This window comes from Sinohyriopsis cumingii, chromosome 12 (assembly GCF_028554795.1).
Source record: "Sinohyriopsis cumingii isolate HCF-2022 chromosome 12, ASM2855479v2, whole genome shotgun sequence".
NCBI lineage: Eukaryota > Metazoa > Mollusca > Bivalvia > Unionida > Unionidae > Sinohyriopsis > Sinohyriopsis cumingii.
In genome coordinates this window covers 47,195,017-47,339,195 of record NC_142972.1, presented here as the reverse complement: position 1 = coordinate 47,339,195, position 144,179 = coordinate 47,195,017, and the positions used below count along the sequence as shown (strand labels likewise).

The 144,179-nt window shown below is 35.1% G+C and overlaps 3 protein-coding genes across 6 annotated transcripts; 2 read left to right on the top strand and 1 right to left on the bottom strand.

Annotated features, from left to right (window-relative positions):
- Positions 1-13,802: 13,802 nt before the first annotated feature.
- On the top strand, positions 13,803-45,185 carry LOC149786400 (uncharacterized). 3 transcript variants are annotated; one of them, XM_089976821.1, is made up of 3 exons: positions 13,803-14,032; positions 25,023-25,480; positions 26,741-30,077. In XM_089976821.1, exon 3 carries the CDS (start codon positions 26,763-26,765, stop codon positions 28,890-28,892), a length of 2,130 nt encoding a protein of 709 aa, XP_089832947.1. In that variant the 5' UTR covers positions 13,803-14,032; positions 25,023-25,480; positions 26,741-26,762; the 3' UTR covers positions 28,893-30,077. The 3 variants fall into 3 exon arrangements, 2 of the variants coding, with proteins under 2 accessions (XP_089832947.1, XP_089832946.1); XR_016424917.1 differs by lacking the exons at positions 25,023-25,480; positions 26,741-30,077 and adding an exon at positions 44,811-45,185; XM_089976820.1 differs by lacking the exon at positions 25,023-25,480.
- A 526-nt stretch (positions 45,186-45,711) lies between these two features.
- LOC149786399 (2-oxoisovalerate dehydrogenase subunit beta, mitochondrial-like) lies at positions 45,712-73,952 on the bottom strand. The gene is made up of 8 exons (XM_089976822.1): positions 73,802-73,952; positions 70,943-71,020; positions 68,109-68,177; positions 61,603-61,892; positions 59,969-60,140; positions 51,268-51,413; positions 49,734-49,820; positions 45,712-47,606 (listed from the first exon to the last, which is right to left on the bottom strand). Exons 1-8 carry the CDS (start codon positions 73,941-73,943, stop codon positions 47,466-47,468), a joined length of 1,125 nt encoding a protein of 374 aa, XP_089832948.1. The 5' UTR covers positions 73,944-73,952; the 3' UTR covers positions 45,712-47,465.
- Positions 73,953-83,903: 9,951 nt separating this feature from the next.
- On the top strand, positions 83,904-143,706 carry LOC149786398 (arginyl-tRNA--protein transferase 1-like). Of its 2 annotated transcripts, none has more exons than XM_089976819.1 (10): positions 83,904-83,998; positions 96,023-96,086; positions 97,905-98,311; positions 106,032-106,198; positions 108,450-108,542; positions 116,253-116,414; positions 120,596-120,777; positions 126,386-126,485; positions 130,790-130,907; positions 135,831-143,706. In XM_089976819.1, exons 1-10 carry the CDS (start codon positions 83,905-83,907, stop codon positions 136,007-136,009), a joined length of 1,566 nt encoding a protein of 521 aa, XP_089832945.1. In that variant the 5' UTR covers position 83,904; the 3' UTR covers positions 136,010-143,706. The 2 variants fall into 2 exon arrangements, with proteins under 2 accessions (XP_089832945.1, XP_089832944.1); XM_089976818.1 differs by lacking the exon at positions 116,253-116,414 and adding an exon at positions 116,051-116,212.
- Positions 143,707-144,179: the final 473 nt, after the last annotated feature.

Here is a 144,179-nt window from a genome sequence, read left to right as displayed (position 1 = left end):
GCACTTCTTGAGGGTGCACTTTCAAGGTGTAGCTTGGAGCTACGACATCTTGCAATTTTTGCATTTCAGGAATGCCACAGGGTGTGTCTTTGGACAGGCCAGCTTGTTTCAACAGGAGTTCTGCTTCGTTTCGTTGTTTGGCTCGGTCTGATTGTTGAATAGTTTTCCAGGTTCTTTTCCATTCTGCCGTGTCGTTCTTGTTGGCATAGGTTCGTCCCACCACGATGGCTCGGGCTAAGCACATCTGGTCTCGAGGGTTGTTAATTTGGACGAGACTCTTTTTGGTGCTGCGCAGGTCGTTCACCAATAACACCTTATTGCGTTGTCCGGTCCCTTGAGGAGGAGAGACGTGGGCCATTTTCAGTGTGGCTTTACCATCGGTGATGTCAAACTGGTCATTAGATTGTTGTACGTGTTGAATCTTGTCCATGACTTTGGAAGGGGTTAGTTCTGCGGGTCTGCTAAACTCGATCCAAACAGGGGATTTCAAGCTGTCGTGATCTATGGATAGTGTCAAGCGATCGTCTTCTTTGGGTTGACATTGTCGCTTGAGTGCGGTGAGCAAAGAATCCCACATCTCGGTGATAAACCCTTCTGCTTTCTCCAATGGTACGTCGGACTTGAAATCTTTAAACTTCACTGTGTAGGTGTAAGCCGTGGTTCTAAATTTTCTAGAGGAGCGCTTTTCCGTCTCTCGAATGGAATAGTACTTTTCAGGGTTAACTAAGGGTGGTGAACTTTGTTTAGAGGGTTCGGATTCTGGGTCACTCATGTTCTCTTCAAAATCACTGGCATGAATTTGTGCCAAGACTTCAGCTCTGGTACGAGGCGATAGATCACGTTTCTGCCTCTTACTTTCTTCTTCTTCTTTCTTCTCGAATGAATAGGATCGTTTCATCTTGAGTGCAAAACGTCAAATGACTCAAGTTTAAACACCATAGACTAATTTATAGTCATGACAAACCAGTTTATATAAAAAGGGTGTGTGTCTTGTCCTTTCACTATTCATTTCACTCTCAAACCGAGCACAACGATGGAAGAGACTACCCAGATGGAACGTTTCATCAGAGCTTTGCGAGGGGTCATTAGAAAATTCTCTTCAGACCAACCGACGGACTACTCTCCTTCCTTTCGAGATAAAAGTCAAGATACTTGCTATATCTGTCAGAAGAAAGGGCATTGGTCTTCAGAGTGTCCAGACCGTCAAAAAAGAACAAAAACCGGGGCTAGAAAAGACAAAAGTCAAGATACCTGTTATTATTGTCAAGAAAAAGGACATTGGTCTCCAGATTGCCCAAAAAAGAAACAAGAGGAGTCGGAAGAAAAGAGGGATTCTTCAGAAGAAGAGAGAGATTCTTCAGAGGAAGAAAGCAGCCAGGTGAAGAAATAGAAACAGGAGAAGAAAAGAAGAAGGGAAGAAAGTGAGGAGGAAGAGGAGGAAAAGACTGTGACGGTGAAGAAATTGAAAAAAAAGAGAGAGTAAAAAAAAGAAACAGAAGAAGTGAATGTAATTTATAAAGTGTTCTGTTGTGAATTGTGAATTGGATTGTAACTATGGAGAAAAGAATACATTAATTATATAAGGTAAGTGTCTTTGAGTTTTGATTTTAAAATAAGAAGCTACACTCACGCACTCATACACAGACATGTACTATAAGGGTAAAATGGGGTTTTTTTTGTTGATTTTTGAGTTATTCGCAAATTGAAAGGCTATCTCTTTTCGAGAGAAGTGGGTGGCCCTGAAAAGGGCCTTTTTTGGTGTAGGGGTGAGTTTAAGCAATCAACTTTAACTGCCTTAAGCCTTTGCCACGGCCGAGGCCTACTTCTGATGATTGGGTTGAAATCACTAAGGGTGGTACGATAGGCTTAGTCACAGGGTTGGCGTGTTTAGCTCGGGAAGGTCGTATTCTCTTCGGTCGTGATAAAGAAGTCTGATACATTTGTTTCAGACTTCTTAACTCCGCTAAAATGTCCAACAGTACCGTAGCCGTTTGATTTTCACCCTCTTGTTTCTTTGCTGCTACTTCTTCTTCTTGTTGTTTTTTTCTTACCTCTTCTTGTTGCTGTTGCTGTTGCTGTAGGAGAAAAGCTTGTTCCGCTTCCTTTTGTCGTTGCATAAATTTCTCCAATTCTTCTTTCTGTCTCTGTCTAAAATTCTCCACTTGCGGTAATGAAGAATGAGACGAAGGTTCCGGAACAAATTCTTGCGAGGTAAGAAAATCCACAAAATCCCAATGTACCTCTTCTGAAAGTAAGTCCGGGTTCCCTTGGGCGGTCTCCACTGCTGGTGCACCCCAATGGATCGTTTTCTGAGTTTCCGTCATGTTGAATCACTGTCGCATAGATTGACAGCACACAGGCGCTAGCGAATCTATATAGACCACATGACGTCACAGACTGCTCTCTTCGGATTGGATGCGGACTGACTGAATTTTGTAACGCGTGTTCGGATTGGTGAATGAACTCAATCCGTTTCAATCCTTCCTCTACCTATAAATAAGCGCAGTTCACTGCATTGATTCACCTGTTCTCGTCGCCTCACGATGTGGACCACGGTTGAATCATCCACCCTTGTGTCTTCCATGATGTTTAGGTCGGACATGCTCATGTATGTCCGGTCCAAGTGGACTGTTGTTGATAGGACAGATACTAGTCTATGGATGAGAAGAGTTTACATAGAAAGACAAGGATGCCTCAAGAGGGTACTTGTGTATGGACCTGCAGTTAGAAGGAGTTTAAGAAGAAGAAGAAGATGTGACAGATGCCGTCTATGTTAATATTAATATTAACATAAACCCAAAGGCCCTTTTCAAGGCCAGCCATATTTCTCGAAAAGAGAATGACTTTTCAATTGCCTACCCCTTTATAAATTTTTTTTTTAAAAAAATCCCATGTTCAATTCCCCTTGTCCCTAAAGTAGTTTTTTTTCTAAGATGTTCAATTCCCCTTTGTCCCTAGACAAACCCAAACTCTATTCCCATGTTCAATTCCCCTTGTCCCTAGACAGACCCAAACTCTATTCCCCATGTTCAATTGCCTTTGTCCCTAGAATCGATATTTTTTTTTTCCATTGTTCGAATGCCTTTGACGCTAATCTCAATATTTCCTTTTTTTCCTTTCTCCAATGTTAAATTCCATTGACGCTAATCTTACCCAGGGTTTTTTGCCCATGTTAAATTTCCATTGACGCTAATCTCGCCCAGGGTGGTTAATGTTAAATTTCCATTGACGCTAATCTCGCCCAGGGGGTGTTTTTAATGCTAATTCCCATTGACGCTAATCTCACCCCTTTCACTACTATTATTATTATTATTATTATTATTATTATTATTATTATTATTATTAGTTATATTATTATTGATAATGAACATCCGCTTCAAGGCTGATATGGAACAACACGTACACACCTATATACACTGTCAAAATCGTTACAAAGGCTATTCTAAGTGCTAATTTACAATATAAACGAAAGTTCTTATAAACTATGTTGAAAATGTACACGCAGCCCTTTTACTCTCCGTTCATAAATTGTCATATTTTCTCTAAAGATACGGAAAAAAGGAATACCTCAAAAATGTGTTAAAAATTGATCTCTTATAGACATACATAATTAAAAATGAAATGACAGATCGAAATTGTTGAGAATATGAAAGGAATGTCGAAGACAAAGAAATCATATGCCTATTTTGAACAGACTGTCAGTATATATAATAGACCTAGACCATGCATCCCACGTAAAATTTATCCCACGTATAAAAAAAACGGGGGGGGGGTAGGGGAACTAATTTTAAATTTGTAAGACTCGCAGGTCACTGCAGTTAACTTTTACTTCTCCAGAATGGAAAATCATTGTTTATTCTAGATGCACGATCCTCTTGTTATATAAATCCTTAGAGCACGTGTATCGACCCCGTCTGACATAGTTCATTGTCCAAGCACAATATTGCGTACTCATTGTTTTAAGAATGTTGGCTAAATACATCTTAGCGCAGTTTCTGAATGCCTCCGCTGCACAGGCTCTTTGATCTGGGACTAGGAAAACATAACATGGAAACCTTTTGCTTAGTTCCGTCGCAAACAAGTCCACTAGAGGTATCTTCCACTGAAAGTGACGAAATCTGAGTGTAATCTCTTCTGATTCTGAACTGTGTTGAAGTTTCCAGACTTTATATTTCTTTTTATAATATGAATGTATGTCATATATGTTTGTAACACATCGGGCAGGTAAGAATGACCGGTACAAGTTGAAAGAAAACAATGATTGAATATTAAAAACATTTAACACAAGAAGCACGGAAGAAACAAGAAAACGACGTGTAGACATGAACAATACCTAAAAATGCAAGAGTTAGTCAAATTCTGCCAATATATCTGTTAAATGATTAGCTGAATTTATATAACCGTCTGTTATAGCGATCCTATTCTCTGTGTATTTGACAGCACAAGCAATTGTTTTTTTTTCTGTGTTTCACACAAGGTTTACACAGCATTACCAGCTTTGATTTTTCTAGGCACAACGATATACCATGCCTGTTCGATTGGTAGTTATGCGTGAATTTTCACATTAATCCTCGTATTTGATGCGTTTTAATTCCAGACTTCTCGGACAATAAGAAAATGAATGAAATGTCTTTTACACAGTTCTGATGATACTGATGTACATTTTAAGCAAACAAGTGTTCGGTATTGGCATAAATTCGTTTGCAATTTTTTAAAATAGTTTCAAGTTTAAAAAGAATAATCAATTTGTGTCTGAGAGGCCCGACGAGCGCATTGTTTGTGTAAATAATTATTACTGGCAATGGATGATTGCTTTTGTTGAAAGACTATGCTTTACGACATGAGATCATAAATATATCAATTGTTCACCATTTTGTAAAATCTCGTTTCCGTGCTTTTGGTTTTTTTAAAAAAATACTGCATCGAATTACAGAAGTGTGCCAGCGTCAATCGAGCTGATGAAATTTCGGAACATGCGTTCCTTCAATTCGGGCCAGCTTGTCATGGACCAACTTCATAGAAGCAACACTGTATAAATATGAAATCGTAAGAAGAGATGAGACTTCAGTCTTTTATAGGTAAGAGAAAACACCAAGATGGGTTGCTATAAATTATTGGAGTTAACACAATGATAGTAAATAGTAAGAGATAAGGTAAAGAATAATATGACAAATGGAAAACTCAATTCAAGATAGAAAACATTTCAGCTGCTTGGCTTCTAACAAGTATATATAACAAAACACAAACCTTGCCAACGTTAAGTCTGTCCATTAAAGTCTATACCTCGTGCATTTAGATCAGAATGATTATCTTATGCAGTTCAAGCTGGTGCATCTATCAGCATGTCTGATAAATTAATCCTCATGGTTTTGATATGCAAATTGCGACCAACAGAAACAAAATAAATACTCGATATTGATGCACTTCTAAACTTCTGTTAAAACATAAGACATTCAGAGGAAAAACTGCATTGATAACTCAACATTTCAAAGTCATAACTTTGGAACAGGTTTTCGTCTTGCGAATATCCAAAAACAAAATAAGGCATATACTATTACCTTCAGGATGTTTATCTCTAGGGTGTAGCTGCCCGTGTGGATTTAAATTGGACTGAAGAATGCGAATTTGTATGTTATGTAATTGTTTATTGTGTGTAAGAATTCAATTATGGACAAGATACAGATCAGATCTTGATACCTACAGAAGAAGAAATGAAATACATTGCAATACTCATTTTCCCATATCTATTCTTCTATGACCCGATTCAAATAACTCCAACTTTGAGGTTGATGCAAAAGTCAATTGCCTCCCCAGCACTGAGTCTTCCATAGAGTAGAGTGGTACTGAGGAAATGGGAATGTGGTAAAATAATGATAATTCATTACAATTACTTACATACATGCAAAGGAGCAAAAATAATAACAGATGTGATTGAATGTGCCTAGAACAAAATAGCAGCTTTAAGGGTGCAAGGGACAGTGTAAAGACACACCCACCTACATAACATAAAAATTCATAACGGACAAACTACACATGCGAGGTCAAAAAGAATATATAATTTCAGATGGCTAAAATAAAATGAAATATAAGAATATCGTTTATTTGACCTTACAGGTCAATGAAAGTTCATAGCAAAAGAAGTTTATTCACCCGAACTCCAAATGTATCAATGTATTTTTCATTTTTGATACAAAATGATGCTCACAGAGCAAACGCAAGCCATTTCCATAGGATGATAATTTTGAATAACATTGTATTCTAAATATCCTGATGCAGTTGAAGGTTGTTGCCAAACGAGCCATTTTTTATAGATACTTTACATACCTTAAACCCATGTGTTTACTGCTAAGGATGGCTAGCTCTTGTTATCTTGACCTCCTAGAAGATGCTGTAACAGACACTATAGAAAGCATCTTCAGGCAATCCGACCTCAATCTGTTGGATGTTGCCTACTACAAATCTGGTAAATTAGACTAAGCCGATGCTTTTTTTCTGTCAGGCCCTACAAGAACGCAGTTCATACAAGAATGCTGCAGTATACCATCTGTGTATTCTTGATCTGCACCTATTTTCTAAAACTCTGAGCCGAAGCTATGCAGACAAACGATCAGCACAGCATGCAGCAAGACAGTAAGTGTGCAGTTAGACAAGAGACAATCGAACTATCAAACAATTGACCGACCCAGAGACTGAGGCGTTAGTTGTTTGTTTGTCATTATTGTTCGTTATCACTAAAGCTTTGAATAGCAAGTACTTTAGAAAGGTCGGCTTGAGAGATATCATAAGATCGAATAGTGCTCTTCTCATCGTGAGGCTTCTGTAAATCCTGATTTTATATTCTTCCTATAATGCATTGAATTACGGTGTTCGGAATTTGCCAAACTTTGCCCTCACAGTTGAGGAGAACTAAAAGTACATTGTATGATCTGCTAGCACACAAAATTAGAAAATGTAGTCGATTTAAATGAGTAAACTGGATTCGTACAAGTTGTAACCACTTAAGAAACGTTGTTACAAGATGGTAAATACATAGATACACGTAAATGGCTCCAAAACAGTAACCGTGTTGAAAATTAATGGTATTTCGTTTCTTTCTATCCCCATTATATACTGTGCTTTGCCCTCAAAAGATTTATTTAATAAACAATAAAGAGTAAATAAAAGAATGAATAAACTGAAAATTATTCACTAGAAAGAAAATAGTTAGGGCCGTCCGCTTCATATGGTGCCTTTGGTTTGGTTATCGATGTCTAGAGGTTGATTGAACATGGTGTTATTGCCATGAGGGAGTAATCAGTAAAATAAAATATAAAATTAATGTCTGGAATCACAGAAATCCGAGCAGAGATATAGAATAGGACAGCACGAACCCACGTATTTAGGAAATAACAACTGAATCAACTACATAAACAAAATGAAATCGAACAAGACATATGAAGGATACTCTTTCTCTTAAAATAGAATTACAACATTTATAAGAAATGCAATTAACCATTCTGTTACACAGATAAAACAAATTTCATCATAGATTCGAGTGAACGATCGAATTCATTTTGCTATGCATGCCTGCATAACCTTTTTGCTTCTGTTTTCTCAAAATCAACGTTGATGACAGGCAAGAGTCGCCATATTCATTTTCTCACTCTCTCTTCACTCTTCCGGTTCATCACCGTGTTTGTTTGTCTGTTCTCCTTTCCACTGCGTGGTGCACTTGTCTCCTTTAAATAAATGACAACTCATCCTAAATAATTTTCAGGTCTTTTTACTTCTGGGATCGAACAATAATCTCCACTCTTGTTACGTCAGATATCTCCTTATTGTCATTCTACCGACTAAGGCTAATATGGGTCAGTTCGCAACCTGACACTGATACACAACTCAATTACCTGAAATTATTATATTCCATAGCAGATTTCCTCATTCCTAAAATGAACTATGACATAACTAGAGATCTTTGTATATAGTAAGATGGGCTATAAAACACTAAATGGACTATATCGGTCGGCATGCGACGATTTCTCGCTTGAAAATAATTTACAAATTAATTGCAAGAATGAATTAATTGACTTCACTCCTTGTTCTAACTACATTACTTGCTAACTAACAATTAACTGACATAACATTTCCAGATATAATAAAATCAGTTCCTAGCGTATAAGATAAATATCGTTAAAGACATATAAATACAATATTCACACAATTTGTATCATAAGTAATGCATGCAATTCTTAGAGTACATGAGTTATATAACATCTGAGAACAATGCATGCAAACAATTAACGTCCGATCTCAAGGAATACTTGATGTATGGAATTAAATGAATAAATTTAACAAATAATTAAACACTTATATCAAAGAACATATTGTAGCGATCAAGATCATACACTGTGCTTTTCCAACAATATTTCCCTTTTCTATGAAGCCGAATCTCTCATTTCCACGTCCTCAACTTTCCAGACACATATTCCTTGGACAATTTAACGAGAAACGTAATTTTATTGTTCTCAGAGTCAACTGCTTGGCCTCTCAAAGAAACTTTGACCAATCTCGCAAGAGATTACTTAAAACAATGAATTTCGTCTGAGAAATTCACACACTTCTTTTAAATTAGCCAATCAGGATTAACTTTATCCAACCGCTTCATGATTAACACGACCATAGACGTTAGAACAATTCTCCCTATTCCGCCGTTATTAATAACTATATCTGGAAAAACTCATTTTATGACACTTATTTCAAATGGTACGAATCATTGTTTCTGGATTGTCTCTACTTTCACATTTTCCTATACTTAACCAGACAATAACATCTCGTCTTCAATATTTCTGACCCTTATTCTAGCGGGTCTTACTTAAAATTAAATAATTCCCCCAAATCAGAGCATATTCCGTCCTTCACAGGAAGCGTTTTATTGCGAGCCTAGCCCATACATTAAAGTTAATTGTTACGTGTCGCTCTGTCCCCGACAAAATGTTCTACGAGAGCATCTACACAATTTTTTTAATCCTTACAAAAATAATATTGGCAAGTTTACGGCAGAGGATATTTACTACTTTAGCATCGAATAACGATTTAGTGACATTTCAGCACGGCGTCATTTAATAGTCCCAGGACCAGATTATCTTGACGCGAAGAACCAGCTACAATAAAGCATTGGTGACACCTAAGAACTTAACACCTTTTATTATATTTTTCTGCCGTAGCATATAGGTTATCAATAGCCTCTTTCTTAATGGCCCAACGTCAGTGGTTTTAAGTTTATAAATAGGTCTGCCAGAGATATGTGTGAGAAGTTTTGATACGATATTCGACAACATTTCTGTCACTTTTGCGGTTAAAATAATATTACGGTCATATATGTGCTATCACCTGGAACTCGAAAGGTAATTATTGTTCCGCTGGTCCATCGCTCGGTTTATTAATTCTTTAGATTATTTTAATCGTTTTTGCCACACTTTAATCAGCATATGAGATCACTAACTTATTTTGGATTGAATGGTAAATGCAGCATACTCGAGAATATCTTTTTGATGTGGTACCTGGTTTTCATAGCGGACCTATATTATATTATCAAATATATTATAAAATAAATCTTTATTATTATTAACATAATAATAATAATAATAATAATAATAATAATAATAGTAATAGCAACAAACAATATATATATATATATATATATATATATATATATATATATATATATATATATATATATATATATATTGATATATATTGATATACGTAATTTTTATAATTGTGTTTATAATGAAAATAAAGAAAGATTATAAAGATCATCTTCTCATCTTCTTCTAATTATTATTATTATTATTATTATTATTATTGTTGTTATTATTATTATTGACATGAAATAGCATACTTCCTTTGTAGTACACATCATAAAAGAAACTGGAATTTTCCACGTAAATATCATATATATTTTTACTTTTTCAGCGTTAGACTGGATAAACCTAAGTATTATCCCATAGCCTCAGTTATATCACACAGCGTCATATAGTATCATATAGTATAATAATATTGGCGATTATGATTTTGTTGTTTCTTATGTTAAACAATTCTTTATATAGTACTCAAGCGATCAGCAATTCAGAACGGACCTTGAAAGTTAAATAATCGGTGAATGCTTTGTGATCACTTCTGACAGGAGATGATTCCAAACCGTTGCTTTAATTATCATTAAAAATATCAGGGCATGAATACAAAGATGTGACATCTATAACAGTCTGCAGTTAGAACGTGAGCACCTGTTCAGGTTTTATTGATCAGCAAAAGGCTACATTCATCGGAATGGTCACTTCTTCATGGGGGGGGGGGCCGAGTGGCCGAGTGGTCTAAAGCGCTCTCCGTTACGGATCACTGCCATCTCAACTCTGTCTGCACAGGTTCGAGTCTCAGATTCAGCCAATGTGGGTAAGTGAGAAAGCTTGCCAGTAGCTTCTCGTGGGTCGGTGGTTCTTTCCGAGGTTTTCCAGGGTTCTTCCTCCACAATTAATACTGGCCGCCATGTATGACCTATCGTGTGCTGAAAAATGGCGTTAAACCCCACAACAACATCTTCTTCATCGGAATGGTCACTTCTTCGATATAGCTGGGGAATAGTTGTGAATCAGTGACACGGTTTTACGATATAAAATGTTGCTCTAAGACTTAACCAAAACCTTAAGAAATTTGTCATGCCGCGGACCGAAACTTGACTTTCTACTTATTTGGGATGGACAAAAGCTGCAAACGAGGTCACGACAAATCAATCTTTTGGAGCAGAAAAGCATTTTTAAAGCTACATTTGTTTAGTGGTTGGGTAGAGTTAATAAAACATGGATATGGTAAATATGCATACATGTCGACTTCCACGCTACAGCCGACTTGAGGTTCTTGCATGATATCTGGGAAACAGAAATACACATACCCTAATCTCATTTAACATCAGTGACGTAATCAATGTGTACAATGGTACGGTCGTTTTTTATATGTTTTATAATCATAGCACCAAATGCACATTCGGGGCGGTTAGACGAGTGGTCTAAAGCTGCTCGCCTTTACCAATCATTGCCATCTCACCTCTGTCCGCGTAGGTTCGAGTCTCAGGCTCGGCCACTATGGGTATGCAAGAAACTGTGCCATTAGCTTCCAGTGGGTCGGTGGTTCTTACACACATTACAGTTTTTGGAAAGTTCACAAAAATATGTAGACAAGTAGGCAAGGTGTCTTTCAGATGGAATCCTTGGTGGGAGCAAAGGGGTCAAACCCACAAAAGCTCCTACATTATAAGGTCAGAATCTTAACCATCTAATTGCAAAGAAAACTTTTCAAACTTACTCCATGAAACATTCTAGTTGTTTCACTCTCATTATTAGAGGGTACGCGCGCTGGTTCCGTATCTTTGATTACCACGCTTTATCAACTGAGCTGTCACAGCTCTCGCGTTGCTTTACTACGCGGTGGAACACGTCAACATTACTTACAGCTTGTTGCAACCATGGGCGTCCGCAATGGTTGGGTAGTTTATCCCCCCCACCGCGATTTTTAAAAAAATCCACTATGTTGTATATAAATATCTCAATTTGATTTTTGTTTTGAGCCCCCCTCTCTCCTCCGGGTTAGCGCTTGCACCCATCCACACAGACACGGAAAATTTCCTAAATGTTTGATGAGCTCTATAGTATTGTTACAAGCCAGGGGTCTTTGCTTGACCGAGCGATGTCAAAACCTGACACGATTCCCAATAGAAGTCATAAGATTACCCCAAATTTCCAAAGACTTCCCTACAACTTCAGTTGCAAATTAAAAAGCCCGACGTGTCCATTCTATACATAAATTTTACTCTAATCAATGCAAGACCACAGATCTCACAACCTACCAAATATATATCAACCGCAAATCTTCATGTTTTCTCTTCATCAGGTTTCCGTATCGTCAGCAGTTCACGCCGTAGAAACTATACAACTATCCCCTAACACAGGGAACTATTTTAACTACGCCACCTTAGGCAAGTCAATCTATGGTTTCCTGACACACTTCGCCTGTACAACTGCATCGCCTTTGCCACCATGGCGACATAAACGGTATCTGCCGCGTTCATTCTTGTTTATTCCTTTGTGTAATTTACCGGTTTCCTACCGTAAATACTGCCACTGCAGTCACACCACCAATGTACACCAATAGATTTTAATAGGGACTTTGTTATTCCAGGGACACTCATTCGGTTTGGACCTGAATTCACTACTAGTGAACCATGGCATCATGGAAAATCACTAACTCTTCACTTCGCTGATGTTTGCTTCTAGTAAATGGCTAATCATTTCGGGCTAAGGAAAATTTCCATTGCACCGGTCTCCAATAATCAGACAAGTAATCACAAAAAATAAGAATTCCTTAAAACGAAGCGTTATAATCAAATTTATGACAGTATAGTCATGATCACTGCAAACCTTTAAGTTTGACATATAACCTTCATCTGTGACTATTAACTTGAATATAAAAATATGGGTTTGGTATGTGATATATAGCCTAGTGCTGAAACATTTTGTGTAAACTTGCAAAAACCGACAAAGTAATGTATACTTAACCTTTTATTTCGACATAAGAATTGATCGTTGATTTTGTAAGATCCTAAAACGTGCAAACGGATCGGTAAAGACAGAAAATCAGAAATGAATAATGGGGAAATGTACTTTTGTTGCATTCAGTTGGAAGTTTCTGTTGTTTTGTTCTGTTTTAATGAAAAGTGTTTCATATTTCATGGCTTGTGAATATCATAAAATCAAAACTGATCGCCTTATGTACGACGAAAGAGTTATATTTTGAGGATTTATTACTCTTCTCTTCTTTCTGCCGTGCATGATAACAGCATTACTTTTGAAAATAACTCTCAGAATTGAAACAGTTGCTGAAAGCAACTGTCATAGAATGAAATCCCAATAAATGATGCACGGTCACTTAGTTGTATGTATATTTGCAAACACGTACCTTGGTTTCACGTTGGACGAATACGGCCCATGAAGTACTATTATAATTTTCGAAACATAGATCCCATTAATCATACATTTTGTTAATTTGTGTTAATATTAATTGTTTACGGCCATATATATATATATATATATATATATATATATATATATATATATATATATATATATATATATATATATATATATATATATATATATATATATATATATATACCAGGAAGTACCACTGACCCACGGGAAACTACTAACACGTTTTCTCACATTCCCACGTTGACTAAGCCCGAGACTCTAACCAATGCAGACAGAGTTGAGATGTCAATGATCTGTGAAGGCGAGCGCCTTTGGTCACTCGACCACTTAAGGTCCAGGGACAGGACAAGGCACAAAATTCAATAAAGAGGGTGAGAAGAAGGATGGGGAAATACACAATGTACCAATAACTGTATTTCAGACATAGAAGTTTGAATCGGGAACTGATTTGCACTGCATGTACATCTGTCGCACATTAGGTTCAGACCATTTAGTTTTCGCGTTGAATGGGATATGGTCCTTCTGTTAGAAAAAAGCAGTGTCAAACCCTAAAAAGTATTCGAAAAAATATTATTGCTCTGATTTGTAAACAAAAGAAAATAGTTATACCCATTATATTAGTTGGAGAAAAAAAACGCACAGAAATTGTCTTAAGGTAAAAGTAAACAAATTATCTTGAATCGAAAGAAAATCCCCTCCCCAAGCAAAATGAAATAGCCAGTCACTTCTCTGTATACGGATTAAATTTTGCGGAGAGAAGTTCATATATTGTCACCGCTGAGGTATTATATTACCAAGATCACTGGTGTGATGTGTTGTAAAATTATAATGATTACTGGCGTGAGGTAAACGCGGTTAGAAATATTATTTCACAGATGGACGATCATATTACCAGCCTTTGAATCTTAAAACTTATTAGACATTCATCTTCATTGATGTGTGGGGAGGCTTCTTGAACATCGTTATTTCGAGAGTGCATTCTTTTCAGTGCGTCAATAACCTTCAAGGCGTCCGTGAGTATAACCTTCACGTTTTGCTAAACTTTCATTATTACGGATTTGGCTGTGTTGTTTACCTTGAATGTGGATGTGACATCTCATTCTTCTTAAATGTTTCAAATAAAAAGAAATGATGGTTCTTTGGGATATTCCATCAGTGTAAATATTACTAATATAATTAAACTACGACGAACATTTTAAACTTACTTACTTTAAAGTGAAAGTAAAACAAGGCATTATCAGTATAAGCTATTATCAGATGTGAACAACAGCTGTATATATTCACAGAAAATTATCTGGTACAAGCATCGGAGATGTGCGTAACACATTGCAGAAATAACGCATATGGTAAGAAATGTCACTTTGCATCCAGTAGGAAAAGCACTGGGAGTCAAAATTTCTTTCTGAAAACTACAAAAATTACTTCCTCGGTTAAGTCCAGGTAAGAAACGCAGGGAAAAACTAATTTAGTTCCTTTTGTCTCTTATTTCGTATATACCTACGTACTGCTGTTTTTTGACAAACATTCGAGAACAGTTGGCATGGTCAGTTGAAACAACCTTAGTACTGCCACATACTAGTTTATGTGTTCTCAAATAAATAAATTGCAGGTTGACCCCAGTAAAAAAGTTAATCGATTATAGTAATGCAAAGCAGTAGACTAATTTGTTTACGCTCATACACATAGACGTTTTAGAAATAACGCAGGTGGAAAGAATTGTTTTAAGCTGTCGATATTACATCGGAACGACAGTTTGATAGCTCACTAGCTATTTGTCACCAGCGGGTACTTCAGGTGAACTAGATTTGCTCATTAGGATCCTACGTACTTGACTTACGGCGCAATAAAGTGTTCTAAATTTAAACGGAACTTCCACTCACAATTCCACTAACTCGTAAACAAGGCTAGACCCTAAACTCAAATATCAGTGAACGTGTTGTTTATATCTTACAAAGACGACAATAGCCGGGTAGACAAAAAAAATTCAGGCTCACAAGATAAGTTAATACGAACAGCAGTTGTAACACATGCAGTCACGGGATCCAGCAAGGAATCACGTGTGTCAGGGACTGATTAAGATAAATGAAATAAACTGACAACAAACAGTGCAAAACTAGTATCTAATTAGCCTGAGGGCTTTCGACTCTTAATGATTTAAAATGAAAATAAAAAATATAGACAGACAAACGAATACAACAGAAAAACCGTTGTGTTTGCAAAACTTTACATGGCTGTTTCTACAGGAATTAGACCTTTAAATGTATTATGGTTTATTTCAAATTGTTGAGGATGCTGGAAAATATTTGTATTGACCTAGAAATCGATGAGCTATAACGACATTTGTTATTTTATGTAAATGTATGCAAGCACAAATTATATCTCGGATATTTCATTGTTATAGTAGTAGTAAATGTGTCGGCTGCAAAAGATACTTTTATCTGTGCATGGCTGTCTTTTTCTAGTCTTCTTGATTTAAACAGCTTGGTTTCAATGTTCTAAGGCGGTGTATCTAGTAAGATTCCTTTTCTTTCCTGGCATCGAAACTCCAGTTGGGGTCCTGGTTTCAGTGATATAACACTTATTGCAATTGCTCACAACCCCAACAATATATATGTGTGTGTGTGTGTGTGTGCTTTTGGTTGTGATTAAATTATCGTTCGGTTTCAATCTTTGTAGAATGTGTATGTAAATATGTGTGTTTTTATAAGCAAATTGGTTTTATAGTCCTGTTTTACATTGTATCATCACAGCCTCAGGGTATAATGGTATGTATATACTTTGCATTGGCATTTTTGTCATTACTTTCAAATAAAAAAAGGTTGAGCATGTTTGTGTGTATTTAAGAAGATTAGTTCTAAAGATACATGTTACTGTATCTGATCAAACATTTTGAGTATATATATATATATATATATATATATATATATATATATATATATATATATATATATAATTCGGATTGACCATGTATTTATTTTCTTTACGTTGAGAATGCTTAAAGAAATTTTTCAGACACAGACCCTAGGAAAGCGGCTTGAAAAGAAAATCATTTGTGATAATGTTCATAAGACTGAATTCTCCTTCACATTCTGAGATAAAAGTGATAACAACTAACGTGATTCCATCCGTTTCACAACTTCTGCATGCTCAGGAGTATAATTCTGAATAAATGTGTCATACTGCTCTTGCGATCTCACTGGATGCCCTCCGATTTGCCTTAATATCGTTGTACAGTATACAGCACAAAAGCGCTGGATAAGGTCAACCAAAAGCCATAAGGAGTGGGAGAGATCATACATTAACACCACCTCCTTACACAATGAGTTGTTTTTAAATTGGTACTTCGTGTGCACTGCTAGCAGTAATTCTCAGGTTTAGAGTCGTTACAAAGGACCGCTCCGGTGGCCTAGTGGTTACATCATCTGCTTCGGAAGCACGAGGTCGTGGGTTCGAACCCCGGCCGACTCATACCAAAGACTTACAAAAATGGTACAAACAGCTGCCTCGCTAAGCGCTCAGCATTGAGAGGTTAGTGTTTGGACTGGTCGGCCTGGTGTCAGGACAATGTGACTGGTAGGGATATCATGCCACACGTCTGCGGCGTTATCCCCAGTGCTAGACATCACTATAAACTGCCACATTGCAGACATCGTAGCGATATGACTATAAAATTGTTAAAGCTACGTTCAAAATCCAAATCACACACACACACATACACACACACACACTTTACACAAAGGACTTTACTCTGACTGACAGTTTCATGTTTCAGTTAATGAATATTACCTGCAACCGGGCTTCTGAAAAAGATTTAAACATTTCCCACAGGAAGATAAGCTTTTATGACTGCTATTATAATGAAGTGATGTATTACCACCACAGTTTGAAGGCTCACTTGTGAAACTTGTTTATTGTTATTCCTTTAATTTTAAATAAAGCTGTGTGTCAACAAAATGTTGTGTTTCGGGCAACATTCACTGCTTCTGTTATCTTTAATTGGGCTGTCAACAATGTTGTTGTTTTTGTGTTTTGAATTTGTATTTGCAAGGGGTTTCGGTTTAAAATTTCTCTTCGCACCTCTGGTCCACTTAGCTGTTTTGTAAGTACAAATGACCCCGGTAAAATTATTTCTCACAACATGTACAGTTTTCCACAACCAAGCGCGACATGACTGCATGAGTGTCCTTTCCCCGCCATAAATCATCCATTCTAAACAACCCCCTATATGGTACAAAATAATGTAAGCTTCCTTTATTTTATTGATTGTAATAAGCGCACTTCTTGTCGTTGTTGTTGTGATCTGGATTTTTAATTTAGCTTTAACAATTTTTCATTCATATCGCTACGATGTCTGCAATGTGTCAGTTTATAGTGATGTCTAGCACTGGGGCGTCATGCCGCATACATGTAGCATGATGTCCCACCCAGTCACATTATCCTGACACCAGGCCGACCAGTCCTAACACTAACCTCATAATGCTGAACGCCAAGCGAGGTAGCTGTTATAAGTCTTTGGTATGACTCGGCCGGGGATCGAACCCACCACCTCCCGCATCCGAGGCGGACGCTCTAACCACTGGGCCACGGAGCGGTCAAGCGCACTTCTCCTTTCATGGTAATCTTATTCTCCAACTTCGATGTATTTTACAAAATTGTATCGAAATTTCCATTATGGAAGTAGTTGTAACTTTAAAGTTCTTCATTTCGTTTCCATCTACTGTTTTGGATGACATTAAATAATTGTAAATGTTTTCGTACATGACATTTGAGCTCTGTCTCATGTCGCCAATCCATTCATTTATATTGCAAATATATCGGGCATTAAACATCTCACTTCAGAAATGTTAGTGTAATTTTCACTTTGTTTACGGTGCTTCGCAGGAATGTAATGGCAACCAGCAGTGGTGTAGAAGCAGACTCAATAGAATCAAAGAGAGATAATTATACTTTAAAAAATCCGTGAATGAAGCGAAGCACGTGACTTACGAATGGGGGAAACTAGCTACCTATAAGTAGCGCTTATTTGTCCTGTTCGAATATCAATTAGCTGTTCATTGCATATGTTGACTTGGGAATGCAGCGCTGATAAAATGAAGCTGTAACAGGGAAAGGAGATTATACACAAAAGCGGCAGTAAGAGACAAAACAGGAACATAAGAAAAGACGACAATGACAAAGGAGAGTAAAGACAAAAACAAGGGAGAATAAGAAGACGATGAAAATGGAAAATAGAAGAGACGACGCAGGGGATAACACAAGAGGGAGAGACAACCACTTCCATCAGCGAGAATAGAAGTCGAAGAAGGGGAGGAGGGGAAGACACGGGGGAAGAAAAGAAGACGCCGCAAAGAAGAAACAGTGGGCTCACTAGGAAGAAAAACAAAACGTCATTCTTAGAACAACAACAAATGAAAATAAAGTTGTCACCTATCCCGACAAGTATGACAAGACCACAATAACACCCCAACATGTAGCATAATAATCAGCACAAAAAAAACGAACGCGTCTATAGCATGCATACTACATAGCACACACATATAGCAAACACAAATAATAATAATAATAATAATAATAATAATAATAATAACAACAACAACAACAACAACAACAACAACAACAACAATAATAATAATAATAATAATAACTTGTTCTCCACATATGCATACACATTTAGCACCACCCACATGAAGCTGATTCTCCTATCACTTTTACTTAGGATTTTCAACTTTACTTGTGAAGGCCCTGTTCATATTTAAACTGTATGACCCTGAAAAGGTCTGATTGACAAACCGCTGAATGATCTAAGAGACACGGTCGCGAATCCTAAATTACGATCAGAAAAATTAATCGGCTACTTTGAGCCAACCTCTTTGGTACACCTTTTCAGAAAACCAACAAGTAGCACCGTACACAACATTCTTAGTATGAAAATTCGCAACTCAGAAACAACTCAGAAACATTGGAATTGAACGCGTGACTACCACATCATTGGCGCAGTAATAAGGACCGCCCCACAAAAATTAATAACTAGGAAAAGACAAACGAGAATAGACAAGAGGAGAAAGCCAGCAATGATACAACAGGCAGACAGGGCATCCTGCGACCGGCGTCTGGCTTTGGAGGCATTTAATCTCCAATACCAAATTAGCGCACAATATTTACTTGCGACGAGAGACATTAAAACCACGATATGCATGGGTATTTTACTCTGACTATTACTCACTCTCCTATGGATTTAAAGTAGATTCCATTTCTAACCGAGACTGGTCGTTTTGGATCTTGTCAAGGAGTGAACGTTCTCCATTGTGTTCTCCTGCCATAGTGCCGTTATGGGCTGTTCAGGGCTGTGTAGAGCTGTCTGAAGTTGTTCAGGGCTGTTTAGAGCTGACTGAAGAAGTGCAGGGCTGACGGGAGCTGTTTAGGGCTGACTGGATCTGTTTGGTGCTGCGTGCTGTCTATACGTATGTGTATACGTGTGTCTGTACATGTGGTGAGCCACGAATGTAGACGTAGCCAATACAAGGACGCTGTATGCTGTCTGTACGTATGAGTATACATATGTCTGTACATGTGGTGGATCCGTGAAGGGTGTGAGCGGCCGCTAAAAGTGTGGGCCAACCCAGGAACTCAGTGAAACTGTGGTTCATCAGTTTATGAATCATACGACTGTACAAGTGTCAGGAAGCATATGTTTGTTCCAACTGATGTTTCAATTGAGTACATTTTCAATTCCATGAGATTATTTTTAATCTTATATGTATTATAGGAGATGATGTGAAATCTCGCGTACATTGTATAATACAGGAGATTATGTGAATCTCACGTACAGTGCACAATATTATTTGAAACATATTTGAAATCCTTAAGATTATTTGAATCTTAATCGTATTCCATACGTGATATTATATGAATCTCTCTTAAACCGCATGATATTATTTGAAACATATTTAAATTCCTTGAGATTATTTGAATCTCACTTTCCATACATAGATTACATGAATCATATTTTCGTTTTTCAACTTGTGAATATTTGTGTAGAGTGATTGGATCAATCGTATGTTGAGAGCGTGAGAGAATCATTGTATATATATATATATATATATATATATATATATATATATATATATATATATATATATATATATATATATATATATATATATACACACTTTTATTAATTCATTTTATAAATTTCCATCGTTCATCACATTGTGTTTGCGTTATTAATTTAGTCCAAAACCCAGTCGGTTACAATTATGTTACAATGTCCAATTTGGAGTTTGAAAGTAACATCATATGCATTTGACAGAGGTTTGCTTTTTGCACAACAAGGAGCACTGGCGAACTTTATAAAGCATGGCGAAGATAATACACCATAGTGTAATTGCAACATAAGTTGGTACCACGTTGTTATCAATCGTTCCAAAGTAACCTAAGCTACCTTTAGTATGGCAGAAATATTAGACATTAATTCTGTCTGCATTTTAATCTATACTTGTGACTTTTCAGGCACATTATCAAATGTTCAAAACGTTAATTTTTATATGATTATTTAGTCCTTTCATGTAATGAATTGCTTTTGACCTTATAAGGGAGGGGTGAAGAACGAGTAAACAATAAAAATAAAACTTGAAATTATGAAATAGATATAAAATAGAATAACACGAGACCCGTATGTAAAATACAATAATTTAATCAATTGCATAAACAATATGAAATGGAACATGCCATGTGAATGATACACTTTTTCTCAGAAAGAAAAGTTATAAAATTATGCGAAATTCAATCAGCCGTTCTGTTATACTAATATAATTTCGTCATATGATCGAGTGACAGAACTGCCGGCATGACAACATTAACTACTGGCGCTTCCGGTCTTTTCTAAGTCAGTGTTCGGTCGCTGTTCCGTCTATTCTTCGTTGCACTCTCTCTCTCTCTCTCTCTCTCTCTCTCTCTCTCTCTCTCTCTCTCTCTCTCGTTAGCCTCTTCTAGTCATTAACCTCTTGCTTGTAAACGTTGCTCCTTTTTCCAATATACAATACAGGTATATGTAGAGCTATTTACTTTCCTTCAAAATAAAATATAGTACCCAGCCTAAAGACATGACAGGTTTGCCTACAGGGATCAGCAACTATTGCCACTCTTTTGCGTTATACATGGCCTATAGAACTCAACGGAACTAGCTATAGTCATTTTGCACTAATACACAAACAACCTATTATCACAAATCATGTCCGGTTGGCGGCTGCTGCATTCTTAAGTGAGAACCATGACATAATTAGCATTTATTATATAAATCACACCCCGCTTTAGTTATAAATGTACCATTGATTTTCCGTTGAAGAGAATTCGCACTTAATGACATGCCGAATAATGGACTTCACCCCTTGTCCTAACTACATTACTTTGCTAATTAGCGATTTATTGACATACATTTGCAGACATAGAAAGATCAATCCTCAGCATAAATTATGTAAATAATTATCATTTAAGGCAGATAATTTGCATGTTGACACAATTTGAGTCAAAACAAATGCATTGATGTTTAATACATGATTTATGTTGGATACAAAACAGCTAAATACAAACTCATCAACGATATATTATGTGACATTCTAACCATACATCAATCATATAACATGCAAGATTATTTTTTGAACTAAGGAAAACTTGAAGTATGAACTTTAAATTGAAAAAAATTCAACAACAATTAGAGACTTGCCTCAATGAATATACATTGCGTCCAATTCAGACTAACCTTATATTCAATAAAATATACAGTATCTCCGTCAAATGAATAATGTTTAACTTATTCACGCACCGCAGTGCTCATAACACTGGTCTACAATTTTTTAGAAACCGTCTGCTTCAGAGATAAAATGTGCTATTTATTATGGATTTTGATGTGCTGAATTCAAATATGACAATTAAAACAACTGATTGGCTACTGTTTCCAAGTTATTTCATTTTTACATTGTACGTCCATGTATAGTCTGTAGATAGTAGAGTTTTAATCATAAATTGTAAACCTAGGTCGTTTCATGAGTTTACGGTTGCTTTACATAATTATATTTCACCTGTCTTGTTTGTGTAACACTTTAAAAAACAGCAAAAGGGTTAAAAGGGTTATATAAGTAACATGTATTATGAAATAGAAGGCAAAAAACTATTATTTATATATAAATACGTACTTTAGTCCTTATTCAGTGTCTACTCAGCGTTTCTTGGCTTGTTTCCTGTAATCATTAAATGGAGCATATCGTGTCACTGTCCAGCAATAGTCTGCAAGCATTGATGGTCTCCGTTTGCCCTGAAAGAGTTTCTCCATTGTTGCAGTGTAATGGTGAAATCGCTCGCCGTGCTCGTCGCTCACTGCTCAGCAGTTCCGCGGGTAAATATCTGGATGAGAGTGCAAAAATGTATCTTTAGTGGCATGTTGCAACCAAGGCTTTTTTGCATATATCGGGGTGGTTTTCCACCAAATCCCTATAGTTGTATCCCTTGTTGTTTCCGAGAAATTGTGTAGCCAATTAACTGGAAGGCTTTCCACGACGAAATGTCCTTGCCACGCAGTGCACGGTCAAATGCATCATCTGAAAGAAGTGCACGAATCTGAGTACCAACAAAGACACCTTCTTTTATCTTAGATTCTCTTAATCTTGGACATGTTCCACGGAGGTACTTGAAAGCTGTTTGTGTTTTGTTCATGGCCTTGACAAAGTTCTTCATCAGACCAACCTTGATGTGCAAGGGTCGTAACAAGATCTTCCTTGATTCAACAAGATGTGGATGCTGAACACGTTTCCTCCCAGGCTCATATGACCTTCTGAAGTGGCCAGTCTCTTGATGTAATGGGAATCTCTGGCACGACTATCCCATTCTCGGAGAAAACAGCAGTACTTTGTTTATCCAGTCTGCAGACCAAGCAAGAGAGCAAGAACCGTCAAATCGCTTCAGAGCTGATACTGGTGTTGGTCACAGTTTATACACCTCAAAAGTTGTTTGAGGTTTCCTTCATATTGACTGCATGACCAACTAGAATTGATGGCAAAACATTGCCATTATGCAGCAAGACAGATTTAAGGCTCGTCTTTGATCAATCAATGAACAGTTTCCACTCACTTGGATCATGAACGATGTTGAGGACTGCCATCACAAAATCGATGTTGTTGCAGGCTACAAGATCAATTTCCATTAAGAATAATCGGGCAAGTTGTTTTGACGGTCATGGAACATGAAAACCCTAACATCACCTGCCAGGAGATTCCATTGTTGTGCTTTTGAGCCCAACAGTTGTGCTTACTCTTAAGATAGTTCCAAATCCCTGACAGGGTATTTCAGTTCACTTTGTGCTATGAAGTGGTGTTCAGACGAGGAGGAGAGGAGAAAACACGACTCATGTGACATTAATATTTCAGGACGAAGTTTCATCCTCTTCCTCGTATGACTCAAGTGAGAATCTGATGCATCAGGAACCTGTAGTCCTTCTCCGTTGGGGTACTAGGGGTATAGCAAATGGAATATTTGGATAATGCACAGTCAATTTTTTTTTCTTCTATACACTTTTCCCAACTGGAGGCACCATGCAGAGTAACAATTGCTGCTACGATCTGTTGGCTTTCTCCAAATCATTGTCACTACAAAAGGCATGGATTTTCTTTCCTGTTTAACAACTGGTGAAGATCTGTTACGTAAGTGTTGCAGCATATGTGTGGGGACACACCTCTTGTCCTGATTTCCAATTGTGCAGCCAAACCAAATGTGATAGGCGCTCGTAACAATAGTGGTAATACTCAGTTTTTGTGACGTTAACGTCACTTCACCACAAATATAACAGAAGTTGTCTGCATTCTTCACACAAGTACGAGGCTTCTCTGCTCACTTTTGCTAAGCAGAAAGGTGTCCCTTTGCAAAATCAAACACTGACAAATAAGAGAGCACGACACTGTATGATTTCTAGAGCTGGGATAGGGTAATTTGTTCAGCAGACTGATGTAAACTTAGTTATGATTGCATCATCCATGACGTCTAGGAATAACATTATGCAATTCATATTATCATGAGGCAATACCAGCTTCAGATTGCATCATTCATTGTTTTCCTTAAATCCAAGTACTGTCCAAACCCAGTCATATATATATATATATATATATATATATATATATATATATATATATATATATATATATATATATATATATATATATTCAGAGCTCCAGTAAAAGATGTATTTTAGTCATTCATTTCTGGTTTGAATTGAGATCCCTTCCATTTATAACTCACTTATCTTCCGCGAGTCAAGGGTCGTATATACTGACCCAGTATCATATCTTTAAAACTTAGAGCCAATGAACAATTTTAGTAAAGTCTGACTACATTTATTTCGGGAGCATTTTGACTATAGTGTAATTTTCAGACCTGGACCTGGACTCTATTAAAATACCGATAAAGGATTCAGATGAACCACAGATTTTTCATCTCGATTATCTTTGTTTCGTGGAACAGGTGCATAGATAATGAGAGAAATTAATCTCTCTCTCTCTCTCTCTCTCTCTCTCTATCTCTCTCTCTCTCTCTCTCTCTCTCTCTGAACCTTTGTCATGTCTATCTGGAAATAAAACACGCTTCTGCATAATTTTAGGACTGATATAGGAGCTTCTGTATAGTTTTAGGACTGATATAGGAGCTTCTGCAAATATTTAAGACTAATATAGGAGCTTCTGCGACTGCCTTATACTTTAAATAGTGCAAAATATAGTTTGGTTCTTATGCAGTATAAAAGAGACAACAGCGAAACCAACAACAAAATCATCACCGGTATTGTTTTCATTCTTATCATAACAATTATTAGTATAATATCAAAATCGTTAAATCATATATATATATATATATATATATATATATATATATATATATATATATATATATATATATATATATATATATATATATATATATATATATATATACCTTCTAGTCACGTCTATTTCTTCGTTTTGTTAGTTTTGCCCGTCACCCCTGCCGGGGTATAGGCCGCCCACAAAAGATCGCTAGAGGCTTCTGTCCTGTGCCATCCCTTTAAGCTGACTCCAGGTGTGACCCATCTTAGTGATGTCCGCCTCAAAGTTGCGTCGCCAGGTGTTTCTTGGTCGTCCCCTTCTCCGCATGCCCTGAGGGTTCCATTTAAATGCCTGTCTGGTAATGTTGGTTGGCGACTTATGTAGGGTGTGTCCTATCCAACCCCACCTTCTCTTCTTGATCTCGTCCTGTACTAGAAGCTGGGAGGTTCTCTGCCACAGGTTGGTGTTGCTGATGGTGTCTGGCCAGCGGATCTGGAGAATTCTTCTTAGGCAGCTGTTGATGAAGGTCTGAACTCTCTTTACGGTCGACTTGGTGGTTCTCCAGGTCTCTGCTCCATACAGTAGGACTGACTTCACGTTGGAGTTCAACAGTCTGATCTTGTTAGTTCTTCGTTTTGTAACCATTGCTTATCTGTTTGACTTTTATATTTCAAAACAGAAAATAGACAAGCATGTAAAAAGCAAGTGCATGTTCTGCACTTCATGTCTACTCTCAAATGAGTGTTATATAATTTATGTCTTGACCCAGAGATTAAACAAGTGAGAACGTATGTCACAGAATGAATTATGGAACATCTCAGATACGAGAATAATTCACGAATGTATTAAGGAAATATGAGAAAATAATAGGTTCATCCAAAACTTTACGAAGTTCTTAATAGTCAGTGACCTTAACGGATGGTCAAAAGAGAGCATTGTGCAATGCAGACTGAAGTATCTTTGCTTCATACCATACATCTCAACTATGAACATAATCCATAAAGTAGTTAAGTAAATTGCGAAATGAAAAAGATTAACTTAAACCTTACCGCATATCATAAGTCTAGAAACCAAGACAGGGGGATAGGCTTGTGTATCGTATAGTAAATTATCTTCCTTAATGATAATAGATCGCAGGTTATGAGCAGAATCCGACCAGTGCTTAAGGATATGAAAAATAAATGAAAACCTTTCAGCAAAATAGGCAAAATGGCAATGGGTGGACGTTTTATAAAGAATAAATAACTGCTGATTCTCAAAGATACACAAAAAGTTTATAAACAAAAACCATCCAGAAGTTAAAGCAATATAAGGAAAAACATTTAAGCTAAGTCCTAACGCACATTTTGAATGGCAGTAACCATGAACTCAAAGTCTAATGGGTAACAGCATTTATCGCAGCATGTGCTTTAATTTCTTCTTGTTGAGCCAAAGCTTGTATGAAAATAATTCATCGAGATTAAGAAAACATAAGCAAATGCAAACACTTTAATATTCAAAAGCATAAGCAATGAAATTACTGCTCTGTATGTATTTTCCTAACACGTGGGCTTAATAGAATATGGAAACCATTTGTTGAACATTTGGGGTTGTGTTTGTGTTTTACGGTACTACAACACTTTGAAGCTGAGTAAAAGGTTTTGCCGAATTAAACAACAAGATAGCCATTTCAGTCTGATCCGACTGATGATATTTCCATTATGAAGGAAGAATGAAAAATATGTCATAATGTTATTGCTAATCTATATAAATGTGTATTCTCATATTATATCGTTGAGATTTATCAATAGTACTCTGTAGCAAAGCATATGCATATTAATTTGCACATTGTTGTGTATTAATAAACAATACATCCTGCTAATTTCATTTCTATTTACGCAGGTGATACTAAAAGGAATGCATCATGGATACAAGACGGGGAACACTGCATAATTTTTCTCAGAAGATTTCAAGGATTCTTGGAGTAGATTACAATCATCAACGACTATCGAAATGCAGAAGCGTTGCTGCTTTAAAAGATTTAATTCGTAAGGTCCTACATAAAACTCTTATTATTACAGCTGGAAGCCGTGCAGAAGGTACATATATACCAGGAAGTGATGTAGATGAAATGGCTATTATACCCAGTATTCTTGTTCTTAGGAGCCGCGATGATATTTCTAGTGACTCAGGCGAAACAGTGAGTTATTTAGAAATGGAATTCAGGCAAGCAAGGGCAGGATTTTGTACTCTGCCAGTATTGAAGCTACATGACCATGATATCGTAAACGGAATAAAAGTTAAAATTAGTGAATGTTTAACAACATATAATAACCAAACATACTTGTCAAGTGAAAAGTTTATCAACGCTATGGTAAATATTCGCAAAATTACCAATTGCTTGCCGTCAATGGGTGAAGAGAGCAATGATATCTACAGACACGGGCCATGCGCAACAACGACCTTTCAAGGCATTGGCGATTTTACAGCCGATAAAGGAAGTGATCTTGCTTGTGCCATAAGTTGTAAGTCTTGGCCCGATGCAGCGTTGGAGTGGATAAGCAGGGAGAGGCTTCACGGATGGCCGTCGAAAGAACTAATAGACCGTGTAAAGCAAATGCCATGTCATCTCATTCCTGTTGGCGACCCTGAGTCCGGACAAGTTGATTTGGAATGGAGATTTGCTTTCGTGTACCAGGAGAGGGAACTTTTCTGGAGTTTTTCCAGCACTAATATTCAGTGTTATACCCTTTTGAAAGCGCTTAAGAAAGTATTTCTGCCTCCAACATTGCATGACGAAATCAGTTCCTACCATTTGAAAACTACCTTATTTTGGCTTATTGAGAAAGAAGGTCCAGACATGTGGACAGAGGAAAATCTGCTACAGTGCGTTGTCAGTTGTATAGAAAAATTTAAGGATTGCATAAAGGTTATGCATCTTCCCCACTTCTTCTTAAGAGAAAGAAACCTTTTGCTAAACAAATTGAAGAAGGAAGAGTCCAGGCACGCAGTACTTTCAGTTTTTACCCATATTCAAGAGACTATTTTACAGTCTGTATGCAAAGTTTTTCCTCTGTTCGGTCTTCCTGCATCGCTTGCAGAAACAAACACTGACAATTCAAATACACTGGACCAGCTCAGCTTTTATCTTGACCACTTATTTACGGTCCAACAGTATTCCACCTTATTTGGGGACGTGATGATTGACAGTGTGTCTGTTGAATCTCTCGAAAATCTTCATCAAACTCTTAGCGTGATGGACTTAGATGAAAGAATTATTAGCACTTTGAAAACTTTCGTGTGCATAAGAATAGCCATGCAACTTCACGCTGGAGCGCAAACTGCCAAAGATGAACTAAACAAAATGATCTGGCTGGGTATGGCAAACGAAATTTTCAAGGATGCCTGTGTTCTGGATGGAATGTCTGGGCACCTCTACTATGCGACTTTTGACCTGGTACGCGGAGAGATTGAGTTATCGAAATATAGAGTTCTAGCTTTATTTCAGACTGACAGATGCCTACACTACGCTCAGAATCTCAGTAGAAAACATACCATAACTGTGCACAATGGCAATGTCACCCAAACTGATGAGGAACCATATCAAAATATCAAGCTATTTTCCAATGAATTTGTCGCTTTGGATGTTCTTTTTATGTCATCAGATCTAACGTGTCTGCCAGAGGCGTTACAATATGAGTGTGCTTTGTTGGGTATAACAAATGTAAATATAAACTATTGCAAGATCCATCCAGTAGCCTATTCGTATTTCCTTCTTGTCACCGCTTCCCAGCTTCAAGAGAATATCAAAGACGTTGACCTTTATCTTGACCATCTGGAAAATGCTGTGATGGACACTAAGATTGGCGTCGGCAGGCACACTGCCTTAAATCTGCTCGGTTTCGCCTACTACAAAGCTGGTAAATTAGGTAAAGCCTACACTATATTCTGCCAGTCTCTACAAGAATGTAAATCGAGCAAGAATGCTGCAGTGTTCCATATCTGTATCCTTGTTTTGGACGTTTGTTCTCGAATTGGAAATGAAATTAGCTAGACAAACTCAGTTTATAATTTACAGTAAGACACAGCAGACTTCTCTAATACGGTGACAGTGGTACATTTACCCCTGATAATAATAGAATAGTTCCTTCATTCAATCTATTTTTGTGTCATGGTAGTTTTTGTTAACACTGTGGATAAAATGTGCTTCGGGTTGTAAGGTATCAAACATTTGAATAATGTTCGTATCTTTATAAAACTTTGATTATTATTATACCTTTGATGCTGTATCGAATTTGTTAAATTGTTAGGAAATCACCAGACTCTGTCTACATAATTTCGAAGTGACTGGAAGTTCTTTATTTAGTCTGCTAGAATGCTGTAAATCAGAACATTTTAGCGATTTAAGCGAGAAAATTAGAGTGCAAAATTATTAAACATTAATCAAACTTTTCTATTAGATGGTAATCAACTTCCCGTACTTAAATGTTCGATTTTAGTTCGATGCCTCTGACTGAAGGTTCATCTTTCCTTCATTTCTTTCCACCCTTTTTATTTCTTTCCTCTAGCATATGGTTTTATTTTAAGAGACAATAAGAAATAATGATTTCAAAAAGCTATTAATTAAAATAAAATAAAGAACACTTAGTATATTTACAGTGCTTTTAAGTTCATAAATTGGTATGCTAGACATATGTGAGAGGTCTTCAGTCGGAACCCCGACAGTTTTTCGTTCACCTCTGCTACTTGAATGATATCCATACCATATGCTTCAATCCATTCCACAGTCACCGTGACCACAGAATCCAAGTCATTACTGTCTTTATTTTAATTTATTATGTTGTCATCCTTCACAATGCGAATGATCCCGTCAAGAAAATGTAGAGTATGAGTATTTTTTGTATGTAAATTTACTTCTTGTACCAATTTAAGACCGAAAAATCTCGACGTGACGTATTATATTAAACCTTAAGTAGAAACATTTATAAATTTAATGTCCACTTAGAAAATAAGCCTTATTACAAAATTTTCAAACTTTTCGTATTTTGTTTTTAAAGAGATGAGATGCAAAAAAAGTATCAATATCAACACCTAAACAAGTGTATTTTACTATGTTTATGACGCACTGTGTATTATACTCTGTTTATACTCTGTTTATACTCTGTTTATACTCTGTTATATTATGATATGTATTATGGGCCGGAGACCTAAAGTACTGAATAAACTTTCTGTTCTGCTCTGATCTGTTTGTCCAGCAAACTTTAGTGCGCCTATTTGTTATTTCATTGATTGTTGACTATTAGGCTGGAAAAAAATGACTAGCTAGAGAATAACTTTTATTTTTGTACTTTACTTTCACAGATGCTTTTTATTATACTGTGAAAAACTTTGTATCATGACGTTTGACAGATACATCAAGGTCGCCATTTGATTGGAGTTTAAAAGTCTGAAGGTTTCTGTAGCGGGTCTTAATTGTTTGTAGTATGCCTCTTGTGGACCAATATGACATTAGTTCAAGTTCTTTCACCAACATTGGTATATAAATCTCTCATTTCATTCTCTAGATTTCAAAACAGTGTATGTGAATATGCGTGTAATATCTTTGGAAGCTGTCTGCACATAAAGTTAGTGGACATATCAAGACAGTATGAAACATTATGTAAAAGGTCTACTAGCTTTGTGCATGTTCAGGTCGCGAATTAAAATTGTTAAGACCCTATGTCTTATAACATGTAACAGAAAGGAAGCGAAATCAACACTTTTAGCAAAATTCAATATACAATTTGTTTCCCTAAAATACAAAATGAAAATTCAAAAGACACGTATATTATGGTGAAATAAATCCTAAATAATTATAAATATGCTATCACAGTGTCCAAGAATATATAATGTTCTGAATAAATTTCATTAGCCCTGAGGGTCCTAATATACCAGCAGTCTTCAAGTACAAGAAGTCTTGAATGTCCTGATATAATGATGTAGTTCTAAAATGTTTTTGAATTAATTCACAAAATATCCAAGTAATATGTTAATCCGAAAACTTAATGAGCTCATCAGTAATTCCAACAACTAACTTTAATAAATGCTTCCTCTCAAATTATATTTGAACACATCTTGAAATCATTCGAGAGACTGATTAACAAAAAAATTTAAAATACGTGCTTACCGCTCACTAGTTATATTAAAATACACACCTAAGAAACAGGATCTGTTTTACAGATATTATGTGGACAATCCCATCATGGGTTAAATCATAGCCATCCAACACAGTTCACCACTACTGGCCATGCCACTAATATTCCAGCTTATAATAGGAATGAGTGTATAGCAGTAGGTGTACATTGTAGGTAAACATGTATATACTATATTGATCTCATGTAAATATTAAGCCAACAAATCTGTATTCCAGGAACGTCAAAAGTAATATGGTTTATTTCATCTTTCTGTAACCCGCAAGTATCTGATTAATCCAAAACAGGCGTACCGAAAATGAAGAACAATATGTTCATAGATAATGTCGGTCTGTCAGCCCAAGTTTCATAAAGTATTATACCGCTTTTATTAGCATGAACAGTAAATGTTAGTTTTTACTTGGGTAAATGGTCTGGAAGTATTCGGCAGTCTTCGTGATAAGATGTTTCACACTTGATCAAGATGATGTAGTTTACCTCCACAATATTGATCGATTACAATATGTTGGCGTGATTATGATGACACGACAAATTTATATTTTTTATATTGTGGCAACATGTTGACTTTCAGACAATACGAAACTTAGATAATTTAGTTTCATCATGTTTACATACAATTTGCCAACGTGTGATCATATCTACATCTCAATACTTAAATCAAAATCTTGTAATGGGAAACTCATCTTGTCTGCTAAAAGAAGCCGTTTTGATAATGCTTGCTATTTAAATAATTCTTCAGGGCGAACACAGTTTAATGTTTCTCCACAAAGGATTAAATATTTTTGTTATGCTAACACTGACACTTTCTAAGCTGAAGATATCTTAAGCTTGGAGTCGAATTAAGGGATGTTAGTAATGCAAAATTTAGTACAGAAGTGATACTCTGATTTTGAAGAAATTGCTAAAATGTATGGTAACAGTTATGTCCCATTTACCTCAACTGAGTATCCTGTAACATGTAGCAGTTAGTATATGAACGAATACTAAACAAAAATGAATGCGTACCTTTTAATCCACATACTATAATGCAGTGTGCACTTTAAAAGAAATACCACTGACGCTTATGAGTAATCCCATTTTGTGGCAAGAAGTGGAGCTTGAATAAAATATTGAGAAATTTAGCATAAAATTGTTTTTCTGTACATGTTGTTTGCAACAAAAAAAAAAAACATTTTTGTCAATCCTGAACACTCTTGACAGTAGTTCCTGAAAAACGTAGGGAGGCCTACTGGCCATACGCAGCATTTTAAATGAAGAGAATGAACAATTGTAATGTATTTTAGTAATAATAATAACGACTAAATTTTCAGTCCCAAATACTATGATGATTTCCAAGGTGAACAGTCTGGAATATTTCATATTCTCAGCTCATATGTCTTTCAGTACATACTGCATATCTGTACATCTATCAGCTTAAATCTTCTAGACCATTTTGGTAATTTGTTTTACATACTTTATTAAGTAATGGGTCTTGAGTTTAAATTTCTAACAACTTTCTTGATATCCTTGTAATGGGTAGAAGTCGAAATGTACAAAATGTACGAGTGTTGTCTTATTCCACTCACAGTCATCAGGAATATGGTATAGTGTGTTAAATGTTCTAGTGCACCACCTGATGACGCTAAACTGACACAATAATCTAAACCGGATGCACAGTAATAAAGCGCTGAGTCAAGTTTGTAATTTGCCATATATACATTTCGCAGATTATACAACATCAAACTATCTCTTCTTCACATGGTAGTCGTGAAGGTAATACCGAGTATCACATCAGATCACAACCATGATAATCATCCCTGTGTCTCAAAAAAAAACTTCCTTCTGGTGGTACAAATTTTTCACTGAATTGTTCAAAGCAATGCATTTGCTCATATAAATAAACTTAGTTCCACAAAAATTTAGGTTTATTGTTTTCGAAATGCTTAAGTGTTTCTGTCAATTTGTCATCGTATTGTAATGACGGTCCTAGAAACGTGAAGCTGTAAATAAATCTTCACGTTTGTTTTAATTCCTTCCTGAGTGAAATATGTATTTCATTGCTGCTGGGTATGATTTGTAAGTCATCGTTTGGATAATTTTTCACAAGCGTTTGATAATCAGACTTCTGTCATAACCTGACAAGTTTTATAATAGGATGTATTTGGCGTATATGAAATTCAAATTGCAGTATCTTTGCTTCTTAAGTGATCAAGATCAAGCACTTTTCTTTAGGGATTTCTCTCTCACATATATGTCACTTACTTGTTAAGGTAAAATGTTTTTCATATTTATATGTTTACCACAGATTTTGCATTCTCCAGTTCGGTGTAAACTAGTATCGCTATCTTACCCAACCAATTATAAAACACCTGGCATAATCCGTTTATCATTTTTCAATATGTTCATTTGCGTTGGCTCTTGAAACAGTTCAATGTATTCCAAATATTCTCTCACTCCTGTGTTGGTCTCTTCATAAACCCGATAGTTAAGTCAAATTGAACTTTACAGAACTATAATTTTCCTAATTACGACTTTTATATTTGTTTTTGTGAAAACCTGGGTCACTATCCACCGCAGGCTCGGACTCAGAATATTTCAGATGATCTTTCCTAAATGTTGTAAGAGGCGACGAACTGAAGCACGAGTCTCGTATGCTTAATGGTTAATGTGCAGGAGTCGCGATCGAAATCGTGCTGGTTCGAATCAATCTTTGTCAACTTCCTTGGTGTGTCCTTGGACTAGTCAGTTCGATCCAATGGCCTCGACACTAATGACCTACTTGTGCTTCTCTGCTGTAAAACACCACATCAAATCAAACCCGAATCAAGACCTTTCAACTCGAAATTAATGTCAGTGCTGAATATCAGGGTGTTAATCTTGAAAACAATCTAATATAAAACCTAGTCATAATTCATATCCATATTTGTAAGACACGCATTCATAGGCTAAATAAGTACCAAAATTAAAGCAATTTGTTTCACGATCGCAGTATTATTTAAGTATCAATTTTAAATTGGTTAACGATAGCGCGACCACACATGGTCAGATCTGCACCATTATTACTTAAAACTAAGGAACCTACATATCGATACTACCATTCGTTAACGACGAATAGCGAAAACAGAAAGGTACTACGTACCCATTATTGTTGTAATGTCGAAAGTTGGATCTGCTCCATTTTCCTTCAGGGCTTCCTACATATTAATAAAGTGTTTTAGTGTAGACCACTCATTCCAAAGAAGTCATAGTAATGCATCCAGGGGCGGTTTTCATTTAGGTCCAGCAAGACCTTAGGTAGAACGTGTGATTGTGTATACTGTTTTATGGCAGTTTTCCAAGTAGGTCAGAAGGACAAACAATAACAAACCTGTGTTGAAGGACGGGCACCGGACAACCTCTACTGTATTTTGATTTTGCAGTTGGACAACAAATACTTGAACAGGCACGAATTTTTTTCAAAAGAGTATATTCATACAATTTGTTAAAATGATCATTTTTTTATTCGTTTTTCAGAAGAAATCAAACACAACAAGATAGGGAAACACGATGTTTATAAATCAATCACATACAAATGAGAAACAAAAGGAAACCACTGCCAAAAAAATGTCGATGTTAACAAAAACAAGCACAGAACTATTTGGAATATTTCTAAATACTTTGGCGTACCGATATCCATGAATAAAAGGATCAATATCATAACTTACAAATGATATCAAATATGTTTCAGATCCTGAAGACATTGCAAATATAGTCAATGCATTCTTTATGAGCATTGCCTCCAAATTACCTAAAATGTTTTTGTTCCTCAAAACTTCATAATAATGTTAAAAATTTGAAATTCCTCAAATGCAAGTTATGGGTTTCATTTCAATTACTTTAAAGGAAATAAAAGAATTATGTTTCTTAAGACATGATTGGATCGAGACTTCTTAAGGCTGTTGCATCTGCTGTTACTGAAAGTATTAGCTTTTTGTGCAGTAATAATTTAATTTAATTTACCCAAGAGGTCCGGGTAGCCGAGTGGTCCTAGGTGCTCGCCTTTACACCTCACTGATATATCATCTCTTTCTGCGTTAGTTCGAGTCTCCGTGTGAGAAAGCTTGCCAGTAGCTCCCCGGAGGTCGGTGGTTCTTCCCGAAGTTTTACGGTTATTTCCTCCACTAACTGTAATGGGCTCAATGTATCATGTGCTGAAAATTGGCTTATAAGCCACAACAACAATAACAATTTTCCCCAATCTTGGAAAAATGTTAAAGTAGCACAATTGCGCAAAGTCGTAAATAAAACATCATGTGAAAACAAACCAATGTCAATCATTCTCGTTCTTTTCAAAAATACTAGAAAAGCTTATACATGGTCTTTCTTATACCTATCTAAATGATGACAATCTACTTCCGGAAAATCACTTTGGCTCTCAAAAATAAAACTACAGTGAAACTGCATTTACATTAATGATTTTAAATGGTCGAGGAAAAATTAGCAAGCACTGTAATGGGTCATCATCAACAGGTTTTCTTCTTGAAACGTTCAAATTCAAACAATATAGTGAACATAATCTTAAATGGTTCACTTTCATCATTAGAAATAGGTCTCAGATGATAGTATCAAATGGGAACATATCGGAAGATAAAACTAATGGTTGTTGATTGATTAGTTTATACATCGTCTATCATATATGCATATAGGAGATGCAGTCTCGTCAACTGATATGTATGCTGACGACAATACCCTACCTGATGCTCAAAGTGATAACAGTGTTCTTGGAAAAATACTACTCTTGTCTGATTTACTATTGCATTTCTCTCCTCGGTTTATTTTGCAAGGTTCAAAGATAATACCTCACTAAAACCTCTGACAGATAGTGTACCTCTATGGTCTCTAGTATGATTTATGATATCTTTCGCTATTCACTTTAAATTGAAATCGTACATTACATGCTCGCCGAGAAAATCTATTACTTTTCAATACACATTCGATAAAGATATTCAGTCGATTATTCATGCCACCTTGCAATTTATTGCAATGGTTATTAATATTTATATGAAATAAAGTCTCCGTGAGGAAAATTAAACATTATTAATTGGTAAAGATTATAGTAAACACTAGAAACACCTTGTGAGTAATTTTGGTGGAATTAATTTGGTCAAGAAAAATACACAATTATTTGGGATCCAAAATATATCGAATTCAGAAGACAACTCTATATATTTTTCGTTATTGAATCTTAACAATTTAGCATGTGTAATTGTTATTTGATATGATTTTAAACTTTTCAATGTGCTTCAAATTTTGACATGTATACCTACTTCCTCATCCTCAACGGAAGTCATTCCTATGATTGTATTAATATTCTTCTCAAGATTGTGTAATCCATGGGGAATTCAAACATTCCTTGTTTCGTTCTTGTCCATGATATACTAAAATATATTGTTATTGAGTTCATCGGAAATACTGTAAGAACAAACAAAGAATCATATACTTCTCAACAATATTTATGGTCTATCATATAAGTTATCAACTGGATTTCTACCGTTTATTTAGTTCCCAAGCGGTACCTCTATTATGATATCTATCTCCGTTTTTATATGCAAAATTAGCGCCGCAAAAACCTAACGATTTAATAATTCTGCTTTGGTACACCTACGACAGCAACATTATGATATATTTGACATTATATGTTACTTAATATTTGTATTACATTTTGTTTCCACTTAATATTTGTATTATATTTTGTTTCCACTTGGTATCTGTTGTACATGGTGATGTTTAAAGCAAACTCCTATTGGTTGATTTCATTCTCACATATTGCTTAGCTTTTCAAGTTACCAGATCTGTTCAACTTATTGTTGCGCATGTTACAGGTTAAAAGACTTTGTTGTGTACGAGCTGCCCTTGATAACATTTACGAAAAATCCTCATAAACTCACTAAAACCAGACAAATGCCTACCCTGGTAGCAAATCCGGCAACACATAATCTAGCTGCTAGTATTACCATTCCACCTGAAACTGTTGCAATATTTGCATATACTTACTTCAAACCTACCTGTACTATTGTGCATTTCGAACAACTCTATAATGTTCAATCTTTCTAATCCAATTCTTTTCTCATTTTAAATTTTGAATCCTGAGACAAATACCGATGTCAGTTATTCTTTGAATAGTCTTCACACTCTTGTGATATTGAGCTGTGCACAGTTTTTGACATTTTAGAGTATTATTTCTAGCTCTTGAAACGTTCATCTTTAATAGAATTTCTGTGTACCTTTTCTGCTAATTTTAACTCTACGTGGATCCTTCGTTTTTTATTAAGTAACCCTACACTAATCGTTCATAACATTGCTTTCATTATTATTGTAGTGCTGGCTGTCGTGCAATTTAAACTGCATGGAAATCGGTAATTTACACAAATATAAATTGTCACAAATGTTAGTTTGAAAGTTACATCTTATAGAGTCAAAAATATTCGGACACTTTTATTTATTGAAATAAAACCATAGAATTTAAAACATGCTCAAAGTGTATTGAAGTGAAATACCTAACAAAATTTCACAGATACTTTTACTGCAACTCTTCTTATAACGAGTTCAACAAAGAGAGAATAATAGATAACAAATAAAGAGTAATGTCAAAAGCACATGCAAAAGTGGAGAGAGAAAACAGAGCTTGAGATAAAATATGGGAAATATAAATATTGCAATGATTACATTTTAGATTAATCTACGTAACAGGAGATAGTATTTTATCTGCATTGAGACAAGGCATTCAATAACATGCAAGATTTAAATATTCCGTCATCGTAAAATTGAAAAGTATTGTTGCTTCGAAGAAACACATATCTCCAAAGGAGACATTGTTGAAAGGCAGATGCAAATCTGTAGAAATATAAAATATTGAAAAATCGCTTCATAAAAAAGTACTAGTTTGCTGTTGATGCATATATGCCTTTTGCTACTATTTATACATTAGTTGTTATAACAAGAGTAAATGATTATCGTATGATGAAGTATTCTCGAGTAAGTAAACTTGTTTGTGGTACACGTACAAAGCACAACTAAGAAATATTGTTCAAAATTTCATAAATGAAGTTAGCAGTCTTGGATGATTTAAAGTTTTTTCTTGACCTTGTAAACATGTTTTCACTGGCTGATTGATAGGTGATTACATTTTCGAGGTTGTACGGAGGTAGAAATCACAACACAAAATGCATGGAATGAAATGATAAAAATTTAGTTCGTCTTTACTGACATCTTCAAGTTTAGTGAAGTTTAGCCATCAACAGCAGAAGTCAACTGAAAGTACAGAGTACTTTGATACTGCATTTAATCTTATCTCAATAAAAACATAATCATATATTCTGTCATCTCACAATTAGTCTATAAACATGAACTGATTTGATGTCATCAAAATGTCCTTTATCCTAAACACCAACGTCATTACCAAAGGTTATAGTATTGTCAGCATGTATATATTATGGAAATATTACATCATCACCGTTATATCAAGGATATCTTTTTCTGTTTCAAAACACTTCGCGATTGCTTTTAACTGTTTTCCGATATTTTCAATAACGAAGAAATGTCCAGCTGTATAATGAATTGGGACTTATTAAAGGCAAATGTAGCAAAACTAAAGACTACAGACTGAAGTTAAAGATATATATCGTAAAGGTAACATACAAATACACGAAATGTAAATAAATAACTGCCAAAGGATTAGAAAAATTGGAACAAGTAAGGAAGATATGCATAATGTCAAGCAATACAAGGGTTGCTAAAGTTTCCAAGTTATTGTCAGATTCTGTAATATAATAACGTGACATTATTAATTAACAAAATAGTTTCGACGAACAACACAGGCAGTTTACAGAATGAACTAAAAGATGTCTACTTGACTTTAAGCGGCAAATACTGGACACTTTCAAGTCACGTGCTCCATTTGTATAAGAAGGATATAATTGAAAGTCTTGACAAGATGAATGTCAGTACCATTTGGATATAATCAACCTTAACGTACAACGAACACACTCTACTATGCAAAGCTAGACCATTAGAAAGTTAGTCTCTTGTTGAAGGGCGACAATGCTATAGCAGATCAGACTGTAAAGGAGTTGTTGGATACAACAGGCAATAAATAGATGTTACTTACCGACTAGACTAAATAAAACTATCGTAGTATAAGAAATTTTTGTTGGGGACCGATTTTCGTGGTCTTATTTATTGTCCCAAACTAAACTTATCAAGACCCAACGAACAATTAGCCATGATATGATACTAACCAACCACACACGCACACGCACAAACACACACCATATCTTTCTGTGTTTCGATTATATGTGTTGATAAAACTGCAAGCATTGAAATATCAACGTCAGAACTGTAATCTGGTATTGTTTGCTTGTACACCTTTCAGGTCTTTACTTTGTGTTCATAGATGTGGCATTATGTTTTAAGCATTCAAGTGGGCGCCGTTTGCCATTGGCATAGTTTTATTATTCTGCATTCTTTATTTGTATATTTGTAGAGGATAGGCCATGAAAATTAAATTCCTACAGATACGTAGACTTAGGTAGGCAAAACCACGAATTTAAGTACCAATACAAATGTGGATCTTTTACAAAACGGCGAAAATTGATCCCCTAGAAAATAAAAGTTTACCATAAAATCCTCTGGAACCAATAGTTAACATTATACAGCCACGCGGATTCTGAGATTTCATCAATAGTAATAAACAGTCTGATGAATAGGTAAGAGATGTCGAGGATGTAAATGGATGAGTAACGTAAAAGAAAACAAACTGAAGTTCTACGTTCAGTGAAAAGACTATTTACTGCACAAAAGGAGAACAACATAAGAATATATGCAAATGCTGTAGATGTTGCCAATTCTAAAATAGAATCTATAAGATCCTATCTTGAAATGTACGATAAACTGATAGCAGTGTTGGAAAAAGCATTAGGAAAGAAATTGACATAAACAAGATATATTGCAAGAATACTTTAGAAAGTGTTGAACACATACCAGCTAAAGTGGTTTAATATCTAATAACTGAACCGCCAATATGCGGCCGTGAAGTAATTGCTGTACTCAACGCTATATCAATTTCAACATTACCGCCTCACAAAGTCCTGCACAATTATATAAGTGGACGTTATAACGAATAATGGTGGATATTTATGGAAGATCCTCTTCGCGGAACAAGAAAATACCCGGTGACGTGGATTTATCAAATAACGCGACTAAAGATGAACTCACTGATAGTATGAACCTCTCTGGAGTTGACCCAGATGAAGTTGTTGTTTTTCAGGATAAATACGGTGTTTTAAAAACAAGTAGTATCAAATGGAATGACATAGTTCGTAGAGTTCTCGGTGTTACCACGGATAATATTCCAGTATTTACTGACGGAGGTAGAATCAGAGATTCAAATGTATCAATTGCAGCTATTAGAAATGAAATTGCCGGTCGTTTACGATCTACCGGTGATATAATGACAGGTGAACACAACATGAACGGAAAAAAAAATAGTTGTTTTAAGAGATCCAACATCTGATGAAGATGCCGCAACAAAAATATATGTAGACAATAACTATAGTACCGTAGACGCCAAATTATCCACGTTGCGGGCCGAGTATGATGTACATGTTGGTTCGTTTAATAATACTCGTCATAATTTTCAACGGCTTAAAGAGACCGCAGAAGATTTCTTTGGAACTCCGTATGTAGTGCCTGTAAAATTTAGCTCGATCATCAACGACGTCGTCGCAAAGAAAATATCAGCGACATCATAAGTGAAATTCCCACTATTGCCGAGCGACTTGACAAAATTAAGATACCTCGCAAACAAAATATTAATACTGGTGCGCAATGTCGTGGCCATGGACTCTAGTTGGATCTAGAATCTATGGTGATCTTTCAACAGGTAGAACACAGCATATCTTTCCCACCCCGAATCCCACAGGACATGCAAAGAAGTTGCCGTAACACCAGCTTTGAACTCTCAACTCGTGGAATGAGGTGCAACTCTGCCAGACTGTGTAAGTAATTTGAAAGCAGATTCTTCACTTCAAGTCATTAATAAACATATGCTGGAACTTAGATCCGGCAGTTGTTGTAGGAGAGGACATAACTCTGGTGGCATTATGCAGAAAATATCGTCAGTTAAAGCCCATAATGCTGAGTCTTTGCACATCGAGTAATATCTAATAACGGCCAGGTGACTTGCGAGCAAGATTTGTCATCTAGGATAAAGTTGTTAAAGTCGACATCTCTTGAACTACCTGCAGATAGCTAAGAACAACGTCGAAGATGGTGGCTCACTAACTCGTAGTACATTTCCATGTTGTCACCATGTACAGGCTCATTTTGAGTGACAAAAAGGCTTGAGAGAACAACGTTGAAGATGGTGGCTCACTAACTCGTAGTACATTTCCATGTTGTCACCATGTACAGGCTCATTTTGAGTGGCAAAAAGGCTTGAGAACAAAGTGAAGCGATAATACTGTACGATCAATTGTCATGACCCATTACAGTCAGAGTAATTTGGCAGAGTCCAGTCATGATGGGACAGGGCCATCCTGGTTGGCATGATGTTGACCAGTTCCTGAGGTTGGGGCAGGGTATGTGATATTGATCCATATAGCTGGCATTTCTGATATATCAGATGGTAACATATACTGTTTGTTTGATCTCTATCTCACTTCGTAGCAAGTGATATGGTATCAAGCCTGAGCATGCAAACTAAAGATGTCCTCCTCCCTCAAAATGCGCTTCTGTGCATTCCCCTTTAGTCACCTTTTACTGCTGCCCATTGACTTCCCTCTGCAATATGCAAATCTGCCATGTAATTGTAGATTGACAACCAGAGTAAACTAAACATGACGAGTGGTTGTCAGTATGGTCTTGCCCAAGGTTTAAAACTCTTTAAGACAAAAGAGAGCAGAAAAGAGATTCATGTGTAGTGTGGCAAGCATCCTGCTTTATCAACTTCAGATTTTACATGCAGTGCTATACACTAATTAATTGTTAAAAAGCATACATGGCTATCCATACAAGTATAGTATTGGAGCATCACTATTTATACTTGTGAAGTGTATGCAAAAAACGTCAATGCTAATAAATGTTACCTGTAGGAAAGGCCAATTGGCTGCTTATGCAAATAAAATTACAGAGACACCAACTATGAAGTGGATGCTATGACTAAACTATGCAGTGAAAACTTGCACATATCTGAATGTGGCAGCAACTATACAGCAAAATAATTGAGTTTTCTATAATACACAGTATACATGCACATAAAAATGCACTGAAGCATCATTGTTGGTACTTACAAAGTGGACACTCTAATAACAATTGTGGGACAATGTCACCTATAGGAAAGGCCAAATGTAAAATCAGTAAAGCATCACACTTAACTACAGGGTGGATGCTGAGACTAGATTTAATAAAGAAAAATTACCTGTATGTATTCATCCTATACCTATTTAAATGCAAGCTATAGTAATGCAAGTACATAACTGGGAGGGTGTCTAATTATGTGAGGAGAGCAAGATGATGATAGTGAAAAGTCAGAAACTGTCAGCAAGGAAAGAAAAAATAAAAACAGAAATTTATAGATGAAGTACACTACTCTTTCAAAACAATACTCCTCCAACTTGCCTTAAGGTATAAAACTTCAAAAATCTTTTGATGTGGATTGTGTGACCTCTCTGTCTGAAATTGTGCTACGCAGCAATAGTGGAAGTAGTTACTTGAATATTTACAGAACTTGCACCAAACAATGTATGAAGAGAAGATCACTCTAACTGCCACCTGGGTGGGCAGATAACTTTTAGTTTTTATCCTAAAAACTTTTAGCCTGGGAAGACTGGATTTTGCGAGATAGTAGTAGTTCTCCTAAGGTATTATGACTGGGTAACATATTTGAAGAAGAAAATCGTCTTGTTTCAAACACTTTAACAAATACATCTATTTTATTAAAAAAAACATGTTACAACTCTCATACATTACAATATCATCCTGTTTTGTATGTCTTTTTATATTATCTCATATTATTTATGTCCAAAAATGGAGATAAACAAGCAAAGATCTATACAGTAACAATAAATGTTGATTATGTATCTTTACCATGTTCTCACTTATTAGTCAAGTCCAACTGCAAAACGTACAGATGGCAGATCATGTTAAGTGTCAAACTCTTCATGAATACATACAATCATGTACATCTTTAAATGTGGCAAATCATCTCCATGTAACAAAATATTGTTCTACCATACATATTAAGCTGTCCTAGACCTTAAGGTCATTACTGATAAAAGTATTCTTTTTAATTTTCTGTTGATTTTAATAAAACTTTGAGTTAATTTCCTCCATTATTTATTCTTAAGGCTATTTTCATCCATTCTCATTTTGTTATCATTGATTTGCATTTTCAAAAAACATCTAATTAAATACACCATATTTTATATCATTAGATAGTTCATTGCATCATAAGCCAAACATGACATTCATGACTCAGTGCAAAAGTCTGATACTAGTCTTGCAAATAATGTCAATAATTTTCAGGACTTTAACTCACCGATACTGCTCTGATGGGAAAAATTCCATTATCTTCTGATAATTGTTTGGTGTTCTTCAGATTCATGGTTTATACTGTAGGAACCATTAAAACAAGAACTGAACCTAGTCACCCACACACGATTGGCCGCTACCTTAACTTATCACCAATAAGACCTAATTAACTACACACACCTTATACACTTAGATAACTGACAATATTTTATTTAATATATAATAACTCTGAACATCAGTCACTAAAGTTTATGTCACGTTTGCCTGCCCGCAATTACGTAAGTCAGGAACAAAAGAATGGGTTAGCGCAATGAGTTTGTCGACCCTGCACTGTTATGGCGATTTTGTTTGTACAAGAACCCTTCATTAGGGGTTATCGCTCACATATAGATGTTAAAAGCTTTGTTCCAAGAACAAAGGACCCTCGATGCTATTGTAAATCTCTCCTCTTGACAGATGGCCCGAGGCTCGTCTGTTAATCTGGACCGACTGGGGGTAGAATTGATATCCAATCAGGACTGAGGAAGGGTGGGGCCATCAATTCGAATCAGAACTTAACAGTCATTTGAACTGATAACAAATTAGTTATTTGTAAGCCGTCGTACTGTTAAAGCAGAATATACTCACTCCAAGGGAGCCACTCGTGATTTGGTGGGAAAACTCTTAGTACATTCTAAGGACAGAAAGCTTCATAAAGGTCAGTGAGTTATTTGCTCGATTGTTGCAGAATGTTACTGCATTGTAATTGTAATTAAGTGCAGTATGTATATTTACCTACTAGAATCATTAGCACGTAGAATTATGCTTGTATTGTTTAATTTACATGCATACTTGAGAAATGAGCTATGCTTATGTAGATTGCTCGCTCGTCAGAATTAGTATTGTATTTCGCTATTTAGTTACTTCGTAGTAAACTAGTATATTTATTCATGTGATATTCTAGATTTTGTCATTGTGAATTAAATGGTAGCTTGTAAAATGGCTGCAGTGTGTAAATTTAAATAATATGAATATTTAAATATTTGTGAACACTTGTGGGAGTGTAAAGTACAGAAATGCGTTGGATTATTGTGATATTGTTGAGAATAATGAGATTAAGAATATATATATATATTCGATGTGCACGAATGCGTGACCAAAGATGTAGATAACCTTCAACTGATGATTGATTGATTGTTGATTTAGTGTGAGCGAGATGGCTAACACAAATGCTAACATCCTTGTGTTTTTCGTAGGAAGCTTTTGGGGACAGAGTAGTGAACTCCCGAGTCTCAGAGAGACAGGATATAAATAGGCGGAGAACGCCGGAAGGAGAAATAGAGAATAGAATTAGGCGGGGAACAAGCCTCGTTGAAGGAAAGAGAGAAAGAAAAGGAGGATGAGAAAGGAAAACAAAAGGGGAGGAGGACAGGAAGAATCGGAGAACGCCGGAAGGAGGAACGCAGTTGGCGTAGTAAACTCAGATGAGTAGAAATCAAGTACAGGGGAAAGCCATCTCACACTAAAATCACGTGATGAAATAGGTTGTCACATGGTCGAGAGGAAGTAGATTGGTTGAGAACTTAATATCGTTTAATTTGTATTATGTATTAAATTGTTATTCTTTTGGATTTCACCCTTGTGTTCTTAATAATTTAATTGTCGGTATTGCTGACTGGGGGCTCGGAGCTTTACCTCTCTCTATCACTAATTTCACTTCCTACAAAAACGAGCCAGGGTGGAAATTCCTCAGTAATTCAAATAAATATTGGGAGCATCCCATCCCAACGACTAACAGGGAGTCATATAGAACCTCACATTTTAGGACCAAATTTTATCACATTTATTAGTCAAACTCAGTGTCATCAGCATTATCATAACAAATATAAAAATGAATATGCAAATGAAGTTGGACAAGATATAGGTTTTCTGTGGTAAGGTCAACTTTTAGACAGCCAAATTAGTTTAACTGTTGAAGCATCAGACTAATTATCAAATGGATCTGAGTTCAATACCTGTCCAAGCAAGCCTGGTTCAGCTGTATCCATGAGAATGGCACTTGGCTCACATTTTGTATGTGGGATTCACTTATAGCCAAAAATGTATTGAAATGATATTAAAAACCAACCAAACAACCAACCAACCAAACACAAGAGCTGATTCTACATGAATAAAAGTTTATTTACAATATAAAAACAATACAATAACAATAATTACAATTTTAAGTTATCCTTACCACTAAGGAACCCATTATTACAGTATAATAACAATACTATCACAAAAATTAAAATTGTAAAACTATCCTAACCACTAATCAATCCATTTTTATAAGTGTAAATCTCACCCAAGTACAAATATAAATTTTTTAAATTTAGTAAAAAATGCTCATCAAATTCAGAAGGGCAGAAAATGAGGACATTTTGCCAGATAAAACATTTTGCCAAAACTTATATTCAAGGGACAGCAAAGGTGTAAACAGCAGATGAATGTGAGGACAGATGTACTGATATGTATCATGTACACATGAAAAAGATACGACTTTAATTCTTCTTTTTTATTTGCTTGAGTCACTTTAGAGGTTTTTTTTTTAAAAAAGAACCTAAGAAGCATATGCATTCTCCTTACATATTGAAGCATTATAACAAACCTTCATTCAATCCATCATCATTTCTTTTTGCTTTTTTTGCAAATACTTCATCAATGTGGTGTAAGATAATCTCCATTACTTAGGTATAAAATTGTCCAGGATCGTAACATTTACAGTTTACTTAAAGCTATTTCAATGCTCTGAGATTCAGTGGTGTAATTGTCTAACAATGTATTTTCTCTTTTGTCTTTTGAATTCAGAAACAATATTCTATGTTTTCATCTATGAAACAGGTCCTTAAGTCCTTACCTGCGACAACATAAAACAAACATACTGTTCAAACTTTTATCTCAGAATGAGAATTTCTGGATATAGTGGTCAATTTTGCTATCAAAAATATTTATTGTACCAGCTCTGCTAATGTGTTTCCAATTAAATTCAATATATGACGGTAAGACAAGCATTAATGCTATAAATTCCTCAAATACAAGACTTTTCATTTCATTTATATTCAAAACAACATTATTCACTTGAAAAATAAACAGACAAGACAAAAGAAGTAAGAGAATTATGAGTAAATATTTATGATAAGATCAGTTGTATGGAACAATTTCAAATAAATCCTCATTTTCATTGTTTGAAAAGAAAATTACACCACAGACTTGTCTCAAATTACATTGGACAGTTCTCTGCCTATGCACTGTAAAAAAAACATGAAGTTGTAACCATTATAAAACCATGTAACAAAGAGCAACTGTGCTATATAATGACCAGAAAATAATGCATATTGCATAGAAACATAATGAATCAAGAAGTCAGACAAGCTTTAGTCATGTTTCCTGACATTAGGCAAACACAATAATGTCGTATACATGATTTCATCTTGCACTTGTTGATTGGCACAAAAAGCAGCTAGTATGCTGAGAACACGCAATGCTTATGAAGAAAAAAATCATTTAGACTAATAAGAATGAAAAGCATTATCACAGTACTCTTAATTGTTAGGACTAAATGATGGCCCAAAAACACCTTCAAGACTATCTGCCATCATAACTGAAAAGGTGGATGGATGCAAATTATGCCAACAACCATAAGCGAACAAGACACACCAGTGAGTGCACATATCAAATGCTTGTCATCCAAGTCAATCCAATTGCTCCTAGTATGTTACACCACTCACTAAATGAGACACAAACACCATTCACTATATGAGAAACAAACACCTCTCACTATATCAGCAATACTGTTGAATTTATTTTCTTCAGAATCCACTTCGTATTAGGATGTTCCCTGGGATGATATGTTCCTTTACAAAGTCTGCATATCAAAAGTTAATGACCTTTTTCACAGCCTCAAAGACTCGGTACTTGTCAGGCATGCAGAATGGTTCAAAGACATGAGGAAATGGTATGTCATAACCACACACTCTCTGTATAGGAGCTTCCAAATTTAAGAAACACTCCTCCTGCAAGCAAAATAGGAAAGAAATTCATTATTTTGAATCAGGTTATTATGAATGAAAACTGATGATTACTTATGTAAGAAAAACTTGTAAAAAAAATAAACTGTAATAATAACATTTACATATCCAAGTCTAAACTGAGAAAGATAATTTGGATTTACTTTCACAGCAAGAAGGTCACACTGACATAATCTGATCTTCCACTAACTTTTAAATAATATAAAGTAGAAATTGTGTATCCACATGATCCAATGACATCTACATAACTTGACAGGTGCTTGATATTCAGCAGTCAAAACAGCACATTTTTCCAAAAAGAATTTCAAACAGTTTTTCATTACCTGATTACATTTGCTATAAATTAAACTTTTATACATGGACAAAGCTCCTTATATTTGCTTATGGACGATCAAACCATACAAGAAGACAGTTGTCACCTTCGTCAGTGTTTCACTTGCATTTTACAGGAAGCATCTTTAATAATTACTGACATAAATTTGACTATTTAACTGCTTTTTACCGTACAATGCCACTGTGAAATATAACATAACATTAGCTAATTGAGTATTAAACAAGAGGCATGCACCCAGTCAGCCACAACATTAATACATTCAACTTAAAAACTTGAGTATGTACTCAACCCAAACGTTGGTATCAAATTAAATAATGTTTTTATAAAGTTAGATCACCTTCATACATGTTAAGGCCCTCAATGACTATCCTGTTGTAAATACACTATTAATGCAATGCATCTATATTATATTCCAGATAGTATGGTCCAAAATATGAGCTTAATATATAAATCATAACTTAGATTTTTATACATGAACTGAATGAACAACCTTGCTATAATTGGTAGAAAGCATTTAAAAATACCAGCCATTATTTTCATGTACATGTTTTTGAATATTCATCCTTGTTTTTCTTTCTATCAGGCAATAAACTAGAAACATCAAAATTATCATTAAAAAAAACCTATGCAAAATGATACTGCAATGGCAAAATAACATTAAGCTCCTTAGAACTGAATTTAAACAAACAGCTAGACAAGTCTAAAGAACACATACACTGCAGTCAAGTGCCGTAAAACAATGACCTCAAACATCATTCACCTAACTTACATATCAATAATTAGCTTTGACTCATTGATAAATCAAATCTCTGATTATTTATTACACCCACTCTACAGGTGATGTTACAAGTAATTTTACCAACTTTAGACAATTCACTGCTGTAGAACACTACAATTTTCTCACATAATGTAACAAATAATGTTGGACAAACTGTTATAGAACACTACAATTTTCTCACATAATGTAACAAATAAATGTTGGACAAACTGTTCCACTTCTCTACTTCATCACTATACATGAATATAAATTTCATTTCAGAGAACACTTTCTCCCATTAGAGATATCATTTTCTGTATAATTTGTACAGTTTTATGCAATCTATTATGCTACTTTGTTTTCTATGGATTTCATGTTCACTATATGATTACCATGTACTATACTATCTGCCTCCCACTGAAAATAGGTATTCTAACAGTTAATGCCCAAATCTTAGCCTTCTCATTTAACACTTTTGCAGTGTTTAGTTTTGCTGATCTGTATTTTAAACCTTACAATGATAAAGTGACTTCTGTACAACTAATATCCAATAAAATTTTCACAGATGTTTTATTTCTCTGTAAGACTGACCGATTGCAGAACTGAAAAACCTGTGAAAAATACCCACCATACAGTAGCACATCTCACGAGGTAGGTTGCATCAGTATGCAAGCTAGAGTCAATCGGTCCAAAACATCTCAGACTTCATAGTGGTCATTTTTATGGAGGATAGAAAGAGTGTTTACAAATTTTTTGAGAGGTTTTAAAGGCACTTCTTCAAATCCACCAGGTGGAGAAGAAAATGCAATTAGCCTGAGAACTACCTAGCCAAATTTAATCACAACTCCAATTTTCATATTTTGTAAATGGACCTAATTTTGTACAAATACATTTTAAGATTCAGCTTTATACTGCTCAGTATATGTCTTGCAGAAGACTGTAATCAGCAAGACACTGCTTATATGGAAAAAGAGTCTGGTTGTGCAAATTTGGGCATGTGCTACCAACATGTAAAACTTACCTGTACTGCTGTGGCAATTTCTGTTGCAAAACCCATTGTCACTGGGGCTTCATGTGAGATCACCAACCTCCCTGTTTTCACAACTGACTGGAAAAAGTGCATATCAAGATTCAATCTATTTAGTTTTCAAAATCTGTGTTTATCTTTATGCATCTTACTAGTGGTAGGGTTAACAATGTTGTAGTGCTACATTAGTTCTCAATAATACACAATAAAGTCAACTAATTAGATATAATGGTAATTAAAGTCCAATTTTTAATCTAATGTCAGTTTGTTCAAGTCCCATATAGAAAAGAACAAAGAAAATTACTTAAGAAATTTGATTTATGCCTATCAGTATTCAAACATGTAAATCACATATACAAATAAATATTTGTACTGTCAAAGTCAACTAAGTAGGTTGGAGGCCATTTCTCAATATTATTTTGTCTTTACTGTTGTGTGTATTTATCCCATTACACTAATAATTACATTAGGTCAGTCTTTGAAAAGAAACACAACATAATAATATGTAACAATTGGACAGACTTGCTCTACTGCCTTTGATTTGATTTCATGTATTATGGCACAGTCACACATGTAGGTTATTAATGCCATGGCAAATGGCATAAAGTGCCTTACTCGAATATGCAATATGGTAGAAAACCAGGGCTGATCAAATGGTAGGATTAAAACCTACTCTTTTAATCATGAGTCTAGCATGAGCCTCCAATAGTTGCATCATACAACATGTGGGAGGGTGCATTAAGCCCATTCTATATCCCTGTCCTGCAGGAGGTTTCTCTACTAAAGTTTGTAAGTTTGCAAACTTGGAGATGTAGGATTCTGCAAACTGAGTTGGTTATAGAATGTACGATTTCAGGAATCAAGCTAATTTCCAAGCAAGAGTCCAAAAACAAGAATCCCTCAAAAGAGTCCCCAAACAAGAGTCCCACATAGGTCCTGATGCTCTAATAGCCAGAAAGAATTTCAAGGAATTTAAGATATGACCATTTCTCCATTTTAACAGCTGAATACTGAAACTATCTCAGATATCTTTCAGCAAGAACACCAGATACTTTTGCTCATCTTATAAATGAGGCCAAATCATAAGTTCATCAACTGGTTTGAATCTATGTATGCTGTCATCCTGATATTTATGGTGGGACAGAAAAGTTTATTCTCATAACAAATTAGAAGCAGTCAAAATGCAGCAAATTATTTCAGTTTATCAGAACCCCAAGGGAAATACATGTATTATTGTCTTCTATTTTAGTTTTAGGTAAGGTATTCTTCTAAACAATTTTAAAACTTGCCCTGCAAATAAGGTTAGTGAAAAGGACAGCAGCATCTTCACTTCCACTGATGACCAATGTGGACAATTAAGCTGTATAACTGCATGCATAAATTAAACCTATTCTGACATAAATATCAAGACCTGACACATGTACAAGGACTCCACAATGATTAATCAATGTTTACAGCAACGTAAGGCAAAAGAAAGTGTAAACTGCACAATACATTTTTTGGTGTCAAATTTGGGTAAATCACTCACTTTTGCAATAGTTTCAAAGTCATATGGTAAAATGGTCCTCAGATCAATCACTTCACAGGAGACATTCAGCCTCTCTTGTGCCATGTTGGCAACTTCCCGTAACACATGAACTTGGGTTCCATACCCAACTAGTGTAACATCTTTACCTGTCAAGAAACAAAACAAATACACCAACATATCAGTCACTGTCAATTTAATGGTAATTTCTATTAAAAAAACTGGTTATATCATAATAAAAACTGAAAAAGGGACTTAAGCAATATTTCAGCTGCATTTGATATTTTGAAAATCAGCTAATGAGGCATCAAGAAAACCTAAATTTTAACAATAATTAATTATATTGCTTTTTATGTGAATACAATGCTTGCTAAATTCAGTTGTCTTACTAAAGCAGAAAAATTATTTGTTCATGAAAAAGTGTGATTTACATTCAAGTTACTTGAGAAGTATCTAAGCTTTTTAAAATAAAACCTTTTTATCTCTGTATGAAATGATTAAAAAGATTATTCATGAAATAAAGTACAAAAATTGTATATTTCACTGCAAATTTCTACTTAAATCATATCTGACTTAATACTGATCAGCCACAAAACACATAATACAAACTCCTTATATCTTTAAAAAAAAATACAAGAAGCAAATTCAATGAATGTCTGTCCCCTGCCTACAGTGGTGAGGTTACTCAAAGTGTATAGTGAAGAAATCAGACTGTGACCCATATGACTGAGCTGTAGAGTTAATAGGCAGACATGAAAATTAAACAAAGGGCATTAGAGTCAAAAAAGAAAAGGTGATAAGCGGTTTCATTATGGTAACAAGGTTGGTGAGTAATGTTTGGATATGTTGAAAAGGGGCAAGTCAGAAAGATCCAAATCATGTCACTGATGTCTGAAATAATCGAATGGTATCAACTAATTATCATAGGGACATGCTTTTTGTCCTCAAAGAAGTGTGTTTGTGTGTTTGTGTTTAACATAGCTTCAACAATTTTTCAGTCATATCCCTACAATGTCTGCAGTGTGGCAGTTTATAGCCATGTCTAACAGTTGGGCATCATGCCGCAGACATGTAACATCATGTCCCACCCAGTCACGTTATCCTGACACCAGGCCAGCCAGTCCTAACACTAACCTCTTAATGCTGAGCATCAAATGAGGCAGCTGTTAGTATTATTTTAATAAGTCTTTGGTATGACTTTGGTATAACTTGGCTGGGATCGACGCTCTAACCACTAAGCCACCAGAATGGTCTCCTCCAACAAGAAAAGAATTAAGTTAGCCAATTGTGGATGGGGGGTTGAGAGTGGCATGGCATTGTCAATGTGACACCAATCGGTGAAAATGTGCTACTTCCCTTTACATGCCTAGCTATCAAGATCTTTTAAACAATGAAATACAGAACTCCTTTGTGTGCAAGGCATCAGTGAAAAGAGCCAGGCAGGAAGATGGAGTTTCTCCAAACAAGGATTAAATACTGAGTAACATGGAGTCACTACGATTATCCTGGGTAAGTCTGTTGTTAAATCAAGCAGATCATTGACCTGGACATGTCCCATCAGAGAAGAGCAATCAGATTTATTTAGCAAGTCCTGCCAGCATTAAAACCACTGGGAGAAAGGCATTGGCCCATATCCCCACCCACCTGATTATTTATTTATTATTTATCGAGTGCAGTGCACAGCACATGTATCTGTGTCACAAAGTGGCTAGATGACAGTGGTCATTTTGTAGTTTCTCCTCGATGCAAATAGGTCAGGAACTGTATACAGGAAATAATATTGATCAACGTGATAGATAAAATAACCACATAATTAGCATGTTTGTCAACATGACCTCAACATGTCAACAGACCCTTACAACCATCAAATCCACTCTTTTTAACACAACAGACTGACAGGTAAGGGAAGATTAATGTATACTTAAATCCTGATTTTCAGAAATCAGAAATCTGCAGACTGCCACAGCCATAACTCTGAAAAGTCATAGATTTGAAATGACTTTTAAATTTGAGGCCATTTTCCATTACTTTCCATGACAATTTCCAGGATTTTCTATGAATATGGGAATCCTGAGAATTCCCTCGCAGAAAAGATTAGACAAGGTCCAACTTCTCAACATTGACTATCCACCATCAACTGTGAATGAGGTAGTGAAGGTAGTCCATATCATTAAACTAAAACTAAACTCACCAAATATGTTTGCAAAATATAATCCTGGTTTGTTGCCATCACTGTGAAGGCAGACGTCCTGAAGTAGGATATATAGAATTGATGCTTTGGACCGAGACAAGGAAATCCCAGTCAAGGGGTTAAATTATGTCTCCCCACGAGACTTGCCGAGGGGGGGAGGGAGACATATAATGTAACCATGCGACTGATATTTCCTAGTCTTGGTCCAAACCCCAATGTAGATTCTTTATCTCACTCAATAATTTCCTTTAAAGTAAATAAGAACTTCTTACTTGCGCAATATAGTTCACGCGCCAATGTTTACATGCAGTGCATTAATACAAATAAGTTAATAAGGTCTGTGGCGTGACCGTGTCATTCAAAGTATACAGTTTTTATGCGTGAGCCAAACAAAATAACAACATAAAACGTTGCATAGTATTGAGGTATTATCACATTTAATATATGGATGTTATATGAAATTAACAATAAATAGTTAATATTTATTACATGAAAATGTTTCATTTTCAACAGTTACAATTTAGAAAATTATATTGTAAATAATGAAATGATACTGGGCCCACACCTATGTTGTAGTGTATAGGCTATTATTATAACGAAAAGTTACATATAGCATGAGTGTCCATGCTTGGGTTATTCATGGGTAATTAGTGATCTGTGTCACTATCATATATAACTCCTTTTCTTTGGAAGAGGTGAAATTGTTTGTGACATACTTGTGTTGTCCTTAATATTGATTGTAAAATTACCCCTGTGTATAAAAGACCCTCCAAATACGGACCCTGGCGGATAACCATGTACTTAACTTTCAAATTCACGGATTCTTTGAAATTTTATTTTTCTGACTTGGAAATATGGCAAGTGCTATCATGAAATTTGCTTATGGATTAATGTGTAGATGGATAAATGTTTCCTTCTGGCTGGTAAGTGCATTATTTGTCATTAAACAGCATAGGTATATTTTGTATTCAACTGGGGCACAATGGAGATGCTTAACAAAATTAGAATAAAGCATGTTTGACACAACACATTTTCTGGCTGTTACTAAGTTTTCTATAGTTGTTAAGAGAGTTCGGAGGCTATGAAGTGTATAGGTCTATAGTCTATGTGCATGGATAAGTGTTTGAGCTAGGCCTGCATACAGGATAAAACTGACCATGCTGTGTGGTGTGAACTAGCATAATACCAAAAGCTCGACATCGTATGCGTGTGTCTTTGTCTCTCTTGAAATGTTTTTGTATGGTGTGTTCTCAAACATGGTTTACCTTAAGTTACTATGTTTTTGTTATATATTTGTTGTTGTTGTTGTTGTTGTTGCTTGATTTTAGAACGTCAGGTAGAGCAAAAGACAACAAGGGTTTCTTTTTTTTAAAGTAGTTCTGAACGCGTAGACACCTTGACTGAGACAACTAGACAACTAGACTGAGATAAGAAAAGTAAGGTTAGCAAAACAGCTATATTTCTCTGTCACATGGGTGAGAAATGTGCATTCCAATGTCTTAGTGAAGGCCCAAAAGCTGAGGCTGAGGTCAGGGAGGAAGGGGCTGGGGAACTGATTCTCTACCCCAAGGTATGTGAAGCATAGGTACTTATGACAAACAATTTGAATAGGTAACACATGTAGGACAGATCAAGACTGATCACTGCACAGACAGATGAATGGACCTTGCCATCTCCATCTTGAGACTTGGGTCGGCAACAAATTGATCAAACCTGCTCAAGTTCAGTCTCAATTTTCCTTTTGCTTTTATAACCATAAAAAGTAAGGTATAAAAACCCAGCAAGTTTAGGTTTTGAACTAACTCCACTACCCACTTAATGAAAAAATGAAACACATGCACCTTTGCGAGATCACCTGGGATCTCCATCATGATGGAGGACAATGAAAATAGAGGGAGCTAGATAAACAAGATTCAGAATTCCAAAATGATCTGAAACACCCACTTCTTTGTAAGAATGCTGCTGATCCAAACCTGACAAGACAGAAGGAGTACGGCATCCATGGAAGGGTCACAAGTGGGCAAGAGAGATAAGAAGTCGTTGCTGGCTGACAAGAGGCTTGGGGTGGAGAAACTTTTTTTTTTGCTTCCCCCTCCTGGCCTGCCTGCAAAAGTTAGGGGCATATGGCCACCAATAATCTGCAAAGTCTGTCTGTCTGTGACCATCCCTTTCTCTGGTGTGGTTCATATAAGGTTTCAAAAACACAGGGTCTTTCAATCCCTGTGCTGCCTGTTGTCTCAACACCACAGTTTGGCCTCCAAACAATTGAGCGAGTCCAGGGTCACTGCATAGTGGGGTTTGCCAAAAGATTGCAAGAGAGCATATCTTATCATCAGGTCAAGGTTGCAAGAAGCTGTAATGGGTGATCACAATTATGAGGTGAACTGCTCTGTTGATACATTGGCAGTACAACATACTAATTCCATGGCAGGATCACTTTCTGCCTTCCAGCTAGATTACATACCATAAGAGATGCCAAGTCAAGTAAGGAGAAAGTTGACATTCCTTACCAACCTAGATGTGGCATGAAACACTTGTCTGTCCACTTTATCACAAAGGGGAGCAGATATGTTAATAACAGTAATGTCTTTATCCAGACTAAATGCATCTATGTATTATGCAATGAGAAAGTTGCAGGCAATTGACTAACTGAAAAAGACGTCCTCAATTTTCCTGGGTTGTGAATCTCATCCAAGAGATGTCTAGTAATTTTATCAAATCTTTGTGGATCATGGTAAAATCCTGCTCATTATCTTCATTAACATCCACTAAGACCTTTACCATATAAATGGTGTTGACTGCAAGAGGTGGAGGCATTCATATGGAGGAAGATGAAAACAAAGAAATTATTTTTTGATTACTTAAACTGCTACCTTAAAAATGAACTCTGTCCTTTCCATGGTCAGATCAGAAGGTTCAGGTAATTCTGTGACATCCCCTTGTTTACATGGGGATGACTTTCTCATATACAGTATGCATTCTGGGATATAAACATTCTGCTTGGTAGTAGCAATATCAGTGTAAATACCATGCATGATACTGGCTCTACCTGCTAGATATGCCAGTAAAGCTGGTGTCATGTCCAGCACAGAGCATGGTCCAGCTGAGGAATATTGATTCAGGGTAATTGGTCAGGCTGGGCTGGACTGGCAACAACAACTGTATGCATCATAGATATAGTTAGTCTGCCGGATGGCCAGCCAGCCAGCCAGAGTGCATTGCTGGGTGTAGCCACCAGCACTGTCAGAACCATCTAGCAATGTGCTGTTCACCAGTTCCAAAAAGATAAAGCCATGCACTTCAAAACTTTACAGTGATTGGCCATACATCTGGACCAGTTGGTAGGCAGCTGGGACAGTATATGGTGCATGATATATGATCTGCAGGCCCAGCTTAAAGTTGGAATGTAATCCCACACACCTGGTTTCTATGGCATTAGGTCCATGCATGGGCAAGGGTAGGGTGTATGCCCAGTGGGACGGCAAATTGGGTTAAAAACAATCCTGGCTTCCTCTCATTCGCTCATAGGCAAACGTGAGGAATGAGCTTGTATAATGTGTATCATCCATGATTCCAGTAAAGCTTGATTGGAATCACTTATCACTTACTGTAGTTTTTAAGGTATCACAAGTAAGCTCTGCTACAGGTGCCATTCTGTGTATTTTCAGTGGGGATGGGGGTTAGCATCTCAGTGTCCCCCATAAAACTTGCAACTATTTACAATATGCCCTTTTCTCTTGGCTCTTCAAATGCCATTTTAAAATATTGGACCATGCATCTTCTTCACACAAAGCAAACATGCTGCATAGATATGATGATGTAAAGTCTGTGCAGGCAGGGCAGTCACAAGTTTGCGCTGGAAAAAATGGTGATCCAAGCAAGTGTTGCCTTCAGCACGCCCATTTCAGACAAAAATGATGCTAACTCCACAGAATGTCCCCAAACCTTCCAGGCTTGATGACTGCCAGCATACAGACAAGGCATGTTTTGTGATATCCTCATCAACATTAAAGTGCTTGCATTTCTTGCACTTGCCTAACATCTCTAAAATGATAGAGAGAAACCACAAGTGCATAAAACAAATAAATTATTCAATTAAGTAAACTGGTGTTACCAAGATGAAAAAAAGGAAATGCATAATAAAGCAAAGTTTTAAGGGCACCATAGAAATACACCAGTAAAAGCTACATGCATGTGTTACTGATCTATACCACACTGACAATAACCATTGGCAATAAATATTATAAAATTCACCCAAAAAGACACGTATGTTCTATACACTAAGTATACCAACCTTTTGACTTACTACAGCACTGAAACAAAATTTTGGATGGTCTAAAATTCTGAAAAACTGCAATGGATTCTCAGAGGCACTGATAACAGTTAGGGTGAAAGTCTAAACTGGTAAACATATGGGTGGTCACCTAGTGTGGGCAAGGGGAGTTAATCAGTGGGAATTATGTCCCATGTTATATAGATGGAAAGTCATTTTTATTCCAGGGATGGCTGGATTCAGTAGCACCAAGGGTTATTTCCTAATGTTAATTGGATCAGATAAAGCATTTACCTGGATAAATTACACTGTACACCATAGCTTCTGTTTCATTATGCCAAGCAGACACACAGCATGTGAAAACTGGTAGTACTTAAGACAAAAAAGTAACATCACCTAGGTTTTAAGACAAAAAAGTAACATCTCAGAACTAAACACAGCATATTCTGATGTCATTTTTTTGTTAATGGATTTAAAACGACAAAGTGGAAAAAGGAGAGTTATGTTTTGTTTTGAATTCATCTCTCTATTGATATATTAACAGTTAAGGAAAAGACAGACAAATTCTGCTTTCTTGATCAAATTATTATATTTAATATATAAAAGTCAAAGGCTGTGTCTAACATACTGTCCCTGTCAAGAGTATGCACTTTCCTATATTAAGAAGAAGAAAAAAATAGGTCAGTGAATTTTAACCCTTTTATCACTAAGTAACTTGGCAGGCATAGAACCGTAAACACTAAGTAACTGTGGAGTTGTAAAGCAAAATGACTTGTGGATTTTGAAATAACATACCTTTATCAATTTTAAAGATATCTGGCTGGATTAGGTATCAAAATAAAGGTTAAAAGTTAAATTGTATGACTAATTCACTACTATTTGCATGTCTATTATAACTGTTAAAATAAAGGTGCAAACAGGTAACACATCGGGTAAAATGCACAAGCAATTATTTATTTACTTTGTTACATGGACAATATTTTCAAAAACTTCATCTCAATCAAAGATCTGAAAGCATTCCTGATCTTTTCTTGAGCCATCTAACACTCAGGTGGGTCCAGCTCTCATAGAAAACTGAAATAAATCCCTTTGGTTCTTAAGTTTCGTCCAGAACAAAAACATAGAGTGCACACTTCCTCTGGTCCAAAATCTTCAAAGTCCTCTTCATGGTCATCACTGTCACCCACAAGCACATTAAAATGCCTCTCCAGGTGTTTTCTCTCATTTTCAGTCAACTGTATTAGGTCACAACAGCTAAATATTTTGATGATTCATAATCTGACACTTTATTCTTCATTCTTGCTTCGAACTCTGCCATTTTGAATAGAAATTCACCATTCGCAAAACACGCTCAAAAAGTGCCTTCTTTCCTTGAGATTTCTAGTTGTATTCAAGCTTAACTCATGAGATAATCCAAATATAATATTAACATTACAAGAAGGAAGTTATTAGAGGTATTCCGAAATTTATGTAGTCGGGTACTATGTCTGTAAAGAAGAACACAACACTGCCCCAGACCGGTAAAGCGGTCCATAGGGTTGACAGAATTACTTCCCCTAGACCAGAAAACCGGTTCATAGTGATGAAAGGGTTAAAGCTAATCATAATTTTATCAGTTGTTATGAAAAACAGTCTAGCAATGTTGTAAGCCAGTCTGCATTATTATCACAAATCTAACAACATACAATTTAATTTTAAAGCCATCCACTGGGTGCTCGTTGGGGAATCCAACATATGTATGCTGATCAGGGCTTTTACTTTCAAAGCACCACCATCAACTTGTATAATTTGAGATTAATTATGCTGATTAATTCTGATAAAACGTCTCACATATACAGTAAACATAGCTGTTCATATCTTTCTGTATTTAACTTAAGAGTTAACCATGCCTTTTTGGTGTTTAACTTTGAGCAATCCAAATAATAGGGGCAATGACCTACTCATGTCTGATTATGCATATATTGCTTGGCTGCAATTACCACATGCTTTATGACTATATTTGTGGCAAAGAGTGGGAAAAATAGCTTTTCCTAATCATTCACGTATTTTAATTTTTCATTGAGAATTTCATTTTTAAAAAATCATAAACTTCTAAATTGCCAAATATCAGCACAAGTACTTGATGTATTTTCAGGAAGAAAAAAAAACAACAGAATTTTATGAACAAAGCATGATGTGTGCAACTGCACCTCTAAACTGCATTAGGCTTTTGACAAATACAGTCGAATGTATAATTTTACCTTCTAAAATAACCTCAGCTTCAGACAAAGGGATAGTGTATTGACGAATAGGAACTTCCTCAATCGCAGATCTGTACAAAATTTTGGGCTCCAGGAAAATGCAGGGGTTTTCATCTAATATACAGCTCAACAGCAATCCTTTGGCCTGAATTGGTCCTCGGGGAATCACCACCTGCAAAATGAAACATTCATCCACAAATGGTGTAGGAATTATTCAGTGGTATGAATACCTGTTTTGAGTTGGCCAAGTAACCAAATAAACTACGTATAAACCTGTCTATAATTAATACTTAAGATAGCATACACATTTCCTTATGTGGATGTGTATCCTTTATACAGGGATTAAATATACCTGTGGCAAGCGTATGACGTCCCAACAGTACCAGTCGTAACAACTGTCCATGCTACATACCAACACCTGTCAATCTGAAACTTCTCAATGCAACATGATGACCAATCAAAATCAGGTCCCTGCAGACCAGTCTCCACCCTGCAGCATACTTTCCCCAACTACCTCTCACAGTGAAATTGGTATCACTTACAAGTCAAGTCGAATTGCAAACAACAGAGATCTTGATACACTATAGCATAATGTGCCTGCAGAACATGGTCTATGTTGTTTGTTCTACTGATTACTCTTAACAAACTGCACAGATCCAAATCTGCCAGTGCATTATGTAACAGCAGATCTGGGTCTGTGCAGTTTGCAGATGGACTTGACTTGTAAGTGAGTATATATGGTAACACATTTCAGCTATAGAATGTAAAGTACGAACTCTTTCCTCTAAGTTAATTATGGACACTCAAAGAAAATCCTTATAACAAAAATAAATACAGCACATCACTTCTGAAAGGGTATGAATGTGGATAAAGTCAATGATATAGTGGTCATGTGTAATCACTCATTTGACACTTATTTCTTGTTATACTGTTTTGTATTGTTTGTAACTATTGACAATGTTCCTCCTGACAAAATTGTTGTTGTTGTTGACATGAGAGTACCAACAAAAGTAACATCATTCAGTACCCTAAGATTTTACCCAAAATAAATTCATTCTTATTTTGTATGCATGGAAAGAGCAAGAAAAAGTTTAGTAATGTACAATTGGAAAGCTGATAAACAGCAGCACAAAAGCAGTCTCTTCCTACCATTCTCAAATTGGTTTATACTGGAAAAAATGTAATACAGTCAGATCTCCTGAATTTTAACCTGATATGGAAAGAAACAGAGTATATCAAGACATCACATATTGTCTCCATTTTCACTGTAATGAAAGGACATGGGCAAAACTGTATGTCCATGGCACATTCATGATGGGGCATGATAATAGAGAAAAAGGGGCAAAAAACTGGAAATGATAGGATCATAGGATTTAGTGAAAACAGCATATCAGCAATCACTACAAACTCTAGTTAAAGATAGTGGCCAAGTGATTGAAAGTCTAGATTCAGAACCAGAAGGTACTGGGTTCATGTCTCAAACTGGTCATTTCTGCTATGCTTTTAAAGCAGTCTCATTTATTTCAGTCAACCAACCAGTATACAGATAACAGCATCATTCTGCTCTGTCTGTCTGTCTGTCTGTGTGTATGTGTCTCTGTGTGTGTGTGTGTGTGTGTGTGTAATTCATATACCTTTAACCCAGCAGTGTGGGCAAATTGGGCCTCAACACTCTGTGAGTGGTACATGGCACCATGTCCAACTGCTCCACAAGGAGCTCTTATCGTCAGCTTCCCGCAGTCAAACAGGTTCCCTGTTCTGTACCGGAACTTAGCAGCCTCGTTGACAATTTGGTCATATGCAGGAAATATGTAGTCTGCAAACTGGATCTCTGCAATAGCTGTGGCACCAACTACAGCCAAACCAATACCAAATGCCACAATGCCCTGTTCACTCAGTGGTGTGTTGAATACTCTATCTTTACCTGGAAAGAGTGTTATAAAAATTCAATACTGACATGTAAATAACAATATTTACATGTCATACAATCTTCATAAATGCAGTAACTCCAGCAGTTTTATTATCCATCTGCATCATGTACATCAAATATATTCTATGTTGCTTCATAAACTTAGAAATTAATAATAGTTTAAAACTAGTTTTCTGGCTCAAACAGCCACTATTGCTTACTGAAATTATGCTGTTGTTGTTGTTGGCTTGATGCCATTTTTCAGCACATTATATGCTACACATGGCTTCCAGCATATATTGTGGAGAAATAACTTGTGAAAACTCTTGGAAGAACCACCAACCCACAAGAAGCTACTGGCATGCTTTCTCATAGGCCTGTGTTAGTTGAGCCCAAGACTTAAACCCATGTAGATAGAGGTGTGATGTTAAGTGATTTGTAATGGTGAGCACATTAAACTACTTAGTCAACCAGGGCCCCATTGAAATTATGGAATTAAAAACAGTCACATTATCTACAGTGAAAAATATTTAAATATCTATGCATCTTGCATAAACTTTTGTGTTATTTCTGATGAAAGCAATGAGGACAAATGACAATAATATATTTATACTGAAACTAAATCCACATTAAAGAAGCTATCATTTACTATCAAACTTTTGCTTGCTAAAAGTGCAAAGAACATCAAACATATCCTTATGTTCTGTTCAATGTATATGAAGACAGTGATCCATTAAGCACTTTGTCAAACATAAATGCTATGACTAGGATAAATTCACTGACATTGCAGTGTAATTAAATGATTCACTGAATAGATTCACTGTTACTGTGGTGTAATGAAATCCTTTGATAAATAGATTAATTGTTACTACAGTGTAATGAAATGCTTCAATGGATAGATTCACTGACATTGCAGTGTAATGAAATGCTTCAATGGATAGATTCACTGACATTGCAGTGTAATGAAATGCTTAAATGGATAGATTCACTGACATTGCAGTGTAATGAAATGCTTCAATGGACAGATTCACTGACATTGCAGTGTAATGAAATGCTTAAATGGATAGATTCGCTGACATTGCAGTGTAATGAAATACTTCAATGAACAGATATGGAATACATGTGTAACAATTCAATGAAAAGACAATTAACTCCTCCAGAAACAATAAATTTATTTAGAGATAAGAGCCAATTATTGAATTAACTCAATAAGCAGCTAATGCAACTAACACGCTGCAGAGGAAGGATGATGAGATTTTGACTTGGTGTGTGGATTTTAAAAACTGCATCATGAATAATACAATAAAGAACAGAAACCTACACAATGACTATATAATTAGCTCATTCAGATAATGATTTTTTTTGGGGTGACAGCTTATAGACTGCATTCACCCCTGTTATTAAGTATTAATGCCACAGACAAACCATTCAAAGCACATGTGCTCTATGTTGATTGATTGATTGCTTGGATTTACATCGCATGCGCCCAGAAGGGCATGTGCAATGTGCTCTATGTGCCACAGTGAAAATTGGGTGGGAAGATTTCTCTCTCTCATTATGACATTATCAGAATTGTGTTTTAATTTCACAACAAGTAAAGAAATAAAACAAGAATTTGAACTATTTGAATTCACTTCCTTTAATTAAAGACTGGTTAATCATAATCAGGTTTTAAATGATGTCAGTACTATAAAGGTTCATAGCGATGCATTAGTTGGTTTATGTTCAGCAGGAAAAGATGCAACCTGTAGGTTAATGAAAAAAGTATCCAGTCTAAACATTTTTATTGTGTGGTAATAAAGGTCAATAGTTTTTACATCTGGTGTACAATGCAAAACTCATCACCATTGCTTACATTCAGCAGTTGGTTGCTCATGATAGTTTACTTATATTATAAAATAAAATAAATCTAAGCACGATAGTTTTGGTTATAAATGACAAGTGGTCATTCACAGCATAATATTGTATAATAAAAGATGACCCTACACTTTAAGGATATTATTTTTTCGCTTTTATTAGCAACCCCACTAAAGTGCATATATCCCATACAATTGTCACTGTTTTACATGGTCACTACATTTTTCCATATGTTATTAACTTTCTTCATTAAAGAATGCTGTAAAATATATGTGAAATAAACGCCAATAAAAAGATCTTTCTATATGTGTATGATCTGTTAATGTTATTTATTTAGATTTACACTTTATCACAGGGTGGAAAGTAAATTTCTAAGTAAATTCCACTTTCTGCATAAAAATGATAGTACAGTGATCCATGTATAATGTCTGGTTCATCTGGTAAATTATGCAACTGAGTTAACAACCATGAATATTAATGAAAGTTTCCAGTCGATCGGAAAACTGAATGACTGAGTGCAGAACTTAAATGAAAATATTACGTGCCATGCTTTAGATATTTTGATGCAAATTTAATTTTGTAATCCTCAAAGTATATAAAATTATTCACATACCATTGTATTCTACACATTCCAATCTTTGATATATAAAACATGTATCAAAATGAGATTAAGTGTACCAAACCTGGATTAAAAGTAACTACTGAATTTTTCAGTTTCAATGAGCATGTACCAGATGCCATCTGGAATATTTAACATTTGTAAACAAATGCTTTTAGCCAATAGTCTAACATCATATCAATCAATAAATGTTCACAATATAGTTTTTATGACTTAAAGCTAACAAATAAAACAAAGTAAATTGATTTTTGTAGTATTTATTCATTTATTTTAAAGCATTCTTTATAACCATTTGAAATCACTGTTAACATGCTGAATTTGTTTTCTCATTCAAACCTAAAAATTTGCTAGTCCATTATTATCGAATTTTGTGATTGGTTTTATATTTTACATTAAACCATTTAGTTCAAAATATTGTAATGACTATAAAATATGATATACATTAATTGTTTTCATTATTCATGTATGATGTATATAATGAAGCAATTAAGATTACACCATCATTAAATTATACTTACATATAGTTAAATAGCTTAAATCTGCATGTTATCCTTCTTTTTCTTCTTTTTTAAAGTAAACAGTTACTAACAACAATGTTATGATCATAAATTAATAATAATAATCATAATAATAATAATTGTTTTCATTCTGAATGAAAATTACACACTCAACTTTTACAATTATTTTTTTTAAACTATATTAATATATAGACAATAGTTACTTCTTGTTTAGATTGATGTCAATGCAAGCTATGCTAGTAACTCAGATATCCCAAGCTATTCTGACCTTTTGGTTCTTTTTTGCCGTTCAGAATGCGACTATACCAGAAATATGACTTGATAAAAGAGAAGGTACAGAACCACCTACATGACCTATGTCCAATATTCAAAACTGTACCAGAAATCAGAACTTTATGAAGTCAAACAGAACTGCAAGTGAGCCTATTAATGTGGTTTCAAAGTTGGGTCCAACATTCAGTACAGTGAATCAAAATTCTTAGGCAAAAAATAAAATCACGAGTTTTTGTGTGTAGAAAAGCAAATTAAACCATAAGAAATGAGTTGCAGTTTCTGAACCACCAGCACCCCCAACAAATCAAGCTCAATTTGCTATCAATGAATCACCAAATAACAATTTGTCTGTATTTGAGGAAGCATAAATTAAAAGTAATGTTTACAGGAACCAGAGATGGAAAAAGTTTGCATGGCTAGATTAAATTTAAATGTGAAAATACATATTGGTTAACAGTACAAAAAGAAACTGCTAATTAGAAAACTTTTTTCTGTATAATTTGAGCATACCAAAAAAAGTAACAAACTTGAGAATGAAATAAGTGAACAAGCTGAAAAACTGAAATTATCAGATAGTAGAGCTGTACATTATTCTATAAAAAAATTAAATAAAAATGATCAGAGAAAAACCTTCGCTTATTATGAGACGCTCAATGATTACATTATGTATATCTATATATACTATGTGCTTAACTTTTGTCCATTATTGTCTATATCAATATTGTGTGCTAACTTTTGTCCATAATTGTAGATTATAATTTAAAAGATAATGTAAGTTTCTTAACATGGCTGTTTGACCTCAGAAGATTCAAGAAAGACATTTTTTTTACAGTTTGGTGCAATTTTCCATTAACAAGATAATTAGTTTTTTCCAAAAAATGTTATTGTGAACTTTCTGCAAACATCCTGGTCATTTTATTGTGTCTTATTTTTATATAAATACATCAGTTTGGGATTATTGTGAATTCATGCAAAGACATTCTGGATTATATCATTCTGATACAAAAAGAATGTTGACATATCAGCTCATCCAAGACTATTGGCACATCAGTACATTCAATACTGTAATTTATTTGGAACACTCTATACTTTTGGACTTGTGATATAACTTTCAAGATTGTTTGGTACATTATTTGCAATATAGTAAATTCTGTTTAAATTTTCACTTTGTATTCTAGGGAAATAAATTATTTGTTGAATTTGACTAAACTTGCAACTTTTTGTTTCTTCTTTACTTAGTTTAAGACCAATTAGTCATAAAGTCATAACAATCGGTAAATAAAACAAGACTGACTTGTTATGGAAAAAGAAGCAAAACTAAACCAGAATCAAAAGATGTTTAGTTTCCTAAAACTTGAAAAGTATTCTCTTTTTGAAAAATTATGAAATGAAGAAAAGTTACATCTATTTCTGGAGAGTGAGCCGAAGAAAAAAGTAACATCTTAAAAAATGCAAATTATCATAGGAATGAGTTAGGAAGCTCAAAAACTTGCATAAAAGCTTAAATGACTGATCACACAAATGAGTTGAACTTGAATTTGATGTTAATTTTGCATCAAAAGTGCAATAATCTTGATCTTTTACAAATGGAAATTACTTACCTGCCAGAATGCACTGCATTTAATTTAAGAACAAAAAATGCTAAAGGTACATTCGCTGATAACATTCACTTATGTGTTCTTGAACTAACAAGGCTCGCACTTGTGACCGCAAAGTTATCACAAGTCATTCGGACAGTTTGCAAACATACTGCTTGATGTGGGAAGACAAACTGTGAAAAAACAATTTGTCTTGAAAAAAGATCTGTACCACACTATGTAACCTGGAGATGACAGTGGTTCACTGAAGACTTAAAGGAAATTCAAAGTTGTTCTGGCATCTGTGTGTATGTGTGGTGTGATTTTGATGTTTAACGTAGCTTTAACAATTTTTCAGTCATATCGCTACGATATCTGCAGTGTGGCAGTTTACAGTGATGTCTAGCACTGAGGCTTCATGCCGCAGACATGTAGCATGATGTCCCACCCAGTCACATTATCCTGACACCAGGCCAACCAGTCCTAACACTAACCTCTTAATGCTGAACGCCAAGCGAGGCAGCTGTTTATACCATTTTTGTAAGTCTCTGGTATGACTTGACCGGGGATCGAACCCACGACCTCCCGCATCCAAGGTGGATGTTTTAACCACTAGGCCACCAGAGTTCTGGGAAGTGTACTTTGACAATAATGGAACATTTAAATGTAAATACACAGGAACTCAAGGCAGTGTGATATACAAAAATGAGAAGAGACCAGCAGCTTATGCTTTATCCATCACTAAGCATTATACAAGACTCAAAATTCAAAAAAATACTCAATTTTTGTTAAGATAAAGTTACTGTACATTTGGTTCTAGTAGAGATATCTTGACAATTTAAATTTTTCTGAAGAGATTTAAATGAACTCTTTAATTTCATTGGTTCCAGCAATAAATCTCTTAGCTCTTAAAATAATTTGACTGATACACACACACACACACACACACACATATATATATAAATATATATATATATACACACACACACACACACACACATTTGAAAGAGTTTTAACATTTGCTTACAATATCTTTATCATTATCTTCTAGAATAAATTTATTGTTTATCTGCATCTTCCAAAACATTTTCCACTATTAACCTTTCCAGTTTTAAAATTTTACCTATACTGCTAGAATTGGGGTGAGGTGACACTGAACCGTATACATAAATACATTCCTACATGCATCATACATACATACATACATACATACATACATACATCATACATACATACATACATACATACATACACACATACATCCATGCATGCACGTGAAAATGCTGTGACCAAAAATAAAAACTTAAGATGAATTCTAAGTCTCACTTACATTTGCTGATGAGAAAAAATTACCTTCTTCTTAGAAAAAATGAGATAAGGTACACACCGTATTTGTCCTTCAAACCAATACTGCAGCGGAAAACTCCACCAAATGCAACATCTTCACCAAAAAGAACTGAAATGACATTTAAATCAGTTAACTTCAGTAGCAAGCACTTTAAATGAACATTGCTTCAAGCTAAAATGGGATTGAATTAACATCATATGTGGTAATTCACACATTCATCATTACAAGTATATGCTACAACATCGTCTCAAACTGAAATAAGACTATAAGTTCTATTACCATGACCATTATCAGGTGTGTGTGTGTGTGTGTATGTGTCTTTGATTTGTATTTTTAATGTAGCTTTAACAATTTTCCAGTCATATCGATATGTCTGCAGTGTGGCAGTTTATAGTGATGTCTCTCACTGGGGCATCATGCTGCAGACATGTAGCATCATGTACCACCCATTCACATTATTTTGACACCAGGCCAACCAGTCAGATATGGAATACAACATCTCTAGTTCAAAATCAGTTTGGTCCAACACCCAACAAAAGAGTAGCAGATTGTTAGTCCTAGAGGCAACACATGCTCAAATCAAACAAAGACAGACTTACAGATTTTGTCCTTTGCAAAGAGTTGTGTTTAATGTAGAAGCTCGCTATGTAAGTGAAAGGAAGTAAAGGGATCATAAATGTCATCTTTATTTTAGTTGTTTGCGTAGACAGTTTTTGTTGGTGTTTTATTATTGAATGAAACATCCTTCAGCAGGATTATTTATATTATGTATTTTATAAGCAGGTGCCCATTGTATGGAGGTTTCCACTTAGGAAGGTTTCTTTATATCCTTTAAAGAATTAATAACAAGCATTCATCAGCTTTTCTGTAACATAATCAATTTTCAAAGGTCTTCCATTTCAGTTTGCAACATTGTTGAATCACAAATTTACAACCAGCCTATAAACCATACATACTCACTTAAAAGTTGAGTCCAACTGCAAACAACATAGACTCTGATCTGCCACTGAATATTATGCATGCAGATCAGGATCTACATTGTTCTGCTGAATACTCCCAACAAACAGTAGGGATGCAGATCTGCCAGCACATTATGTGACAGCAGATCTGGGTTGGTGCAGTTTGAAGTTGGTCTCAAGTTATAAGCTAGTATATATGGTACAGAGTTATAATCTGATAATGTTGACTGCTCCAGTGGCCTAAGTGGTTTCAGATTCTGCCTCGGATGTGGGAGGTCACAGGTTCGAACCCTGGCTGAGTTATACCAAAGACTTATAAAAATGGTACTAACAGCTGCCTTGCTTTGTGCTCAGCATTAAGAGGTTAGTGTTTGGACTGGTTGGCCTGGTGTCAGGATAATGTAAATGGGTGAGACACCATGCTGCATGTCTGCGGCATGATACCCTAGTTCTATACATTACTATAAACTGCCACACTGTGGACATCGAAGCAATATGACTGAAACATTGTTAAAGCTACATTAAGAAATCCAAATCACACACACACATGTTCAAAATTTATTTTGGGAAAAAAAATATGATTTTTACTGGATCACCTATGCTGATAAAAATACACGGATTATGGTACCAAATATAATTAGTAAAATACAGTCATACTGTTATGTATATTTGATTTAATTTAATTGTTTAATTGTTAGTTTTAATTTTTGTATTCCATTACATGTTATAGTAATGTAATTTTGTTTACTGAAATTTGACATTTTCCAGAAATTAGTTTGATCTGACTATTTTCATAAACACATAATAACAGAACTTTGTATCTAAAAGCTGACCTAATTCCTGACCTTGATACAGTATTAGAAAGAGCTGAAGTAAACAACTTTTTTTATTCATTCTTAGTGTGGATTTATAGGGTGGAATAGAGGCTGTACTGGGTGTATGTGACTTTACACATGTGAATAGCCTCTATTTTGAAATTCTGGTTTTTACGGAATTGCGCAGTAGTCAGATTAAATAGTGATGTATTGAGAAATAATTTCAGTGGGGCTTTTAAACACTTCTACATCAAGGTGGTGTTTTTTCTGTTATGACCAGTTGGAGTTTAATACTTTAATATTTCTTCACGTTATTTGGATTCTAAGAGATTCATTTTTTTCCCTGGGAATATTTAAGTGTTCATACATAATTCTTGGATAAAGACATTTATTGAAATTTTATTTGTAATTCAAACACCAGAATATTATCTTCTATGGTACAACAAAGAACTATTGACACATCAATATTATACTGGCAACAGGATATATCATCGCCTTCCATTTTGGATTTATGTCGGGACTCGAACTCAAATTTATTAGAACAATTTATTACTAAGACTTTGAATATTTAATTCTTGGATTATTCTTGGATTACTTTGGGATTTTATTCTTAAAACCATCAGTTCTTTTCCTAATTTTTACCTTGTTTTTCTAGGGAAATAAATTATTTTTTAAATTTTACAAAGCTTGTTGTCTTCACTTCTTTTTGGCTACTATTTACGAGAGCCTAAACACGTAATAATACAACATGACAAACAGCATTGATAATTTTCACTAACAAGAAGCAATACTGTATTTTAATGTATTGATACGTTTATGCTAGTCATTATTAAAAATGCACAATTATTACAAGAAAATATGTTTAACTGTCATAAAAAGTATTCATAATAAGAGTAATTAATCAGTGTTTTTTGGTAAGATAAATTGTCTCTCAATAACTTAACATTAATATTGCTGCATTATTGTCAAGACAAGGGAAATAAGCTTAACAAAGGAAATTACTTGCAGAAACTGAAACTTTCAAAAAGAAGAATACAACGGAAAAATATCATGTTTAAATTTGACAGCTTAAAATGAATTTTGGTACACAACTATATACCTGCTGTGGGATCTTGTTCAAGGGCATTATCCATTGCACTGTTGATGGACTGGAAGAGATTCATCCGAGTTGTCTCACCTGAAATTATAAACTGAAATAAATAAAGCAAGCATTTTCTCCCATAAATATAAACTGTGCCTAATAATAACTATGCCAGGATCTTTTCTTTGTTGGATTCTAAAACAAATGAGATTAAATTTTATGATAACAGCTGACTAGTTTTTAACATAATGGTGAGCAATTAGCTCAGGAAAATATACCACCACCTTCAGTGCATCCCACTCGTACCCAATGAAGGGGATGAACTCGTAGTAAAAAAAGAAATCACTAAACCCTTCTCACAAGAGTGTAAGTAAAAATGACTAGTCAACATGCATATCTAATGAAGTCGATAATAATATCTACCAAGCAATCCACTAAAATATGCAAGAGTAGTTATGTTCACAAAATTATGTCATACACTGCTTCAAGCTATAAATAAAAATGGGCCAAAGAATCATAAAAGCATCAAGATTTGACAATATGTGCATCTTTAGACATTGGCCATAATATCTACCAAGTTTCACAACAGATATCAAAGCAAATACTATTTTACCAATGCATGTCATTACAACCAGTACATAGGCAAAAATCTAAACCATAAATCTGCAGTCCTATCAATAGATTATTGTAATGAAGCTAGAAAATGAGTGGTTATATTAAGAAAATTCCTCTATCTAAATACAGAAGCACTAAATGGCACAATATGTTCTAGGTTGTGTCAATTCAGTTGGAAAGAAGGGTCTAATTCAGTCATGTATCAATTTTAATGCTTCAGTGTGTTGTTTATGAATAATTACAGTAATGTTTTATTGGTAATTATGATGAACAGTATCATACGAAGTCACTTACGGATTTGCTGCTATGTACATGTTACAGGGATTATTTCAAAGTGGATTAGAAATCTTTTTGTCAGCAATTTTATACAATACTTTCTCAAAATAAAATAAACAAATTAAGTGGTAGTTTATTAAGCATTTTTACTAACTTGTAATTATAAGACTCAAATCTTGCTATTTCAATCAGTTAAAATGAATTACAATGAATAGTTTCTGCTGTCTTTTAAAGTCATAAGACCAAAACACAAATATACTGCATGCATCTCAATCCAAACATACACATATGAATACAATGGGTATAAATGTGTGTGAGTGTGTGTGTGTGTGTGTGTGTGTGTGATCTGGATTTTTAATGTAGCTTTAAAACAATTTCAGTCATATCACTACAATGTCTGCAGTGTGGCCGTTTATAGTGATGTCTAGCACTGGGGCATCATGCCACAGACATTTAGTATCATGTCCCACCCAGTCACATTATCACATTATCCTGACACCAGGCCAACCAGTTCTAACACTAACCTTAATGCTATTAGTACCATATTTACAAGTCTGTGACCTCCCTCATCCGAGGTGGATGCTCTAACCACTATGCCACATGAGTGGTATGGGTATGAATATAATAATTTTTATACATATACAAAATGTGTTGATAATAAACATATATAACATACTTTTCAAATTAAAATAAAATATTGCTTAAAACTAATGTTAAATGCCTAGTGAGAAATAGAAGATATACCTAGCTATTCTTTTGATTATATAAATTATGCTTCTGTATGCTCATTTTTGATGGAATTACTATTATGGATAAAAACAGATTCAACTGGTGAATACACGAACTATTTAAGCTTATGTTACAGATTTTTTTATAAACAAAAATAAAATTAAACATGTAACAAGTTTCAAGTACTGCTGAGTATGGAACAAGTTGATATTTAACATACTTAGATTTAAGATGGTAACTGTGCCAGTGAAGCATGTATTTTTGCACAAACTTTCATTACACACCCCCCACCCATTGCCATATTTTTCTGTTGTTACATGCATCATTTTCTTCAGCTAACTGACCTGGTTGGTTATAGCATGGTTTGATACAAAACACCGTCTCATTTTATAAACCCAAAGCATTGTGTTATAGCGGGGGTCAAACTGTATATTTGTTTTAAAAGCAACACTTCTCCATATTTCATCATTAAGATAAGAAATAATGTCATGGGGGGGGACAAAAGATGTCAGTGCATTAGTGACATTTATTTATTTGGACACTGAGGCAAAATTTTGAGAAAAATAACAGGTAAAAGGTACATTTTAAATCTGACATTTTTTATAGCTTTTATTGCTTCATATTATAAGAGATGGATAAATTGGTGAATTAGGTGTTTTAGGCCCACATTGTTGCTTATATTGAAGTGAGGTATGTACACTTCCCATACTAACTTCCGAGTACATGTATATTGACAGTGAAATACCAATAGTCAGCTAGCAATCAGAGCTAGTCACCCACAGCAGCAGACATGCTGGGTTCAGGGAAGTAGAATATTACAAAATGGCCTGTATGGCAACTATTTCTAATTGCATCATGCTGTCTTCTACACCAATATTCATCAAAATGATCAAACCAGAACATCACTTGCATTATCACTGTGTCCAAAATTACTTTTAGACATGAAAAATGGATTTGGGGATGAAGTACATAAACTTATTTTGCTATGTTCTTTCACTGACGTGTCAGCACCAATTAATGATATTCTCACGTTTTGTTCAATTATAGGCATCTAAAAATATGGACCTTTTGACCTTACTGCTGCACTCGTTTTTATTATAAATTGTTCTATTAAGCAAGTTGATGCAGTATTAAAATGTATGCTTAAAACATGTCCCTTGTGCCCTAGGTAAGTTGTATCGAAAACCGGGAGTAATGTTTGATTTTGAACAACTTTGTGTATTTCCAGGCTATCTAATTACAACAAATCAAACAGACCATGTTTTGCTTGGGGTGTATCTGGAACGTATGTAAAGTGGGAACTTCTGGCAAAAATGAGAGTCTTGGACTCTTTTCGAACATTGCTACAAACGAGTTTTTGCAGTGACCCCTTTGTAATCAGCCCTTTGAGAGCAGCCATGTTAGGTTATTATACACACCGCGAAGGATGATCTGTAATTTACTTCCGGAACTAAAATAAATAAGTAAATAAATAAACGAATAATGAAAATATAATATGAAGTATGTGCATAAAAGTCTCTTGACAGTCAGACTACTTTATGAGCTCTTCTCTTTCTTTTTTGTGTTTTGTTTTTTGTTGTTGTTTTTGTTTTTGTAGTAGCAGTTGTTGTTTTTGTTCCAGTCCTAACTATATACGTATTTTGTCTTGAGTCGGATTGAAAAACGTAAATCAATATTTCACCATATGTGACAATCTCATTCAAACGTCTCTGATTACTCTTTTCATATTTTGGCGGTTTCAACCCGAGTCTGTTTTTGATTAGCCGTCAACAAATGCAAGGGTATGCAATTACAACCTTTCCGAGTTTCTAATGATCAAAAAGATATTTAAAAAAACAGCTCACAAATTAAAATGGACGATAACATGAATATATTCCACCCTGTATCGAGCATCTTCATTAATGGCTCTCTTCACAGACACTTCCCATTCATCAATCGCAGACATCATTCTTCCATCGTGTGAGCTATCTTTAAAAGGATGAAACCACCAAAAAATTGTGGAATATAAGGACGAATCAAGCCCGTAAACATGATCCAAGGTGGCTTTGATGTCTGTCAGAGAGTACGCTAAGAGAACATGGATTTTACAGTAACTCTTTGCACAGATGCACAATTATACTGCTTCTACAACATTACCTATGTTCCGTCACACGCATATATCTGCAAATGTCTTGCTGTACGTGCAGCTAGCTGCAGATACTTTGTATAGAACATGATTTTCTCTACCAAGCTCTATTAAATATATTAACAAGTTCGATGAAACAAAACAGATCTATAGCAACATATTAAGAACTTTTTAAATACCCCAAGTAACCTATTGCAGCACATCTTGGTAACAAAAAAACAAATGCATGATCAATTGGCCTTTCTGGACTTTTTTCTTTCGGTATACGTAAGCTAGAATCTATTTTATGTTTGCTAGACGAATGTAAAGTCACTAGAGATTTATGGAAATATTTTTTATATTTTGATATCTCCATGACATATTTTGGATTTTTTTCTGCATGTTATGAAAAGTAAGAAATAAACAAAAACTATATATAGATCACTTTATAGATATCTACATGAGCATCTCAGTAATGAAAAAGCTGGACCACTTGTTAAGTTCAAATATTAAGGACATATCTGACGTATGCTGTCGCCCACGCACAAAAAAATAAATGTGTTTAAAAATATTAATCAATGAGTAACGTAGATGCCAGTTCTCTCATTACATATTAATACAAAAATAATTCGACTACCTAAACCACTCAATTTCTTTATTTTGATTACCACCACACAAAAAAGGAAGGGACAGACATACATGAATGAGCAATATTTGCACAGAATTATTATATATAAGAATAATGTAGACGAGGGAAAATTTACGGTGATAATTATTAAGGTGATATGAATTTTCTAAATATTAATGAATGTACATAAAAAAGACACGTGATTCGAAAGATTGTACCTCGACGATTTGACCAAAACAGGAGGGATAGAAAACTGAGAACAGAAATTTTGACAAAGAAATGGTCATGTTGACGCAGTATGATGTCACTTAATATTTGTTTGACAAGTTAGATACCCAAGTGCATAGGAAAAAAAGCGAAAACAACGACATGGATGAGATTGAACTTAACATTGCATATTGATAAGCATAACAAATTCAGACGAAGTTCCTTTAAGGACTTTCCTGAATTAGTTAAATCTAAAGTACCCTGCTTCGGTTTAAAAAAATAAAGATGAGAGATTTATTTGCAACTGAATTTGCTAGATTGACCGTCCAAATTTTGGTTTTATAAGTGGTCGGTTTAAGAGATGTTCGCTGAAAATATAGATGATATGGGAAAAATGAATTTGCGTAGCATCTAAGAATGAAATGTGGATACTTGTTAATGTGAAGGAAATAGTTTAAGACCAATACAATAATCTAGCTAGAATAAAATTAAAATAAAAAGAAAGGTATGTTGACATGTTAATTCTTTTTTATAGAATTTATTAATATCCTTACGTTGGCATAGAAGATTTGTCCAAACTAGTGTATTTACGACTATGCTATCGTGGGCATCCAAAATATCTGCAAAAATGCACGAATTTTTACCATGGTTCAGAGAAGTCACCCGATCACAAAAGACTGCGAAGACTGTATATCAGTGTAGACAACTAGATATATATATTTCCTGAAGAGGGACCAGGTGTCATTTTAAGAAATTATCATAATCAGTTACAAGTTAAATGTGTAATTTAAACCTTCCTCATACTAGATAGTTTTGATGCCTTGCTTTTAAGACTGACTTTGCTGATTGTGACTATCGCCATTGAATGTAATCTGGAAATCTGCAGCTTTTCTGAAATACTGTAGTACATCTGTTATGTTTGAAATCAGTAAATCTACATATGTAATCTTTTGCATGTTGTTTTGAATCACATACAGGTTTTACTGTGCTTTTTTGTGTCCAAACCAGAATTGTAAATGAAAACACATTATCTCTTAATTGTAGTAACCATTAACACTGTATGAAACAAAGTCACGATGAAAATTATTCCCAATAGGTAGAAACTCTAACAAGCACACAAAATGGCCATTACGGCATTGTTTGGTGTTTGCAATCTGATCCAGGAAAATGTGTACATTGTTATGTTTCAAAGACCCACAAAGTGTACCGGATTCATTGGATGTCTGAATAGATCTCTGACGACTGAGTCTTACAATTGTGCAATTATAGTTTGTTATGCACACTTTACTTAGTACTCGCAGTACCGAAAACTGTATTGTTTTAGTACCATTACATTATTTGTTGGTGCTATTTGATATTTTCCTATTTTGGGCTTTTTCATGTACGTTTCAAGGTTATATAAAAAAAACACTCGGAATACAACAATCGAGGTTTCATTCTTGTATTTTGATGTATTAGAATATGTTGTTTTTCAATTAATTGGAAATACTGTAATAACTAGCAATATAATATATCGTTGTTTTGCTCGCTTATAGGTCGAGTCAAACTGAAAACAAAGAAGATCCTGATCTGCTGTAGGATAACGCACCTGCATACTAAGTTATATGTTATTTGTTCTACTCATTTCCCCTAACAAAATGCACAGACACAGATATAATGGCGCGTTATGAGACGGCAAATCTGGGTTTGTGCAGTTTGTAGATGGACTTTACTTATAAGCACGTACAGACGGTATTCTTTGCAATTAGAAAACTAGTTTGCCATTTCCGTTATCAGCCGTATTGGTAAAATACTTTCCTTTCCTTATTTTTGCATGGCAATCTAGGTTTCATTTTGTATCGATAACCGAGAATTAAAACTATTTTCTTCAAATTTTACAACAAAGATATATTTCCTGTTTGCTTCTTCAAAATATATTTTCTCTTTCAGTTCTTACTAAAGTTTCAAAAGGTCTTGTTTTATTCAGTCTCTTGACTTCCACGTTGCATATTAGTCTCTAAATTACACTTTCCATTTCCTGTTTGACTCATTTTATTGTTGTTGTTGTTGTGGGGGTTAACGCCATTTTTCAGCACACAATAGGCTATACATAGCGGCCAGTATTAATGGTGGAGGAAGAACCCGAGAAAACCACGGAAAGAACCACCGACCCTGGAGAAGCTACTGACAAGCTTTCTCACATACCCACATTGGCCGAATCCGAGATTCGAACCTACGCAGACAGAGGTGAGATGGCAGTGATCCGTAACGGAGGGCGCTTTAGACCACTCGGCCACTCGGGGACCCGCCTCATTTTACAATTTTTATCTAATTATGTTCTGCTTTCCGGTACCATATGTGGTAAGACATCTCAGTCAATACTTCTAATTATGTAATTTGGAACTTTTCATGGCCTAGGAATCGAAATAAATAGCACTCTTATAATTGAAAAGGTTGACAATGAATGTTTTAATATGTGCAATATGAATATGTTTTAATCGACGCATCGCTGTCTTAAAAGCTTTTGTTGTACGAATGACAAATCTGCATGTTGATGTTTTATTCTTTAACCGCTTTCCTAGTGGAATCTTATGTTCAGTTACAATAATCACAAATGTTTTCACTTTAAACAGCGAGTCAAATGTGTATGTGAAGAAGAAAGAGAAGAAGATGGTGATGATGATAATGATGGTGATGATGATGATGATGATGAAATTCATTAGATGAACCATGACACCATTTCTCTTACCATGGAAGAAGAGAGACATGCTCAAGATTAGCAAATAAATATATTCATTATATGCAGCTGAAAGCAAAATGGCAAATATGTATATGATGATATGTGTATATGTTGTATCGACGTAAGTTTGTTTTCTTAACATGGTGAAGTTTAAACATACGTGTCTTTATGATACTGGACATATCTGGACAATTAGTATCGCGTCCAAGAGCGGGGGGTGGGGTGGGTGGCGGGATTTAATAATTGCCCACTCTGATGTCAAGTTCCTTTCATGTGCTGGCTCGGACACATCTGTCTGACAAACTGGCTGTGTTTTTTTAAGGTTCTTGGAAAAAATTAATATCTGTAAATAAATCTGGTAGTGGAGAGTATTTTAGCTTCCGAGTTTGTTTAACGGGCACGGGTGTAACCATGAGAGATACGTTTTAGTTCTTAACAGAAGTAAAGTGCAGCTGATCATCGTAAATTGAAATTAAAATATCAACAAAATATTTTAAAGTGTTAAGTAAAATTTTAGATTTGCATTCATAATTTTGAGTGAAATCTACATGGAATTCCTTGGATTCGGCAAACGAGCTAGCATATTGCCTAATACCGTGCGACTGTCTTGTATTGCCATTTTGTTATGGGTGTATACTATCATCCGAGAAATGCCGAGTACAAACCAAAGGACTGTACATCACATTTATGGAACTGACGAAGGCATTTGACACGGTGAGCAGAACTGGACTGTGGAAAATCCTTGAAAAGCTTGGCTGTCCTTCAAAGTTCCTTATCATGGTCATCCATCTACTCGAAGACTAGCTTGACCAGGTCAAAAACAGACCTTCCCCATCGCAAATGGCGTCAAACAGGGCTGCGTTTTAGCCCCCACATTATTCTCAATCTTCCTCATCATGATGCTCCAGAAAGCAACAGAAGACCTTGATGACGAAGATGGTGTCTATATCTGATTTCGTACCGATGGCAGCCTCTTCAACTTAAGACTACTTCAGGCCCACACCAAGACCTTGGAAACACTGATTAGAGAACTTCTCTTTGCGGATGTAGCCGCCCTTTTTGCACACACGGAAGTCGCCGTACAGCGCGTAACATCCTGCTTTGCAGAAGCTTGACAGCTCTTTGGTCTTGATGTCAGCCTAAAGAAAACTGAGGTACTTCACCAGCTTGCACCCAAGGAAGAGTACCGGTCACCAAGCATCTTCAATGACTACATAGAGCTGAATTCAGTCCACCAGTTCACCTAAATGGGCTGTGTGATCTACTCTGATACCAAGATCGACAAAGAAATAGACAACATATTGGCCAAGGCAAACAGCGCCTTCGGCAGACTCTATGAACGAGTGTGGCACGACGCCAGTCTGAAGAGAGATACAAAGATCAGCGTCTACAAAGCTGTCATATTAACCACCATCCTATATGGTGCCGAAACCTGGGTCACCTACAGCCGCCATCTCCGCCTCCTTGAACGCTTTCGTTTTCAAATTCCATGTCTGCAAAAAAACACGTACTATTGTTTTTCTATAATGCTTCATTAAGTTGCATATTAAATCAATTGAGATTTTCTTGACTGATTTGTTGACATCAGGTGATATCTCTCTCTCTCTCTCTCTCTCTCTCTCTCTCTCTCTATATATATATATATATATATAGAGAGAGAGAGAGAGAGAGAGAGAGAGAGCAGACAGACAGATAGATAGCAGTTACAATACTAATGGGGTTTGGTGTTGGTGGGTGCGGACAAGGCGTTTGCCCCAAGCGACAGAGTTCTTGGGGCGCCAAAGAGCTTGATGAAACAAGATGGCCGCTATCGCTTAACCGGCTTGAAGCAGCTGTTCCGTTTTCTTAGTGCTGTTTTCATGATATTTGTGCTTGTTGCCTGTTTTCATCTTCGTTACTGTGTTCATTATGTATTGGCTTTTAAATTCGTATGTGTTTCTTCATCTCCTTGTTTTGAAAATGAGAACAATTATACTTTTTCTCAGCTGTCTTGCTCCACTGTTTTTGAACAAACCGCCATCACGTGATACTCGCCAGTCAACCCGTTTATGCTACGATAGACCCTCATTAATTGCTTTAAATGATCACTTCTTGGCTCTCCACACTACACTGTGCTCTAGACTAAACGAACTGGGACTACATTCATCATTACCTAAATGTAAACAGAAGCGAAAAAAAGAAACGTTTCAAAGCTGGCCGGCGTAAAACAGGAAGAAGAATTCCAGTTATCTCCCTTATTTCGGCTCAACAATTTAAAAAAAATTCGACCGTTAATTTAGATAACTTAATTCAAATCCCTATTAATTCGTCAACCTTTGTGTCAGCTATCCAAGAAATACCTATGCGCATTGCATTATTCAATGCCCAATCAGTAGGACCACCGGAAAATCGCACAGAAATAGTTAATTTTATCAACGACTAGAATATTGACGTATTTTTCCTGACAGAAACATGGCTAAAAACATCAGGCGATGATCCCAAGTGTGCGGATCTAACACCCACTGGTTACTCCATCAAGTCGTTCCCCCGTAATTCTCGCGGAGGTGGAATTGCAGTCAACACAAAGAACTCCATGATAAAAGGTCGTAACCACACCACAACATTCAATTTCGCCCACACATCGTTTGAGCTAGTCCAAACCACACTCACACTGGAGCAAAGGTCAGTCCATTTTCTCTGCATATACCGCCCTCCTCCTAGTAAAAACAACAAACTCTCTCTCTCTCTCTCTCTCTCTCTCTCTCTCTCTCTCTCTCTCTCTCTCTCTCTCTCTCGAGCAGTTTCCGAATCTCCAGGACTATGGAAATTCGATAGGTGGCAACCTGATTATTCTTGGAGATTTCAACTTTCTCTTTGACTGTCCCGGAAACTCAAATACATAAAAACTCATAGGTTCCATTAATGTTTTCAACCTCAAACAGTCAGTTAACCAACCAACCCACAAAATGGTCACATATTAGACTGGATTCTTCATAGACCTGAATGATAACATTCTATGGTCCTCCCTGGTGTCCCATGACCTTGCATCAGATCACCTCTGCATTATATGCCATCTTGACTTATCAGTCCCTAACCCTCCTCCTTTATCTGCTACTAAGAGAAACCTCCGTATGATAAATAGAACCAAACTAATGCACGACATCCAAGCTAACCTAACCATTTGCTTACCTCCTACCGCAGAACAACTCGATAACTGTCTGCGTTCATTGCTTGACAAACATGCCCCAGCTACCAAGTGCAGAGTATCAATTCAAAAGTGTTCTGCATGGTATAGCAGTGTTAGGGACCAGCTTCGCACTGCTAAAAGAGACCGCCGTAAAGCTGAGAGGCTTTGGATTTCCACCAGACTCGCTATTCATAAGCAAATCTATGAAGCCGCTAAGAAGAATGTCACAAATATAGTCCATGCAGCGAAATCAGCCCACTACACTACTAAGATCATGGAAAGTTCCAGCTGCAAAGAGCTTTTCGAGATTACTAACAAGCTAATGTCAAGGAACAAATCTACACCACTCCCAACTACCTTCTCTCCAGTCGACCTTCCGGACATGTTTGCAAATTTCTTCCGTGACAAAGTACAAACCATTAGAGATAAGCTTGACACCACAATTTCAATTGACTTGTCGTCACCATACAGTTGGGATACAGAATTTGAGCGGCAACCATTAGCAGCATTTTAACCTGTCTCTATGGATTTCGTACGTACAATCCTGATGAAGAGTGTACCAAAGTCATGTGAATTTGATCCAATTCCAACATCACTGCTGCTTGAGTGCTTAGATCTAGTATTGCCTTCACTAACTGATATTATTAATACCTCTCTCTCATCCGGGGAATTCCCATCATTTTTCAAAACTGACGTTGGAAAGCCTCTGCTGAAGAAACCAACACTAGACCATAACGATTTAAAGAACTACCGCCCAGTTTCTAATCTCCCATTCATATAAAAAATCTTAGAAAAGGTTGTTCTATCCCAGCTCGTATCTCATCTAAATTCAAACAGTCTTTTTAGCAATGTACTATCTGCATATCGCCCTTGCCACATTACTGAAACTACTCTTCTAAAAGTAGTTAATGACATCCTCTCTGCATTGGATAGCGGAAAGATTACAGTCCTCACCCTCCTTGATTTGTCTGCAGCATTTGACACAATAGACCATGAAATATTACTTCACCGTCTCCAGCATGTATTTGGCATTCATGATACAGCCTTACTGTGGTTCAAGTCCTACTTGGTCAACAGGACACAAATTGTATCTGTAAATGGAATACACTCCAGCCCAGTTGATCTATGTTGTGGTGTTCCACATGGGTCTGTTCTTGGACCTGTTCTCTTCATTCTGTACACTCAGTCGCTCTCAAGTGTCATCATCCAGTGTCTCACCAATTGTACGCTGATGACACCCAAATATACAAATCTAGCCACCCAACTGAAGTTGATGCTACCATCCAAGGTGTAGAGAGGTGCATTTCTGATGTGAAATCATGGATGACATGTAACAAGCTGCAGATGAATGATGATAAAACTGAGGCCATTCTGATCACAACACAAAGACTTTCTCATTCACATCCTTTACCTCAAACAATAAATATCAACAACACCAACATTAAATTCACACAATCAGTACGAAACCTAGGTGTTACTCTGGACAGTACTCTCACATTGCACCAACATGTCATGAACATATGCAAGGCTGCATATCTTGAGCTGAGACGCATCAGCTCAATTCGCAAATATCTTTCAGTTGATGCCACTAAAACACTCGTGTGTTCATTAGTACTTTCAAGACTGGACTATGGTAACTCAATTCTGTCTGGTTCATCTCAATATCTACTCCAGAAACTTAAAAAAGTTCAAAACTCAGCTGCTGGGATCATACTTAGAGTACCACGATCAGAACACACATCCCCGCTGCTCTGTACCCTACACTGGCTATCCATTCGATCCAGAATCAAACACAAAATTTGTTCTCTGTGCTACGTTTCACTGTCGGACTCTAGTCCAACATACATATCCGACCTCACCCACGTGTACACACCAGCAAGATACCTACGCTCCACTTCTGACAATCGTATACTCATTATTCCCACTACGAAAACAAAGTCATATGGACAGATTTCTTTTGCATACCAGAGCCCATCAAAGTGGAATGAACTGCCCATTGAACTTAGAGGCAAAGACACAATGATCACATTCAAGAGGGCTCTCAAAACTCACTTATTTCGACTGCAAGAAGAAACTTAAAGACCAAATAATGTTTCCTACCTTAAATATTATCAGCATGTTTTTTTTAATAATGCTTTCGAATTTCCTGGTGTTTGTTTTTGTAATCATATCATTATATGTTTTTTTTTATCTTATAGGTGTTGTATAATGTTGTAAAGCGCTTAGAGCTTCTAAAGATTAGGCGCTATACAAAGTCCTCATTATTGTTATTATTATCATGGTCTCCCCGGGCACCATTTATCCTTGGTGCGCCACTGATAGATAACATGTTTGCAGAATGTATGAAAGAGATTACTATATGTAATAGGATGAATATATGTCCTTCCATTCCATGAAAGGTCTAGTCAATTAAAAATTAAATTAATCAACTTAAAATAATAATTAAACCGACTTTTATCGGCGTGTCGAGATTGACTCCGTTCCACTGTTTCTTTCCGACGTTTGTTACTTTCATTGGTCTGCTACAATTTTCAACATGGCTTCTGATAGTAGCATCGTCGAATACTTTGCTGAACATGAACGTTATCGATGTGGTTATTGTGGGAACACCGATACAAATTACTCCCACGGTAAACATAAGTAAACATATTTATGTACAATAAGTAACTACGTTTACTTATTAGTACAACTCGTGGTCGTTGCCTGCAGTCAAAACAGTTGCTAGGGGACATGTTTACTTTCACTGTCACCCGGCAGAAAGGCTTTGGTCATTATAATATTTAGTGATGACTCATCCAAGAGTGATGATGTTTTAATACCGTGTGTAATAGAAGGTATTAAATATCTAAACGCAAAGACGCAGCCTGTATGTTTTTTTGTATTATGATATTTACTTTGCCCTATAATGGGGTACGGGTTATAGTTTCACTAAACATTTAAGTTTCTAGTATTAATGTTATAGTGTGACTATACATACCCATTTGTTTGTACCCCTACCGATTTCAATAACGAAAACGTTCAGAAATGTAATAAAAGTGCACAGAAATAAGTTAAATCAATAATTGTAATTTCTAACCTCTCTGACCAGAATGGCACTAATACTGGCATCCCATGTACCTTTCGTGCTTAACGGACTTTCCATACTAACACTACGCCATATTGTGTACACTATGGGCTAGTTTATTTCCATCAGATAACATAATGACGTAGTTCATTCTGTTCTGTAATTGCCGGATAATTCTATAAATTACCAAAACTTTGAGAGTTTGGAATTATATCCCTTTGCACACATGAGCATAGAAATTAAACCACTTGTTAAATCCATGTGATAGGCAAAAACATTTTGTGATTCTTTTTGGGGGGGCTTGATTTGACCATGTAAATACATTTGTATGTACATTTGCACACACCAATTTGCTGAAAATGGACATGTCCAGGAATGGATCTCGAGCATGTCCATCTATTATATTTGTTATGTATATATGATTTAATTTATATTTGATTTAATTTAATTGTCTGTTTGTAAGTTTAAAATGTTTTTTTTTTAATTTCATTACATGATAAGGTAATGTAATTTTTTTTCTTCTAATTTATTTTCCCAAAAATTCTCTTTGACCTGAATCTTTTCATAAATACCTAATAATAGAAATACTGTTTGTATTTTTTACTGTTTCCATCCTTGATTCAGAAATCACTGAGACAAGTAAACAACTTTCTATTTTTATTTTATTTTTGAGTAAAATGATTGTTTTTTTATCAAGGTCATACTAGGAGTACGTGATTTTAGATTTTAAACAGCCCTATTTCACAATTCTGGGTTTTCTGAAATTACGTAGTAGTTAGATTTATTAGTGATTCATAGAGAGATATTTATCACTTTGGGCTTAAAACACTTGATGTCAAGTTTGTTTGTGACCATTTTGGAGTTATATTTTAATTTTTATTCAGATTATTTGGATTCTATAAGATTAATTCTTTTTCCTGGAAATATTTGAGTGCTCATGTAGAATTCTTGGACAAAGACATTTATTTAAATTTTATTTGGAAATTCAAATGCCAGAATATTATTGTTTGTGAATAAGCAAAGAACTGTAGACACTTCAACACCGTACTGACTACAGTATATGTCATCACCTTCCATTTTGGATTTTCTGTCGGGACTTGAATTCATTAGAACATTTCATTACTAAGACTTCTAAAATTTAATTTGTTGATTATTCTTTGCTTGGATTATTTTTGGATTTGAGTATTGAAACTAAGTTCTTACTTTTTCATTTTTACAGTGCTTTTCCAGAGAAATAAATTGTTTGTTATATTTTTCAAAGAATGTTGTTTTCACTCTTTCCTTTGTTACTGTTTATTAGAGCCTAAACACGTAACATATCGAAAGTGTATGTTAAGCATAAAACGCACAGATGATGATGGTGTTAGGGCCACTCTACTCACAGTCAGGTTAGAAATTATAAATCAGTGAATGAATTGACTAAGTTCCTTGTACTTTTTATCACATTAAAGGTTTTTATTATTGAAATCAGTAGGGGAGTACAAATAAACATTGATGTACAGTCAGACTATAGTACCCTTACTTTGTGGATGGGGTATTAACATGAGCCTATGTGTATCAGTGGAGCAGCCAGGTGTGATTCATACCTGGCACTTTTTCAGCCTACTGTGAAATTTGTTTTTAAATGTTCCACACAAATACTGAAAGAAATCCAATGTTCCTCTTTTTTGATACAAAAATTGCTGCATATCATTGTAGCATTATGTATAAAATATAGCTTACCTTCTTCATCCAGTGCATTTGAATTGTCCACCGTATTGGTTCAGCTGATAACTACTTCTGTTGTCAGCCTCACTGTGTGTGTGTCAGTGCGTTTGTGTGTGTTTGTGATAAGGTCATTGGTGCCTTATTTGGAAACATAAACAGCGTATTAAATATGGTATGCATTGAATAATTTTTCATAGAATATCCAAGAATGGCATAACAGGCCTCATGTGGAAAATGAATTACCACGAGAATCTTGGGTTATATGTCAAGGTGGACAAGGTACAGTTAACGTACACATTCCAATATTATCTACCTGATATAAGTTGAATAACATTTATCATTAGCAAAACTTCCTGGAAATAAACTCTGCTTCGTTAGTAGATTTTAACTACAGCCATATTTTGTCTTTGACAATAGTTTTATTTGCTCCATTATAACATATAGGATAAGATCAGCCATGTTGAGGCTACAACATCATAGCTAATATGTTTCTGCCCAACAAGTTCTCGGCATAGCCTTTTGTAAACATGATTCATACTGGAATGTCAGCTGTGTTTTGCAGGCTACTAATTAAGCAACATTACTTCAAGGCAAGATCAGCATATTTTAGCTGTCTAGTACCTGACTAATGCATCTGGATGATGGTTTTCCATGCAGGCATAAGTAATTCAAACTTGAGGTCAACAACTGCTGAATACACAGGTGTTCTGTTCTGACAGGAATTTAACTTAAAATATGAGTGTTCTAAAGAATTTAATGTATGGATAAATAGAAGAGGGATTGAACTTCCCACTTGGATACAAAGGCCAGTCAAAATAAATTTATTAATTAACGAGCTGCCTGATAATCTACCCAAATAACATAGCTGACACTCCAGAAAAAATAATGCTTTTATATGGTTGTTCTTCACCACCAGTAATTTTAGGAAAAAAAGGAAAAGGTAGAACACAACTTGTTTATTAGTTTTACTGCTCAGGTTAAAAGTTTTCTATTAAAAAGCTACCAAAACAATAGCTTTGCTTATTAAAACTGTCAGTTCCTTATACTTTATTTATGACAATCACCCTCTACACCTCTCAACAACATGCACAAAACAGGGTCCAAACACATAGACCGCAATATAAGAGAGGGCTTGAGTTACCTAGGAATCTCCACAGAAATGAAGAATGGGGTTGGATACTGCCTAGACATTGAGAAAACCACGGAAGGTTTGGTAGCAGCATTGTTTGATGGCTAAATACTCGTTTTATTAGGGAATAATTGTCATTAAACAGCTTTTTCTAGTGCAGTTATTTGCATTTCAGTATGAATTATCTTTAATTTTAAGATAACCAGTCTCTGAGAGATTATGAAAAATATTAGTCCTAGAGGTTTCGACACGTGTGCCTCATGTACCTGCAAAACATTGTGTATTACATCACTGCTTTTTGCACAACAAGACAAGATTCCTCTTGCTAAATAAGTAGAGACATTTGTTTTGTGAAACAACCATGAACATTGAAACTCGACTTTTTAAAAATGTTTTATTTTGAAATATTGATGGCAATTTGATGCCGTGATTTCATTGCAAGTAATAGTGAAGCTTCTGCTCATTCTTGAGCAAAACCTTAACCGCCAAGTCAGGAATTTTAAGTTCACTGCAAACTTTGGATCCTGCTTCTCCATACTGAACCTTATCTATCAAAGGTTTGAATTCATCAGGTACTCCTCTCACTTGGCTGCTTTGCTGTTTTTGATAATTGCAAATGACTAGGATAATTTAAGGTTGAAGATTTACTTATGCAATAATATTTGTAACAGTGTTTGAGTAGTCAGATGAAAGCAATCGGCCTGACACATAGCTGTGGCCGTTAACTCTTGTGCAGGTAGGATTTTGATCCCTTTTAACTTTTGTTTTATTCCATCCCCCTTATTTGATTTTATATAAAAGATATGAGGAAACTGATAATACAAAGCAGGTCTGGATGTTTAGATTTGTTCTTTGGCAGATATATTGTGAGTGGTCGTGTCCATCCACATCTATTAGTTGTCAATTAGATGATTGTTCTGTAAGTATTCTTTGTAACCCAAACTCAGTCTCTGGACTTTTTATTATTGTTTTCACTAGCATCATACAATTTTTACTGCTCCTGCCTAAATTTCACTGAACCTGCTAAAATCAGACAGACACCAGTTCAGTTTCTAATTCACCATTTATTGTTCATTAATATCAATTCAGAACAATATGTGTTTGCGTGATTTGGATTTTTAAAGTAGCTTTAACAATTTTTCAGTCATATTACTACAGTGTTTGCAGTGTGGCAGTTTATAGTGATGTCTGTCACCGGGGCATCATGCTACACACATGTAGCATAATGTAGCATCCCACCCAGTCACATTATTCTGTCACAAGGCTGACCACTCATAACACTAACCTCTTCATGCTTGGCACCTAGCAAGGCAGCTGTTAGTACCATTTTGTACAAATATTTGGTATGACCCGGCCGGGGTTCAAGAACCTGTGACCTCCTGCACTTGAGGCAGATGCTCTAACCAATTAGGCCACTGGAGCATTCTCAGAACAATAACAACTGTATTTCACAAACAAGACTTGCTAAAGATTGAAGGTTCACGTTTGTTTTAATTGAGTCATTGAATGTGACCTTTTTTGATTGGTCAATACAGACATGATACCCAAATTCTTTAGTTGTTATCAGTAATGAAGTCGGTGATGGTTCCACTGGTGCGAAGACAGTTTTGACAATAATCACATTAGCTTACTTGATAAGTAGTTTAACATGCATTCATATGTGCTGCAAACATTTATTGTACCTTGTTAAGAGCAGAATGTTGGTAGGTCTTTAGTTAATACAGTAGACCAATCAGTTAACCATTAAAATTAATGCCAGCTCATATTGTATTTGATACATCTGACACAAGACCACTTGTAAACTGTTATGATAGCAACGAGTAGTAATTTTTACTGCTGCAGTGGATTCGTGATGGCTGGAGTTTTAATAATCTGTTGGCAAAATTACTGATCTCGGGTTTGCGGATTGGTGTAATTTTAAGCTCTGCAGTCAACACTGATTGTGTGAAGGATGGTACAGTAACTCACATAAGTATTTGCATCCACATGCATCGTGGTGGCATAGTTAATCCCCTATATGCTTGATCATGTAGGAGAGTAGATGTCTATAAGTCATCGCATCTCATTAGGCATTTCTTGTGCAATTCCACCTTGCTGGTGGTTGGTAGATGTTACTGAATACATTTTGATTAGCTAGAGCATGAAGACCACTCTGGGAAATACTGAAACATCTGCGTGATTTACAATCAGATGTCATTCCAAGAGTCTTGCATAACAGTACATGTGTGTTTTGAAAGGCTGATTGGCTTTTATTCAATATTCTGTTTGTAGTTATTGCCAGTGTAAGAAAAGTCTTCTGTTCAATACTTCTGTTTGCAGTTTTTGCCAGTGTAAAAAAATCATGCATTCCCATTTTAGTTTAAACAATGTATCCCAGGAATTTTGCATTATGATCAGTGGAATGTAGAACACTGACAGTTCTAGGAATTTTGCATTTTTACTTTATTCAAAGAAATCTGAACAAACTTATGCACTGACTTCATGAGAGGCACACCTTTCATTTTCTCTTGAATAGCGTAAATTTTCCCTATTGTAAGAGAAGAAAAGTAATCCTTGAAATATGGAGAGTAATATTCTAATACACAAGTCACATGGGTCATGCAGGCATTCAAAACCGTTTCAGTAATGGGTGTCATTATTTAAAATTTGATTCTACATACCTTTATGTGGCAAGTATTCACTTCTTTTGGATTCATATACATCTATACTCCTTTGGAAGGTCATTATCCAGACACCCCGAGAGGTGCATGCGGCAAAATCAATGTTAAAGTACATAGCCATTTTGAGACGAAATGAACCGAAAGGTGTGATCAGTACAATCCAGATTGAATGTTGTGTGCTGTCATTCACAATGAAAGCTATGCATATCGATAAACAAATTTTGTTGTACTCTTGATTGTGATGATTCCACTCGATGTGCTCTTATTTTGACCCAAGTTTAGTACATGGCCACCATTGTAAAAGTCCGTAGCAATATATAATTTTCGTCTGGAAGTTTCTTGGTGACAGTTACTGTGGAGAGCATTCAATAATCAGAATTGAATAGAGTTTGGTTAAAGAAAATTAGTGTTAAATTTGAAAAGAACAATTTATATTTAGTTTAAAATGAGTGAATGTGCATATATTACCTATGTGACTTCTACTATAAATAACAGCCACTGCTATTTAAAATAAAGAAAAACACCCAGAAAGCTCTGAATTTACACTGACACAAAATTAGATGCTTAGTAATTAAGCAGTAATGGCAGTATGCAACAACAGCTCACATTCATGAAGTTCAATACACACAACTTTGAGCCATCTATATTCTGTAGCACTAAGACCTAAGGCATGTGTACTGTAAGGGACCGACCATTTAATTTTCATTGGGGATGGGTTTTGGGGATGGGATTTTTTTGAACTGTGAAATTGTTTTCCAAGTACAGACCAGAACAAGGTAATTGTTTTAAAGCTTTTCAAGAAGAATCTCAGTCTCATCCCTTATTAGAAAATTAAATGGTATATTCGTAAGAAAGACTTGACTTCAACTTGTGTTCTACAGAAATCAAAGCAGCATCTATTGTTAACATGTATAAAATATTGACAAGAATTAGCATCTAACTGGAATGTCAGTTTCATATTGACAAGAATTAGCATCTAACTGGGATGCCAGTTTCATATTGACAAGAATTAGCATCTAACTGGGATGTCAGTTTCATATTGACAAGAATTAGCATCTAACCGGGATGTCAGTTTCATATTGACAATAATTAGCATCTAACCAGGATGTCAGTTTCATATTGACAATAAATAGCATCTAACTGGGATGTCAGTTTCATATTGACAAGAATTAGCATCTAACTGGGATGTCAGTTTCATATTGACAAGAATTAGCATCTAACCAGGATATCAGTTTCATATTGACAAGAATTAGCATCTAACCGGGATGTCAGTTTCATATTGACAATAATTAGCATCTAAATGGGATGTTAGTTTCATATTGACAATAATTAGCATCTAACCAGGATGTCAGTGTCATATTGACAATAAATAGCATCTAACTGGAATGTCAGTTTCATATTGACAAGAATTAGCATGTAACTGGGATGTCAGTTTCATATTGACAAGAATTAGCATCTAACCGGGATGTCAGTTTCATATTGACAATAAAAAGCATCTAACTGGGATGTCAGTTTCATATTGACAAGAATTATCATCTAACTGGAATGTCAGTTTCATATTGACAAGAATTAGCATCTAACTGGGATGTCAGTTTCATCTTGTTAAAGGTGTTTTTTTTTTATTGCATCTGACATGAAGCATTATATTTATCAGTCCCAGTGATGACCCAGCAAATAATAGTGGAAGTTTGTTATTTATCTGTAGTTAAAATGAATTTGGTTGTTGCTGATATGAATTATGATGTGGGGAAACATTTTATTCTTTCAAGACTAATTCCATTCTCTTGGATAATTTAGCTGCAATCAAAGAGTTTCAGATTTTTGTTTCCAACAGAGGAGAAACACCTTCACCATGGAGGAAGTTAAACATGCTTTAGAGCTTGCGACAGTTGTTCATGTTGGCTTTCTTTAACTAAAGAAATATGGCACGTTTTAAAAATAAACCTCATCTCAGTTGTTATTAAACATGTTATTGTCCTGTTGGGTCATTGCTGAGCAAAAATCCCATATGAACTGTTTACATTTTCATGCAGTTTAGACACAGGAATGCCAGAATCATTATGGTGCAAACTCAAATATGCTTAAAATAAGGATACGTTTGTGCTTTTTGATCATCTTTTATTAGCTGATCTTAAAATGGGTTAAATAAGTGTGGCACTTTTCTATTAGAGGACTGAAGGTGAGTTACAAATATTGTATGCAGTTAGAAGTGACCATACTCTATGTATGTGACAAAAGTTGTTAAATAATTTTGATTATAGCAAGCTTGCAGGTGACTGAAGTAATGTACTGGGCAACAAGAAACGTCTTCAGTATAGCCAGATTTTAAAAGCTGTAAAATGTCCTACCCATCTCACTATCTAAGCTACAGTACTGTGGGTCATTGTCGATATTAAACTATGATTGGCTAATGTTTCTTGTGTAAATTGCCTTCTGCAGTCATACCAACCTGATAACCATCTCCATTTGCCTCAGCACCTGGAAACTAAAATTGTCAGTGATTGGGGGCGGGGATGTCTAATGATGATCTACATCAGTCAGTCCCAGCCATTAATTCATTTGTTGCTGGGCCATACAACCCCAAAACCCAAATCAAGCCGAATGTACAATCATGTCTACTTTGCGATTCCACAAATGAAAAAAAAATCAAAATTTCCAGTCTAATAATCCAGATTGTTTTATATATTTCTTTTACCCAGTTTGAGTGAAAATTAATTTTTGGAAATTCTGTTTATAAGTGTCTCTTTCCCTCTCAAGCTCAAAGAAATTTGAAGATTCAGTAAATGGTATTTTCAGTTAACTTTTTGCATATACTAAAATAGAGTTGTTTGATTGTCTCTTTTTGTGATGTTGAGACAGAGTGCACCTATTCCTTTATCCCTCAGCTTGAATCCTTTCATTTCCTATTTTTTCATTCTCTCCACCCTTCTCCCTTTTATTTTCACAGTTTAATATTAAATTGTTTCCTAATCATGGTTAATGTAAAATAATAACATTCAGTTTTTATAACTTGGTGTCCTCCAGGACAATTTTCACAATCACTCACAATCAACTTTCTCCCTCTCTCCATGTTGTTAATTGAGTATAATAGTTTTCTTTCTTTATTTTTTAAAGATATCCATGTAAATATATTAATATACATGTACACAGTAACTTTGAATGTCTTCACGATTAATGGTACTATAATGCCGACAAACATGATTTTGAAGAGAATCATGTTTTACTCATTTGATCACAGATTTGTTTTAAAAATAGCAGCTGCATATATAACTTCTTTGTCCAATACATGGTATTTTTTATGTATTGTTTTAGGGAAAAGCGCTTGCTGGGGTCATAAACAGTAAATCATGCTCACTTTATCAATACCATATCACTCCACAGTAATCATCGGATCAGCTTCACAAGGATGCATGGTTTACAGAGATGTTTTTTTGTGAGAATCAAAGCTCAGTCAAGTGGTTGTGGTTTCAGCAAGTCAGTTACCATTTTCTTTAATGAAATGAATGCATGCACACAACATAATATCATAACATTATTAATCTATTGTTGTATGGCTGAAATCAATGGAATTGAAGTCAAATTGAATGATCACTTTTGTCCCACATGGCATTAATATTTCTTTTTATACCTGAAACCATATGTGAATAGACTGAATCAACATTTATTTCATTGTAAATTTATGATAGATCCTACCAGCTTAGGCATTCATTGGCTGCCATTGGTCTTCAACATACTGAAATTTATGTCAAGATATGTTGAAATCACACTTGCCTGATTATATCCAGAGTTACTTTGGTGAGAAAAAAAGTCCTCATAGTAATTTATAGTCTTATTAAAGCAATTAGACCATAAGCAGTGCAACAATGTCAATAAAGGTCACCAACTACCGGTAGGTAAGATTTGTTTGAAAAATGTCTTTCAGATCCCTATAGGAAGGAATTTAACCCTATTGCCATCATAACTTTCTGGGTCATTGTCTTACTCACACTTTAGGTCTAGGTAGCAGCTATGATTGTGGTCCCAGAATTCTAGCATACAGTTCCATTTTATGAATTGTAGTTTGGTGGACTTGGATTCAGAATTCTAGCCACATGCAAGACAAATATTTCATCATCATCATCATCATCATCATCATTGTCATCATCGTCATCATTTTTAACTTGCATAACTGGGAAATAATTTTTTTTCTCATCTTTTATGTGCATATTTCAATTGTTGGAAGAAGATGTTGAAATTTTGAGGTTTTGTAATTGTTATTTGAGAATATTTGTTTGCTGTGGCCAAGAGCGTTGTTTATGAATATTCATATCAGCTGGTATTTTATTCTCTGTGTACAAGAGCATTGTTTATGAATATTCATATGAGTATCTTCAAGGGACAAAGCAAACTCTTTTCCATAGAAAATGAAATCTCTGAATTAATAATTTTAATTAAGATGGGCAAAGCCAGAGAATATTGTCATGGGCCAATCAAATGGTGCCAGGACCTGAAAATATCATGGGTCAATCAAATGGTGCCAGAGCCTGAAGATGTTGTCATGGGCCAATCAGATGGTGCCAGAGCCTGAAGATGTTGTCATGGGCCAATCAAATAGTACCAGAGCCTGAAGATGTTGTCATGGGCCAATCAAATGGTGCATGACCTGAAAATATTGTCATGGGCCAAACAAATGGTGTCAGATCCTGAAGATGTTGCCATGAGCCACTTAAATTTGATAGATCTGAACCACATGCATATGTCCATTTTAGCATTATGCAGGGGTGAAAAAAAAATCATTAGAGTAACAAATATGCAATTAAAATTGGTTTGCATCAAAACAAAGTTTCAAATAAATTGAAATGTATGCAACCTGAGACAAATTATTGCATGCAGCAGAAACTATGCATTTGTAAAAAAAACTTACCATTATCTGATGTTGCCGATCGTATAAAAAAGAAAAGATGTTTACATTTATTAAGTGTGTACCAAATAACTTTGTTGCATATACTTGTGTAAGATAATAAGCTTTGAATGAATTCAGTGTCAGTACAATTTAAGTGAAGTGTGTTGCCAAAGGGCACACTATAGTAGCCAATCTATGCTGATTCCATGGTAGGATTTTAGCCTGCAACATTTTTAAAATATAAGTTTTAGTTATGTTGCATTTTCAGGGAACAGTTTTATTGAATAAAATGACTAGAAGTTTCATTCACCTGTCAACAGGCAGGTTGCACCTGTTCACTTATCAACAGTGAAGAGGCTGATTTAGATAAACAGCTTATTTTTTGTATAGGTTTTTCTTCAGCTTTGTTAGAATACAAGTACTGGTAACAGTCATCACTGGTCAGATGACCTCCAGAACACATTTACAGTAAGATGGAAAAACACCAGATTAGCACACATGGTGTAGTGATACCAGTAAGCATTACTGACAAAATTTTACCAATGCCTGATTAACGTCCTACCACAGCTGAGCTGTCACTTTTATCAGTAAGATTGTTTATTGATAGTAAATAGATGTGATGACTGAAATGAGAATTAGGCTGCTGCTTCAGATCATAGAAGTAAGTATATATTGCCATTGATCTTTGTTTGTTCTAGGTCTCCAAAGATAAATAACAACTTAAAACATTTTTAAGTACAACGCCGAATGCACCTATAATGCAGTTAAGTCAGAAAATTTGAATTTTGTATTCAGTGTGGGATTCAAACAATATTTTGTGGGTGTGTCTTAAAATGCAGCACATGATATCTATCAATTATTGGTCATGGGGTTTGTGAAGAATGAAAATGTTACCATATTTTTAAGAAGGGTTAAATAAGAAACTTGTACAAAATGTGCCCCAAAATAGTAATACAGTTCTGTACACTCTCAAGTAAAATTTTACTAATCAGAGGAAATAGGACCAACAATCATGAAACTTTACTCAACATTTCAAGTAATAAATGTTCCTCTAGACTTCAAAATCTGGCTCAAAATATGCAGTAGCAGCCTGTTAATTGCTCATTATATTTTCAAGCAAGATTTTTTAATATTGAGAATGGTTTTATGACAGAGGGGTAAGGTCTTTCCATTGTGAGCACAAACTAAACCTCCGTATAAAATTCATTTCAGGTATGTGGGCTCATACGTTGACAGTGCAGGACTATCAAGATCTGATTGATAGAGGATGGAGAAGGTAACCAACTTGAAACCAAGCAGCTGTTTGGTCAGGATAGGACAGTGGTAACATGCTAGCACTCACTAGATGGAATTAGGTTCAGTCATGGAGCATGGACATGCATGATTTGCCATTCATTGATGATTGTCTCAACTGGGTCTTCCAGTTTGATGATTGTCTCAGCTGGGTCCTCCAGTTTGATGATTGTCTTAACTGGGTTCTCCAGTTTGATGATTGTCTTAACTGGGTTCTTCAGTTTGATGATTGCCTCAACTGGGTTCTCCATTTTGATGATTGTCTCAACTGGGTCTTCCAGTTTCCTCTACTGTTATTTCCATTAGATACCACCATCTGACCTTATGGTCAGAAAAGTGAAACAAACAAACAAAAATTGAACTCAGACACCAATTAAAATAATTTTGATTTGCATTAACTCTGTTGTTAATCAATTTAGATGTTTTAAATTAGTTTAATATTGTTTGCTGTATGAATTTATACAATTTTGCATGTGCCCAAAACATGGTTTCTGATATTGAGGACTTGACTCTAAGTGTAATTTTTGTGGCCTGGGACTTCCTGATTTATTAGGCATAGTTTAAACAATTGATAGTGTATAAAAGTTGTAGCTTCAAGCTGCTTAAATTTGATATCAAAGGTATAGTGAATTCAGATTGTTATTACATTATCTGGATATAAAGCCAAGCTAGCTTATGGTGTGACCATGCGTTCATAGTCTGAACCTTAAGAATTGCTTGTTGCCACACAGGATTCCTTATTTCTGATCTAATTTTGATCAAAGTTGGAATATTGACTTAAATCAAAATCTCAGAAATTTTGGTAATGAGCAAGATCCATGGATAATGAGATGATCTTCCATCTGATTGGCTGAGCTCATTATCACTCAGGAGGTAACACTTTTATCCGGTTTTCAAAAAATTTGAAAATATATGCTTATATCATGACGAGTTTGACAATAGGTAAGATCCAGTCTTAAAGAATCTTGCATCTGATTGGCTTAGGTTGTTGCTATTCTGAAGGCTATACTTAAAAATAGAACTTATAAGATTATGATTTTGCATGAGTTCATTAATGAGCTCTTTTTATGCAGATTCATCTGGTAATTTTGCATTTGATTGGCTGATCTTCTTACAACGAGTCATGAGTAAATATGAGTAAACTTGGTGAAATATGCTTGAATCATCAAGATCCGTGATGGGTATGATTATGTGTTGATGAGATGATTTTGTATCTTATTGGTTGATCTTGTCAGCGCTTAATCAATATCTCAGATTGGATTTTGTATCAAACTTTGTAAATAGTCTTATATCATCAAGATATAAAAATGTATTTTATTGTGAGTAAGAGCTGCACATGTTAATGAAATTCAGCTCAGTTAGAAATAGTTTTCAGTTTATATGTTATGTAACCAGTTTGTTCCTCTTTTAACATGCTTCTCTCTATAAATTAAAGCAAGGGAGATAAACTGTGATAATTGACAACTGAGAATCACAGGTTTGGAATCAGAGTTGATAAGATTGCCATGTTAAAGCACCGGAAACATTTGTTATTTATATGTTGTCACATTGTACATTATTTTGATGGTATTTCATATACCGATATTCAATTTTATGACAAATCATTTGAAAATTATTAGAAATTATTTTCTTTGACTTTTAATTTAAATAAATCCCAACAATATGATTTTGTCCCAAAACAATTCAATATTTAATTAATAATGGTAAAGAAATTCATGGCCTTTTTAAAAAAAACAAAAAAAAACTGTGAATTATTATTTTAATAATGTGGAAGTCAATTTTTCCACTTTTACATTCAAAGGAGTGGAAAGTATTGCTACAAACCATCCATGCCAATAACCTGCTGTCCACAATACACAATACGATGTGAGGCTTTGAATTTCAAGTTGAGTACATCTCAAAAGAAGGTGATCAAACGAATGAACCGGTACCTCATCCATGGAATTAAATCTGGGGAAACTGCTGATGACTCTGAAGCAGAAGTATCAAGAGATGAAGATAAAAACCAGACTCAGTTACCATCTGAAGAGAAAAAACAAGCTATAAAACTGCCTGCAGATGCAGAAAATAACAACCAATCAGAAGGGACTTCAGAACAAACCAATGACATTGACAACATTAAGGCAGCAGAGAACAAAATAGAATTTGTTAAAGGGGATGCTTCTTCACTGGGTGGAAAAGAGAAAGCTGAGAAGAAAATCAAATCAGGTTTGATTGATGATCATTAGTTCTAGAAGGTTAAATGGTTGAAAATTTTGCAAAGGCCTTGTTCAGTAATTCAGTAATACATATTTAACATTTAATTTTCCATTAAAATTTTGAATGAAAATCAGTTTCAGATATATTGTATATACTCTTATAAGTTGAGTCCAACTGCAGACAGCATTGACCCTGATCTGCCATTGCATAATGCATCAGTAGATCAGGGTCTCTGTTGTTTGTTCTGCTGATTAATCCAACAAACTGCATAGACCCAGGTCTATCTAGATTTGTGTTGTTTGCAGTTGGACTCTACTTATAAGTGAGTATATATGATATTAAACAATTTGTATAGGTCAGCAAGAATGACCTGTCCATTTCAGTGGAATGTTCATAACGGTCAGATTCAGTGAAAACAAACTAGTTGTTGCAGTACATGTATCTTGCATGTATAATTTGAATTAAATCTCCCATTTTCTATCCAACATTCACAATTCATGCATCCCATCACATAGGTCCTAATAATTGTGGTAATGATAGGTGCAACAGACATGCTATTTTTGGTTGTAGATGAGTGATGAGTTTGCATTTCAAGGGGTATATATATTTGAGGATAAGACTTTCTGTTATAATGAAGTAAAACTGAAAACAAAATCAGGGTAAAAGCACTATTTAATGTCACAAAATACACAAATCTTTATCACCATAAGATGCATTTGTAGCAGCAAGGAGACTGAATGTTTACTCACATGCATGCCTGTGGTTCATAATGAAGCATTTGCCCCTAGCTCATTTTACAAATCATGGATGGTTACCTGGAACTTATTGTTCTTTTTAAAAATTCTCATGGTTATAGACCAGAAGAGCTTATATGATGGTCAGTTTTCTGATGTCCATATGTCCATTTGCACAAGTTTGCTTTTTCTACTACTCCCAAAACTACTTGGGGATAGTCATGAATCGTTACACACACATTCAGTTGATCCTAAATGAAAATGGTGCTGCTCGTACATCCATTATATGCTGTTAGTAACAGCATTCTTAAAAATCCTGTTATTATTACTCTTCCTGAATGGAAAGTCATGTTTAAATAAGGTTTTTGCCAGAAGACTTCTTATAATATCTAGTTGGCCCAGACTTTAAATGATGCCACAGTGGCCACCTTAAAAATATCGTATCTCTCCCACTCGTTAATGAAAAGCAATATTGCCATGGGGTTTTAACCAGAATATCTGAAATGATGTCAAGTCGGTCCAAAATGAAATAGAGTCGCTTGTATATCCATTATGGTCACAACGGTGGAAATCTTGTTATCATTACACCTTCATGACGTAACATGATATCAACATGGAGTTATGATGGCTTGTTGGACTCAATGAAAACTGTGCTAGTATGATAACAAATATGTCCTCCACAGCAGCTTAGTTGAAAATCTTGTTATTGTTAAAGAATGTAATTATCAGAGATGGTATCAGCACTCATTATTTAAAATAAAAAAATAGTCTTATCATTAATTTCTGTTTGACCAGCAGAGCTTCAGTCCCTTTGTGGGACTGTATTTTACAAGCATCATGTTCTTTGGAGAGGGCATATATTATTCCACCAATGAAGTCCATCCATCATGAACATCAAATCTCAAGAAATCTTGAACCACAAACAATTTCTAAAAAATGAACCAAGTTATATGGCCCATGTATGACTTTGAACATTGACCTTGCCTATGGATACAGACTTGTTTGGCAGAGGCATCCATATGAACATGTTTTTCCACTGAATACATAATCTGACCATATTTATGTTAAGAACTACCTCCCAAATCCTGCCCACCCAGAATGACAAACAATTAGTCATTTTGTTCCATATGTCTTGGCATCCTACCAGTATTTGTCAATAATACAAAACCTGATTTCATTTTTCAGAAATAGATTTCAGTATAAAACTTTCAATAATTCAAAATTAAAGTTAGCTTACTTCGAAAGAAACTAACACCTAAATAATTGTATCACAAATAACTTGACACATAGGTCATTTGTAAAAATAGCCTGAAGTGATGTGAGGTCCTTGCCTTTCTGTACTAGTTTTTGCCATCCACCATCATTGTGCTGTAATATATTTTTTTAAAGTGATTTGTTTTATTTCAGTTTTATACCCAATATCTTGGTAGTAATAAGCATTGCACAACTGATCTGGAAGTGACATCACAATTTGCATCAATGGCTGTCCAGATTTTCTCAAACTCGTGTATTAATGCTGCTATGAATAATCTGTTGCTTATTTAATTCTTAAACACACACACACATGCATGCACGCACATGCACACACACACACCTATTACAAATACACCAAAGAATGGGAGGTGCTATCCATGGATGATATTAACAGAGTTTTATAAATATGAATAATAACATTATCATTGTTAGAGAATTCTTAATTTGTATTCTACAGAGATTCAAACCTGGGTCCATGGATAAACAGCACCCATTGCTTTGCTTGTAAGCACCAACCCCTATACTATCTTGACCATGCAAACATCACCAGAATAAATGATGCTACAAAGTCTGTGATAGAGGCATTTGTGCATAGCATGTTGACTAAGTAAATAGTTCCCATCTAAGTTCAGTCATTCTATATTCATTAGACAGAAATCACGTTATATAGAATTTATTTTAGAGAATTACAAATATACACCAAAGAGAATGGAAAGTGCTATCACTGGATTCTGCAGGAGAATGCTTGGTAATATTAACAGAATTAACATGTGTACATGGTCAGGATGGTATAGGAGTTGGTGCTTACAGGAAAAGCAATAGGTGCCGTTTACCAATGGGTCTGGGTTCAGATCTCCATAGAGTACAAACTAAAACTTGTCTAACTTACATGATAATGTTTATATATATGTGTGTGTGTGTGTATATATATATATATATATATATATATATATATATATATATATATATATATATATCTCTGTGTGTGTGTGTGTGTGTGTGTGTGTGTGTGTGTGTGTACACACATTCACAAATTCTGCGTGTTCTCTCCTCTTGCAAACGAAGGTAAACATGTTGGATTCATTTTGATTCAGGTCCACTTTTTCAATAAACATGTTTACAAGACCTAGTTGATTGTTGCACTTCAAACTTAATTTGAAAACAAACAAGTGTGAGATGCCTCTTTAGCCCCTCCCCTTCTTAAGCTCCTCTAAATTTTCCTATCGACTGCAGTAACTTTAGCCTTTTGCAACTTTCTTATTTTTTGTCAGACTCCCAGATCAGAGAATTTTTTACTTCCTTTTGGCAGTCCATTGGGTATTAGTACCCCTGCATGCTGGGCTAGTGTGCCATTCAAACTCATTGCATACAGTATCCACCTATTATGTCTTCGGCTGTCCAGGTTTCTGTCTAATCTGTCCTGCCAGATGACTCGCCATTTCTTATACGCATGATCAGAGGTTTGTTGCTGCATTTAGCTAGGACACATTAAAGAAGAGCTATTAAGGGGACTTGCATGGTTGGTGTTTCAGCCATGGCTGTCCTATTGTCAGCTATGCTGCTTCTTCTACCAATGCAAACAGATGCAAAACCACCTGCATGTTCAGTAGATGATGGGACCACATGTCATGGTGTTTCCCATGGGTATGTACCAACAATATGTTACCATTGATGATTGTACTTTTTCCCTTCTGATTTGCATGATATAAATTATACAGTTGTAGAAGGCTTGCAAGATGGGAATATCCAGACCAGCGTTGTCTTTGGGATTATCTGATGGTTGATAACTTTGTGACCTGGTGGAATCTTAAGCAACCCACCATTGTTTGTCCAGTACAAGACCCAGAAGCCTGGACAGTGCATATTCTGCCTTTCAGCAGCAGTGGAACCTTGCACTACGCTTTCTATCCCACAGTGCTAATTCCCAGAGTGATAAAGAGAATAAGAGATCAGAACTGCAAGGTGATTCTTTTTGCCCCTTCTAGCTGTGACAAATTCTAGGTTTGTGACCTACTTTAATCTAATGATACATGTCCACAGGAAGATTCAGGCATCTTCCAGCCTTCCCAATAGCTGAAAATGAAGGTTTTGCATTCCAGTACAGACTTATCCTTTATACTTAGCTCATATCAGTAAAATCTTGTGCAGAAACAGTTATAAAGAAAATTTCACAAGCTATGAGTCCATCCATTTTGAAGTGTATGCAGGGTTCCTATGCTACCGGGAAACTGAGGAAAAAGTCTTGAGAAATTACACAAATTTCCTTACTATGAAAAGTCATTGAAATTTGCAAATATTGATGAAAGTCGGGAAAAACCCGGAATTTTATGCCACCATTTGATGGCCAAAACAATTACGTAATTGAGTCATAACTGAACTGATCGTGAGTTAAATTTAACGAGTTTTGACCAGGATATTCGGAGGTTGCAGTATAGATCATTTGGTTGTTTGCCATAAACATATTTGTTGAGTCAATCCAAACGCTCATTGAATTACATTCGTCTAGTAGACTTGTTTTTTTTCTCCACAGACAGCTCAATATCCGTATCTTTTCTTTATGAAAACCAGTCTAGCATCACAAGAGGTCAGTATGGTGACAGCAAAGTGTAACTGGTTACCAGATAGCCTAGCAAACTTAAACATCGTTAAATAGAGTCATACCTGCATGAAATCGATATGAAAATGATTTATGTTCTCAGAAATTGCGAGTATTAAAATTATTATGTGTTTAATCTGCTGAAAGACAAATAAAATGATGGCATTGATGAAATATGGCCTGGTACTTATGATTTGCATTGGTAGTCGCAGGAGTTCACAAATTTACCAACCCACAAGTTCATGACATCATAGCAGTCACATGATATCAATAATAACCCAATTCAGATATTTTAGAAAAACATAAATATTAAAGGAAAATTGTAAGCTGATTGTAATAAAAATAATAGTACGAAAGGACTCGAAATTATTTAGATTTATGCCAAGAACAACTACCGGGATTTTTTGTTGTATCACTTCACTACCATGTTGACATGTGTTCTCTGCTTGATGACTTGGACTGGCCAGATTGCTGCTGACAGATTTCTTGTCGTTGTTTGAAATAAACATGTTGAGAATTATATGTTCTGTCTGGTGTTTACAATGATATCTGACTTTCATTTAATATAATTTAATTTTTGTACAGCAACATTAAAAAGGAGTTTTTGTTTATAGCACATGACTATTGAGGTTTGTGAAGTCGTGTGACTAGTGATGCAAATGGTGAGTACCTGGTCAGGTTTAATTTTGTCTAGTATGTCAGCGGATTAAAGACATAACAATTATAATCTGTGGCTTTTCTAAGCAAATAACGTATTTTCCTATTGATTTCTTGCAGGTATGAGTCGATATAACATCATTTAAATTTGCTAGGCCTGCTGGTAAGCGACTAATATGGTGGCACTAAATTGCAAATTTTCAATTGCAATTTCTCTGACCCCACATCATAATCTAAATGTTGTCCAAGATGTCGAATCTCTGAGCTGAACTTTGGTGCGAAACTATTACACTGTGACATGTAGTTTAGGGCATTGGTTTCATATCGAACTCTGGATAAATGGAAAATTGTCATCCATTGTATTATGTATTAAAAAAAACGATATGAGTCCCATTATCAATACAGGATTGTGGACTGGTTTATCAAATTGCAAGAAGACAAGTTGATTTACAGAAAATTCAGTCCTTGTTTATACAGCAGTTATAATTTTGAAGGTCTTTTGTCAAAATTTAAATCAACCCTTTTATATATTTTATATATGTTTTTTAAGTGATGGATTTTTAACTAAATCATCTTAAGGAGTTTAGGTTGTTGGAAAAATCTTGTTTGTGTTTTTTATGGCACATATAAATTCAGGGATAAACTTTTTGTTACAAGATAAGATTCTAATACTTTGCATTTTTGTTTTTGTTGTACTGTTTTGGAAAATGTTAACTTTATATAACATTTTACATAACATGCATATACAATGCTATAGAATTCTTTAGAATTAAAGGTTTGAAAGGAAACAAAACTAATTTATGTTCGTTATGTTGTTTCCACATAGTAGCATATTGCAGGTCAGCAAAGTAAAGTTAAAATTTTTATTCTGTACTTTGTAATAATCTTGCATGCCAGTTTATAAGAATATGGTCCAGCTTGTTCCATGTGATACATTTTGAAGTTTTGTACATGATCTTCTTTTCTGACTTAGATGTTTTGGAGAGTCTTAAAATAGAAACATCTTTAGATTTAGAAAATGCATGTTTTATAAGCTAAAATGTTCTATAATTCATTCAGTAATGATCATATGTGAATCCTGAAACAATTAATTTCATCCTGGAAATGACCTGGAAATTTATCTTTAGAAAAGCATGGGAACCATATGTATAAGGGAAAGTGGCTTATCCTTTCACACATGTGCAAAAACATTGCTCATTTATGGGGTTCCTTCCCTCAGCTGGTTAATTTGTTTCTGTGGTTCTTTGAAAAGAAAAGAATCAGCATAGATCACTATTAAACACTATTGCTTGATGATTTCCTATGCCTGCATACATTATGGTAGTATAGATATAGACCATGGCAAGGATATCTCTTTTTTGGCCATTTTTTTATTTGAGCCAGTTGCAGTTACTTTTGCTGTTTTCCAAATGGATTTATAAATGGTTTCTTACCTGGCTTGACATCTCTAAGTTGAAACCTTTGTTCAAGACCTAAATCTAGCAGCTATCATACATGTCAGACTTCCTGAAGTTTTGGCTTCAGCTTACATGACTAGTGAATTGCATGCCCATTCAGCTGACAGGAGCTATATGAAGTTCAGCAGTTTAGCACACACAAAAATGAGAGCCATCTCACAGTTCTCATTTTGAGTGCAACTGTTCTATTCATAACTCTTGGCTGGCATGCACAGTCCACTTTTTCCAGCTTTTACCTTGGGGTTTAACCTCACAAAGAAAGGAAGTCAATCTGATGGGCCCAGTGGCAGTGATCCAGACATCTAGTGGACATTGTTGATGCCAGTGCAACTGATTTTACTGATTTTGCCTGGAAATGTTTCTTCACCAAGAAACCATGAATGTTTCTCTCAGTTCAAGCCTCATAGTGGTTACAAGTTGCTCAGTTTCATATTATGTCTTTATTAGGAGAAAGGTCTTACCCTTGACTTGAGGATTCCTATCATTATATCCTCCAATAGGTTACCAGGGTAAAGGGTGGATGCTCTTGTATTTCTTCTCATCTTGCCTGTTTTCCTAATGTAATTGTGGTTTGGTAATATATTTGATGAAGAAAGGACTTTTTTTCATTAAATATTTTTCTTTGAGTATACCTACTGAATCACATTTTGGAAAAGCCCTTCCACAGCTTTGTGCAGATGCTGCCATCCTCAATGAAGCTTTAACTGATGAAAATCCAGTATGCAGGTAGCCACCTATTGGAAACAGGGGAGGTAATTATAATGGTTTCTTGGAAGAGTTTCTTTCCATAGATACTGTTATCATAGTCCATATAATACATAGTTGGAAAAGACCATTTCTTGTTTTCAAGGGTGATGGAGAGGCTGAATTAAGAATGTGGTAGAAGTTAAATGGCAGAAATATGATCAGGTGAGTATTCTCCAAGAAACATAATTTATCGTCATTTCCATTCTAGTTTAGCACGTGAGTTTTGTTTTGCAAGGTAGGTAGTGAATGTGGGGTAGTGAATCAACCTATTCATACATTTTCAGTGGTAGGTCCAGACCCAACTAAACCACCCTGTAAGAAAGCAAAAGAAATGCGTCTTGAGCGCAGGAAACATAAACTGCAGCAAAAGGTTGAATCAGTAAAGGATTCTGGAGTTGATGGAAATATTAGCAGTGGACAGGGAGGACCTCAGCCATCAACAGCTTTCAAGGTTTGCATTATGATGTATTAATGTTATAATAAATTTTATCTCGTTGTTTCTCTGTAACCTTGATAGGTACAGTATGGACAAGTATAATTTTATGAAGGCATAGTAGTTGTTCCGTAAGTTATTGTTTTGTCTTTTGTCTTTATTGTGTTAAAAAATTTTTGGGTTTTATTTCCTCAGGTAGGTGACTATTTTAAATTGCTCTTAGTCTCACCAGGAGCAATCAAAGGTATATTTAGCATTTGCTTTGCTTGTAGCAGAATAATTATATAAATCTATTATTTGTATAGGTTGCATCATTAATTCATTCTGCAAGTTTGATGCAGAAAAGACTTTAGGATAAAATTATCAGAAAGAATATTTCAACTTTATCTCCTTCTTTCTGAATTTCATCCTGTAATATTTTGTATCCATTTTGTTCACAAGTTCAAAATGGCAAACAAGCATCACAAGAATGCCATGTGTCCCCAGCTTTTTATTAGAATGTTAATATATCTCCAAGATCCTACCAAAATCGTCTTCGCTCCATTTTCCTCTACCTCCCCACCCACAAAGATGTATCAAAATCATGAGACTATTATGCACAGAAAAGTTACTTGTACATCCCCACCTCCACCCCCATCCTTTTCTCAAACTATTTTTAGCAAAATCAAATCTTATGCACATGCTGTGCATGGACAGGTGTGAATTTCTGTTTTAAATGTTCTGAGTTGGAGGGGTGGTATGGGGAATAGAGGACTAAAACCTGTAAATAATGGTCATTATTGATAATTTGCAAAATAATGATTGATTAACCAAAATAACCATCTTCAATCAAAGCATTTGCCATAAAAAATAAAAAAAAACTATAAACATGTATTTTCAAATTTTCTTCCCATGGGGGTGAACTTGAAGAATCATTTTCATCCCAGGATATAGGCCATTTTTTTTTAAACCTGCAAGTCATCTATCATTTTGACATTATTATTTTACAAGTTAAAATTCTTTTGATTTACTGGGCTAAAACAACCTTGGACTAGATTAGGGTCATCAAAAAATAACTTTTTGGCCAAATTTGTTGTATTCAGAGTTTAATTAAGAGGTGTTTCTTTAGGTAACCAGGATTTTATTTCATTATATTATAATGTCAGTATCTTCAGCATATTAAAGACTCTTTTGATTTTCACTGGAAACTTAGACCCAAAAAATAAAAAAATAATGGTATTTTAACCCAAAAGTCAACATTGTTTTAGGTTTTCCATTGGCAGAATTAAATCTTTTGTTGAGCTATTTGTTAATGGATAGAGAGATTGGCAGCAGTTTATTGACATTTTGGGTTTAATATTTTAAATGAATATACTTCTTAAACCCATTGATAGATTCCCATCCTACTTAGCATGAATCATTATAAAGGATGGAAACTTCATGCTTTCTCACCCTTGGGGTCTGTGTCACAAGCAGATTTGTGTTAAGGTTTTGGCTTATTTGCTTGTATTTCCTAAACCCCTTGATGGATTCCCATCATACCTGCCATGCCTAATTGTGAAGCCAAGACAATTCGTTCTGCGACTAGCTCACTTGTTCCTGTACCCATGTAAACAAAGTACTTATTCAGAGAAAATTTGCATTAAAATTTGATTAAAGTCTTTTATGTACTTTTATTCCCAGAACTCTTGATGGATTTTTTTCATCTTTGTCATGAATCATTATGTGACATATATGCTTGTCCCTTGGACCTGGGGTTAAAGTCACAGTGCAATCAAATTTGCATCGATGTTTTTGTTCAAGTTTGTTTTGTTGACTTATATTACATAAACTCCTTTATTGGATTTTTGTTCGCTGGATGAATTATTATGAAGTGCAGACAGTCCATTATTTGCAGGCTTATCCAGCTTTTCATCTTGGGATCAAGGTCATTTTATGTCCATGCATTAATCATGGGCTTGGTAAGCAGGCCCTGACTTTCTTGTTGTCCAAGCTTTAATTGACCTTAACCATCACTTCACCCACCTGCCAACTACAAATAAGAAATGACCATCACATAACTGTAATGACTGTAGATAAAACCTAATTATCTGAATGGTCCTTTTATATACAGATTACTGGCCATGTTTTAGTTGAATTATATAATAACTTGGAACACACACACACACACACAAACACTTTTTACCTAGTTGAAAAATTAACCTTATAGTTGTATCTCTTTTTGCAAATATTGTATTCTCATAAAATTTTGTTTTGTTTATTATTTATACAAGTAAAGTAAATATTACAGGCTGGAGGTGACAAGAACAAGAACAAAGCAAAATCTTTAGAAGACTTACTCACTGAGCCAGAACGAGCAGAAAAGTGTGCCCATAAACTAGAGGTATGTATCAGGCAAGATCATTTTTGCAATGCACATGCAGAGATAAAAGTAAAGAGAGAGAAGGGTGGATGCATTGATGGATGGACAGGAATATAAAGATTGATAAAAACTAATGAATGAACAAACATAGATTGCTAAGTAAATATATGGACAGATGGATACTGTAAGCATAAGCAATACTTAGGAGCCTTTACAATATTTCTTAACCTCATTCAACAAACATTTATTGTTTAAATATTTCAACTCTACATGATAAAAGCATCATTGGAGCTAAGACAGATGAAGAGACTTGTGACTCAATGTTTTAGCCAGGATGCACCCTTTCAGAATTTGCACAAAGTATATGCCAAAAGTGGTGCACACAAAATGAATAAAGCACATTTGTTAAAACTTTCATCTGATTCAGATGTGACAAAATGATCATTGAATCTCAGAATTGCTCAGTTGTTCATAAAAATGAACAAAATCTATCAAACCATCTTTTTCAATTGCACTATTCACTATGCTTGGACTATTTATTTCCCCAGTCTCTCAATCCCATATATGGTAAAGCTCAGCATCATCTGTAAATAGCCATCATATCTAGTAACATTTCTTGGCTGAGAGGTTAAGAAAAAGATCAATATGCACCTGAATTGCGATAGACTTTATGGAAAAATATGAAACAGACTGTGCAAAATATTGTGGTAACTTCCACATCTGCATTATTAATATATGTGATGAAAAGAAATTCTTTTAGTCCCCCCAATTCTTACAAGTACATGCTTCCAGTCACATTTGTAAACTCAATGAAGTTTTCCTAAGAAGCAAATGTGGAACAGCAGATAAATGATTTTCTGGACCCAGTATCATGCTGAAATCATGAAGTGACAAAAATTAGCCAATATAGGATGACTCTAGTGAACAAGCTGGTGAGCTCACAAAAAACAAAATGAAAGTCAAATAGAAAGTGAAACTTATAACGAAGAACTGAATTCTCCAATGGCAGACAATTGAAAATAAACAGCTACATACCCTCAAAAAATTGCATGAACGTTTAAACTTTGCAAAGACTGAAGGAGGATCATCAGATTGCTGTTAGAGTACTGTAAGAGGCATCAAAAATGGAGAACCCTTCAGTAAAGTTTATTTATTTGATTTTTCATGCAAATAACCTGTAAAATATGCTGATAATTTGTAAATAATATTGCATTTTATTATGAACTTGGCCTGTTACGATCACACCTGCAGCCCACATTATGAAAAGTGGGGTGCCTGTTTCCCTCTATGTTTTTGTCAGACCTGGCTGAAGCATTGCATATCTTTCTCCTTCATATATGTTCCCCAATCAGATTAATGTTAGGGGAATAATTCTGCTATCTTGCAAATCCAACCCTACTAAAAAGACAAAAATTGTCTTTTCTTGTCCATCTCTTATAGACAAAGGGCAGTAACTCTTGCCCTTTGCCTCCCCTTGCCACTTCCAGTTGTTGCCAGTTTTTAAGCATCACTACTGTATTAATAACAATGTACTATATACCTCCTACAAGCCAAGTCATCTTAGTCTTAAAATTGGACTATCCAACTTTAAATCTGGATTTATTGTGTTGGACGATCATTCTTCTGCAGATTATATACATTTTTCAAATTAGAGTGACTTTTAAGCTTTATGGCCAATGCATCAACTGCAAGAAACCAAATTTTTCTGAATTCAAGCCTCCTAACTCTAGATATTGACCTACCTTCCCCACCACCCATGGACAGCCTACCTGTCAGCAGCCACTTCCTGCAATTTCATGCTCAGTAGATCACCATGTTCCCTTAGAACAATTTGGTGATCCAAGTCAGTTGTGCGAGGCTTTGGATTTCACTTATCCAACCCCTCCCCTTTTCTCCTCTCCCCTCATGGATGTGCTGTCAGATTGGGAGAAGGATGCCTTTCTACAGCAGGAGATACAATCCACTCATTTTTACCAGAACCACATTTTCCAGAGTTTTATTCCAGGCTGCTTCCTATTTGGAAGGAAGATGGCAAGTTGAGGTTGATCATTGACCTGAGTCACCTCAAACAATACATTTCACCACCAAAATTCAAGGTGGAGATGGCGAGATTAATCCATCTCTCCATCCAACAGGATGAGTATGATCTCAGTCTCAATCTGAGCACCGCATTTTTTCATGTCCTTATCCACCCCGTGTCATGGATATTTCTCCATTTGCTTACCTTGATACAGTTTATCAGTTCCAATTCCTACCCTTTGGCATGAACATCAGCCATTGGAGTTTTTACCAAGGGCATGGATTGTACCGTCACCCTATTCTGATCGACTTTATCTACAATGATAGCAGCATACCTGGATGACATCCTCCATAAACATGTAAGTTCTATTGTACTCCAAGGCAGAAAAGATCTTCTCTCACATTTATATCATCTAGGGTTTCTAATGAACTGGGGAAAAGTCCAGCCTCTTTCCATCCCAACTTTTTGTCCATCTGGGTATGGAGTTTGTCACCAACCAATCAGGTATGGCTTCCTTGTGTTCGTGTTTTCAGGATCTTTAAACTCAATGAGTCTGTTTCCAACAGGACTTGCATTTCAGCAAGGGAGTTCTTGCAACTCCTTGGATTATTCAGTGTTATACAGGCGGCAGACTTGATCTCACTATGCTGTCTTTTCATGCATCCCTTACAAATGATGTTGTTAGCACAATTGCACCCATTTCCACTCGATCAAACAGTCATGATAATGCCCAAGATACAATCATTCCTGCATCAGTGGTGCAACCCAGGTTGACTGACCATAAGGATCTCGCTGGAGAATCCCCAAGCAGAAATTACTGTGTACTGATGCCAGTATGCATGATTGGTGTGTCCACCTGTTGCCAGACTTCACTGCTATCAGTAGCACATAAGAGTCAGGGAAGCAGCCTCTCCACATCAACCTTTTAGAAATTAAGGCTGTCTTCAATGCCTCTCACCAAGGAAGGATTGACTCAAAGGCAAAATGGCCCTTATTTTGTCCAATAACTCTGTGGTGGTGACCTACCTTCCCAAACGGGGGGGCACCAAATCACCCGATCTGTATGTTCAGATTTGGCAGTTTCTGTCTTAGTGTGACAATTTCAATATTAAAGTACAAATCAGACAATTCCTGGCAGTCTCAATGGCTTGGCCAACACTCTTTATAGGAAATGTCAAGACATTCACATGGAATGGTCTCTCAATCAATCAGTCTTATTTGATCAGTGCACTTTGAGGGCATCTGATGATTGATCCTTTTGCATCAAGGTTGAATCAGAAGTTGCCCACCTTTGTCTCTCCAGTTCTAGACCTAGAAGCTTGGGTCATGGATACTCCACCAATCATTTGGGAGGGGTTGTGGGCATTTGTCTACACTTCAATGGTCTTGATACCCAAAATAACACAGAAGTTATGGGGTTGGAAGTACAAGATAATTCTGACAGTCCACTCATATGGGACAAGTCCTTTGTTACTAGTCTACTCGATCTAATTCTCAAGCAGTGTCGGTCATGGGTGTTCCATCCCTACTCAGAACATCTTCATGCTTGGCTCTTGTCTGGACAGCCTTGTGAGACCAGCAATGTAAACTTTTGATTGTGAGAGAATCTCGAGAGCAAGAAGGCCCTCTATTATGAAGACTTATGAGAGAAAGTGTCGTGTTTCCAGGGAGTGTGGCCATATCAATAACATCATCCCATTGAGTGCCTCAACTGGCCAAATATTTTCTCTTGCTCCTCAAGGAGAAACACTTGGCCCTAATTGCTATCAAAGGTTTCCGTTTTGATGTTTGCAGGTAACAAGATTTCAATAATCACTGTAACCATATGTAGGGGTCACAGATCAAGTGACCATAGGCTGTGTTGCTAATGTAATTAAGAGAACAAGTTATCATTAGCATGGGGAATCCAGCCATCATCTCCTTGAAGGACACCCAATTTAGAGGTCCCTCCCCCATTACCTATTCTGTATCTGAAGGAGAAAGCAAACTTTTAAATAAATTACGTTTCTCCGAGAATACTTACCCAATCACATTACTTGAAAGTCCTCCCAACCACCCCACCAACCACCCGACTCATTAGTATATCACTCAGCTTAAAAACAAGCAGCATTTGGCAGTGGCAATGGGAGGTAATGGGCAAGAGTTATTGCACTTTATCTATATTAGACAGGAAAAGGTGATTTTCATCTTTTTAGTAGGGCTGGATTTGTGAGGTGGCAGACTTATATCCCTAATGTTAATATGATTGGGTAAGTATTTTTGGATTAACACAACTTACTTATTAATTTGCTTAATTACATATTTAATCCTGCATGTTTTATGTTGGGGGAGGGGTTGATGTAGGTTTTCAATTCACAGTTTTTTAATTACAAACAGACTAGAAGTATTTCAATGTTTTCACCACACCAATATCCATGTATCAGCACTCTTACATGTACCAAATTACACTTCAATGAATACCAGTTTGCTTTGAATTCCATAGTCACTTATAAATTAAGTCAAGTTGCAAACTGCATAGACCTAGATCTGCCAGAAGATCTGGGTCTGTGCAGTTTGTTGAGAGTAATCAGTAGAACAAAATAGATCCTAATCTACAGGTGGATTATGCTACTGCAGATCAGGATCATTGTTGTTTGCCGCTTGACTAGGCATAAAAGCAAGTATATATGGTGTTTTACCAAAGCTATATAGCTTTACCAAAGCTATATGTTATTTACATTTCTTTTATGCTTCATTTGCATTTGAAATGCATTCAGAATTTGTTTTGTTTGTGTTCTGTTTGCATTCAATGCACGTTGCATTTCAGATATCATATTATCATTGTTTGTTTATGGACACGATAATGCTTTGGATTTAATCTTTATCACTGCTATGCATTGTTTCATTTATGTTTGTAATAAAAATAGAAAGAATTCACCAAAGTAGTATTTTCCATTTTCAAAGGTTTTAAAAGGAGAGAACTTTTTTAAAGTCTTATTACTAGTTTCCTATAATAAAATGGTAAATTTGAAAATGCAAAATATAACATTAAATTTACAATGATTGAAAATATACTTGCAACTACATTCAGTGTCAAAAATATAGTTGTAGATTATTTGTCAGCAAATTTTATTTCTTGTTTCTTTTAAAAGGTTATATTGTTACAAATACTGTTGATGTTGGTCATCAGATAAAATATGTTTGTTATGTCTGCCTGAACAAAAACAATTACATGGCTTGCAATTATTGAAAAATTGTCGGTAAAGAAATTGGATTTTTATGCAAAAGGGCTTTCCATCATGGAAGTTTAATGGCAGTCTGAAACTAAGTGAATTTAAAATATATTCATTAAATGCATTTCATTATATTTTCTTTTAGTGTTCTGCATTTGCATTTGCACCCTCACTATTTAGTTCTGCTGGTCATAGACCAGAGGAGCTTATGCGATGGCCATTTGTCCATGGTTGGGCATCCCTCTTCTGGCATCTGTTACCATGTACATTACTGCTGTTCATCTTCGACTACTTGGAGGATTGCCTCATACTTTACAGGCACATTCATCCCAAGGTCTAGTTGAATCTAAATAAAACATACTTTTTGTACATCCTATATGTCTAGCATGGCAGCCTACTTAAATTACCCATTTCAGGGTGTTATGCTCCCCAAGACTTTCCCCATTTACAGCTTTTGTGCCTTGGGAAAGATCCTTGGAATGAGCCATGAGTTATAAAAATAGTAAATCTTTGCTTATTTTTCTTCTGATGTTTAAATGACCCCAACTCATTTCACTTAATGGTTGGAATATTATATGATTCTATAACTTTTCTCCCTTTGCCATGGGAGTGACAGTAGCTCAGTTCATAGAGCATTGGACTCATAATCCAAGGGACACGGGAACAATATTTGTTGAGGCTAGCCCTGGTTGGATACCTTAATGTGTCCATGGGAAAGACATGTAGCTCCCATTTCCTCACCATTATATAGACAATAATGTGTTTAAAGTGTCACTAAAACAACAGGTCAAAAGAGGGACACATTTTGATTAATAATAATAATAATAATAATAATAATAATAATAATAATAATATTATTATTATTATTATTATTTTATTTTATTTTATTTTTTTAATATATAAATATTTTTCGGTAATCTTATCTGTTTCAATTTGTATTTGGAATATAACATTATCACATCGCTACAATCTGCTCCAAGTCTTTTAGAGAACCATTAAATATGGCCAAGATGCAGGGCAAAGTTGTTTGCTCTACAGTTCTAATAGTGAAGAGAAACTTAACATACATTTACATTGCTTTCACCTATTTGGTTTGACATTAACATTTTTCACAGTTAGGAAAACTATGCGATGTCTGAAGCAGACAGCTGAATGAAAATGACTGCTTTTTTGTGCTGGTGAAATGCACTTGAAATAGTGCAGAGTGCACTAATTGTGTATGTTCTTGAAAATAAAACAAATTTTCACAGTGTAGGCTTTACTATTTTCTGAAAGGCACTTTTGAAATTTCAAAATATAAAAACACTAAAAATATATTGATCATTTTTATAAAAAAAATTACCTCATAAGTTCAGGAAGTCAAAATAACCATGCAGAGCTAGCAATCTTGTATGAGATGCATATCAGAAGTAAGGTCTAGCTGTGTAGTCTCAAGCCCAAATCAAAACCAAATAACAAAAATTTTAGGTTCTTTATACCTTTCTCTTTTTTATGTACAAATATTGGAGAATATCAGGGAGATACCTTTATTTCATTTTAAATCTCTGCATATATGCCTGACTCAGGAATGGAACCATATCTATCCCTTTGAACCACTTGTGCTCATGAGTTATGGGTTATGTCCATGGTAGGTACTATTGAATCTTAAAGTATGATAGTTTTTTGGTAATAGTTTTTTTGTGTATCTAATTTATAACCTGTTTTTGAATTTATAAAAACATATACTTCTCTTACTTCCTGTAGCATTCCAGCCTTTGGGTCTTGCACTTGGTTTGGGGCCATGGGGATATGCCCTTTAATATGTGGACATCTAGGCTTAGGGGCATATCATGTGTTTCTTAAAACATAGTTCTTGTTTGTTATGGGTATCAGTTTTAATTGTTTTGAAAAATAACTTATATGGTTATTGTCTAAATTTAGGAAAATGGGGTTGAACATTTTATTTATTTATGTTTACATTTCATTAAGTCATTAATTTGTGGTTCATAACAAGCACATAATGTATGAAAATTGGAACATCAGTTGTCATAGTAACTACATAGTATATAATCACATTTGTGTTCCATTCCAAGACAGCAGGAAAGAACTCATTGCACATATTGCATGTATTGATCTGGCCTGCTGGCCTTGGTATATTCTTGCACTATATGAAACTCATTCATTTATAGCTTGGAACAAAACACATTTAGTTTTCTGTATATATGTATTGCAAGTCATATCACATGTATGCCTTGAAATGTATATAGCACCAGTAACACATAGTTAAGCAAATATAAAGAGAAAATATCTTGTTTCAGATAAGGCTTGTAAGATCCCATCCACAGAGTCAAGAATTCCAAGGTTCATTTGATGGGTCATATAGTGTTTACCACCGCTACCAAACAACCATTCATAAAGACCCTCCCGAAAAACCCACCAAAAAACAATACACCAGATTCTTGGTGGACTCTCCTTTACAGGTTTGTTTTGTCTTTTATTGTCTTTTCTCTCTCTCTCTAGATTAAACTGGTTCGTACTCACCCGGCCTCCAAGGAATTGCGCTACAGTTACGAGGAGTCATTTGAAGTGTATCGTAAATACCAGATGGTTATTCACAAAGAAAAACCTCATGAATGCTCCAAACATTCCTATGGAGAATTTTTACTCAGCTCCCCATTAGAGGTACTCAAATTCTCTTGCCTCTGTTCATTTTCAAATAAATTTGCATGGCTTTTTCTTAGTGCTTTAAATTTTTAATGGTGCATTATCATTTTTCATTCCCTTGGGAATCAGACCTTTGATTAATAATATTTGGTTGGTTGGTGTAAGTCTTTGTTTCCAAAACCCAGTGCTAATATGTGCAAGTGAAAAGTGAATATTGTTGCCTGTTCACAGCTGAATGCATCTTTACAAGGTTTTCCTGTTTTCCATGGATTCCTCCACTTACGCAGTTATGATAGAGGTAAGATAAATTTACAGCCACACTTTTTTCTAAGAAATGGTATGGATTTTGTTATGCTACCTGTCCATGTGTGCATGTTCATCTGGCACATAACCATTTTCAATAAAGACTTAAAATCATGGGGTATCACTGGAACTGATCTTTTGAACCATCCCCTTGGGATGTAAATTTGGAATGAGGACACTTTTGTAGGATAACAGAAAAGCAAGGGGTTATGCAGCCACTCTGCAGAATTCTAGCCATTTAAATTAACCAAATTGTGGGTATTTTTCTACATAACATAAAGTTTGACAGTTTTATGCAAATAGAGTTGTCATATTATGTTGAGTTATATTTATGATTTCAAGAGGTTATTATTATCTATTTGATACATTTTTTAGTTTTAATCACATCATACAACAAAGTTTTACAACGTTTTTAAGAATAGGATGAATAAATTCAACTTTATTTGGCTGATTAAAGCTTATTACACCTTGATATTGCAACTCCAGTTAGATCCAGCTGTGTTGTCACTTGAAGTTTAAATAGTTTGCTTCACACTAAAGGTTTGACACTTGAAAATTGTAACAAAAATGACGTTTATTCGGATTTGTTATGTAAGTTGTGAAAGTTTCATTGGTAAGTTTGGGAATATACAAGAAAGAGGATGAAGCTGGTACTGCCTCAAGAATGACTTCATTCTATCAACACATTGATGGATATATTTGGGTCAGTTGTGCCCTTCCATCTGTGCATCTGTTCAGCAGTAAGTTTATCTTATAACTGGAACCAGAACTCTTTCTGCAGTGATTGAGAAAGAATGACCATATTTAGTGTGATCTTTCACATGAATGTGCACATAACAACTAAGATTTTCAGAGCCTGGATACATCCCCTGCAGCAGTAGAAAATGGGTGGTTGACATATAAGACTATAATCATAATTCCATCCACACTGATTGAGAGAGAGAGAGAAAGTAATCATATTTGGCATGACCTTTCATGGGGATGTGCACATGGCAAAGAAAGTTTCAGATCCAGAATGCAACCCAATGAAAAGGGTGGAGGGAAACAGGATGCAGTCAGAAGCCAAGATATTTCTAGTAGCTTCCATCGCTAGTTATCATTTAGTTATTTTTTCAAATCTTACACATTTTATGCTTGTGTCCTTGCTTGCCATGTTGAATAATGTGTTTAATGTTTTAGCTTGATATTTAAAGTCATGGTCAATTTATATTTAAATACATATTATTTTTTAATTGTATGTTATTTAATATAGCTATATTGTTAAACTAATGAAGATTAATTAGTTTTAATGACCTTTTGTACATAAAGCCTCAGTTAAATCAAGTAGTACTAATTTATATTAAAGTACTTTGTTCTGCTCACAATCCAGTCACTGCATCCCCAATATAGAGTGGTCTCAGTCAACCACACTCAAAGATGGCTCCACAATAACTTGGCCATATGAAGTTTTGATAAAATGCTTTTCTGATCACTGCGCCTGATAGAAAGCACTTTGACAAAGCATTTTAGTTGTGTATCTACAAAGACATCACTCCATATCTCTAAATTTCTATAAACATATTTTCCACAATAATCCAAGCCAAATTAATGTTGGAAAGATAAGGATAATATTTAATGCAACTACTTGTGCAGAGATAATGTCCCAATCAGCCAGTGAAAATGTTAAAGTTTTATACACTTCTTCCGTGATAACTCATGAACAGCAGGATCCAAAAGTTTGATTACATTATAAGCAAGAATGCAAGTTTCTGAGGGATATAAGAAGAAATCATGAAAAAGGTTGCCATTCAAACTGGACATCAAGATAATGGGAAGGGGAGTAATAGGGCTGTTTAATGGTTGATCATTTGTTTTATAATTGCATTGGGAATAATTGTTTAGAAAGAGCTTTTTCTAAAGAAGCTGTTTGCTTTTCTGTGTAAATTACCTTTACTTTCAAAATACCTAACCTCTGAAACAACATTATTCAAAGGCCTTTCAACAACAATCATGTATACAAATACATTGTGTATTATGTCACTGCTTTTTGTTGTTGGTTCAATACAAAACTCTTTTCTTCCAAAAAATAGGGACAGTTTTTATTTCATGAAACAACTGTGAAAAACATTGAAACTCAATGTTTGGTTGTTATTATTGTTCAGTTAGGAAAATATTGATGCCGTGATTTCATTGCAAGTAATAATGAAAATATTCTCATCCTTGAGAAAATCTGAGTGCCAATGAAGGAATTTTAATTTTGCTAAAGAATGGAACTTGCTTCTCCATAATAAACTGTATCTGTGATACAAAGCTTATTTAATCACCAAACACTCATTTTGCTTGTTTGCCTTATTATCTTTGATCACGTTTGTGAATAAGTAGGCTTAGTTAAGGTAGTTTAATTATATTACTTACATAATAATATTTATAATGGTGTTAGACTGATTAGTTGAAATGAGTCAGTCTGACACATGACCACGAGTGCTAGCAGGTAGGATTTACATGCCTTTTAGTTTCCCTTTTATTCCACCCCCTTTGTTTGATTTATTACAAACAAAATAATTACCAGGATAATGCAAAACAGGTCTGCTTTAAATGAGCATAACAATACAATTAATGCTTCCACAACTTGGAGATCAAAACATGGTCGGCACTAAATTAGGTTTTCACATAGCTGTGATGGAAGAATTACATTTTTTATGTTTGGATACAAGAGGGCACATTTCATTTGACAAAATTTTTTTAATTGGTATTTATTTATTAAAGTGTTGCCACCAGTAGGTACTAGTGACATTTTAATTGACTGAAATTTCATCAGATATTGATATTTATCGAGTACTGAGAATGTTTGGAAAGAAAATTTAAAAAAACATATATATTCTTATTAAAGATTAGGAATTTCAAGATGTTGAATCATTTTTGTTGATAATAAAAGTCATCCATTAAGGTTTCATTTAACAATTTTGATTGTGATTTTCTTCACATTCAACAAATGGGGCCAATTTTTGAGGTGTTCTTTTCCACTTTAAAAAAAATGGGATCTTTGCCTAACCCTACATTATAAGTGGGTTTGTGAGTTATCCAGAACAGTTTAATGAGGGAGTGGTGTAGGTGAAATGTGACATCATGTTACCATTACAGCGACATGAGACATTGCCTTTGTTTACTAGCCAATGAAAATGTTGGGAAAGCCTCATTCTGGCATTGCTGGAAATACTCCAGTTTTACCAGTTTCTTTTATGGCAAAGACCACATTGAGCCATGCAAGAGTCTGGTTAAACAATACTAAAAATATAGTGCTTTTAGATTCAAATGATCAGATTTCATTGTAACTTCAGTGTATATCTAATTTCATGCAACACAGAGAAGTTGAATTCAATTCTAAGTACTAGTTTCAGTTCTGAGTATATTTCTTTGAATGTAGAGAACATTTATGTTTTGACGCTAAGACATCCCTAAATCTTTCAAAGAATCCTAGAGGAGTCATTCCTCTTTTAAATTGAAAATCAACATTTGTATTTTTGTTCCCAGCAAACTAGCATTGATGATTGCTTATTAGAAAGAGATTGCTGAAAACTGCATAGACCAGTGTCTCTTATCGCCTAATGTGCAGGCAGCTCTGGGTCTATGCAGTTTGCTTGGACTAATCAGTAGAAGAAACAGCATAGACCCTGCTCTGTCATTGCTTAATACATGAGCAGATCAGGATCTATCTTGTTTGCAATTGGACTGACTTATATATGAGTATATATGGTAGTATCCTTAGAAACCTAATTTCTATTTTTTGTGTGGGTTATTTTTTTACACATGGATGGTTAATGTTCCATATGGATGGTTAATGTTCCACATGATTTGCTTTTTTTAAAAAAATTTGAGGCTTTTTCACTTTGCTAGCATTTTTTCATGTTCTGTTTCAGCCCAAGTATGTTGGAGGTGGTATTCCAATGGGCTATGGATCATTCCATCAGCAGTTTATTTTGGATGGAAAGATTATATGCGTGGGTGTAATAGACATCCTGCCGTACTGTGTGTCATCCAAGTATCTCTACTATGATCCAGACTATGATTTTCTTTCGCTTGGAACTTATTCAGCTCTCAGGTGGGAACATATAATATTTCCTTAAAGGCATTTTGATTATCTGCAGAGCATAATTGTAAACTTGATAGACCCAGATTTGTCATCACATAAATCGCTAGCAGGTCAGAGTATACCCTGTTTACTTAATATGATCATAGTTAATTTAAATTTCCCAGTGTCACTGATGTTACATAACTGTGATTTGAAATGTATTCAGAATTCATTTTGTTTGCATTTTGTTTGTATTTTAATTAATGTTTGCATTTTAGCAATCATCTCATCATTTTAAGCTCACCTTTGTGAAGTAGAGGTAAGTTATTGTACCACCCTTGATGTAGGCCTCATTGAATATACATCATCAGTAAATGTCAAGCATTTTTTCTTCCTCTGTCCCAGGTACCAGTTCAGAGCAGGTTTCATAGCACCTTCCCACAATGGCAGGGACTACGTTAATTGTACATATATGTTCATTGGTTGTATATTCTTGGTTAAGTGTCTGCATTTAGCTCAGTTTTTTTTTTCACTGTATAATACTGTTTTACCTGGAATTGTGAAACTTGGTGGGGGATGCATCTTGATGAATACTACAGCCTCATCACAAAATAGGTCACTATGACCTATATTTCATGTTCACTGACCATGGTTACATTTTGTGTTTTAAGTTGTATTCTCAATTGCAGTTCATGCTTGAATCATCAGACAAGATGAGTATATTAATCTCTGCTAGTACCACACTCTTGCAACAAAGGGAGGGCACCTAGCTGCATTTCACATTGAGTTAAATGTTTGTGTTTTGTGTTCATTTCTTTGTGTTACAACTCTATGGTCTTAAACTATTAACAGAAAGAAGCGAAACCAACAAGTTTACTGAAATCATTAAATAATTTATTTCTCTAAGTTACAAAGTTAAAATTTTATGGCCACTTACATTGTTATGAATTAAATCCCAAATAATTCTAAATGTCCTATCACATGTCCTAAAGTATAAAATCTCCCAAATGAATTCAGATAATCTTGAATGTTCACATGTACCACAATTATACAATGTAGAATGTCTTTCAATGAGTTCTCGATAATTCCGCTGTAGTGTATTAGTCCAATGAGTCAAAAAACACTTTGTATTTCCAAGGAATAATTTAAATAAATAATTATTCTAGAAATATATCTGAACACAACCATAAGCTTTGATCATAAATTTCCGAAGACTGATATGAAACAGGAATGAACTTTGTTACCAAATCAGCTATATATACACAAATGTCATTTGACCTGTGGCATAATAGAGTTGCTATGGATAAGCCTTTTAATTCATAAACAAGGTCCAGTCTTGAACTCAGTTCAAGTAAACCTCTTGTTTACATTTTAGAATCGTGTCAAAAATCAGATAGACACAACCCTCAGTCATGGACAAAAGTTGATTACAAAGTACAGATATAAATAACATTAGGTACTGTTCATGATAGAATCATGACACTGATGATGATATGCATTTCTGATACAACCACAACCTTACTTCAAAAAAGGCTCATTTTGACATATGTTTCATTATTTGGTGGCTTTGGTTAATATTTTATATTTAGCTCATGACCACATGTTAAATGTATACCATCCTATCTAGAATCATGAAATGTGGTGTGTTGATTCATCTTGATTAGTTCTACATCATTTTTATAAAAAGAGGCCTCGCAGATTGCTGTTTCATGCTTCAGTGATTCAGCAACAGAGTTTAAATTTTGTGTTATAAGTTCATTTATTGAGTGCTGTTTATGTTCCAATACTTAAACTTGATAACTAAAGGTATCTTTTTTACTACTACACCCATATAATCAAACAAGGTCATCATGACCTACATTTTATTAACGAGGAATGAATATTTGTTTTCATGATCATGCTGATTCATCTATGCTAGACCTAGATGCATCCTTGCCTGCTCAGAAGGTCCTTTCAGGTCACTGCAGCTGGAATTTGGAATAAATATGTTTGTTCAATGGTAAATGAGCCCTGTTAAGGACTATACATGGTATGTTGTGACATCTTACCAACAATGGATTGAATGTATGCTGTAAATATGCAGAAGTATAGAAATTAGACCTACAGACTACATGCTGCATGCATTTTCATGTGAGACCTCAAGTTACTTATTGATGCACGAGCTATGTTCTTACTGCTGACCCACACTTTAAGGTTATTCAAAGCCAGTGACTATTCACTCTTCAAATCAGGAAATGAAAGTTCTTATTATTGTTCTGTTCCTTTTATGCCCTGTTACAGTTGGGAAATAGAATGTTAGGTATGTGGGTGATGGGATGTTGGGTAGATAGGTACATGGCCTCACAGCCATGTCAGCACAATACTGGCTGTATAGTACCAGTTAAAAGTTAACATCGTACATTTTGAAAAGATCAATATTTCAGATGTAAAGATAAAAGATAGAAAAAATAATTAATTACAAAAGTGGCCAAGATCACTTTACCCTAGCTTTATTTTATGTGTCATAATGTTTCCAATGGCTACTGAGACTTGTAAAAGATGCAATGCCAGTTTGTGTACAGTTTTAGAAATCATTTTGATTAGCATTATAGTTTCCATTCTTTGCTTCATTTGGAAAGGAACAGAAATACTTTTACCAAAGATTTTTACAGAAGTGTTAAACTATTGCTTTCATATTTTTTTAAATATGTGTTTGATAAAAGCATATGTATAAAATGCAAAAAAGAATAGAATTGGAATGTATAATAAATAAAAATAGCATATATATATATATATGGGTTGCCAAGTGGCCAAGTGGTCTAAAGCACTCTCCGTCACGGATCACTGTCATCTCACCTCTGTCTGCATAGGTTCGAGTCTTGGGCTCGGCCAGTGTGGATATGTGAGAAAGCTTGCCAGTAGCTTCTTGTGGGTCGGTGGTTCTTTCCCAGATTTTCCCGGGTTCTTCCTCCACCATTAATACTGGCCGCCATGTATAGCCTATCTTGTGCTGAAAAACAGCGTTAAACCCTATAACAACAACATGTATATGTATATATATATATATATATATGCAATAAACTGACATTGAACAGTGCGAAACTGGTATCTAACTAGCCTGAGTGCTTTCGACTCTTTAATGAGTCTTTTTCAAAGGCAAATACAAAACATAGACAAGACAAACAAATAAAACAGAAAAATGGTTATGTTTGCAAACTTTTACATGACTGTTTTTACAGGAAATAAACCTTTAACTTTATTATGTTTCAACTAGTTTATTTCAACTTGTTGCTGATACTGTAAAGTATTTGTCTTGACCTGGAAATTTATGAGCTATAGCTATGTCTGTTATTTTACGTAAATTTATGTAAGCGCAAAATATTTCATGGACATTTCATTGTTATAGTAGTCATTATAGGCTATTAAGCAAATTTAGAGAATTATTTAAAAGAAAATGTGTTGGCTACAAAAGATAATTTAATTTGTGTATGGCTGTATTTTCTAAATATTTTATTTATTTTTATTATTTTTATTTTATGACATCTTTATCTGTATATATATATATATATATATATATATATATATATATATATATATATATATATATATATATATATATATATATATATATATATATATATATAATTCAGTATTTGCAAGAAAATTTTACTTCATTGTTTGATTTAGATAAAGTCTGTATAGATAACAACAACTGGTAATGATGTCATCACATCAGGGGTGGTTGCTTTGCCTGACCACATCAAGAAAAGTCTCATGGAGTGAAAAATTGTTAGTATAACATATTTGGTCCTGGATAATCATGCAAAGGGTTTTTAGGTTGTGGAAACTTAGTGACAGCCTGGAAACAATGGATTTTCAAATCCATTCATGAAATGTGTTTTCTTTTTTTTCTGTTTGTGTGATCGATCATTCTGCTTTGTGTTTTTATGATGTCCATTTGCTTCAGAATGATTTTAAATTCAGTTTGCTTGTTTTCATTCTTTATTTATTTGTGCTCATTCTGCATTTTGTTTTCATTTATTCAACATTCCATGTAATTCACCTGCTTTGGGGTCAGTAGCTATGAAGTTTTCCATCCCAGATCTGGCTCCTTTTCAGCTTTAGTCATTGTCCATTAGTAGCTAATGGTTTTTTTTTTTCATAATCCTTCTTCTTTTGAGAAATGATCTTATCCACATTAAGGAAAATTTTATTATTTGCATTTCTGTTTGTTCCTTTGCTAAAGGGGGCCCCGAGTGGCTGAGTGGTCTAAAGCGCTCTCCATTACGGATCACTGCCATCTCAACTCTGTCTGTGTGGGTTCCAGTCATGGATTAAGCTAATGTGGGTTTGTGAGAAAGCTTGCCAGTAGCTTCTCATAGGTCAGTGGTTCTTTCCGGGGTTTTCCCGTGTTCTTCCTCCACCATTAATACTGGCCGCCATGCATAGCCTATCATGTGCTGAAAAATGGCGTTAAACCCTACAACAGCAACAGCAACCTTTACTAAGAAATTCCCTTCCCTACAGCATTTATACGGTCTTTGAAAATAAGCTATATTGGTCAATGTTGTTTGTTCAATAAACTGCATAGACCCAAATCCACAGGTGCACTAAGCAATGGCATCCATGGGTCGATGTAGTTGGAAGTTGGACCTGACATAAGCAAACATATATTGTACTTAAGGGGAAAACATTTTGCAATCAACTGACAAAGGTATATAAATTTTCAATTACCAAAAGCTATATTTTTATTAAAATAAATCAACGTGACCGTTTTAAACCCATTTTCTTATTTTGGGGATCAGTAGTGCCAAAATGGGGAGAACAACATAGAAAAGAAAATTAAATTGATAATGCAGAAGTAACGAAATGAAAAATTTCTAAAATTTTTAGATGCGTAAATGGGGCTAATTAGAGATTTAAAAAATACACATTTCGACCCTCCACCCCCTCCAGTTCTAATGCACCAATACAAAAGTGGTCAGAGTGTATAATGTTACAATCTGTACTTACAGGTTAAGCCCTACTATATACTGCAGAGACCTAGATATGCCTTTGCATTTTCTGAAGTATTACAAACATTATGATATGTTGGAACTTCTTTTACCTTCATTCATGAAAGTTGTTTTGAGATTGCATGTTAGTAACTCAGTCATAACAAAAGTATATCAGTTTGAATTATTATTTAGACTTAAGTGAACTTTGCATTTTCACCTGTTCGCTATGCCCACAACCTACTCATGAAATTCTGTGTGTTGATGTATTTAATTGAGAGTAACTTGGCCATATCCAAAACTATGTTCCAGTTTCCTAATTGTTACAGCTGAGTGATGTATTCAGCCATTTGCATTTTTATTTGCATCTTTAACATTTCTACATCCACACTAATAAAACTTTGTTTCAGACCTATGCCAGTGAAACTTTGTATCATGTCTGTTGTTTAGACTTCCAACCATAGTGTAATAGGTTGGAGTCTTGTCCAGACCAAACTGAATTGATTGTGATGTCATATCTCTTTGGAAGGCTTTAAAATCCAGTTGTTGCAGCATCTATCTTTAATACTTGCCTGTATATTGTCAACTGCTCCAGTTGCACTCCCATAGGCTAGGGGATTATTGTAAAATGTAAATGCTCTAAGGTTGTATTTCTTATTTTGCAGAGAAATAGCTTTTGTGAGGGAGCTAAATAAACATGCGAAGGACCTGCAATACTATTATATGGGGTTCTACATCTACACATGTCCTAAGATGAGATACAAGGTGAGAACATCCAAAATCAAATTAAAATTTGTACATTCCCAGCTTAAGTCAGATGTTTTGTTGTTATGTCATTGTTCATGCATTAATATTTGCTTATCTGGCTCATAGCCTTATAAAGGTTGGAGAGACTTTCATGAGACAGTCCAGATATAAACATATAATGATTTTAATGTGTGTCATGTACCACCATCATCCCAGCCTCACTGTCAAAGTCATAGCAAGTGAAAATGTAATTTTGTGACTCTCCGTTGGAGAGATTTTCAGGAGACAATCAAAATATATATATATATATATATATATATATATATATATATATATATATATATATATATATATATATATATATATAATAGAATGTGTTTCATGTACCACCATCATCTCAGCCTCAATGTTAAAGTCGTAGCAAGTGAACATTCTGTGACTCTCCTTGTCCAGAACATAACCTTTTAACTACTCATGACTAGTTGTTGTATTTCAAGGTCAAGATCATGTGTTCACATACCACGGTCTTGTCACAGTAAGAGAAAATGTGACATATCTTTGGAGTGTATTATCTGCTGAAGATTTGGAGTGTATTATCTGTTGAAGATATTATATTTTTATGAAACTCAAAGCATTTGTATATCATGACTAGACTGTGACACATACCATATCTATGAACCATGCCTAAGGCAGACCTGCCAACTCTTACAATTTTGCCATGAGTCTTATAAAAATTACCCTTAAAATACTGACTTACGGCATACAAGCAATAACTACTGAAAAATGATCATTGCCGAACAATCCAGATAATTGGTTCATCTATGTTTTATTTGGATCCGGGTTTCATATTAGAATTAGTAAAATTAGTTAGGGAACCAGACTAACTTTACAGCAGCATCCCAGATGCTTTAAACTGCACCTATATGTTTATGCGAAGTGTCTGCATGACCAAACTGTTGCTTATAGATTTTTTTAAATGGCATCCCGAAAGTGATGCATGTTTAAGACAAAAGGGAAAATAAGCCTGTAGAAAAGTGTTAATAATCAACACAGAAGAATATAAAGGAATATTCAGATTCTTTTGACTAAAAGATGGAAAGGACACAATTGCATTTAATGGACTTCACATGCTAATTTGAGTATGTCTCATGGCAGGAGATATGATTGCCATTGTCATATGAAATGGAAAAAGAATTTCCAAGAATTACCTCAAGGTGAGAGATAGCAATGAGTCACAGAGTTGCATAGGGTTTAGAACTAAAGTTTGTGCAACTGTACTAGTGATAAATAAGGTCTATGCATAATTTACAAACTTCTCAGTTGAACACAATATTATCATCGCTGCATCAAACTTTTACTTATGTTTTCCAGCTTTACAATAGCAGTTATTGATATTTTGTTACACCTTACTGAAAACTGGCCAATCTTTTGGAAATAATCAGCTCTCTTACTGAGACAGACTTGTGTGGTCGGCAGGTCTGCTAAGGTTCAAGGCTGTGGAAATGTAGCTAGTAGCTATGACTTTTATTCTTGTTTGAAGGGTAATTTTTGCGCCACTGGAGAGACTTTAATGTCACTTTAGCTAGATATATATAATATGTAGTAAGTGTTGCATACTATAACCATGCCACCTAACTCAATGTCAAGGCTAAAATGAACAAAGTAATTCTGTGACTAATGTCCTTGTCCAGAACCAAGGAAGATATTTTAATAAAATTTTGCCCAATTATATATCATGATTAGCTGGTGTGTCACATACCATAGCCACACTTCCTGCTTCGTGGTTTAGGTCATGGCAAGGTAAGATATAATTCTGTAATTAATCTTTATCTTTAGTAGAATTTTCGAACCACCTGAATATTTTATTTAAACATTGCCCAAATATATATCATGACTAGACAGCGTACCACATACCATTATCCACACTCCCTGCCTCAAGAGCAAGGTCTTGGTAAGGGAAATGTAATTTGTTTTACTTATACTCTTGCCTCTACTATAATGTTTGAACTACTGTAAATATTTGAAAATAACTTTATTTATATATCATGCATATTCAGTGTGTCATATGCCATACATCATATCTGAGTGTCTAGATCATGGTCGTGGAAAATATAAATCAGTGAACCAATCAAGATAATTAATCAACTATTAGCCTGTTATATATTTTCACATAACAGTGCCTTGCATATTTACAATCATACATCTTGTTTCAATAACAAGGTCACAATAAGGGATAATGTATGTTAGTGGTCTGTCGTCTTATCCAAGTTGTCACTTTTTAACTTCAATAAATATTTTTATTACACTTTACCCAGGTCCATATTTTATCATACAGTACTCAAGTCAGTAGCATAGATTTCAAGGGTGCTTGTATGGGAAAGTTAATATTATACAGTACTCAAGTCTGTAGCACAGAGTTCAAGGATGTTACTGTGACATGGAATACATGTTTATGTCATCAGTTTCTCTGATAAATTTAAATATGAGACACTGCCATTCTTATGAATGAGGTGATATTGTATCTGATTGGCTGAGTTTGTTAACCCTTTGGGGACCATATTTATAATCTGACTTTGGTAAGTCTTGGTATATGTGGTTGTATCGTAAACATCTTGAATGATTTGGAATAGGAACAACATCAACATATATTCATGAGGTTATCTTGCACCCATTTTTACCACTATGGAGGCCGTATTTCTCATACAGTTTGATCAAAATTGTCATCAAGATTTTGAATAATTATAGGTTACTGCATTTGTATGGGAAAATATGAACGAGTTTTTCGGATGGAAATACTGCATGACCTTGGGAGTGCAGTTTATCCATGCAACAAAACGAGTTCATATTTTCCCATACAAATGCATTAACCTTTTTATTATATGCTCATTTTTTTATTCTACCTAAGGCTTAATTATGTAAATAAAAATACACTACACGAAACAAAGTAACTGAATGTATGCCATATTCCGAACTAAATACACAAGCACAGATTCATCATTACACAACAACAACAGTGTTAATGCACACATAACTCTGCCCAGATAAATTTGAACTTGGCTGTGAGCTAAACATATCTTTGAAAAGAAAATGGCATTTTGGTCTACTTAAAATTGAAATTTAGAGTCATATTGTAAATGAATGCTTATTGCAACAATTTTTCCATTTGATCTGGAATGAATAGATTTTGACATTTTTTGTCGCTTCTAAGAAATTTCATGATTATGGGCTGTATTTATGTGTCAATTCTACATGAAATACATCAGATTTCAGCAGCGACAGAGCAGCATACTGTTGACATCTGCAAGTGTTTTCTGTTCAGCCATTGAATGTTTGAAATCAGAATGTGGGAAACATATGAAGGCTTTCGATTGCAATGATCAAAAAGATGCTATGGAATATAATGTTTATTTAATTTTGAGTGCAGTAAGGAGGATGCAGTTGCACTTGTAATATAGTCAAAATTACAGTACAATTTTGAAATGCATAATCAAGCTTGAGAACCCATGACATGGCTCATGTAATTCAGATTTACAGAACTAAGAAAGAACATTCTGAGAAAATTCAGGATGTAAAACTGTAAGTATATTTTTTGCCATTCTTATTACCAGCTAAAGAAGACAGTTTATGCCTTTTCACTTGGATGTTATTTGTAAGGACCCTGTCTGGCGTCTACTGTATAGCTAGCCTAAATCTGAAACATTGTATCAAAAAAGTTAATGCAGAATATGCCAAAGCAGCTGGTATGTGGCAGTCCACAAAACATCTGCTTTAGTTCATTCAGTTGGTTTATTTCATCCACAGACAAATAAAATAAATCAAAAGTGCAGGCGTCTGCATCCATTGTTTGTTTACAATAGAAAGTAGTTTTTTTATTCACGTGAGTTCAATATCAGTTGCACGCGAATTCAATATTGTAAAATGCTGAACGATTCTGACAATGCAAAGTTAACAGAGAAAAAAAATTAGCATGTAATAATTGTGAATATAAACAAGATTCATGCATATTAGTGTGGTAATAGTACATCAGATTAATTGAGCTTTTCACCAGACTGGAGACCATATTTATGATGTGATCTGGACCAAGCTTAAACATATGCATATATCATCAATATACCAGATAAATGAAAAGTGAAGACATCCACACATGCTAAAAGTATGAAAAATAACCCATATTTTTTGGCCATCAGCCCTTGTAGATCTCATCCAGTTGAGCTAACTCTGGATGACTTAGACCTTACCTTTGTTCCTGCAGGAGTAGAGCAAGATAAAACATGACATTACTTTCAGCTGCATTTTTATAATATTTTATGTTTATTCCACAGGGTCAATATTTCCCATCATTCCTGCTGTGTCCTGAGGTGTATTCCTGGCATCGAATTCTGGATTGTAACAAAATCCTAGATCAGAAAAAGTACTCTAGATTTGCAGAGGAGGGCAAAGGTTAGCTGAGTGTTACCTGTATTTAGAATTAGTAGACACTTTCTGAATTTTAGCTTATGAACATTAAAAAAGGGCACTTGCATAGTGTTCAAGAAACATTTGCACGTTGTTTCCAAATTTTGCATATTGTTTAGGCTGCATATATGAAAATTCTTCAATTTTGTCAAACAGTTCATTAGTTACTGCTTCACGGAATTGATTACCCTGCCAACTATTCCCTTGTACAAGAATAAAAAAAAGACAACATTATTTGGTTCAGTAATGTCAGATGGGTTTCATATGGTTCGAGGTGTTGTCTTGAAAATGTTTGTCCTTGGAAACTCCTTGAATTTATCTGAGGGAATACTGAAAGTTACAGCTGCATAAAAATTAAAAATGTATCACTTTTTAATTAAGAAAGATTTTTTTATGTATTGTTCAAAATATAGAAAGTAAAGAAATAAAATAGGAAACAATTTGGTGGATTAAATTATACACAACACAATAGTACATAATGTCAGTAGTTAACAAGTAACATGGTAAAAGGTCATATTCCATAATGAAATCCTTGAAGATGCTTGGAAAAGTCCTTGATTCATTAGAAGGGTTGTTGTGCATCTCACTGAGTGTCCTATTTCAAGGGCAAGGTCTCAACTCAATAACTAAAGTTTTCTGTCACACTGTCCATTTTGCTTTTTAACGTTCAAGTTGTCTGAGATTAAAGAATGAAGTTTTGTATACTTTCATATCATCATAATTAGAAAGTGTGTCATTTATCACATTTGGGGTCCTATCTTAAAGGTCAAGGCCACAGTTTTAAGTATTTTTCCCACTACTTTCTGCTATATAAATTTTAAGACATTTGAGGTTATAAAATCAAATTTGGTATATTTAGACATAATCATTAGGGGTGTGTCGTGCACCACATTGAGGCTCCTAGTTTGAAGGTCACAGTCAAGGCTTAGTATTTTCAGTTTTCCTGGACATTCTTCATTCTTCTTTATAACTTTAGAGATGATTTAAATTAAGGGATGAATCTTGGCAGACTTGTGGATCATCATTAGAAGGTGTGTTGAATACCAATCTTTGTTTGCAAAGTAATGGTCACTGCTTAGTGTTTTAAGTTTTCCTTAACACTTTTCATTCCAATCAATAATAGCTGTTTGAGATGGTGTGCTAAAGCTTGGTATACTTATATATTATCATTTGAAAGTATATCATGTGCATTTGGATCGTATCTTCAATGGCATGGTCCTGGGTTGTGGGTCAACATTTGAAGTTTTCCATCATACACCAACTTAACACTGTGACAGCATCTGCATATATGAAAACATAAATATGTACAGCCTGACTAGGATCTAAGCAACAATCTAGAATGACTTGAATAGCACCTACCCCTTGCAGAGGGGGATAAAGGGGTTGACTTTGTACATTATTTGTACATTCAAGGTGAAGTTTTTATTTCATCTAGATCAGGGATTTTTTAACACTCTTTACAAACTGCTATACCTGAAATCATGAACCTTCACAAAGGAATGCAGCTTGATGAATATTTCACCCACATCCCAAATGTAGGTCACTATGATTCATAATTCACGCTTCAGTGATTGGCTAAATTGTGTGTCTTGAGTTTATTTTTCAAGCACTGCTCATACTGGAATCATCAAACTAGCTGTTTGTGTGCATCTTTGTTAGTACCACATGTTTGCTATTAAAAAGGCCACTGTGATCAAACATTTTGCATTTTACTGACTATGGTTAAGATTTTGCTATTACCACATAGCTATTTTGCATGTAATATACATACTTTTATACCAAGAATAATGAAACTTGGTGAGTGGATGCATATTGACAGATACTTCACCTTATAAAAGTAGGTCACTTTGACTTGCATTTCATGCTTTGCAGATGAGTTCAGTTTTGTGTTTTAAGGTTATTGTTCCAGCACTGTTAATGATAAAATGAATAAATTAGGTTTTATACATCTGTGATAGTACAATAGCCCTTACAACAGAGGAAGGTAACTGTGACCTGATTTCTACACCTTCCTAAGTTAGGTTACCTTTATTTGCATTTAGTTCATGACCTCATGGGACTTTTGTATCATGTATACATACTGTTATACCTTGAATCATGAAACTTATTGAGGGAATGTATCTTAATGAGTATTTCACTCTCATTACAAAAGCGGTTCACTGTGACCCATATTTCACAATTCACTGGTATTGGTTAAATTTTGTTTTAACTGTTCATGCTTGAATTAATGAAATATTTGATTGTATAAATTTCTGTTAATACCACATCTGTATGACAACAGTCATTGTGATATTCATTAAACAGTTTACTATTTAAATTGTTGTGCTTTAGTTGATGATCACACAGGTTTTTGCATGCTGTGTACCTACTATCCTTTCTAAAATCATTAAACCTGGTTTGGGGATGCATGTTGATGATGATGGCTAGATCATTGCAGAACTTGGTCATTATTATTCACATCAGTGAATTTGCTTAAATTTTGTTTCATCTTCATTTGTCAGACAGTGTGTTACAATCATGAAAATAATGATAATATGTGTCTCTGTTAGTATAGAGACTTTCTGCAAAAGAAGCTCATTGTTACCTATATTTTTTCTTTTACTGGCTTTGATTTTTTTAATAATTGTTTTTTGGGCATTTAGCTCTAGACCTCATGAGTCTCTGGTCCTTGCTAGAGTTATCAAACTTGATGAAGAGATGCATCTTAATAAGTAATACACACTTGTTACAGAATGAGGTTATGCTTCAATGACATTTCTGAAATTTGTTTTTAAAGTTCATTTATTGAATTATATTCAGGAAACTTGATTATTGGATGCATCTATGTTAATACCACACCTTTTATAAATGAAGTTCAATGTGATCTACAGTTTATGATTTATTAACATAGGTTACTTGTACTTGTGTTGAGATTTTGACCTCAAGATAGATTTATAAAATCATAATACTTGATAATTTGATCCCTCTCCATTAGTGTGACACCTTTACAGTGTAAGGAGGTCATTGTGACCTACAGTTTATGCATTAAACTTGACTAACATTAGTAGAGTATAAGTATTTTTGTTTAGCTCTTGATCACAGCCATTTTCCCCGGCTATATATGTTATAACCTACAGAGAAGGCCATTTTTGGGCAGCACCCTTAAATATTAACATGTTATAACCTACAGAGAAGGCCATTTTTGGGCAGCACCCTTAAATATTAACATGTTATAACCTACAGAGAAGGCCATTTTTGGGCAGCACCCTTAAATATTACCATGTTATAACCTACAGAGAAGGCCATTTTTGGGCAGCACCCTTAAATATTACCATGTTATAACCTACAGAGAAGGCCATTTTTGGGCAGCACCCTTAAATATTAACATGTTATGACCTACAGAGAAGGCCATTTTTGGGCAGCACCCTTAAATATTACCATGTTATAACCTACAGAGAAGGCCATTTTTGGGCAGCACCCTTAAATATTAACATGTTTATTGAGTAGTAAACTTTCAGTATTAATGACTTTATACTTTATAGTGATTTACATTATCCTCAGTAGGTTGACATATATTGTACATTTGAATGAATATAGGAATTAGGTGAGTGGAAGTCATACTTTTCATATGGGGATTTGTTTGTAGTGGCTAGTCAGTATTATTACTGATGCAGGACTATACATATCACACTGGTTCTTACTAAAAGGCTATTAAAGTCCTCAGGCTTCTAGGGATGGACTTTGATATTAAAGCTTCTAGGGATGGACGTTGATATTAAAGCTTCTAGGGATGGATGTTGATATTGAGTGCAGAAACAGATTTTAAGAACAATGATTTTATGAAACAAGAAGAATAGTACTAATTGCTGGTGTTGATGAACTCATTTTGATGACATTACTTTGATATATAGAAACAAATGTTTCTTTTATTGTATTATTTCTTAGGGTCACCGTGTGTATGTGGTTTAATGACATTTAAGAACAATACTTGCTACATTGTGCCAATCTTAAAGTTATAAAATATAAATAAAAATATTGCAAAAAATTATTTTAATTAAGGAAGGGGCCAACATTTTGTTGTCATGATAAATGTATTATGAATTTATGATAATGGTTGCAATTGGTGCTGGAACCGCTCCGGTGGCCTAGTGGTTAGAGCATCTGCCTCAGATGTGGAAAGTCATGGGTTTGATCCCCGGCTGAGTCATACCAAAGACTTACAAAAATGGTACCTCACTTGGCACTCAGCATTAAGAGGTTAGTGTTAGGACTGGTCGGCCTGGTGTCAGGATAATATGACTGGGTGGGACATCATGCTACATGTCTGCGGCATGATGCCCCAGTGCTAGACATCACTATAAATTGCCACACTGCAGACATCGTAGCGATATGACAGAAAAATTGTTAAAGCTATGTTAAAAATCCAAATTACACACCCACACAATTGGTGCTGGAAACTAATTAAAGCTTCATAAAGGTGAGCTGTGTAATCATTGATTAGATTCTGCATGTAGGTAATTAATTTATTTATAATATTGATTGACCATACAACACTAATGATCTGTAATGGAGCATTTCAAGCTCTCTTTGAACCCTCATCAATCTGGTAATGATCTGTCCTATATACAGTCCCAGTAGGGAGCCACAGTTGCTAAGTTGGTAGAACATTGAACCTGTAATCCAAGTGTTGCTGGTTCAGTACCCACCCAGGTCAGTTGCCTCTGTATGTCCTTGAAAAAGGCATTTAATTCCCATTTGATTGGCCATTATTATGCTAAAAGTATTGTTCAAACCTTCAAAAATAAAAATAAAATTAATCCCTCAGGATCATTAGACAAGGCGGAATATATCAGAATAAAAAATGCATATAGGCAATTATATATGCACTTTAGTATCATGCAGATGTTCCAAGTTTTGTGTTTATTTCAGAGGATGAAAATGGAAAGATAGATGTCAATCAGGTGCTTATTGTTCATAATGGTGAGGCTATGCCATATGAAGTTTACAAGGCTATAAACCCTGAATCCAGTGATGAGGAAGAAATCAAAGAATATGCCACATTTGTTGGCAGGCCATGTGCAGAGCGAATGCTTCTTTTCAGAAAATAATGGCTATATATATCAGATTACATGTTGTCTTATTGCCTTCTAATTGTTTGCTCCTGTGATATTGTCACTGATATTATGCACATATAGAACATTTTTGATATCATGAAAATCCATTATATCAGTATGATATGCTCAGAAAAGAATTTGTGGTGTATACCATTAGTATGCTAGTTGTACTAATTTTAGCGTTACTGATTATAGAACAAACGAATTTATGAGATGGTTGTTGTCCATCTTCCATCATTCTTCCATCGTCCATCTGTATGAACAAGTTTATTATCACTACTTCATCTTAAATACTAGGACGATTGTTGTGGAAATTTATGTACACAATCATCCTGTGGTCTAGCTGGTCAAGTATGGCCACTATAACAGCCATCTTGCATACATGCCAACCATTAGCTTTTTTTCACTAAATTATGCCTTACGTGTAACTGTATTCAGATTTTGGTATGTCCCCCTCCAGTTTGTTTTCTCATTTTATTAACATCCCATTAATCCTACAGACTGTATTTTAGAACAGATGGCTTCTATGTAACTACGACATAAGAGTACACTTTGTCATTGTGGTAAAACAAAGAAACCTTGAATTAGCTTGTTTTACTAACTCCAATACTAAGGTAATTTTTTTTTACAGCAGAACTAAATTGTGGACATGAATTTTTTAAATGCAGAGGCGTTATCTACCGAGTTCTTACTAAAATACGGACTACCCCTATGCTTTAGAAGACTACAATGGTCATTTGTTCAAACGAATGTTCCCTGATTCCAAAATTGCAGAAAATATGCATGTGCAAGAACAAAATCATCTGATATTGTTAGGTGTTTAGCAGAAGATACTTCACTTAAAATTGATGAAACCATTATAATTGGGCCTTTTAGTATTGCAACAGACAGGAGTAGTGATTATGACAAAAAGTTGTACCCAGTCTGTGTTAGAGACTTTGACATTGAAAAGGGCAAAGTCAGAGTGCCCTTCTTTCATTACGAGAATCAACAGTAGATGCCACTGGAGAAAACGTTTTCATTTGCTTGATAATGCTTTGAATAAACATAAGTTGGCAGAACTGTTATGTTTTTTTTATAGCTGATACTGCATCAGTGATAACTGGAATTCATAAAGGGGTTGCATTCTATATTTTGAAAAATGTTTCCATCTTTGTACGTAACAGGTTGTCTCTGTCATATGATGCACCATGCTGCAGGAAAGGCAGTTGATAAATTAAGAGAACTCCTGAAGTATCAAATTGTTACTCTACCTGATATTGTACTTCATGTGGACAGAATTGATTTTTTTCATCTTATTTCCCTGCTAAAAGACCCAATAACTGTAAGATACAAATTTCCTCTTCTTTGTCAGGTTATGAAAAGAATAATGGTTCTTTACCATTCTAATGCTGACTGTGAGAGGATGTTTAGTATTGTTAACAAAAATAAAACTGAATTCAGATCCAGGCTCTGTAACCCAACACTTAGTGCTCTACTGAAAAGAAGGTAATATCAATATGGGGGTTTCACTAAAAGAGTTGGTACTAAATGAAAATGGGACTGATCTGATGATGTCCAAGATGGCAACCATGGCAGCCATCTTGAAAATCTTGTTATCACTGCTTCTTCTAAACAGAAGGTTATAGTTACATGGGCTTTTCACCAGAATTCTTTTGATGTCTAGATGGTCCAGAATGAAAATGTTATTGGTCTGATGTCCAGTATGACTACCACAGCAGCAATCATGAAAATCTTGCTTTCTTCTTCAAATATGTTACCCAGTCATAATACCTTAGCACAACTACTGCTACCTTGCAAATCCATCCCTCCCAGGTTAAAACTTTTTAGCTAAAACACTAAAAATTCTCAACCCACCTAGGTGGCAGTTAGAGTGACCTCCCCTTGATAACAGGATTAGCACTAAATCCCATGAAATTATCAGTGCCTATTCTCTCTAGAAAGAGTCATATTGACATGGGGTTTTCAATGGAAGACTTCTTATAATGTCTAGTTGGCCATAAATGAAAATGCTGCCACTTGAAACTCTTGTTATCATTACTTTGCCATCATGAATAATCATATGAGCGAGGGGTTTTCAATAAAAGACTTCTTATTATGTCTAGTTGGTCGTAAATGAAAATGGTGCCAATTTGACATTTAGTGTGGCCTCCACAATGTCCATCTGGATAATCATATTTTTGATATTTCAGTAGATGGTGGGTCATATCAACATTATAATATTTTCTTGGTCCCAAATGAAAATGGTGCACATCTGGTATCCAATATGACTATCACAGTAACCATCTTAAAATTCTTGTTCTTTTTACAGCTTCAAAATGGAAAGTCATATCATCAAGGCATTTTCATGAGAAGATGTCATAATGCTAGGTGGTCCTAAATGAAAATGATGCATATTGACCCCAAATATGGCCACCATGGTGGTCATCTTGAAATATTGTTTTCTATGTTCCTTCAAAATAGATTATTGTTTGAACCTGGTGTTTTCATCAGTAGACATCTTGTGATTCTTGTTGGTCCTAAATGAAAATGCTGCAAATCATACACCCAATATGTCTTGAAAATCTTGCTGTCACTACTCCCCTGAATGGATAGTCATACTGACATGGCATATCCACCAAAAGACTTCTAATGATTGATGTCTATTTGTCCAAAATGAAAAACGTGCCAATCTGACATCCAATATGAGCACCACAGCAGCTAATTTAAACTTGTTATTGCTGAAGAATATCAGTGATGGTTTCAATGCTTATCAGTTAATAGGAATAAATGGTCTTATTTTTAATTCCTGGAAATTCATTTTGCCCAGTAGAGTGTCAGTCCCTTCAAGGGACTCTTGTTGTTATGTGTATTATATCAGTATGTTAGATGTATTTCTTCTGTTTGTTTGGTTTGTAATCTCAAGTTTTTTTCTTGTGTTATATATATTTCTACAACATAATAGACATCAGTATATAATGTAAACTTTTGGTTTTCAAATTGTAAAGATATTTTCATTTCTGCAAGTGCCTGTGTGAGTGTAATAAGAAGTTATAAATTGTTAACATTTATTTAATAATCTTTTTGCACCAAGTTAGCTGATAGCATAAAATTGTCATTTTAAAATAAATGTGTTCTTGTTAGATATTCACGTGTTTATTTTCTGGCAAAAGTCAGGGCATTGATTTTAGTTGACAAACATTTTGATAATAATAGTAATTGATTCAACAAGAAACTACGTCAGAGAGCATTGTGACATCATTGTTTCAGTACTTTATTCAGTGAGTATTCTTGCAGTGTTGTCTCCTATAGCAAACCATTATGTGGTAACAAACTAAAACAATGTTAGTGGTTGTCTTTTTCCCAGGATATAAATATATTTCACTGGTGTTTATCTCAAAATTATATGAAGATTACATTTCTGAAAAATTTAATGTGAAAATTCATTTTTTTTAAAAACAATCTTTATCATTGTTTATTTTATATTTCATAATGAGATATTGAAATATATAAATTGGAGAAAATTAGATCACCATTGTGGCATAATGACTTTTATTAATACAGTAGTGATATCACTTTTGAAACTGCTTTCTTTTCCCATTTAGGAAATATAACTGCCTTTGTGAATGTTATTCCAGTTAGTATTTCTGTATTTAGGCCTATTTCATTTTGCTTCTTATGCTCTCTCTCTCTCTCTCTCTCTCTCTCTCAGGATGAACAGATTTTAAAATGTGTCAAGATTGTAAACCCTAAAGTATATATTTAATTAATTAAGTGCCATCTAGAAATGCTGACAAGAGAACTCAACACAACTGAAAGTAGGCTTCATGTATAAACATTTTTATAATTAGTTTTCCACATAAATCATGCAAATTGTCATTAACTGAACTTACTTGACCTGTTGTTGCTCATTATTCTGGGTCACCATAGAGTGTTGTATGTTGTACACTCTACAACAACAGTATATGAAAATCTCGTGATTAAATGTAGTAATAAAAATTGTTTAAGTAGCAATTTAAACTCTCATCACAGTCTCTTGTTTGAGAATGATGAGAAATTGGGCATTGAAGAATGTTGATTGCAAACTGAAAATAAGTAACACTTAAATTTTGGGTGCATTGTATGCTACAGAACTAGACTGCAAGCTTGTAAAAGCCACACAAAATTCACATTTAACACATTAACCCCTGGCTACGAGTTAACGTGGCAGGAGGTAGTAGCCTACTGCCAAGCTCTGTAGCATCAAGGTCATGCATGATACACTAGAGTGGGTGGTATTATAGAAAGGTAGACAGATGTAACTCTACAATGATATCAGATAATCTGGAAATTCTAGTTGCACTACAAAATACAGTGGGGAAAACCTCATTTTTTGGACCTGATTTTTTTCCACCCAAAATTTGCCTGTGGTCAGAATCCGACTTTGTGTCTGCATTTTAGACGTTTCGGTCTCAGATCTAAGGCAGAACGGTATGAACCGCAAACAGACAGATGAACCTTTGCAAAAAGTAGGATAAGATGGGCATTTGGAATAAAGAGTGCTCTCAATATGAAAATAATGGGTCCATTTTTACTTTTACCATTCTGCTCATGCGCGAGCCAAATAGTAAATGAAAAATGATGTTTCTAACACAACTAGGCATTAGGTTATTGGAAAATTACCTGGAAGTTGATGTCTTAGGATGTATTCAGAAATAGCTTTTAAAATGTGTTAAATGCAGAAATAAACAAAATAGGAACGAAAAATCCTTGCTAGACATTCACAAAATGATCAAAATATTCCGTTTATAAATATTATGTTCTGAAGTCTGCTCTGTGATATTTCTACAGTACCACAGTAATTTTCACTGTATCAACCTGTGCAAGAAAAATAGTAGTGAAAATGAGCATATCTTTATATTCCTGTGTAAACAGTTATTAATTTGACAAAAGACACAATTTGTAACATTATAACAAGCTGTTTGTTCTACTGGTTATTTCTTTCAAACTGCATAGTTCCAGATCTTCTAGTGTATTACGTGACCATAGATTTGGGTATGTTAATACGAAACCATAGATTTGGGTCTGTGTGTTACGAGACCATAGATTTGGGTCTGTGTATTATGAGACCATAGATCTGGGTCTATATATTACAAGACCATAAATTTGGGTCTCTTTGTTATGAGACCATAGATTTGGGTCTGTGTATTATGAGAAAATAGATTTGGGTCTATGCTCTCTCTAGTCAGAACCACTCTGGTGGCCTAGTGTTTAGAGCATCCACCTCGAATGCAGGAGGTCATGGGTTCGATCCCTGGCCAAGTCATACCAAAGACTTAACAAAAATGGTACTAACAGCTTCATCGTTTGGCGCTCAGCATTACGAGGTTAGTGTTAGGACTGGTCGGCCTGGTGTCAGGATAATGTGACTGGGTGGGACATCATGCTACATGTCTGCAACATGATGCACCAGTGCTAGACATCACTATAAACTGCAGACATCATAGCGATATGACTGAAAATTTTTTAAAGCTACGTTAAAAATCAAAATCACACGCACACTCTTTAGTCAGACTCAATTTATGAGCATGTATATGTGGTAATTGTGAATCTTTAGATAATTGGGTGACTTGACAAGGGCTTACTCAGCTGAATAGGGCAAACAAACAAAAATTGTACAGATTTAAATATTTATAATAGTCTGATAAAGTTTTATCCAATTATCAAGCAGTTTTCACAATACAGTTCAACCTGGTTATAATGCAGTAAATGGAATCCATAACTTTGGACAACATTATGTACTGAACTTAGGTATATGTATGTTGGAGAGAGATATAAAAATGTGATAAATACAGGAGGTCGTGGGTTCGATCACTGGCCGAGTCATACCAAAGACTAACAAAAATGGTACTAACTGCTACCTCGCTAGGCACTCAGCATTAAGAGGTTAGTGTTAGGACTGGTCGGCCTGGCGTCAGGATAATGTGACTCGGTGGGGACATCATGCTACATGTCTGTGGCATGATGCCCCAGTGCTAGACATCACTATAAACTGCCACACTGCAGACATCATGGCGATATAACTGAAAAATTGTTAAAGCTATTTTAAAAATCCAAGTCACACACACACAGAGAACTTAACATGTTAAAGAAAGGGCCTGACATGCTGTATCATATACAGTGATGGATATCGCAAGAACCTATCAGACAGAATGCAGTGCAAGGGTAGATTACTCCAGTGCTGCTACTGTATTGACAGGCAAGATGGCAGCACAAGTTAGCCAGTTATTTTAACTGACATTTTTTTTTCTTTTTGGAGGAAACATTTTTGAAGCTGCAAAAATTAAAATAAGTAACAATGCCTATTCAGAATTTATTAAATTGACATAAAGTACATACCTTTCTGTTTTGTAAATAATATATATATAAATGACAACAAATACTTGTACTGACAGTTTTGAAAGCTTCTAACCAAGATGTTAGTGGTCACGATTTTTATAGATGCTTAAGTGACATTTGAACAGATAGACCCTTGAAAGTTTCTGTAAAGACACTGATTGTTGTTTTATCATTTTTTTGTTTTATTATTTTGTTTCTTTGAAGGTTCTCACTGTCAGCGGTGATTCATTTACTTGCAGTCTGATACTGTTAATCCCTTGTGTTGGAATAATCCATATTTTTATTTAATTTTTATTTTTGTATTTACAGTGCATGGCAGTGACTACATATCACCTTTTTGTTTACTACATAGCTAAAATACTATCACAACCTATTTGTGCAATTAGTAATTCACTAATATATTTCTGATATGATAAAACTCAAATATTCTACAAAATTGAATGACATTAATATGTTGTGATCTATGTAGATGTACCTGACTTACAAATTTTTGTGTTTTATTTACATCAGTATCTTCATTACCATCAGTAGAGATCTAGGTCATTGTCTGTGATTGAAGGAAACATCCAACTAAACTTTAATTTGTGTATGTACAGATGCTGATGCAAATCTATAATATCAAGACCACTTGACTGTATAGTAATTATATTTTATATTTTCATTTAGTGTGCAACATGGAACATGACTTTTTGAATGAGAAATATAAGGTTTCAATTCCTTGCACAATCTAGTTATTTTATTTTGAAGAAATTTCTTTACAGTAAATATATACAACAATATTGCGAACAAGGCATTCTTCATCACACATTTTCCAACTCCATCGTTTTTATATATTGTATATATTCATGTAAAAAGTAGAGTCCAACTACAAAAGAAACAGACATAGATGTGTTTCTTTTACTGATTACTCCTAACAAACTGCAGACAGATCAGCTAGCACATTATGGGACAGCAGGTCTGGGTCTGTACAGTTTGCAGTTGGACTCGACCTTTAAATGAATATGTATGGTATATTTAAAAAAATATTTTTTTTACATCATAGATATTTTTGACAACAGTAGAGGAAGAAAATGGTTCTATGGCATTGAGTACGCAAGGGACCCTTTATTTAGTCATATAACTGTAAAATAAACAGTTTCTGAACAAAATTCTATTCCTGTAAAATGGATATCTTGTTATGAATGAAATGTGATCATCATATAAGCTTTGTTTTGAAAATGCTTGTGGAAAGAGCCCATCTAATACACTTTTGTTCCTAAAGAGATGGCTTGGTAAACCGTGAAGTAGCTCAAATTTGTATCTGCAATTGTGCAATAAAAAATATCAATATATTATATGAGGTGTTTTGTGTATTAAACTTTGTCATTGTGAACACTTAAATGAATATCAACACGTACAAGAAATACTCTTCAGATAATAAAAAGTTATGTTAATTGCACAGAAGGAAAACATTACTTTCTGACTGCAGCATTATTTTTCACACTAACACAAAGGTACACTGAAATACACATCACATGTCTATTACACATCTTCCACAAGTCATTGTAAAATGTAGTCAAAATTTCAATCTTTGTTTTTTGAAAAATGAAATATTTCTCATCTAGATATTTAATTTTAAATCATTTTAATGAATTTGGTTGCATTGTATTATAGTGTAATGTACTATAATACACTATAGGATACATTGTTTCAATGGTTAGCATTGCAGATTTGTGCCCCAATGGGTTTGAATCAGCCTAGGATGACCACCGTTTCATGTCCTTGGACAAGGCACTTTAGTCCAATTGCCCCACTACTTAATGTGCCA

Bases quoted from the DNA above. Each gene is read 5' to 3' on its own strand.
- LOC149786399 (XM_089976822.1), bottom strand. From the start codon at position 73,943: ATGGCTGCTCTCAAAGGGCTGATTACAAAGGGGTCACTGCAAAAACTC. The intron at 60,141-61,602 runs GTATATGAATTA...TTCATTTTGCAG, and splicing joins CCCACACTGCTGGGTTAAAG to GTGGTGATTCCCCGAGGACC. The intron at 47,607-49,733 runs GTAAGTTTTACA...TTTTGCTTGCAG, and splicing joins AAATTGCCACAGCAGTACAG to GAGGAGTGTTTCTTAAATTT.
- LOC149786400 (XM_089976820.1), top strand. From the start codon at position 26,763: ATGGATACAAGACGGGGAACACTGCATAATTTTTCTCAGAAGATTTCA.
- LOC149786398 (XM_089976819.1), top strand. From the start codon at position 83,905: ATGGCTTCTGATAGTAGCATCGTCGAATACTTTGCTGAACATGAACGT. The intron at 96,087-97,904 runs GTAACCAACTTG...TTACATTCAAAG, and splicing joins ATTGATAGAGGATGGAGAAG to GAGTGGAAAGTATTGCTACA. The intron at 120,778-126,385 runs GTGGGAACATAT...CTTATTTTGCAG, and splicing joins GGAACTTATTCAGCTCTCAG to AGAAATAGCTTTTGTGAGGG.